Source organism: Mugil cephalus, chromosome 10 (genome assembly GCF_022458985.1).
Source record: "Mugil cephalus isolate CIBA_MC_2020 chromosome 10, CIBA_Mcephalus_1.1, whole genome shotgun sequence".
NCBI classification, from domain to species: Eukaryota; Metazoa; Chordata; class Actinopteri; order Mugiliformes; family Mugilidae; genus Mugil; species Mugil cephalus.
Window position 1 is genome coordinate 14,213,550 of NC_061779.1, and position 144,179 is coordinate 14,357,728.

Consider the following 144,179-nt stretch of genomic DNA (forward strand, 5'->3'; position numbering starts at 1 on the left):
TATTACCAATAATATGTACATCGGTCAGCTACAATATTAAAACCACTGACAGGAGAAGTAAATGACACTGACATCGCAATCTTTAGCTTCTGGACCTGGCATTCATGTGGATGTTAATTAGACATGTACCGTGCACTTAAACCAGACCAGGTCACCCCCACACCATAGCAATTACACTCCTGGATCTCCAGCACAATACAACCTGACACAGACACACACACAAATAGTTTAGGATCAACTCAAAATCTGTGGGATGATCCACAGAGGACCTGTCCCTCAACCCATAGGACCCAAAAGACACAGGACACCCTCTTTTGGAGGCACAAGGGGAGACCTGAACAATATCAGGAAGCTCATAATGTTATGATTGAGTGGTCTATATTTAATATTAAAAAGTGGTAAATCCACATCAGATCAAAGGGAAGTTCTGGTTATTATTCAAGGAGTGTCAGTTCATTCTCATTAAACCTTTTACCATCTTAGACAATACATTAGCCGGTTGTGTGAAACATTCACCAAGACATTAGTGTTTTTTTTTATCACTAAAATGCACATGTATATCTTCTGAAATACAAATCTCAAATATGACTTTCTGTCATCACCCTGAATGAAATCAGTGAAATTTTTACTCCCCCACAAGTCAGGTACATGGATTAGTTTTTATCTCACTCCTCACTCACTCACTCCTGTTTGAAATGGTGTGAATGGTGGGTGAGGAGAAGCGTGACATCATGAACTATTTCTGCCTGTGCGTCACAGGTGATTTCTAAACGACAACTGGCCTGAATTACATCATATACCTGTGGGGGGCGGGGGAAAATTATCTCTCCATTGCACGCTGTCATTTTTAAATTAAACTGATCACGGTTTGCCAAGAGGATGTCTTGACAATTTGTCCAGGAGGATTGTCTTCTTTATTTGTTTAATGGTAATTGACAAAGTGAAGACACTGAAATAAACTAAAAATCTGTCAGGAGAACCAGAAAGATAAGGACAGCTAATAGCTAACAGCTAAGAGGCAAAGCCACCACAATATGTAATCAACCTATTGCTATGTGGTGAAGTGTTGTCAGTGTGATGTTACATGACTCAATGGTGGTGCTCTGAGGAGAGCCATTTGGATACTGACACAAACAACTGTGTGCAATGCAAGTGATTTTTTTGTTCTATTTTTATATTGTTTCTGAAAACAAATCGTAACTGAAAAAAATTAAAAAATTTTTATTTACCTTAAGTCTTCGTCCTGTGTATTATTGTTACCATAATCGTGAACAGCTAATTGAAATTAATTCAAAATTAAAATCTTTATTCAAATTTGCATATGGTATTCACTTCATAAAGTATGACAAACTGCTCTGCCTCTACCTAGTAGATAAGCTTATTTTCTAAGTAAAAAAAAATCAACATCGGTATCGTCAATACTGGCCCTGTATTTACATTTTACTTTTTTTTTAAATGTATTTTGCAGTGTCGTGCACACCCCTTGTATCCACCTGTCAGTTGTGGACATCTTCTTTTCCTTGTAATATAATTTTTTATTATTTGTTGTTGTTTCTTTAGAAAGAAAACGATTCAACAACAAACTGAATTTCTAATCTGCTTGACGTGTTTTTTTTTCCTCAACAATGGAGAGGCAATCAACCCTGATTATACCGTTTCCATGAATACCTAGTATAGAGAGAGAACAACAGTGGGTACTAATCAGACGCAACACAAGACATATTTATTCTTTAACCACAAATGATTTCAGTTTGAAGTTTGAACATCAAAAAGTTGGACATAATGGACGGCAGGATGTGAAGTGAGACATGCACAGAAACTATAGAGGGAAAATATTAAGGTTTCAGCCACTCAGTATGAAATCCCCCAACTCCTTTCCTTTGATAAGAAGATGGGTTGTTCTTCGCAGAGCGGCCAGTGTTTTGGAATGAAAATGAAAGCTTTTTCTTTTTGCAGCAGTCTGTCAAACTGGTCTCTCTCTGGCAGCACTAATTAGTTGAGCCCAGCACAGCGCTGCAAATAGTACACACATTATTTCTTCACACAGACGTTGGAGTCTCATTTGTTCATTTTCACTATAACAAATAATCCAGATGTTCTATCATGCTGATTTGTATAACTTATTATATTTGCAGAAATATGCATATTTATTATTACATAGTTAGAAAAGTCGTATTGTCCTCTTTTTTTATCAAAGTTTTGTGATCATTTTGTGCAAATATACAGCATCAATGCACTGACAGGGAATGATTATTTGCATAAAAACATCAAACTAATGCAGAGCTGCGGTGCACGCATAAGCAGTTGAGTAAATACAGTTGTGCCAAAGATCATTTTTTTCATTTGATCTGTGGTATGTGGCCATATCAGTATTACACTGAATACAAAATGAATAAAAGGACAATACCATGTGTTGATAAGTTTGCTACTAGTCTGATAAGAAGGTGCACAGTCTGTTCTTTGTGAAGGTCACTGTGTTTAGAAGCTGGACTTTTGCACAAAATACAACCTTTCTCTTTTCTCTCTTCTTGGCCTCTGTTTATTCTTCACATATGAATGTCTGATTTCAAGTTAGCATTATTTTGTCCCCATATATCTACAAAGAGGCTGTGCCTCATGATGTGGATCCTCCTTATCCCTGTCTCTCCCGCCACATCTTCCCACCAAAACAGACTTTGATTATGTAACATTGTTTTTTAAAAAGCGGCAGAAAGGCAAACATAATACTGCACTTGTGGCAATTTGCGTCCGTTAAACCAGCCATCTCTTCTCTAAAACATCTTGCCATGATTTGAGACAGCCTTTATTTGTGTCGTGTCTCACTGCGTATTTACGTCGACTAAAAGCCGAGACACAGGGTAGGGCCACTTCGCTACTCTTCCTTGATGATAACCATGTTCGTGTGAGGACTCAAAATCAAGACATACTGTGTCTCTCCATTCATAAACCTTATTTTGTCACTTTTTGTGTTCACTTCATTCATCACTTTGTCACATTTACGGCTGATCGGCAGCTGCAAGTCTCTCATCCACTTGTTGTTAAAGTTCACCTGAATTTCTGTGTGATGTTTCTGCTTGTACGGGTTATTTAGGGTTCAGTAGGCTGCACTCTGACCCCTCATCTCACTACAGTGGGAATACTGTATATGTTTAAACCAGGGGTCAGGACCCTAACTGATGGAGAGATTAAGTAGGGACCCCCCTACCTACTACTGTATATGTGTTCTATATTAAACTATATTAAACTAGTGCTATTTATACGTTGTTGTTATCCTTTGAATTGAATATTAAGCTATTAAAATAATACACAGGTACACATATTAATTTTTTTTATATCAAACATGGGCAACCGTAGGGGGCCGTGCAACTAGTGTAAACATTACACATACATAATGTTAGCAGCTCCTCTGTTAGCTTCTCTTCTGCTAAAATTGCAGTGTGCATCTGGGATTTCACCTGGCGACTGAATAGGCTCACAGCCAGTTGCGGGGAACCTGACAGACTCTCGTGATTGGCTCAGCAGCGATAGGGGCGTGGCCTACTGTGTATAGGAGCCTTTGATTGACAGGTCTAGTGCAGCTCTCTGTGTAAAAGGTGAGCTGTTGAGACAGCTCCTGTATCGCTGAATGAGTGAAGTGCTGAAAGAAAGATGATGTGTCCTGCCTCCATTTGTCCCTTTACTAAAATATGTTGGATTCATGTTAATGTGTATTTAAAGAAATTTAAATTTGTGGGGCAAAATTAAAAAAAAAAAGTATATATATATGTGTCTAATCAGGCAAAGAATTTGCGACCTCCCTACAGTACTCTGCAAAACCTAGGGGTCGCAGACCCCCTGTTGAAGACCTATGGTTTAAACGTTAGGAATGTAATATTTAACATCAAAGAAAAGTGTTAATTCAATCAAACCTTTTACGAATCCCGTTTTTTTCTCAACAATTTTGGAAGCACAGTCTGGACTAAGGACATATCTCCATGTTTCTGTCACGATTGTTAACTTTACTCTGTGGTAGCTCAGAGTAAGACTGTGTCAGAGCCCTCTCTAAATACAGTCACACAGTATAAATAAGATAAGATATGCCTTTATTCATCCTGCAATGGGGAAATAATTGTCAGTTATACTGTTCAAGACATTGGCTTTTCTCTATCTCTGTACAGCACAACTTGAACACAACTTTTGTTTCGCACAATCTGCTGATCAGCAATTGTGTTAATATTAGAACACAGTGGTAAAAAAAAAAAACAACAAAACAACAACTTGCTGACCAGTCTAAAAAGAAATGAACGTGTGAACGAGACAGAAAGAGTGAAAAAATCTGAACAATAATAATAAAAGAAAGAAAGAAATTAATCAAGAAACTTGTGACAATAAAACCATGAAACAAATTGATGTTACATTGGGGACAGACACTGATGTTTTCAGTTCTCCCTCAGCCAAAGCTTTTATGATGAATAGTCTCCTCAGTGACTGTGACCATTTAAGGGGGCGTCTTTCTTTCATTGTGTCGCCATTCATCTTCCCAAACGTTTCAATTTTTCACCTCATTTGTCATTTATGTAATAGTGCCATTTGGTTTGCAGAACACCTTCCTATCCTATTGTTGAGCTGCATGACTGAGCATGAATATGTATTTCAGTGTATTTAAGGAGTTGCATCTTTCATTGTTTGATTTCCATCTGTTTATTGAACTGAAGTCACCCACCTCATAAATAAATTGAATAGCAGGAAGGCACGAAAATGAGTGGCGACTGTTGAGTCACTTCAGTCATCAGACTCTAAACACAACTGGATCAGAAATAGTAGGTGAAGACAACCTGATGGATCTTTGAGCATAACTTGCACTGTCCACAAATAACCAAGCTTCTTAAATCAGCTCTTCTTCTTAGTGTTATTAAATGTGGCATGTGGCATGTTGAGGGTTTCTCATTGTCTTCCTGTTTTCATTGCCATGCTTAATGCCACACTTGCTACTAGAGGGCTGATTTATTCTCCAAAAGAGCCTATGCATATTGCAGTAGCACCTCATCTATGCCAATAAAGAAATATGACACACATGAAGCAAACAATAATCCAACACTAAGTATGAATTATTTCTTGCTTTTTGTGTGTTCACCATGTTATTAATAAGGGAGAGTTGAACACCTGACACAGGCTATGTGACAATGATTAGTACTTGTGTGAATAACATAGCCATTAAAAATCTAAATCCCAAAGCACATTTAAAAATAGATTCAAAGAGTAAATGTGTCATTTAATTCTTTTTTGCTGTATTTGTTCATTTACAACATTTTACAACATTTCTTCGTGAGGAAACGCAGTATCACTTCTCATAGTCTGACATATTTCTTGACGCCGCAGATTTAGAAAACATCCTTTCCACTGTGACATTATGACCATATCTATATGAAACACATACTTGGAATAAATTCCCCCCTGAATGAAGGCCAGGTGCTCCCCGTCTGCAGTCACTACCAAATCACAGTGCACATATTTACATACACTTGCTGATGCTGCTCAGTATGGTTGGAGCACACAAATTGCTTCCTAACATGAACATGCACATACATACATAGTATCTATGTATATCTCTAAATTTAGATCTATTTCTCTATATATATGGTCAAACCGAACTGGTGTCCAGTTGACTTTTAGATCATGGCTTAGGGTCCTACAAGGTTGTCAAGAAGCCCCTGAGGTTGGGCCGGTGTCGTTGGGCCCAAGCACACAAGAACTGGACAGTCAGGAACTGGAAGAAGATTCTGTGATCAAATGAGTCCAGTTTCCAGCTTTATCTTCCTCCTGCTAACGTGACGTTATGCAGAAGACCAGGTGAAGCATTATCTCCAGCATGTACAGTACCTACTGTCAAACATGGTGGAGGCGGTATCATGGTTTGAGGATGCATGAATGCTGCTGGTGTTTGTCATCTCACTGTCTGTGATGGCACATTGACCTCTGCCAAATATTGTGCCATTCTCAAAAACTCACGTGCTCCGTTCTGCTCGTGCACCGTTACGTCAAGATCCAAACTGAATGTTTCAACAAGATAATGCCCCTCTTGCCACACATCCAGGCCTAGTAGAACTTACTGCAGGAGCACAGTATCCAGGTCTTACAGTGGTCAGCTCAATCCCCAGACATGATCCCCATTGACAATCTGTGGTGGATTATCAAAAGGTCTGTTTCAAAGTGCAAACCAAAGAATTTAGAAGAATTAAAAGTAGTAATTCATGAAGACTGGGGCAAGATTACCCCTCTACAGTGGGAAAGGTTCGCGAGGAACATGCCAGCCAGGATTAGAGCTCTACTGCTTGTTAATGGCAAAACTACTAAATTTTAATCTGATGATGTGATGGTTTATGTCTTTTTTGTTCAGTTTTGAACGCATTCTCTGAAGTAGTCTAACATATAACGTGGCTGTCTGGGATTTAGACTTTGCGTGTATAAGGCTTTAAATGGCCTGTCTGCAACTTGGATTCCTGAACTCCTGTGGTTATGCTCATCCCCGCGGCCTCTCAGGTCCTGTGAAAGAAACCTTTTAGTTGTGCTGCAATTGAGGTTGGAGCTGGGGGGATATCTGATGTTCTGATGTTTAAGGATGGAGGCTATAATGGAACAGCCTCCCACACCGTATCAAATCTGCTCTCATTAATGACACTATAAAAAGGTTTCCTATCCTGTTTATTTCACTGTGCATTGCAGGCGTGATAAATTCAAAGACTATATGTGTCTTTGCAATGTTTAGCTAAAGTGACTGTTTTAATTCTATATCTGGTTCATATAGGAACATATGTTAATACCTATGATTCAGTCCAACCATGTGTGGAAAATAAACTAATAATTATGATAACACCTTACAATATCCATTAAAAGCATCTTTATTGATGGATCTCATTCTTTTTACAAAGTCTTTTATTTACCACTTATCGAAGAATAAGTCATTTATTGTAATATACTTTCCTGAAGCAGCTTTTTCTTAACTCTTTTCTGTGTTATAAAATCAATTTTATTTCTCCCATCCACATTGGATTTATGACAATATACTCTTCTGAAATGGCTATGAAAAAAAAAAGTTAGTAAAAAACTACAGCTTACTATTGTGCTTGTACACCGCAATCATGTATCCAGCTGAACCCTTTATACCCTTTCTTCTTGTAAGTCACTCTCAACACAGTTGTCTTTGTTGGCCGTGAGGGCATTCATTCTGATTTACTTCTCACTTTGATGAATGCTCAAGTGAGAGTAGTTGTATTGTGTGTAAATACAATTTGGAGCTGGAACTCAAGGTGAGGCTAAGTGCGTGGATGCTTCAAAAAGTTGATGACACACAAGAGCAACACAGGATGACTTAAATGTCGTTGGAATTTAACATAAAAAGTCAAGCTAGACGCAAGGAATTTGTGTTTACATAAGGCACACACAGGTTCGTACAACAATCACCACATTGCTGTGGGTGTTATTTTAATGCATATTACCACATTAACATTTTCCAGACCAAGGACGAGCCTGTGGCAACGGGGACTCTGTGTCTCTTGTGCTCCGGTACCATATGTCTTCCAGATAAGCAACGCATAGCCACCAGGCCATTAACATAATGATTAAAAAAAAAACTGAACGTCCACCTTCTTCCATTGCTCCATGTCCCAGCTCTCATGAGCACTTGCCCAGTGGTGGCACGTTGTACAGTACCATTCAATACAACGTGATGCACTGTGCACTCTGACTCCTTTTTAATAGGAACCTGATCCAAAGGAGACCACACAGGACCGCCTACGCTTCCCTCGTGTATCAGTGAGTCATGGCTACCCATGGCCCTGTTGCTAGTTCACCAATTTTCCTTCCTTTGGCCACTTTTGACTTATACTGACCTCTGCAGACTGGAAACAGTGTTGGAGAAGCTCTGACCCAGCTGGCCATCACAAGCTTCTCACACGTCCCCCATGACAGGGGCGTCAAACTCATATTACTTTTGACCTCAGGTGGGTCGGATCAGAAACAGAACAATACCCTATAAGTAACAACAACTCCAATTGTTTTCCATTTGTTTTAGTGCAAAGAAGTGTATTAGGGGAATTAAATTTGAAAGAAAAAAAAGTGAAATTTGAGCACAATACTGTCTGCTGTTTAGTCCCAGGCCTCTGTGCTGTCTTCTGTACACCTCTCTTACTGAAACAGTGCAAACTAATTTGGAAGAGCATTTTATTTTTATTCATTATAAAATTGCTGTCTATGTAATTTACAAATGTTCACTTACCATCTGATATAGCCCACCCGTCGACTGGTACCATGATAATCAGTGTTATTCCCCTCTGCCTTTTTGTGAGTCATAAAGTTGATTATCATGAGTCATAATGGTATGAGATGGAATTTTTTCAACTTAACTTTCTGTGATTTCACAGCACAGTCTTGAATGATGTAAACGTACATTGACTGGAACACATGAATGCATCAGCTACTGGTGTTCAGAACAACTAGCGAGCAACGGCTATCAGGCCTATATGTGTGATTGTTGTATGTCACACACAGACCTAAGTGATGATGGTGTACCAGCCACTAGCCGGTTATTACATCACTTCAGCAGTCCTGATGGCGCTGTGATTGCAAACAGAAGAAAAGCCTTGGAAGTACAATATGTAGTTCCTTGCAAGAGCACAATAGTGGGTAGTTATCCTCAGGGAATCCCAAGTGTGTGTTTGGTCCGAAGGTGCCTATAGCAACAGTCCACCCCCTCTTTAATCAATAGCATCGGCGCAAACAGCACTTCTCAATAACCTTCAGTGGAGAAATTCTGTAGAAACAAAACAGAGATCAACAAGCATGCATTTACATTAAGACAACGCTGAATTAACAAGGGGTTTGTCAGTGCAGGTGTTTGTCACGGTTTGCCCATCTGTGGAGGTGCTGTGGTAGGTTTCTGTAAGTTGTTTTTTTGTAAGTTTTTTGTGGGTGGGAGGGATTATAGATTCATATATAAATATATATATTTATTTTTTTTGCCGGACTAATAATGAAATAATTAGATATATCCACTTACAGTGACAAGATATCATCTACTGCATCACTGCTGGTACAAGTAAGTGTGGAAAATAATTAGACAGGCTGAGCTGGAACGGACTGGAACAGTTAATAGTCACCTTTGAACCTTTGATTTATTCATTACTTCTCGGCTGATTTTCTTTGTCACCGATTGGGGCTACGCTCGATTCTAATCAGATGTCTTCTACTAACATCTGCAAACTCTTGTCGAGAGCTTACCGCAAATGTATGTGTCGCAGATGTAATCATTGCAAAAATAACATCAGCAGAAGTTGTAAAAACACACAAACACCACGAAAGAGAGTTCACTGGTGAAAATGGAAGGACTTCAAATGTTTAAACGTACCAGTGAGTTGCCGACTTCTTCATTCAGTTTTAAAAGCGGAAGCTAAGCATGGCAAATGTATGCGTGAAAGTTAATCTAAATCTGTACTCTGAAGCTTGATTCAGACGAGTTATGCATTTATTCCATATAGCTGCAATGACTGAGAACACGGTGAATATGAGAAAATTCTTTCAAGGTAATTTATTCTGCCTCACACCACTGCTACTTGTGTGGAAATGAGTTCATCTCATATTGCACTACAGAGCGACTTTATCTACCAGGGGCTTAGGGAAAATACTACATTTGAGCCTGACCTTCTAACTGGAATCAATACGTCGGCTTTAATAGCAGTTGAAACACCGTCTGGGGACGAACGCTTGGGTAACATTTTAGAAGTTCACAATATTTCATTTATCTCAAGTGTGTTATAAATCATAATTGCCTCTAAGCTTTTGACAAAGAGATGCACACAAATGCCCTTCAAATGTTCGTCCATTCCTTAAAGTGATGGAAAAGCTTTAAATCACACATATGGAAAGCAGCAGTCAGTGAGTGTTGATTCAAAAATCAGGTTTAGATTTAGTCCATACCAGGAATGTTGAAATAATCTCCACTAAAAGCTCATTTGAATTCCAAAAGTGTAATTGACAAGGCTGACCGACCTTATCATTTATCAAGGATGCTCCTCGTTAACAAATTACTGTTGTATTTCCTCCTGTGCAAACCTGTAGACTGTAAAGAGCAGCCTTCTCATTTCCGCAGAATGAGGTAATTTGCCATTTAAGGGATAATTTATTTGTTGCATTCACAACCAGACATTTAAGTGAGCATTTTCGCATCGATTTCATACAGGATGAGTTTGTTTTTTCTTTATAATGAAAACACAATCAAAAGCAGTGCACGGGCACGTGCTCCAATTTCACATGTTATTGCAATTCATCAAATGTTTCTTGGAGTCCAGTATTTAATTACCATATTGTCTGTTAGAAGTTTTATGGGGTAAACATGTTTTCTTTTAGGCTGTGCGGTAGATAATGTAAATCATCTTACGTGTTTATACGTTGTAATTGCCTGTCTTAATGTGTTGACCTGCTAGACAACGTGGCAACGTGTGTCTTATCAGACACTACCGAAGGGACTCACAACTTGAAAAACGTTAGTTCTCATAGTAACTTGATATTTATGTATTTATAGTCATATTATTTATATATTTGTCAGAGTTTAATAAGGTGTGAGAACAAGTTAAGCTTCTTACTCCTGATTTCAAAAATCCTGTAACAGTGTTGTGTCTTTGTTTGACCCAGAGTTGATGTCCCACCTCCCTACATGTCAGTACATTAATACATTAATTTACCGGCTTAGTTACTTTGCAGATTGAGGTTAATACTGACAAATATATTTAAAAAATACAACAATGCTGCGATCAATTCATGCACCAGCTGGCAGTGTGAGAATCAACCTTAAATGATGTGAGTGACATATGACCTGTGTTGTGCTTGCACAGCTGTGTTCTCCTCGTGGTTTAGAGCTTGTTATTTCTGTGACTGGGTCTCTGTGCAGTTCATTGCTCCTTTGCACCCAATCTTCTTTACGAACTTTCAATTATAATTGCCTCCACTTTCTATAATTCTCGTCCTCAACCTCTACAATTATTACTAATCACTAGAGGCAAGTAATACTAGTCCTGTGCAAATAACTCTTCAAGTGTAGAGTTCGGTAATTTTGTCTATAAATCTGATTTTGTATCGACATCCTCTAGGCAAGTTTTCGCAACTATTTTTCAACTGATTTAACACAAATTTATGAGAATTGATCTTGTCAACGGGGCCGTGTTTATGAACTCCTTTGTTTGGATATGCTGATATATTTCCTCATTCGCTCCTCCTGCCCCTCGTCTTTCCCGTCTCTGATATTGCCTGCACCTGCATCTTATTCAGACTTATTTTCCACTGTCTACATACATTAAGTCTTTTGCACGTTCACTGTTGCTTGGTACCATGCATTTGAGTCAGGTCGGCCATTGCAATATTGTTGCTATAGTAGTTAATCTTAAAAACCAAGAAAGGAGAGGTAAAAATATAAATGAATTCATTACTGAGGGGTAGCCTGGCATAGTCAAAATCAATTCTTAGCAGAGTCTGGCAGCACACCATTTCATTATGTGGCAATACAGAGATGCCGAGAAAAGATACCTCTGCATGCAGCCGCATATTATTGTGTAAACTCAAGTCTTCAGCTTCCTTCAGTACAGAGATGGATTCTGATGAGACACTCAGAGACTGGATCCATTCGGTATCTTTTATGGTTTATGGTATTTGTTGTCTTTTACTTATTCTTCTGTACTTTCAGCACTTTGGTACCCAGTGGTTGTCGTAAAGTGCTTTATAAATAAAGTTGGATTGGATTGGATGGTTTTATTGCAGAAAGAACGAAGGTAAGAGATGGTGTGACACTCAAAACATACTGTGTCTCTGACTTTGACAGAGAATTAGCTATATTTATAGGTTCATCTAAACAGAGGAAGTGCAGGGTTGAACCGTGCCATATATGGGGTTGTTTTTCACTTGAGATGGCAGGTGTTAATCAAGTCCTCTTATGTTGTCAATCCTGAGTTAAGGCACGTGCATGAAAGCCGTCACACATGCCCTTCTCTGTAGGTTGCCACAGAACTATACTTATCTGAAAGAGAATATAAAGGAGGTTATATGGTTACTAGTAAATTTCCATTACATTTGTCGTACAATGAGGGCCATTTGGGTGTAAACAAAATCAACTCCGAACACAAACGACATGCTAACTGATTGCTTTTCTTTCCTCCGTCTGTCAGTGTTTAAAGCCTGCCCTAATGATTTGATTGGGCCAGAGCCTGGCTAGGTTCCCAGTGGAGCAGGTTCAGATCAACTTTCTGCCACAGATAATTTAAGTGAGGGGAAGATGGTCTGGCTTTCAGGCTATGCTGAAGCACAATTAAAGAAGGAATGCTATGTACAAAATACAGGGTCCACTATAAGAGAAACACAGTTGTTTCCGAAGCTTGAAACACAAAAGGAAAGAAAATCTGTTTGAGCCTGGAGCGGAATATGTCTCTAAAGCCTATTGTGACAGCATGTGAAGTCACTCTACAGAAATACGGAGGTATCCCCTGGGTTTTATCTGTCAGCCATACACATCAAGTGTCAATATCACAACACATGTGATTGGTACCTCTCAGAGGCTGAATCACTGGGCTGCAGGCAATCAAAAGCACTAACACTGCGTCTGAGCTAAAATCACTAAATACACAATACAGAGGGAGCACACACACACCACGGGGGACACTGTGTTATTATTCCACACCACAGACAGCTTCTGGGTTCTCAAACGATATGAACACAGATGGAAAAACATCAAAAGAAAGTGTTTGTATTGATGTAGCTCAGGTTTATAACCTTCTAAGTTTTACCGCAATTATTGAAAGTAAAGTCTCTCTGCGAGGCCAGCAGTTAGGCCACTGCAAGTCCTTTCGGTGTGTGAGTCACTGCTCTTCAGTCTCCTTTAAGTGTTTACAGACAAAACGTATCACTTTATAAAATAGGATGCAGTGCAGCAGATTATCCAACAGTATTTACCCAAGCCTATGCCCACCACCTGTAGCCTTAAAATGCTGCTTTTTTCACAGATATCAGTAATAATATGTTAATTCTTGTGTTTTCTCTTTTTCTGTTTAACCTGTTGTTTCAGTTATTAAGATCATCCGGAGAAGTGCTATATAAAAATAAGGACTAAGAAGATCCAGTATATTTTCAGGACGTAAACAACATTTTTACTGATTCATATACTCTAAATGCATCAATTCAAATAAAATACAATAAGAAAGGATATTACCAAGAAAGCAAAAATTTTAAAAAACAGACAAGAAGAAAATCAAGAAAACAGTGACTTATAGATGTTCAGCTGTACACATTTTTGATACTGAACTCATTTCGTTATTGATTCTGCATGTATCATTATGCTATTTTTTTTAAAAACTGTATTATACGAATTGCGTAGATTTACAAATGTTCTTATTTTTTTGTATTTTTGAGTAAGTGTATCGTATTGTCCCAACATCAAAATGTCATCTCCCAGTGTTCCCCTGAGATGGCACCAACTAGCTCCTCAGTTTTCATATTTTAAATGCCAAAAAGGTCAGCGAGCATGGCAGTGTCAATTATTTGAAGTTGAATGTTCAAAGCACAAAAAGATGTAACCTCATATAACATGCATATGTTATACACAGTAAGCTGTGTGTGTTGTATACGCTGTAGATACACTCCAAGCAACATTGAAGCAAATGAATCCCCTATCAGTCGTGGCAACTAGTGGCTGAGTTAAAAGACTGCAAAGCATAAAAGGATTGAGGCTAATGGGTGAGATTTTGATGTTGGGACAGTAGCAGTCGGCCTTTGTGTTTGATTGAAGTCTTCAGTAATACTGAAGACAGCAGCGAATGACACATTTAGGTTAGGCTGCTACTCAGCTATGTATGGAGTTTTAGTAGTGCCGCACAAAAAGAAAAACTTAGTTCAATTCCTTCATGCATTATCCATTTCCCTATACCCCTTTTGCCTTTGCTTTTTCCTAATGAACTGAGCTGTCAGTCAAATGGTCATCCAGGTCAAATTGACAGACCGTTCCTGGACTTGTGAATTTGATAGTGAACTGAGGTTTTTTTAGCGCAGGCAGCGGGAGGTGGAAGCAGCGCTGACGTGGATAATGCTTGTGGGAATCAGCAGCACAGTCAACAGTTTAGGGTCCCCAACCAGCAGGGGGCCCCCTGGAGGGTTGACCAATGTTAATCTGCAGCAGTCACAAAGTGCAAAGTCTTCAGTGCGTTTACATGCAGAGCTTAATCGAGCTATGCTGGGACAGTCCTTGTCCCAGTTTACATGCAGCGCAAGAAAATCGAATGACTGTTCTCCTCTTCCACACTAGGTGGCGATACGTGTCTTTTCAGTGGGATAATACCACGTTAATACGGCCCGATTTCCGGTTGACCTATTACGTGTTGTAATAAACAAGGGTCGCTCATGCGGCGGACCGGCATTTCAAACAACAACCATAGGGATAACAGTATATTTTTTAATCTCGTATGTAATGTTCGCGCTACTTCTGGTGCAGGTAAGATCTGCGCTATCCCTCCGATGGCTCCGTTTATCTTCTTCTTCTTGTACGACTGGCTTTCTTGGATGTTTTTGTTCCGGGTCACACGCATTATCCGATCAATACTCCGATTAAGCCGTACATGGCAGAGAAAACCGAATTCCAATCGCATTATCTGGGTGTCTCAATCGGATAATGAGAACTCTGATTTTAATCAGAGGAGTAACGTGTTTACATGCACTTAAGTTCTCCTGTTATAGTGTGATTAAGGCAATAATTCGATTTTCACGTGCATGTAAACGCACTAGTGACAATAGGAGTCCTTCCACTAGACACAACTATACACACTCATTTCTGTTACATGTGTGTACATTATATGACAACAATAATAAGTTATAAATGAAAAATGATCCACCTGGGAGTGAATGAGCTAACTGGAGACATTTGAATATATGTATTAATGCATCTGTCTTTACATACATGTGATGGTCTTTGCTAACCTTCCTAAAGTTTTCTCTTTTCTTTTTCGCTGTCTACGGAATTGTAGACGGAATCATCAAGCCAATCAACTACAGTAAATGACGTCAGGGCCTTTGATAAGAGTGGAACTCCATCTATCAAAAGCTGCTAACCGGACTGAGTGCTTCGTTTCCCCTTTTAACATTAATTTAATCAGCAGACAGAGCAGTGTGTGTCTAGTTCTGTTGTCCATGACCAATTCCAATGCATGCGATGCCAGCAGGAGTCCTGACATCTCCACCACTCGCCTTGTGAGCTTAGGCAGGACGCTGAACGTGAATAAGATAGAAGTTTAAGTACTAACACTTACTAAGAAGTCAGCTCAGGTCCCATTACAAAAACACACTGGAATTCTAGAGTTTTTCCTATAGTTTTGCTTCTAGTCTCAATAGACTGTGGAGGGAATGAAAAAGATAATACAAAATACAATATGGGAAAGAAAATCTTCATTCTTTATTTCTGTTTATATTTCCGAGTGTATTTGTTGTTATACTTTTATTTATTTATTACTATAATTTTTCTATCTATCTATCTATCTATCTATCTATCTATCTATCTATCTATCTATCTATCTATCTATCTATCTATCTATCTATCTATCTATCTATCTATCTATCTATCTATCTATCTATCTATCTATCTATCTATCTATCTATCACTTAACAGTTAATTGTGTGAGTGTGTTGTCTATAATTTGTCCATAAGATGGGCAAACCATAGACACCACACTGACAAATTACGAATGACAAATTACAGACAACACACTGACACAATTAATGGCAGCAAACGCTTGGAGACATGTGTACGTGTAGAAACCCATTTCTGGTTTTGTTGTTTCTATTGTTCCTAACATTCTGCTTCTGTTGTTGAGAGCGCCTAAGTGTTATAAATTATACTGGTGACCCCAAAACGTTATTGATGTAATTAAATACCAACTAGACGGTACCTAAGGCAATAAGTTTTCTGTCTCTACTAGTTCAGTTAATTTATTTATACTAATATAGTCATATTAAGAAGCAGCATTACAAACACAATTGAGAAATAAAACACAGGGATTAGTCACCAATGGGATCTTAATGAATTCATGTTTTCAAGAGAGAGTATAACTTATGTAGACAGTGATGGTGATGATGAACTGTGCAGCCGACTGAACCATTATCCAGCGGAAAAAAAAAAAAAAAAATATATATATATATATATATATATAGATATGTATGAGAGAGATATTTGTATGACCATAGAGATCTTGTGCAATGGAATTTATCAACTGGGAGTTTGGATATTGTAGCAATCTATTTTGAAATGTGGAAAATTAATGAATGAATGTCTGGTGTAATCACTGTTGTTGCTTGTGTTTACTGTGCTGCTCTTTAGTTTAATATTGACAAAACAACACCACCTACTGGAATGTTTGTATATGTCTGCATCATTCTCAGGTATCAACCAGATTTATACTCTTTAACAAAGCATCCACATTGTCAGTTTGTTTTGGGGTTAGGGTTACCCCACAGTGCCGTCAACTCTGCACTTGTCTGACATTGTCCCACGGTTTCACAGGGGAACTTTAGGCGAACAAGTGTACTCTATTTAACCTGCTGTAAACTGTGATTTTAATTAATTTATTTTTTTTTATTTAGCAGATCATAGTAATACCGTATTATGGTCCACATAAGAGTCCCAAAATGACTCATGTAGGTGAATCATTTTCAAAGAAGGAGCAGGAGAAGTCCAACAAATTTTAATTTTCAACATCCACAAATGACTGTGTGGCACTTAATTTTCCAATTTGCTCACATTACATGAACTAAAATCCTCAACAAAGGGGAAAAAACAACACCTGGATAAACAAAATGTACACTGCATTCCATTTTGCATTCTGCTCTGCAACAATACAAGATTACGTACTGTGACTGGCTATAAAATATCTTGTATCTTGTGATTTTATCTAACCTTATCTCGTCGCATCTTTAAAAATTGTTATGGATATTGTAGTAATTCTTAACTGTAGTAACGGAAGTATTTGCAGTAATTTGACTAAAGCTAGACTAAAAGATAAAACTAGGTGTGACATTTTGTTATTTCAATTTCATTTTTTTTTTTTTTTTACAAGTGAAATTTGTCTACAAATGAGGACACATTTATTGAGGCTGGGATGTCTACAAGAGTCCTTTCCATCTTAACAAATATCAAACTTATTATAATAAATGATTAATACAAATGGCAACTTAAAGTAAACAAAACTCTTTGGAACAATGAAAAATAACTTAAACGAATGAATTCTAAATTAGCCCACTTAAAAATACATAGATATATATTTTCTATAACTTCAATTTTAACCAGCGAATAAATTTTTTTACCCAATGTTACCATAGTAACAACGCCTAAGGTCCGCTTATCAAATCCGTCCGACTTCTGGTCCGTTTCTGAAAGTTGTCCGTAATGAAACACGGACGTGTTCCTCAGCTGTCATGTACCCACGGAAGCGTGTGGGTAATTAGCTTATTGCAAACGTGGGACGAAAAAGAAGTCTGGACATTCAGATGAGTTTTACTCGTGTTTATAACAGCTGGCGACACCGTTTAAACTGAAGACAAGGAGGCGACGACATTCTTGCCAACGACTTTCTTGGTCTTGCAGCGCGGTTGAAACTTCGCCTCAGCTCGTCAGAACAGGCTGTTCCTGCTCGGTTTAACCATGGTGGACGCTTTTATAAAACTGACTAGTCAAAGTCAGGGAAGGGACCGAGTGTTCAGGTGAGTTGTTTGGCTTATTTGTGATCGTGCATGCTTGTTTCATTGATAGTACCTCCTACCTGTGTATGGAAAGTTTGTGTCTATATTCTGTCTGTCGTGTTTTTGATTTTTTTTAGGGCGACCCAGTATGCATGTGCTTTGTCCGTGTATTTACTCCGAAACAACACCGAGAGAAAGGACCTTGTGGCAAAACTTAAAAGTCTGGAAAACAACATGAGCGCCGGACGAAAATGTGAGTATAAATAAAATGTCATTCAGTTTCTTGTATCTAGTGTTTAAAAGCCGTGGCTGCAAATAAGCATTGCATACTAATTATTTTGGTAATTTCCCTGGCTTGTGTTAACTATTGATTTACAGTCAACAGCGTAAAGTATTGAAGTGCCTCATAAAACTTCCAGACAAAAGAACAAAAAATATTTTAGGTTAATATACACAAAAAGGAGCCAATGTTTGTTTGATAAAGGATTTTAACCAGCAGCCAAATTCTCAGATGTTCTTTCTTGGCCTTCCCAAACCCTCAGTGAACAAGATAATATCTGATCATCTGGGTCAGAATGAGCTCCTGGCTGTCTACACTTCAAGGCAAATTAGACAAGAGATGAGTCAGAGCAAACAGAAGGAAACGCTGTTTTTCCTTCTTTCTCTCCCTCCCGTGAAGATCTGCGGATCTACTGTCAATTGTTCAATAATCACATAATGGGTGCACATTACATAACGCTCGCTGTTTATAGTCATAAAAAGGGTTGTTAAAGTGAACAAATTGAACAAATTACGTGTTTATGTGTTTTACATTAGCTACCACGCCGGTGTTTACCCTCCCCTTCAGCAAGACTACATTATTTTTTTAGTTCAATAAGTAGATGTCAGCCCAAGGAGGAACCACACATACATTAAAGATGGGAACAGCTAATTGTTTGCTGTTATCTCACCGTAGGTTCATATTTATTTCATAATTTTTTTTTATTTTTTTGCCGCTTTTCAAAGATCTTTGTCAGATCTTCTTAATTTCGTGACAGATGTTATAAAACAGTGAGGATGTCCCTCCGTACATAATGCTGCCATCGTACTCGTACAAGTTAATAAGATGAGAAAAAATAATGAAATTTAGGGTTAGGGTTGCTGAAAGATACATTATGACTATTAAGATTCTCGACACTATACATAACACAGTCATTTTATTTTAGCCTTCCTTTTACCAAAAACATGAACAACAAAAACAAAGGTACCACCCTTTATGTGCAGTCCTATTAAAGTGTACCAGATCACGTTTGTTTCTGCTTTTTAAAAATTTATGGAAATTGTTACATGTTGAATACAAATGGGCAGCTTTGCTTTGCCCATTGGCTTAGACGAGATTGTTTGTGGCCTTTTGACCCTCTCTGAGCCGAGATGAAACTGTTTTCTAACGTATAAACACCGACTGTGGCTGTAACAGTGACAGCTGTTATACCCGTTTATACAACTAATATGAATCTGGGGGGAATTTGAAACTTCCTGAACTTTGACACTTAGCGGTTTCTGTATGAATTTACATGATAAGAGGCCGACTTGATACGAGCTTGGCACTGAAATGAAGGACACGGCAATGCCTCGGAGCAGTGTCGGGCGAAAAATGACCTTGCGCCTCTTAATATGGTCGCAGAAGAGCTGTGTAAAGGCCAAGAGTGGGCCTCAGAGAACCAGGCCAGGCTCTGTTGGTGCTCCACTTAATTATCTCTTTGCTACGTCAGAGCTACTGCCATGGGGCTCCTCTGCCTCTATGCCCAGGCTGTCTGGCTTGATAATTGTGGGTGAAGGAGACATTTATATCACCCAATTCATCGTAGGAGGAAGTTATACCTTTGATGTGCCTTTCAAGGGTTCAGAAACTAAAGTTTGAAAAGAAGAGCTTAATCCAGAATCGGAGTGAGTGCTTTGTAAACACATGGAGGGAATGAAGACCTTGACCTCTTTCTCTCGGTGCAGCAAATATGATAAGGCCATGTTGCTTAACTATATTTTGATTGTCATGTGTGGAGTGCTGCTATGAAATGTTGAGCTGACATTTCACGTTAAATTGATTGCTGCTCTAATACCCTTTTATTTTTTTTTCTTCCTTTGTCAGTGTTCAGGCTGGGAAATGCAGCAAATTCCATTGAGGCTGCTAAGCGAACCATGCAACTCTCTGACCGAGTGCTGTGCCTGTGTCTTACCGCGGCCAACATCAACCGCACCCTCTACTTTATCTGTGACAATGTCCTCTGGGCCAGAGGTGTCGGTCTTATCCGCAATATTGACAAGGAACGCTGGAGCTTAAACTCCTCTCGCTGGTACTTCTTGTCGCTGCTTATGAATCTCACCAGAGACGTTTATGTGCTCACCCAGCTGATGGCGCGGAGAGCAAAAGAGAGACGCTTTAAACAGAGAATGGATCAGCATCTCTCAGAGAATCCTGAAGTAGCTGAAGTTGTCATTCCTCAGCTGGATGCTTTCCTGTTTCTGCTCTGGGAAACCCTGAAATCAAATCCGGCCGTCGGTCTGGACACTCTGAAAAACGTGTGTGATCTTTTCATCCCCTTAGACAAGTTGGGCATATACCACTCGAGTGCAGGTGTGGTCGGATTCTGTGGTCTGGTATCCTCACTGATTGGGATTGTAACCCTCACACATCCCACACTAAGAATCAAACCGTGATAACAAGGGTGGAGATAATCCTAACTGTGACTAACCGATAAGTACGTCTTGTAGCTGCGGCTGTAACCATGGACCAAGGTTAACCTGGGGCAAAAGGAGACGTTATGTTATTCTGAGGTTTAAATACAGGTGTTTTCTTACATTTTACACCAAACTCAGTAATATGCGATAAATACATTTCCAGAATGACTGGATTTGATAGTTTTGTAGGAGATCTTTTAGGATTAGAACAGAGAAAGTAGAGTTTATAATTTTTTTTTTTTGTATATTTTTTAGACAACTCAAAGCCAGATATTTTAGTATTCCTGTCCTGTGCCACACACATTCAGCAAATTCTGTAATTACTGTTCTTGTAAAATAAGAGCTCTGCACTGATGCAAGCTTTTGCATCCGCTTTTGAAAAAGTCAAGTTATTCTGGGTGGTGGCTGTCTCTTTAGAGGCTGTTATTTATGTCACGATAAAAAATGCTGCTGAAAGCTTGGCCGACATAAGTGTTGAATAACCTGCTTGTCAGTTAAATGTGCTCTCAGAGTTTTGGAGGTTTCAGGGATTATGTGACCATGTTTATTATATTTTTTTCTAAAATGTGTCCCTTTAAGGCATGGACGCTGTAGAACCGTAGAGAATAAATAAAACTATGCAAATCATGTTCATATTTAAAGGGGCACAGGCACCTTAAATAATATGTTAGAATACACTGTAACTGAGCGCTCATGTTTTTGTCTTGTGAACGAGACTAAAGTTTACCAGAGATCCTCAAAGATGTGCACATATGTGACATTGATATGGATATTTATACTGATCAAAGTTTAATAAACATTATATTCTAAACATAACAGTGGATTTAAATTGTGCTTTTTAAAATCTACATCTTCTGTGGTTTGATTATGTTAATGATCATTAAAGTGTGAGCTGTGGATCAGTTCAGAAACAGAGCAACACTGCCCTCTTTGGGAGACAGGACACCTCGTTGAGTTGAAAAGAGCTTTATTTTTCAATTTCACTGAGACAACAATACACTTTTTTTTGTTTGTTTTTTTTATTCTCGAAAACTTTTCTAGAGAGGATGATGTGATAAAGCGACCACCATCAAAGATTGCAAAAATATATTCCATTTCCCTTTCACCATACTTTGAGTTTTGCTGTGACAAGAATGAACAAAAGATGAATCCAATAAAAGAACAAACACGTAAAGCAATAAATAAAGAAATTTGTTCTCCTAAGTAGATCGAATGTAGTGATTTATAGCAGACAAGAGGTTTGACTTCACATTGAGATTGAGACGTTTTTTTTTTTGTTTTTCTTCTTTTCCAGTACCAACCATCTGAAACTTGAAACTTCAAACACAAATCTAAGCAAATATTAAGTGGCTTTGAATTAGTTTTGGCTGTTACGTCTGGAGGGCAACATTTCCATAGCTGGAAACTAAAATAAAATACACGGCTTTGCCAAAAGAGCTGATGCATTCTTCAAGGCATCTGAGATAATTAAAAAATATTGAACAAAGCACGTTGAAAAGTGGCAACAGTGTTAAACTACAGACGTGGAAATACTGCTGGCCCAAGTTTAATTTTTCCAAAACACCACTGATAGTTAATACGTGCAGAATTACTCTGTTTTCTGAATGAAAAAGGCACATTCAGGAGTTGGCTCCTGCAACAGTTTCACAAACAAAACGAAACAACACGTGACGGATGGAACTTGAAAACCCTTTTTCGTCGTGGGCACCGCTCCCCAAACACAAGTTTACACAAGGACCACAATTAATCTTCATCATACAGCAACATTTTACCCAGGGAGTGTCATCCACGATACACTTCACTTGATCAAATCACACAATAAATCATCATTACGTTAGTGGGAATTGGGAAGCCCTTAACTTGAAGTACTTCTTCTTTCAGCATCTCATCGTCTAAACGTGTTCATCCTGCCCTCATTAATAATAAGGAAATGTTTCTGTACCTTTCTGCTTTGAATTAAAACAAATTATGCAAAATGCAAAAGGATTTAATTTGTATATCCGAGCAGGCCGTACACGTTTAAACCACGCAGGGTTTCTACCCAGTACCAGAGCTAATAACTAGGGTGCTGTCAGTCATTCTCGTCGTGTGTGTGTTTACAGAACGTTTTCACCAGACAATTGAATCCAAAGAGGTCTGGTCCTGAGAAGATAACCAACCAGGAAGAATAATAAAGTCTGCAGATGTACCAGAGCTTTGAGAGTACAGCCTTTTTTAGCTTTGGTTAAATTCAATGCTTAAAGCTGGCAAATGCTTCCCGGGCTCACAATTATCATTTTTTCCAGTTCTCCGTGGTGATAAATATTCCTTACTTGGAAACTCTCATATGTGCCACGACGGAGCAACTGTCTCAAATCCTTCAAACTTATCATTAGAAATGAGTATTGGATGGAAAAAAATTAAATAAAAAATGCGTTAATTAGTTTGGAAGAGAGGTGCTACATATGTGACCATAAACTCACTTTTGTGTTTGCACAGAGAAATCAAGATTAGCCAAGTGTCCACGTTTTGTACAGATTTCTGCAGAGTGTCTTTCTCTAGATAGTGGCACCAGACTGGATTGCACAGCATATTAAATTTATGTACACTTATTGATTATCTGACAGATACCGAGACAAGCTGAAACTGAAACAGATTTGAGATGTACATGGAAAAAACAACAACAACAAACAAAAAAAAAAACACGAACAAGAACAACACACACTAGACAACATAACTACCCAGTAACTGAACTAAACGACAGAGAGAATCAGAGAACACTTTGAACTGTGCAGGTTAAGCCAAGGAGATTTCAGGTGCTAGAAACGTGGAAATGTCTGACGAATGGGGGCGTGTAAAGGCAAATATTAGCTTAATTCTCCTATGTTAAGCTATCATTAAGACAACAGTTGTGAGTACAGCTACATTGGTGGAAATGTCCAAAGAACAGTGAAATCTGATCCCTAATTTCTACTTTAGGCCACAGCTAAATTAAGGTGAAATAATAATAATGATAAAAAAAAAAGTTCAGGTAATCAGATGCACCTGACTCAGTACAAGCAATTCAAGAAAGTGTGGAATGAGCCTCGCTAGCAGCCTCTAGAGTTCATCCTTCTCCTTACAGCCAACTGAACCAAAGTGGTCTTCACTCAAAGAGCAAACGCATAGTGCCATCCTGCTCGAGAACGACCCAGTCCGGCAAAGGCATCTCTGTTCACATTCAGCAGATTGACATTTAAATGTAAAACTCACTGATGCGAATTATTGTTGTTCCACCAAAAAACCTACATTTAACATCATCGAGACCGAGAACAGAAACAAAAACATAGGAAATAGAAATGTGTTGATTACCAAGATAAATACCCTGTACACGTTTAAAACTGCATGGAAAGTGAAAAAAACAAACAAAAACAAAAACAAAAAACAACCCATCAGTAATCACGAGACTCGAGAGATTTTTGAGGGTCGATTATGATTTTCCATTCCGTAGTAGAAAAGGCAGTTTATGGTAGTGTAGGCTACATGTGGGTGAAGTTGACACTAGTTGTGCAACGAGCACTATACTGAGACCGTTGTTACAGTACTGCGAGGAGTCGTTTTGTGGCAGTCCCGTCATTTCTTGGAAATGAAACAGGACGTTAGCAGAAGGCTACATGATACAAGTCCAAAGAAGCTCGGTCCTAACCGTGATGTCTCGAGTGAAGACAAATAGGGTATGCACGTGACGTCACAGCAAGCGAAGTAACCATGGTTACGGCCACTGGGTGGCAAAAAAGTGACAGTTGAACGTAGACAGAAGAGCAGCGTAAGTTTGAACCATAAGCTTTAAAAGCGTCTAAATTGTAAAATTAATTTTAAAAAGAAGGCGAAGAGCTGTTGTGCGATTGACTGTACCGACAGATTTCAAAAAGCAGTCGGGGACAGCTGTTAAAATTTATCTACGGCTGCTTTTGAAAGAAAAGTAAATGGGCACAGAAACCTGATGTTGTGGTTCACGTTTCGTGTCAGGTAATATTAATTTATACTGTCATACTTGGAGGAAGTTTGTCGATGTTGCTGTTTTGGTGTAGTTACAGCCAACAGAAACTATTCAAGTTCCAACAATAAGTAACAATACAATAATATTTGCGATCACTCGTCATCGTCCTTTTAACGTCCGATGCAACGCTACAGTATTGCATGCCTAACGTTACTTCTTGCTAAATCTTTTAGCATTAGCATCTTAGCATTAGCTACATTTATCATAATGTAATTACTTTAAACTAACGGAAACTGAGGCTAACCCACGTTTCTAAATCCATACTAGTTCGTTTTGATCATTGTCGAGTCCAGTTGTCCTTAATTTCATCTGATAATCCACATTTTCCTGGTCTCGCTGTATTTACTGATACATTTCAAGGTGTTTTTTGCCACTCAAGGGGGCGTGGCCCAAGGCGGCAGTGACGTCAATGCATACCCTCTATTGTTGCACGTTTTGAAATCACTCGGCATATTACGCTTGAAAAGGATTTGTCTTATTCCTACACAAATATACGTTTTGCATGTAAGGTAGATTTTGTCTTGCTGAGACAAAATATTAACTAACTGAATTTGTCGGCCTTTAGTTAGATGCACTGTTCATGTCGATCGTCTTGTGAGCGACAACTAACTGATTTGTTTGAATGTGTTACGTCATAATTCGACTTTCTATCAGCAAGAAGCAAATAAACAATTTCCCCTGTATTTAAATATAAAGACTTTAGTAGCATTTGTTTACCCCATGATTGATTGTACGATCACTTTAATACTTAAAGATCAACACTTTTTTAGTTCTGACAAGATAAATGATATAATGCAATCAGGCATGAGGCATCACATCTGTTGGCTTTCACTGTGTCGTCTGACCGTTTTACAGCAGAACAGAATCCAGCCTTTACAGCGACAATCGGAGCTGAAAACCGTAGCGTTAAAGGGTAACATTTGATCACGAGTCGGTGGTCTCAGCCCACTTCTGAATAAGAACCTCGCTCCTCAATTCCATTAACACTCTGAGGAGTAAAGTGAATAGTGTCTCAGCGACTTGGGGACCCAGCTGGGCAGTCTTTGGGTCCATTACGAGTCTTTTGGTCCAGTTGTTTCGCACCCTTGCAGAGGGTAGAGGCCAGGTTACCTGGAGAGCTCCTGTGCTCTGTCGTAATCTGTGATCAGGACTTTGATATGCGACAGTTTCTTGTGCAGATACTCGCATCGCTTCTTCTCTTCCCGATAACCAGGAAACTTCTGAAGGACGAAAGGAGACAATGCTTGCTTTAGTAATTCGAACTAAACCTTCTAAGTTGTGCAAACACATTGTGAATTGCTTCTTTCAACCCGACTGATGTCGTCTGTTAGAGGCTGCTTATCTGGGATTAGTACAACTATCAATGCCACGTCAGAAGTAAACAATAAACGGTTTCGAGGTAAAGACAGCCAAAGGTCTTGCTCTAAAACCAAATCCATGTCCAGGAAACTTGATGGAGAACAATAAATTTTATGTTGCACTGGCAACTAAGCCAGAGTTTTCCAAACTGAGCCGAACTATTGCCAAACTACTCATGTGAATAAAAAATAATGTGTTCTTCTCTGTGAACTGGTAGACATGAGTCACATCAAACAAAGTATTTACACAGTGGTTCATTTTTTTTTTCTGTTGTTGGTTCTATGAAAGCATCCAATTAGCGAGTCCATCTTTTCCTCTCTCTCTCTATATATATATGACTCATAAAACTCTGGGATCACTAAGGATTGAATTTAGATACAAGCAAAAACCGAATGCAGCCAGTTCACCTAAACCACGTCTCTGTGATTCTTTCATGAGATTGAACTGAAATCATTCTTACTTTCTTATACTTTCGATACTTCTGTAGTATTTGGTCTTCCATAAGCTGCAAACAAAAAAACACAATGTGTTAGTGTGCCATCTAATGTGCGTTCCGCTTGGTGTTTTACTAGAAACTGAGCGGCCACAGTCCAGACAGTACCTTGTACTCTTGTGTTCCCGGCGAGAGGGTGTTGATCTTTGAGCCCAACTGAACAAACATCTCTGTGATAGCCCCAATGCGGTCATGAAGAGCTCTGTATTCATCGTACTCAGCACAGAAGTCGTCATTATACTGTTGACGCTGCTCCACTGCCGTTATTGGGCCGTATTTTCTAAAAAAAAAAAAAGAAGAAAAAAGAGAAAACATCAAGTCTCTACCAATTGAGTAGTTTATCTTTCCTTCCAGTAGATGGCACTGCACATTGGGGAATTGAGAGGCTTGACACGTCACTGGTGTAATAGCGTGATGTGTTGACCAGATGTATAAATGTCAGACATAAGATCATTTGTTTTTAAAGCAATTCTCAGTGAAGCTCCCTGACAGCTTATTTACACACGTATTTTACTTCGCTCTATTTATAAGAATGATCTGAAGCCGAACTGAACCCTTCAGGGACTCGCTGGTTTCTGCACATCGGTTGGTTAGACCCTGAAATCTTAACTCCTCAGTGACGGATCACATTAACAATGACTGAATTTGGCCGTTAAGGCAGTGACAGTTATTTAGATGTTATTCCTGAGTCGTAAATCCCCTCTGAATGTGGGAATATGACGTGAAAGAGGGATCTGGTGTGTATTTAATCTTACATTAAATAGTCTGGCAGTTCCTCCGCTGTGGTTCGATTAACAGGTGTTTTCTCTCCCTCGTGGCCTTTAGATAGGAAAAAGACACACACATACACATAGAAAAAAAGGTTAAAGCAGTCTGTCAATGCAAATGTGATAATGCGGCCATCATATCAAGGTTGATGGAATCATTTATCGTGGTTTCTGATAAGAGATCTGATCCAAGGCAAGCAGTGACGTCAGCGGGCCGGGCTAGGAGGCAACGCTTCCTGCTGACTCGCTGGACTGTAGGTCACCCAGTTGTTCCACAGTCAATCATCAACAGACTAGGGGGCGCTAGTGTTAGAGTCCAACTGCTCTCTCGCTCAGATGAAAATATATTTACTGCTCTAATTGGGCTTCCAGAAACATCTCCAACTTACCCTGAGAGATTCTGTTCTCTAAACAGAATAAAACTCGAAAATATTTTCAGCCTGTACAAATAATATTAAACTGATTTGCGACGGCACAGTATGATACACGGAGACAATGAAAACCTAGAAAAGACGATTGTTTTACCGCTTTAAAGCTATTTACCTTTGAGATTATCCTGATTCTGCTTCAAGTCCGGACTGGTCTCTATCCAGTCTGGTTTTAAGCGCTCTCGTTCCTTGTCTTTGTGTTTTTTGGACCTTTTCTTTTTATGCTGGCCATTGGTGAGCTGCGGCTCAGTGCAAATGGAGCTGTCGTTATGTGGGGGCTTGGTGCTCGGTGCAGTGCGGGCTGGTTCTGTCCTCTCCAGTTTGGGAACAGTAAATGGCCCGCTGAGTTTATGTGGCGAGTGCAGACCATTTGGGCTCCCCTGAAGATGATTGTTGGTTTTGTCGAAGTCCAGTTTAGTGTGTACGTGACTAGAGGAGCTACGACCCCCGTTGGTGCCATAGTCTGTGTGAGAGGGCGACTGCAGAGGCAGACAGTGGTCTAATAGCCTTTGTTTTTTGGGAGTTTGAATGTTGGATGGGTCCAAGGCCAATGGGCGTTTCTGGAGGACAAAAAGAGACAATGTGTGTAAGCTACACGAATGTATGATAAGCAGTTTTACTTCACTTACTGAGAACGAAACCACTCTTAAGTGTAAAACAGGAGAAGCATCTAGTTGAGCTTAAAGGTGGGGTTAAAAGTTGTTTAATGATTTCTTGGCTAAGACCAAAAATTGGTGGAGAATGGTTGTAGAAAACTGGTGTCACGCTCACAACATGCTAACCCATCTAACCCAGTCCATCTGAATATTGACAGAACGGTGTCAAAGCCTGTCTTTGCATTGTGCAAATGTGGAACCATTCCAGTCAGAGTCGTATTTAGACTGAGGTCATTTATAGAATTGCGCAAAGAAATAACAGAAGTATTCCAGTAATGCAGGAAGAAATACCCTATCTTTTCTCAGTCCTAAAAAAAGGAAAAAAGGTAGGGCTAAACACAATTCATTCGAGGTGAATAATTACCACAGAGAGACTCTTGGCAGGACTTAGTTGCGAGGGAGAGTCCCCCGGGGTTTTGTGGAATGAATGGTTGGACTGGGGACTCTTCAACTGGCTACTGTGGAGTGGCTGAAGTTTCCTGCGGAAAGATTAAGAACACACCACCTTCAGTTGGACACTAGCTCCAAGGTAAATGGCCTGTAAAGCTAAACAGGAAGAGGGAGTATGTAGGCCATGAAGCAAGTGGATGAGCAATTATTTTTTATTATGACACAGCACGGGGAGAAAAGACTGCGGCGGCTTCCTTTTCCAGAGAACAAATCATCATTGGCATTACAAAACTGCATGTATTTTTAATTAGATCAAAGGCTGTTAAAGAGAGAGCTGCTCTGTTCCCTAATATATTTTGTTTTGTGCTGCTGGTGACACAAACTGCAGGAGGCAACCACACAAACTGAACGGAGTCCAGTAGTAAGAACAATAGCAGCAGATGTAACCTCTGTGAGGCCAAACCCTCTCCTCTGGTAATCTGCTTCCTACAGCTCCTTCCTCAAAATGATGCCACTACAAAAAGTGACCCCCCCCCCCCCCAGTGAGTTTATGCAATGCTCTTGCTCTGTGTGGTCAGGGTCATTGGACACAGTAAACATTAACATCAGACAGTAAATGACAGTCGTAAGAAAGGGGCCGAGGCCGACAAATGAATAAACCAAAGGGGGAAGAAATCTGGTGTATGCAGTATTCACGGGCAGTCACAGCCTTATCAGGCTTGGCAAACATTTTTTGACGACAACAATTGTATGCTTTTTACGCTTAGCAGGGGTGGGGAAAAGAGGGGGTTGACGCAATCAGCCAACAGGACTTCTTCCAAAAGGCTCGTGAAGCACATGGCCTGCCTGTTTACTGGCAGGCAGAGGAAACGTACGAGGGGAGGAAGCTCACCCTGAAAGGCTCAGCCTTGCAACTCTCAAAGCTTCCCATGCTAATGTCATTTGGCAACACGGTGCAGGGAATATTTTCCTCTGCTTTGATGTGTCCATTAACAGATTCATCAGTGCACAGAAGTAGTCATTTAGAAACTCCCTCTTTCAAAATGATCACAGCAGACCTCTCCATTAATTTGTTAGTGTTTCTGTACCCGTGCCAGCACTGTCACAACGCATCCATCCCTTAGTCTTCTCTGCATTATCTGCGCAGAGGCTCTTTACGAGTCTAAAAAGACTTTAAGGCAATCGTTTGACAGTTTGGGAAATATTTATCGCTAAGAGTTGCATGAGAAGACGAATGCCACTTTTGCGTTTGATAAATACGGGACTGTAGCCAGGAGGTGATTATCAAGCAATCTCACATTAGCACCTTTCTTTTTGTACTGACAAAACTAATTAGATATAAAAAAAAGAACGCTTTGTGAGCTTTAGAAGGGCTTTAGGGTCTTAAGACAGATCCAGGCTTGCCGTTTCACCCTGTTTCCAGCCTTTATGCTAAACTGTTGTCGATGTGTTTCTGCATTATCTGTGCAGAGGCCAAGTCATGTCGATGCCATATTTAGTTAAAGGCATAAACATAAGTGTACCAATGTTCTCATTACATGTACAGCAAGGACGTGAATAAGCTTATTTACCAAAGCGTTACTCATGCACGGAGGTGTTTCTGTAAATAGTGAATTCTAACCTGATCAGGAGCCTGTGGATGAGTTGCTTCTCCTCCTCTAGGTATCCAGGCCAGTCTCTCTGGACTTGTCTGTAGAGCTCATCTTTCAGAGAGTAGCTGTGGTCTTTTGGGTTCAGTTTACCAACCTGAAAAAACAACAGATGTGATTGTTATTGTACCTACAAAAATGGGACAGAATATAACAGGAACAGAGGCCAGATGAAACACTAATGCTGTAGCATAACCTAAATATCACAACAGAAGAAGACCTTCTTCTGACCCAGTCATGTGACACGGGGTGTCTGTATTATTTCTGTCACAAATACGCCAACTCTGTCCTCACACAACCTAAATCCTCTGATTAAAATAAACCCAAACTAACCACTTTCAATTCTGAAAGTAGTCAGATCCCAGCAGGAGACACCCCACCCCTCTCCTGTCAAAACACAATCTTCTCGTCTAAAGATAATTAAAGCACAGCCCTAATTACAGCTACCAGCGGCGGCACAGTCTCCACTTGATGATTGCAGTGGGACACTCAAACATTGTGAACACAGGAAATATGCCTAAAATAAATTTAAGCAACATTACCTTTTTGGAACAGAGTAATCTTTGACCCGAAAAGCATCTATTTTGTTATTTATCACACTAATATATATGATCATTATTTACATATTATGTATATATTTTAGTGGTGTCAAACGATTAAAATGTTAATCAGATTAATCACGGGGTTGTTGTGGATTAATTTCGATTAATCATGATTAAATGCTAATTTTTAATCTATATTAATCGCGTTTCATTTTGCATGAGCAAACAGACTCAAGAAAGAAGGGCATGTGTATGTGTTTATCAAACGCCTTCAACAAAAAAGCTTGAAACTCTGCATTAATGTGGCCCTGTTCCTCCTCTTTCAGCAGCTACTGAGACAAACCAACTTGTTGACATTGTCAGAGAGCAGAGCTGACTGCTTCTTATTTACAGTGTTGCCTTCAACTGAGAACAAGTCTCTCACATGGAGCGCTGCAGGAGACGGAGCGCTAGCAGGGTCCCAGGCTAACGTATGCTTCATGTTAATGTGGTATTTTAAGCTGGAAGTGCTTCAGTGAAAAGAAAACTCCTTCCTGCAGAGGGTGCATAATACTTTATGTCGGTCGACTGTTATTTTTTTGTACTCATATTTCCCATGGAGAGGGCCAACGTGCTGTTTAGTGTCTTCCATCTTTATCGATTGGTTCTGCTGCCTGTCACGACCGGATCAACTGCACATTTGCTCTAATTGGACAAAGTCGTTTTTGCTGCAGATGGGTTACTTGTGTTAAAAATTTTTAATCAGGTTAATCACGACGATGGATTAATGAGCCTATTAATTTTTGCAGCCGAATATGTTTTTTATATTATATGAGGATTTTCGTGGAGATATCTCACCTCATCCAGTACTGAGGTCAGGTCGGCCTTGTCTTTTGGAGTGGCCCGCTCCCTCTCCAGCCACAGTAGCAGCTCAGGTTTCCTGTAGGGCTTTAAGGCTAGGAGATGAATGATTCGATCCCTCAAGGGCCGGTGGGCCACTGGGCTGGGAACCAGGCTCTTCTTGTTGCTGGGGGAGTGCTTGTTGCTGCTATCTGAGTCACCAGACAGAGATACCAGACCCGGCTTCCTCTGAACCTTCACACACTTGTCTGAGATCAAAAATAAAAGCACACGCAGCAGGGTTTCAACAAATGGAAGATAAAGGGAACTTACTTTGATTAGCGATAGGAAATCAAAATGTTATCACAATAGGAATCTGAAGCTGGTGCTGTATGGTTGCTACCCTGTGCGAAACTAAAGGAGAGCAACCCGATCTGATAAGAGGATTGACATATGCTGACGGTATCCTGTAATGGCACAGCCAACGTATCATTCCTTATCCAGTCCTCAGGCCAAATATACAAATCACACCCTGATTTTTTAAAAGCAGCCCTACAGTGACAGTAAGACAGCACATTTTTATCTTCTTTTTTTAATCTCTATTGTATTGCTGTCAACTTCATTCAAATGCAAAAGATACTAGTACGTGCAGCACTTAAATGAGAAATACTCGTGCCTGTGGAAAGAGGCACTGCTGCTGCGAGTGGAAAGCACTGAAAGGGCTAGATAGTAGGGTTACTGCACAGTAAACATAAGAGCATGGAAACTAAAGGGACTGACACAGAGAGGCTCTTTCTTCCTGTTACAGTACTAATTCAGTTGAACCGGGCAGGCAGTGCTTGTAGATATCTGCGGACTCTAATCTCATTACAACTTTAAGCCATACTTTGGAGGTTGCTATAGGTCAAAGACTAACTTTGCTTTCACTGAGAGAGCATGCTCGACACGACCCGGGATGTTTTAGAGCGCAGTCACACCGTCTCAGCAATATGCAGCATTAAAATTGATTCTTTTTAAATCTTGCCGCAGCTTGTTTCAACATCTACCAGTGACGAAGGCTGCGGGTTAATAACCTTCCTGCACTGAAACAACTGGCAATGCAACGTTTTCAGCAAGCAGAAACAAGAGTCTTTATTTCACAGTAATAAATTGAAACAGCCCGGGGTGAACTTTTATGACTATTCTCAAGGAAGCTTCAGGGACTTTCCGTCATGACTTAGAATAACTGACATGCTCTACAGTGATGTGGGTGTATTTATGAGAAATGCAGCAGTGTGCAGGTATAATAGAGGGAACACATATACATATTACATGCATATACATATTTTTAAATAATTATTCAAGTTTGAAGCGTTTAAAACTTGTCTGCACACATCACCAGAAGCAACCGAACGTTAAATCATACATTACTGTCTAAATAGTGGACATTTTTCTTCCCAACCCGCAATTGTGAGATGGTATATGGACATTATGCATGCTGGGTATACTATTACTATACCATAAAAAGACAGGGAGTCGCCACAAAACAACTGTGTTTAACACGACCGCTATTTTCCCCTGTGTGTAGGAGTCTGCAGGACAGTTGTGTGCATGAAAGCAAGATATCATGTAACTGCCTTTCTCTAACTTCTAACATTTATTAGCTGCATGTAATGGGTGGTAGCTGGCTCTGACTAAAGTTTCAAAGCTTGTTGTATCTGTACTGTTTCCTTTCATGCAACAGAATCTACACAAACATTTAAACTCACGTGAGGTATCTGAATGTCATCAGGCCTCAAGGAGGGATCATCAATAAAGCTACGGCACAGTCCGTTTCATTAACGAGGCCAAAACCTCGAGGCTCACGCACGGAGAAGGCATCGAGTAAAGGAAATTAATTGCGAACAGGAAGTCCGATCACTCCAGGTTAAGTGAGGCCTCTTTCCTTAGATGATATTTCGAAATGTTTCATCAAATGGAGGTGAATCGAGTCCCAGTCCGAGTAATTACATTTTAGGCAAAACTTCATCAGCGTGAGACCCGTTAGAGAATATTTCTGGAGAACACAGTCACATTAATGATGCTGGCAGGCAGGCTGGCACAGCGCCTGAGCAATCTCGACAGAATGAAAGTAGAATTACAAGAAAGCGACGCGTTGCTCTTACATGAACGACTGCAACGCAGTGCTTTGATCAATTATCTGATAACTTCCACACCATATGGTAATTATCAGCAGGATGAAATGGTGAGAGGAAACCGTGTGGAAGCTTTCTGGGAGCATAAATACTCTCCAGTTATCTGTCCTTGATCCCTACAAGCATGAAGGCTGCCACGTAAACGGGGGCTGGAAAGATACAGCAGGACGTAGATGCACCTATTGGCGAAAGACTTACTTGGCCCTGGCTTGATCTCAATTGCTGAGCGGCTCCAGATGTCCTTCTCCACCTGAGACATGCGCTCCCTGGTCGTTTGATAGGAGTCGTCTGTGGCACAAACTGTGATTTTGTCCTGAATGCTGCCCTGGCCCTCCAGGTGATCCCTGCCCTCCCTGCATAGAGGAGGAGGATGGACGACAGAGTAAACTTAAAGAGTGGATCATCTTAAAGAAGCCATAGCTTCCTGTCTTCTAGTATTCAACTGGTTTGACTGCATATTTTAGGTCTGTAAACGAGCGTGATGCTTGAAGAATTGAAACCTTACAGAGAGTAACAGGGTGCAAGTAAAGGAGCTGAAACGAAACCTTTTAACCAACCCTTCAACCCTGCACAGCCACGAACACTGCATCTCTGTTTTCAATTATTACTGGTCACACCTTTGAGCTCAGTCATGGCATGACAGTCTTTGGGTTATTATTGTTGTTGAATATAGCCTGACAGCGACACTGTCTGTTGTTGTAGTACTGAAGAGAGAGGCCACTGTTTGGTTAGGCCCTGCGGCCTGGGACTGACACCAAATTTACTACAAATTCCATTTGTGGTCAGGCTGTGGAAAGAGTTATGTGTGCTGCTTACCCCGAGACATACTGGTGAATGCAGTCGAAGCTGGACTGCGGTTTGTCTTTGCTGTCACTGGATAGGTAAAAAGAGAAGACTCTGAATCCATCCGGAGACTCGGGCGTCGGCGCTGGGATCTTCACGTACTATTAAAGACAAACCGAAAAACAACCAGTGCACAATTATTAGAATAACAGTTCGGAAGAAGAAGGAGGTTTATAATTAAAAGAAAAACTAAACTGAGAGCCAGCAAAACTGGGGTAATCTTTGACAGTTTTATGATGTTCTCTGACATGCTTGAGCGTTTCTGCTGATATCGCTAATTTGAGTGGTGCGTTATGTAATAAGTGGACTTTATCTCGCCCACATGTGTCTATCTCAAATACACAGCACAAAGTAATACAACAAAGCAACTTCTTCTTCTCTTAAACAGTCGCGGCTGATTTTACTTTTTATTTTTTTCATACTATAGATGTGACCTAAGTAATCCCCCAGTGGGATCAATCACTGATGCTACATGGTGCCTCCCAGGTCAAGGATGATGACCTGTAGCCAATCGTGGGAGGAGCCTATCTGAAAAGCAAAACAACAGTATAAATATATATATTTTTTTTTTACTTGGGCAACAGCCTCTTTTAATAGACTGTCAATGGCTCCCTACCAACAAACAAACAAACAAACCAGCAAACTGAAGTCTATCTCGTCTTAGAAACCTGTTACATAAAGTGACCTGAAAACCTGCTACTTCTGCTAAAAGGATAGTTCAACATAGAAAGTCATTAACCAACAGGTAATATGTCCTTTAAAACACATCGGAGACCAGCTCTCTTCTGCAGCGCCTGCAGCCTGAAAATGGACAGTTTAGTGCTTTCGTCGATAGAATGTCCTAGATCCGGATAATGCCGGTGATTATTACCCGGCCTTTCCAAACAGGAATAAGAGTTTAGCGAGGAGGAGTAAATGGGAGATAGCTGTAGGAGCTTGATTCCACCCCCTCATTCCAGTTTATGGTCTAGTACAACAACCTCGTGGCAAAGCACGCAGCTGTTTTTTCACTCCAGGTCTTAAGAATAACAAACGTCAGTCAAGTTGCCCTTTTTCTAGTTATCAGTTGTAAGTGATTGATTATGAGCTGGCTGAGAGCTCCGTGCCCCTGGCAGATGTGTCAGGCAGAACTATAGCTGTCACAAATGTCCAGTCATGCAGCAAAGCCATAAGCAGTTTTTTCTTTTTTCCCAGGATGGAGCCAATGAACGGTTCCTCTCCTCTACACCCCTCCTCCTCTTCTAAAACCCAACACATGCCATTCACCCTACCCCCATCCCATCCGCCTCCAGCTTTCCTTCGTGTGCACCCATGTCAACACAAAATGCAAAGGCGCACACACAAGGCCACGGACACACAGCTGACCATTAATTTTGACCTATTTACGTCCGACCGTTAACATTAAGTGGTGAAGCCAAGTCCTGCGTATGTTTTTACGCTAATTAAAAATGATCAACCAAAACAGCGTCAGAGTGAGCCGGGACAAGGGACGAGTCACGTCCTCGGGTGGCCCCCCCCATTACGTTTAAAGACTAAAGCAAAAGTCACCAAAAGTAGGAGTCACTTGAACGGGGTTATCGACGCAGGCAAAGACGTGCGGAGGAACCGCATCGGAATTAGCTTTTAAATGAAGGCACCGCTAAACAAAAGCTTTTTGGTAAGTTGAGAGCGCACATTTGCACATTTAGCATTGCAATAGTGCCACCACGTCACCTCTTTCAGTCGATGGCAGCAGCATGAGTCCCCTCCAGCCATGCATTAGATTTGCCTGTCACCCCCATCCATGCCACCGTGCACACTTCACATTCTAATTCTAATCAATGTCACTCAGGTCAGACTGTTCAGAGGTCGCCCCCATTTTATTCACAGCTTCCTTCTCAAGCTTCATACCCATATGTTATTTAACCCATTAGTTCCCGGTTCCTGACTCCACAAGCGGAGCTGCGCCGTCTAAACCTCAGGATCACAGGCGACGCCGTTAAGGCACCACATGACAACGTTAGAGTGAAGACATGCTAGTTTGATCTGCTGCACTCGCCCAGTTAAATGTGAAATCCGATCCCACCAATGCCTGGATAATATACAACCAGCAGAGAGTACGCTTAGCTTAGCACCTTTTGTCACTGATAATAATTATTGCATGAACATCCACAGATAAAAACAAAACAAAACATATGTCTTTATATTTAAATATTAACATCGGAACAAACTTCCTGTTGTCTGTGTAACACGTCTCTGGGCCACAGGTTGAACACCTGTGGTACTACCTGCAGCTGTAAACGTCCAACATTACAACACGTAGCCCACGATTATATTCAAAATCCCTGTTTACTTCACTAGAGAAAGAAATGTGCAGCACAGTCAATACTGCTGCTAGTTCCTGACCCAACAGGTTTTTCTATTAATGAACCACTGGTCCATTGTATGTAATGTTTCAAATATTTGATCACAGTACAAAGTACAGTATAAAGCTTTATGAACTGAACAGTCATAAAACAAATAGTAGGCGTGTGAATTGCGCAACAACCCCGACTTCTAGGATTTCCAAAATAAAGCTTTTAATGAATGTAATTGTTATACTACTACTACAGTCTGTGGTGAGAATCCCATTATCTGATGAGTCAGTGAGACTCCTACTGAACACCAGCTAGCGAAAACCTAATTAACAACTTTACTGTAACGTCAACGACTAGTTAGACGCGGCCTGCCTGCTGACATCAATTGACTTTTGAAATGTTCAGTCACTGACACCACTTGTGCCAACAGGTTTGTTACCCCGGAGCTGCTGTCAGTCAAGTAGTGGGTGTACATTTACATAGAGGAGCTGAGTCACAGGCTTTTCGCATATGGAGCACCGGTCTGATTCCCTGAGGCTCTGTGAGTGTTGACTTCCTGTATTTTTTTTTTTTTTTTTTTTTAGGCGGATGAAGCCTTAACGCTCTCACAAGCCGCGTACAAAGAGTGAGGTTAAGTGTTCATCCACCGGTCCAGACTGAATGTCAACAGAGTGACCGCTTTTAGCCCGACTGACTGACCTCGTGCGGATCAAAAACAAAAACACAAATAATTAAAATACACGCAACACTCAGTTATACGAGCAAAACTGTAAATGAGTCATAAAGTAAACGCAGGTTGTTTTTTTTCTTTTTTTTTTTTCTTTTTCTCTGTTTAGGCACAAATAATAACCCAAAGATAGCAGCGAACAGCTCAGAGAAAAACACAGCTGTACTCCCGGGTCATGGACCGGTGAGTCATGTATGCACATGTCAGAGACAGAAGCTCCGGTTACACAGCCCCATCAAACAGAACTGAACACATCGACACAGATCAGGCGTAACATTATGACCACCTTCCTTATACTGTGTAAGTCTGTCTTGTGCCTCCAAAGACGTTCTGGAGACAGCGGCTGAACCAACGTTTTTCATCCGACTCAGAACGAGAGAAGGAATTCATTAAATTGCTTATGCACTACAGTATTATAATTACCATAGCCGAGTCCGTTATTCTGATGATTAATTAATCACAGAAAAGCTTAATCTGGTATTATTATGATCAGAGCGCGCTATTAACATGTGTCAGTTTAATCAAATTGAGCGGCCCATTATGAAGAAACACGCGGCGGTGAAGCTCCTCATTAGCATGATGTGAGTAAAGTGTAGCTGTTGGACAGTTACAGTCAGAGCAGCCTCAGAAAAGCAATCCTTAGCACCGTGTCAGTGCGGCCCCCCCATGGTGCGCACAGGCTTATACAATAACTGCCTCCGTGGCTTCGGTCCAGCCACATCTGCTACCCCGGGCCCCGTGTGTTTGGGGATGTCAAATACTTTCAAGCCGTTTTAAGGTGTGAAACGGACTGGAACAGAAAATCTTGGCAGGGGGCTCTGCAGATGAACAAGGACAAAGGGCACCGCTGGTGATGTCCCTGTAAAACTTCATCTGAAACCCCCCCCCCCAACCACCCACCCATACGTGTTTAAACTGCTTGTTTTTGACGAGTTCTTGACGCTGGCGTTTGATGAGGAAGGAACAAAAGTGTTCATTAACGCGATCTACTTTCCACACTGATTTACTTTAAGCAGCCAAACATCTGCAAGGAAAGATGAGAGGATAGTTTTTCTCTGCCTGTCTTTCTTTCTTTGCTCTGCAGGCGAAAGCGGGAAGGCAAGAATCCCAGCTCTGGTATTTGGCATGGCAGCAGGCGCCTGGATATGTGATTTACTCTGAAGTCTTTGCCTCCTGCCCCAGTCTGTACTGACACTAGTTACCATTGTCTTCTCATCTGAGCCTACTCAGCCATAGCTGCTCAGTGAGCTGCCCGTCTTTTGTTCTAGCTTCTTCCCCCACAAAGCTGAGTGCAATGGCCTGTCGGGCCGCCTGGATTATTCATGAACAGCAGGGACGTGTGGCTGTGTGTTGTTGGGTGGTAAAGGGAGGGATTGGGGGTTTGGGTGTGTGTGTGTGTGTGTGTGTGTGTGTGTGTGTGTGTGTGTGTGTGCAGGGAGAGGATGGGGGTGGCAGTGTCTCCCTGTAGAACCGGTGCATGAAGGATGGCCCCATATAGTCGTTCCTTTAGGAATGTGCGGCTCGGTAGAAGAGGGGGATGGATCCTGACTGGAGCAAGTGTATTTGGCCAAAATATTCATTTATTTTTATTTTTTTTAAATTTAGGTTGATTTGTGCAAATGTGATATAATCCAATGGCCGTGTCGGTACATTCTGAATAGCAGAAAACGTTTAGGTATCCAGTGACGCAGGCAGCCAAGCCAGCGCAGTGACAGCGTGTCAAAGGAATACAGGGGTCAAATTAATTATTCCCATTCACCGTTCAGGAGCTTTGTACAGTATGATCTACACCTCCACTGTGACACGGCTGTTAAAGACAAAACGTGTCTGACAATGAGAGGTCTAAATCACGCTTTCAGTGAGCCTGCATGGATGTGGTGATGCTTTCGTCGAGGGGGGTTGGGAGATACAGGAAGAGCAAAAGAAGGGGGTGGGTGGGGACTGACGGGAGTTAGTGAGGGGATATGGGGATGGGCAACTGTCGAGCAACCCCCAAGGTACTGCCTGTTATGCCAAGCAGAATCAGCCTTTTTTTTTTCCAAGAAGCTGGGCCTAATCTGTCAACCTCAACAAACACAAACCCCTGTCTCTCTACCCCCGACACCCCCACCGCTCCTCATAGGTGTCCTCCTCTTCATACACAGAGGGATCCAGGCACCGTTTCTCTCATTCTCTCAAACACAATTTGAAAAAAATAAAAATAAAATAATGTTGAGATTGTGGTTTTATGGATGCGTGTAACTTAGGAAATTCCTTTTGACATGCTGGTTATTAGACTTCAGATGCATTTACACCATTAATGCGCGTTTCCCTTGTTGATGTTTAGCTGTTTCACTCGAGCGATCCTGCAAACCACTTGGACCGCAGCACTACGCTCATCGGACTTTTCTCTGCACACGAGTAGCCGGTCTGTAATCCTTTAACAATTCACAGATTTGTGCATTGAAAAGTACGTCCAAACCTGATTAACCTGCAGGGAAAGTTCAACCGTAAGGACAAAATTAACTGCGTTATTCTGTGGATTTAAGAGGCGAGATGAATAAACGCTCGCTGGGCTGGAAGTGTTAACAACGTGTAAACTGAGGACAATTATTTGTCACTCTGTTGTTTGCGCGACAATAACAAGTTTTGAGAAATATGTTAGCTGCAGGCTATCATGTTGTAGATGGCGTAATTACCACCATACTCCCCAGTTTAATAATAACTGTGATTCTAGCGCCACAAAGCCGACTTCGTGTTATGAATATTTATCATTTGTATAAATTATCCCATAATCTGTTGCACTTCCTGGTGTGACAGCGTCTCCGTTTCCTTTGCCTTTCAGTTCATTTCGTGGTAATATTTACGTTCTTCATTGTTCCAGCCTTTGCTTTTTGACTTTTGGAACATCAAGCCCATAACTCCAAATCATCAAATGCCAACTTTTACGTCGCCTCACATCACCTGTGTCTGGAACAAAAAAAGCACTAGGGACACACAGCTATGACTACAGCCAACAGTCTGCATTTGTGTGGATGGAAACTGTTCTCCCCACCCGCAGGTGGCAGTTGCCTGTGTCCGTCGCTGTAAAGGAGAAGCCAGAAGAGCTGGGATGAGCTCGGTAGCTGGGAAAAAGCCACAAACCCTTATTCAGACGTGGCTTGATTACGTTCGTCACATTCTCCTCCCGTGAACTCGCTCCCCGAGCTGAAGAGCCAGAGTTGCGTCTGTGCACTCACCAAAACGCTACTACGAACGGCCGACTGCCAGCTTGGTGTGTCACGGCCCCTACGTCTATTTCCACAGCGGCCTGTGTTGTTGTTATTGACAGTTTCTCTCACTGCTATTTTCAGTTTTCCAAGATGACGGCTACATCTTTAGCTCCAAAGGTTCCAGATTAGCTTGGAATGTCAACAAACAACATAAAGCCGCAACAAGAACGCACAGCTCTGTATTTCTAAATCTGGCGAGTGTATTGTTTATTTATACGTCTCCAGCTTTAGCTTCACTGCCTGCCCAGATTGTGTAATCGATATGATCTTTATAGAGCCCTTGTTATACTATTAAAAACACAATCGCTATAGAGTTCTTCGATACAAAAACGGTAAAAGAATATAGTAATGACAGAGGAGCGAACTAAGGAAAAGTCCCGTTTAACTGTAGGAACTCTTGAGACTTGTTCTTAAAATATACTTACTGCCTCTACGTAAACACTGTGGGCCTCCGACGTGCAGAGAACACTGAGACTTTTGCCTCGCTTAACACATCTGGATGAATAGAGCGGCGTGTGCCCTTTCAGAAACACGTGGGACAGCTCTCCCTCTCGCTGCTATGCCACTGGGAGAGGACAGCTCTCAAACCACATTCTTGTTATTGTTATTCTAATTAGCTTCCAGAAAAGAAAAAAAAAAAAAAGGAGGAAAAAATAATGCATGGACACACACATACACACTCGCATACACACTCGCACCGTGCAAAAAGCTTATTTGCAGTATGAGCGCAAGGTGAAGCAAAGCGGTGTGGTGACGGGGGGGCTGGGGGGGCTGGGGGCGGGGGGGGATGGAGTCAGAGCAGCCATGTGTGAGATAGAGGCCCCGATGTCTGCCAAGGATTCAGCTAAGGCATGGGGTGAAATGGCACAATAATCAAGTGGGCCGGCGGGAGGGAGCACAGGGGAAGCGCTGCCTTCACACACAGTCGTCATGAGAATATCTTAAGAGCACCTCCACATTCCCCCTCGTCCTTTATGTGACAGCTGTGCACATAAAAACAAACAGAGCCATAAACAAAAACAATCGCCAAGGCAACCGCAACTCAGCATTTATGAACTGGGGAGGAAGCGATGTCACACGTGACCCAGCAGGACACACTGTCTTCAAATGTCCAAGGTATCACAATATTACAGCCATAAAACGCTGTTACGGGTTCTTTTCTGACTAAATGGATATGGTTCATGCCAACGAGCAGGCGGCCTTGCCAGCCCCCACAGGAAAATAAGCACTAGGATGTGAAATTCCAGGCCATGGGAACCCAAACCAGCTCTGAATATATTCCTTAATCCCTTGTGATGAGTTCAAAGTAATCCAGAATCCAATTTCTTTTAAACTTCGAGCTTTTGCGTGATGTTAAAAAGAAGATCTCGCAAATATTCTTATTTCTTTATAGTTGCATCACAGTCTGTTTTTTTTTTTTAAATTTCCCTTTCTCTCATTGCTTGGACGCTTATTATAGATCACAACCAATCAGTTCCCTTTGCTCCAATATCTAACCTAAATGTAGAGGTTTGAGAGATTAAATATATATATATATATATATATATATATATATTTTTTTTATGTAATGTGGAAGTTTCGCAGTTGCCTAAAATGACCGTTTCAGAGGCCTCTGAGAACTTGTGTCTTTCATTGCATGATTACAAGCTTGGCAGACAACTCACAATAGTAGGCCTAAATGCCGCAGGGCCTGAGAGAAAAGCAGCCGAAAACCTCAGTGTGCTATTTCTTGATAGGAGCCTTGGCCCCTGATACCGCTGAGCCCTGGAGTGACGCCAGGACAGTGATTTGAAGAATTCCTCTGGTTTTTGTGGCCCTGGAAGTGCCCCTTTACAGGAAATCTTTACATGAGCCAGAATGGACAAAAAAGCGAGCTCTACAGTTGGCTGCTGCCACTGGACACATGACCTTTTGAACCTCACGCTGCTTTTGGGGAAAAGAAGCGAACCCTGAGCTTGCAAATAAAAACTAATGGGATATGGCTACATCCTCGACGCTGCAAACCCCCAACCAGGAGACATATACTGGATATCCTCTTGGTCTGTTGTATGCCAGACTGCCACGTTCACCAGCATCCTCCCCCATTAACGGCTTAATCTGGGCCTCCCCCACCACCAATGGTTGCAGCTACCTCATTAATGCCCAATCGTCCAGCTCTGGGGCTGTGGTAGAAGGGGGGAGGGAGCCCACGCCAGAATTCCGCAAAGCAATTTGAATATGTAATGTGCCAGCCAAGATATAATCACCAAATCCCATTCAGTGATTAAAGCACACTTAAATTGGGCTCACTTAACATTGCTTCACAGAAAGACTCTTAAGCGGGTTAATCTGCCGCTGTTCCTTCTACAGATGTTTCATTACATGTCCAGATTATTTGCGTTTGAACAAATTTTGCGCGTTTTCACGGCTAGAAATTCCACCGCTTGTGCGCCATTCCTCCATTCAGATCTTTCATGTCTGCACAGAGACAACCGGCACGGAGACATGGGGGCTCCCCAGGGTTTGCCAACCACCCTACCTCCTCCCCCTCCAAGAACAAAGCCTCCCCAGTTGCAAGCCTGACCCAGTAACCTGGCTAGCAGCCTGGGGGTATAGCGTACCCTGTCTTGGGGCTTCCAGGGCCCGTGTGAGCACACACAGGGCTAGCGTTTGTGTACAGAGCAAAGTCACTTTCGTCAATGCAATCGGCTCTTGCGGGGATTAGAACAGCTCCTTTTAGACAGGGCTGATTGTGTGGTAAATATGTAGTAGCCTAGCAGGCAGAGTCAGGGAGGGTGTATTACAGGCCCGGCTAATCTGGCCAGACACAGGCATCTTTCTTTACGGCCGCTTCACAGGAATTCCCTCTTACTTTACATACCAAGCATTTGTTTGATGTACATTTTCTCTGCGCACAACCTTTTAGCGCAGGACATCTGACACGACATCTTGCAATTGCGATAATTACTGAGAGCTCTGCAATGCTCTCTTCATAAGCGGTCAAAGGCAACAAAATCCATCGACTCTAATGGCACTAAAATCTGGAAAATCACAAGGACCGATCTCTTCTGCATGACACGCTGATCTAATACTTAAGGTCCAAACAAGATGCCGAGATGAACCGCCATAAGTGTGCTCAAACAGCAAATCACAACTAACTAATTTAAATTAAATTTCTGAGGCACTAGGGAGAGTATGCAAAACATCTTACCCCCTGGCTCCCCTTGAAGCAGATCGCTGGCTGATTTGATAGGGATGCCTGAGGAGAGAGAGAGAGAGAGAGAAATTCACATTCACAAATCAAGTTGATTCTTAATCTAACGGACAGCTCATACATTAATAAATATTACCATTGTTACCGCGCTACTCAGTGGATTTCTTCATTAAACAACAGCAGCCTGGCTAGGTCAAACAAGAAACGAGGCTCGGAGATGCCCCCGATGTTCCCAACTCAAGGGTTCAAGGGTGTAATCAATCGATCAATAACCCGCGAAGAACTTTGAACAGCTCGCCGATCTGATCTTTTTCTGCACCAAGACGGACAAAGCACCTTCTGAAACGTTTATATTTCTTTTAAAAGACTTTTATAAAACGTCTGCACCGCTCCCCAAAAGACCACAGTGTACCCGGATTAAGCTCCCGACCACCATATTGTTTCTGTCCCCCCTACTGATGAAGAAATATGAAAAATCATTTAAAATTCCTGCCTCTGAGGCATCACGATACATCTTAAATAGATGGAGATGGTTAGAAGTATGGCTGTGCCAGTGACTGACAGGGCTCTTCATTTATTATTAATGCTTTGGGGGAACGTCTTCCCTATTGAAGAGGATTGTTGTGATTTTCTTCATCACCCGCTAGCTTTTAATATTGAATGGAATAATAAATATTAAAGCAGATAATGTTTGTTACATATTACAAGCACAGCCGTAGGGCTAAATCAAACTTTTTTTAATTTATTTTTTTATTAGAGAGTTAATCATAAACGAAGACAAAAGCAGCTTAAATGAGGATTTAAATTGTGACAGTAATTACAAGTACCACAATTTGATAGAGCTGAATCAATTGGGTAATTATTACATTATCCCCTAAAATGGCTTTACAAGCTGTAATAATGAGAGGTTTTATGTTAATAAATTCTCTTGTTTTGGATGCCAAGTTGAGAAAATTGTTTTTGTCTGATGTTTATGCTTCTTGAGCTGGAGCATTTGATCCCTTTTTTTACAGCTGACATGATGGCGGATGTCCCCACTAGTGTTTATATTTAACGCAACGTCAACATTTATAAACGCTTTATGGACGAATAGGGCAAAATTATTTCTTACAATTTCACAACTCAACATTAATTATTTCATTTTTAAGTATAAAAAACATTAGTCACTGAGTTACGAGCCACCATTGGCTCATAACTCTGACTGGTAGCCACGTACCATTTATAACAGAATGACCACAAACAGTAGAGATTAACTGATTAGTCCATCAACATAAACGTGTTCTTTATTGACACATTAAAAATTGAGTATTTTAAGAAAAGAAAACATTGAATCTCAAATGGTAATGTCTGTTGGTTCGAATAGTATCTGAAAACTTCAGCTCTGGGAAATGGTGACTTTCTCCAAGAGAAATGTTACAGAAACTGATAAAAACCTCTTTTCTTTATGAAAAGTGGTAAAGCTTTTCCAGTTTTTACCTCTCAAACATTTGCTCATTTTCTTAAGTACATGTTAGTACAATTTTTTCAGATAATAATTTAAAGTCCAGACATAGATATACAAATGACGTACACTCACTTGTGAGTTTATTAGGTCCACAAGTGAAAACCAGTGCAATATAAATATGCAAATATAACCGCAGGAAAATAATTGATAGAGCAGCTGATTCGAAAGTGATTTCACTCCAGATCCTGTGCTTTGCTCCACTATTATTGTGTAACACATGCCTCTATTATTTTGAGTGGGCTGGGATAAGTAACATTTCAGAGTTTAATTCAATACAGTTGAACAGATTCACATGCTCCAAAGTGACCGTCCGTTGAATTACCACATTTCTGATGCAGTTTCAACATAAACTGAACATTTTAACAGTTGTTGATTTAGGGCAGGACTATTTATGTTCCAGCAGCGTACCTAATGAACTGGCAAGGGAGTGTAATTCCATACAAAAATGAGTCAATATTATAGATTTCCAAGCCTCTAATCGCCCCCCTACGACACAGACACGAACACAATAACTAAACCAGAGCTCTCTGAGGTTTAGGTTCCTCTGGATCAAAACTTCCACGGTGAGAGTGCACCAGGTCTGAAACTGTATTTTTTTTTCTTTCCTCGGGTGGTCTTCGACTTGGAAAGCTTTTCTTCTCCTTCTTCTTTTTTTTTTTTTTCCTTTTTTTGCAGCGTAACCTCTCCTGCCTGCTGTCAGCTGTATGAGGTCCGGAGTTTACTCTGCTTCACAGACCAATGAGCAGCGGAGATGGGCGGACTTCCAGTCGTGTAAAGGGCAAAAGAAAAAAACAATACACAAGAGCCGAGCAACAACTTGCATTGCCGTGCCAAGGAACCTAAAATGCGTACTCTCCAGCTGACCCAGCGAGTCCCAAATCCAGGTTGCGTTTGACGCACAATCACGAACAGACCCGTGTTTTGGCGACTTCGTAAAAAAAAGATGTATTTATGAAAAAGACTCAACATTACGATCCTCCTGCTGTAGTCATAACTATGGGACTATCACCGTTTATATCGAGAACTGCTGTGGGAAAAACCATTTGGATTGACTAAATTATCTCGGCGTAATCTAATGGACCGTATAGGCAATAAAACAGTGTCCCAATTCAGAGGAGTCGAATAATTTCCTTGATAGCTTGTTCATTAATTTATTCCCGAGGGCGGAACGAGCATCAAACACTTAATGACCGTCAAATGAGTTGGTAATATAAATAATAAATTTAAAATGGGACGCGTAAAATCAGAGAAGCGCAGCAGGCTTTTTAAAGATCACAAAAGCTCCGTCGTATGGGAACTTTAATTCAGCCTTTGACAAACACGCAGACGTTCAAACTATCGATTTCCCCCCCTCTGTTATTTCACTCGGGGGGTTAAAGGAATAATTCAGTGAAATCCCTTCATTCATCAAACTCTGCTGAATTGCCTGTTATGATCACAACAAAGCTTAGCACTGCCTTCTACTGTAACACAGCCAGAATAAACTAACGCAGCCCGCATTTATCTTTAATCGGTGACATTTGAACAGTCCACAGTCTCACGGAAGTATTTTTGCTTTTTTAATTCTCGACCCAGCGGGGAGAGCAAGCCTCGTTTTCCATACAGCTCCCGGAGTTTGGAGGCGATTAAAAAACAAACAAAAAATATAGATAGGAGAAGAGATGGGAGGTGGGGGGTTTAAAAACGAAAAAGCGTGGATAAAAGTTGGGTAATTTTTCTTACCTTCAGGTTCTGATATGCTTCCAGGGTCCGTATGGCAGTGTCAGTGAGTTTGACGTGATAAAGAGTTTGGTTCGGGGTGTTTTTGTTGATTTTGCCACAGGAGAGTCCATACCGATGCTCCTGTCTCAGCGCTGCCATTTCTACAACTGAAGGCTGCTGGCGACATTCTGGCCGCACGTCACCGAGGAGGCGACGCGTGGGCGGGGCTAGCACTCACGCACGCACACGAACACACGCACACACACGCACACTCATTTAAAGCATGAAGTAAATACTATCTGTGAGTCTACATCACTTTCGCTTTCCAGACTAAACTTACTGGCCAATTTGCGCCTTTATATTTTCCACTTTATTTATTTATTTATTTTAAATCTATTGTTGGATTTGTATCATTATTTTATTGACTCCTGTCCCGGTCCATGCTGCGTTCCTTTAGCTGGACTTTGGTAAATGCACCCTTTTTTTTTTCCAACACACATAAACAAACGCGTAGAGCAGGAAGTAGAAAAGAAAAAATACACCTGCAGAGGTATGGGTCAAAAATAGCATTCACGTTTATTTCCTTTTTAGCTCAAGTAAAAGTACAGCAGTATGATAAACAACGTGTGTAGAAGTACTTATAAAAAATTGTGCATGCTTTTGATGAAAATAGTTTAAACTAATGCAATTTAATTTTGTTTAATGGAATTAGTTGGTTTGAGTTGGGGCAACGTACACCGATCAGGCATAACATTATGACCACCTTTCCCAATATTGTGTTGGTCTCCCTCGTGCCTCATCAGAAAATGGACATGGGTCTTCTGAGGGTCTCCTGTTGTTTGGAAACAGATTGTTATTAGTGGGGTCCTATGGGTTGAGGGGAGGGGTCTCTGAGGATCATCCCACAGATACTTGATCAGTTTGGGATCTGGTGAATTTGGAGTCCAGGTCAACACCTTGTGCTGTTTTTCATGTTTTTTGAGTTGTTCCTAAACTGTTTTTGTGCCTGTGCCTGTGTCGGGCTGTATCCTGTTGGGGATGGCTGCTGCCATTTAGGAGTGTCATCGCTATGGGGTGGGGGTGTCTGGTCTGGTCTATGTGGGTGGTGCATTTCTACATCTACATGAATACCAGGTCCAGAAGTTTCCCAGCAGAACACAAAATTAACACAAGATGATCATTGTTATTCACTTCTTCTGTCAGTTGTGGCTGATCATTGTATATTAATTGTGTGGAAATCCAACCCACGATTTAGCTGAGTTCATGCAATGGGATATTCTTTGAGTGTGGATGGAAAGTAAGATGCAGTGTGCTAATGTTGTACTCAACAATTCCTCCAGACATATGCATTTTAATGTAACCGTTCTGTTCTAAATCCTCCTTCACGACTGTTACGATCTCCAGTTTATGTTGAAACGGCGTAAGGAAGGTGGTTATTCAAGTCAGCACTTTGGAGGATGTAGTCTGTGGTGCTTTTAAACTGGATTGAATTAAACACAAAAGCAGGGGCGCACAGGCAGGATAGCCACACCACGCAATTGTTTGTCGCCCTGTGAAGAAAAATGAGAAAGGGGCCCCCAGATGTCTACCTTTTGGCATATTTTACAATGACAACCATCTACCCCCTAAAACCTATGAAGGCCCTACAGTGTGTCGACAATACTCAACAACCTCCCAACTAGGGGCCTCTTTCTATCCGTCCTATAACAGATTTTGCTAGTTGGGACTTGGGGGTGGTAAGCCACCGAATCTTTGCCAGCAGCCCAGAACCACACACACACACACACACACACACACACACACACACACACACACACAAAAGCATTTCTGTCATGTAGCCTAGCCCACTGACTAAAATGGGGCTGTCAAAATAATGGAAACACGTGTCGGTACAAAACAATGCAATTCAATAGTAATACAAACCATAGCCCCCAAAATGAAATCTCAGTTAAATCAACACTAATATTTGTGGAGCTGCAACTGGGTAATGTTTGTCATTTTTGTTTTAAATCAAGCTGGAATTGATTGACTAGCGGATTATCTTTTCAGATGCCATGTCTGCTGTTAATCCAGACTTTAAAGTATAACCACCATTATAATAATGCAGAATAAGGCTGAGCTCATTTTATCTTCACTGGGTCTCTGACAATGCATCACATTTACTGGACCACTATGTTTTGACTGAAAAATATTCAGTTGTAATCTAAATGTAGCTCTCAAATCCAAGCAGCAGGGCGGGATTAATACAATGTTTTCCTCTGAAACACAATGGACAACATAGAAAATACGCATAATATTGGAAAAGTGAAAGATGCTCAAAGTTGTATTAAAGCCCAGTACCCTGAATAAACTTATTGTCCCCAAGCAGGCAATTTTACTCGCACTATGTGCGTCAGAGAAATTAAATGACAAATATGGAATTTGGATTAATTTAATCCCTGATGGACGACATGCTTTGGCTGTGGATTAAAGAGCAACCTTTCAGTCTGTAAAGCTGTTTTTCTTTATGAGATTGGAGGATCTTGATGTTTAACTATTGTATTGTAAGTTACACATTAGTTCTCCACCTCCCTCCTGTGATCCAGGAACCGCTGGATGACATTTTTCTTTTTCTTTTCTTGTGTGTTTCTTGATGTTTCCATCAGTTATATCAACCTCAGGGAACAGGAGAACTAGATTAGTTTGAACTTTAATTCATTACGAGTTAAATCTCATCAGAAGTTCAGAACAAATATAAACTTTTCCTAAAAATTAAATTAAATGTTCCGACACACAATGACTTGCTGTTGAACAAAGGTGCAGAATTGAATATACATCATGCAAATGTTTGCCCTTGTTTAAAACTGTCACGTGGATTTATCATTTGCTCTGCAATCATGTCAAGAGCAAAACACATAAAAACTGTGATGGGTTAAAGAGCATTATCCACTAGTTTTTTAAAAAAAACTTCCATTTGTCATCCTGTGTCATCTTTACAGGCTGCGTGTTATTACATTTTATGCGCCTACCTTGTCTTTAAATTGAAAATAAAAATCTCCCGTAGTAAATTACATTAGAGCTCGTATCTCCTGAGATCTTATTGGTAGATACTGCATTCATGGAAACTGTATTATGGGGCACGGCGGTGAAGTCATTAAGAAGCTTACAGACGTTCTGGCAGATTAGGTTTTTTCTCTTCTAATCCTGTAGATTACTGCTGCAGAAGGCTGCTGGCTGCTTCGTTGTGCCCCACGGTTTCCTTACATTGATCATTTTTTTTTGTATCGTTGAACGCTGACTGAGGCGGATACAAGCAGGACGGGGGTCAGAGTGCACCACAGCTGTAGAAACTCCACAACTTCAAGCGGGACAAAGCTTCACGGGAGAAAATAAAAATAACACAGATGAAGCCAGGATTAAGAGATGCTCACTGAGTTGGATTTGTTGAAACGAAACATGGATTTTTGTAAACATTTTATGATGGATATATTTTCTCGTATTGACAGAGAATAGGCGGCAGAAAGAGCAACTGACCTTCGCCTAAGTGGAACATTGGCTGAACACAAGGGATCATCATATTTTGGAAACTAGTGCAGATGGTGTCCATCGTCGTCTGTGGTGAAATGGAGACAGAGTCGTGTTGTGAAGAGCGTAAAGACCTTGCGGTGGAGCCTACAGAGTCGGAGGTAAGAGGGGCCATTTCTGAGCCCGCGGACCGGGACGGTCCCAGCGAGCTGTCCTGTGGGCAGAGGAGTCGAGAAGAAGCCGAGGAGCCGTGCGGGAAAGATGAGGCTGGAACAGAGAGCCGTGCAGAGGGGAGTATAGACATGAAAAGCTCCTCAGATCCCAAGGAGGAGAGAGGAGAAACTGAATGTAAGGAACAGAGGAAACTGAAAAAAACAAACAGTTGGAAGATGGTACGATTCCAAGACCCGTCAGCCGGAGATAATGTGCTGGAGAGGGACAGCTCAGCAGAGAGTCTGTTTCCAGAGTACGCAGTGGAGGAGTGGACTTCCTCAACCTTTGAGCAGCTGTTCGTGGCAGAAGACTGGAAGGACCTAACAGGTGATGACACATCAATGAGTAGCACATCACATGTGGAGGCACACAGACACGGTGCTGCTGGATAATCTTGTAAAAATGTCTCAAATTTGATTTATTATTTTTATATAAAAACAAATGAACGGGGAAAAAAAATGACATCTGCTCTGTGGCTGTTCCTGAGCACTTGTTTAGCAACAACTAGAAGATTAACCCAACTTCCTTCTGCTTGACCTTTTCTTCTTTCCTCATGCAGAGGACCGGCTGTTGAGGAAGAAGGTGCTGGGTTCTGGGATCCCGCAGACCCCGCACCCCGCCTGGGGCCAGGAGGTTACTGTGAAGATGCAGGGTGTCCTGGAGGACCGCACCGTGGTGGAGATGGACTGCCAGCTCGTCTTTGTTATCGGAGAGGGAGACGTAAATCAGGTGGAAACTTTTTAATCCTTCAGCCCCTTTTGACTGGAAGGTTTTCTGCATTGTCGAGTGTATTACGACAAGCAGTTGGCAATAACAACACGTCAGTAAATCTCTACAGCCGCGGAAGTCACTCTGTGAGTTTATGTTGGCTAAATTCTAACGTCAGCCGGCTCACAGTGACAGTGTTAACAGGGTGATGAGTTGCAGGTTATGTTTGACTTCTGAGCATGTCACGAATGCCGGGCATGTTGGGAACTGAGGCTGATTTGAAAGCTGTTAGTCAGACTGGAACATGGTCGTAAATGATAAAACTATATGAAGAAAAGGAAGGTTCATAAATGATGTTACCTTTCATCCTGAGGTGGATGTTAATGTTTGAACTACAACGTCACTGTTACACTTTTACTAAACATGACATAACTTCTGACCAGGAGCACAAACATGTCTTAGTTTTCAAACACTGAGTTGTGCGTACCAGTGCTGCTTAGAAAGGTAGGAAGCTGTAAATAGCACATGTTTAGCCAGTCCACTAAATAACTTGTTCTGTGACACTTGTAGGCCCTGGAGGAGTGTGTCATGTCCATGCAGAAGGGCGAGATCACATTACTGCTGGCAGATTCGCAGTACGCTTATGGACTTCTGGGAAGGTAAGGACTTTCCAGTTATTGTTATCAATTTTCCATAGATTACGAAGCGCGCCGAAGCAGATCCAAGACTCAGGCAATTAGCTTTTCTCCTTTTTTTTTAAATGAAATCTGAGTATCATCACCGTTAGAGGCCGAGGCGTTGTGAACCTGTTGCTGTGGGGGCAGCCTGGTTATCCAGGGGTAGCGGGGTTAATGGACCATAAAGAGGAGCAGATGGCTTCCTCCTAACACCATTCAGAGGCAGCCTATCGGTGGGGTGTTTGCAACCTACCGACCTATGGGAGTACACCGCTCACATTACGGCCTATGGCTTGGGTTTATAACCTTTACACCATTAAAGAGCCAGTATAAACACAGAGGAGATTGGTGTGTCGCTGCCAAAAACCCATTGTTTGTAGGTCAAATGTTTACTCTAGATAACCTAGACACGTGAGCCAAAAATGGATCACAGTGATTAGATTTAACATTTCAAAGAATCTTTTCAGTCAAGACCAGAGGAAAAAACCCATCAGCTAATGCGTTTAATGTGATTTAATTGGTCTGCCGTTTCATTATAGTGCTGCAAATAACGTTCAACAGTTCCCAATGTGCTGAGGCGTTTTCAGCCAGGAACAGTAATACAGTATATATTAAGCATTTTCATAAATGTCAAAATTATGGCTATTAATTTAATTCCCCCGGCGGCAATGTCCACACTGTACCCGTGTTGAAATAAGCCTGCGCCCATTAGAGCAAATTAAGTATTATTATATAGTTTCAAACATCTTAATGTGCCGTGTGTGTTCTCAAACATGCTAGTGAAAAATTATTTAGCTAAATGCAGAATATACAGTACTATTAACAAAGAAGCTGTTCTCATTGCCTAAAGAAACAGTGGCAGTAAAAGCCAGAAAAATGTTTGGGTTATATTCATGACTCAAATGTACTTTTTTACAGCCTTCTTGTTGACAACAAAATGTTCAGATTTACCGAGGAGCCCCCCCCCCAAGTACTGTTCTGTTCTCAGTGCTGTGCACGGGTCCTGTTTGTATCATGGAGTGGCGTGAAGGACATGTGGTTAGGACGAGGAGTCTCCGAGGGGTTGTCTAGTATCTGTCTGGTGTGGGGAGAGGGAAGCAGCGAGAGGCTAGTTAACGATTGTTTCGATGCAGCTTATTAAGGACTGTGAGCTGCGAGAAGTCCAACCAAGTTTTGATTCATTGCTCACGAAGCAGATAATCGTCCTGTTCGTTCCAGCTCTTTAAAAATGATTCACTTACAAAGATTGTTGCTCGCCTCGAATCTGATCCTGTTTCCAAAGTTGCTCTGAGAGTCGAGCAAATTGGCCGTCTGGTGCGTTTCTCTCTGCCCCTTAAAGTGTACAAATATATGCACAAACTGTAGAATAATAAGAAAGACGAGGAGGAGCAGCGGATTTGATGGGCTCAGCATGTCTGTGCTGCAAAATGACAGAGAGGCAGCGAGGGAAAATTTCATTAGCCTCTCTCTGTTTTCAGGCAGATGCATTGATTGCGCTCTGTCAGTCGCCTGTTGCTAGCAGTGTTGCTAAGAGCACTTCACAGTGATCTCTGAGAACAGTGCACGGAGCTGGGGAGACAGTATGATTCAACACGTCTCCGTGGACGCTGCCGCGTGGCTCCGTTTGTGGGTGACGGGCCGGCTGCAGCGTCTAATGTGATCGGAGCTCCTGAAAAAGGTGAACGGGAGAGTAACGACCGACTGATTGCAACGGACGAGGTGGTCGGGACTGAATCGGCTGCAAGAAACATTGACGTTTTCCCCGTGAGACATTAAAGCCCTGAGTCATTTGGAGACAACAAAAGGCTCCATCACGCTGGCCTTTTTTTGAGGAACGCCAGCGTGCGTCACCTCTGTTTCCTGCTGAGATATACTACTTAGTCAGACACGGGCTGCGTCCCCTCTGTCAGCAGGTCGTTATCAGAGAGCAGAGGAAGCCAGCGTCTGTTGATCTGTGGGCAAGCACAACTTTAACATTAACAAAAAAAAAACCTTGAGGGGCCTGGAGGGAGTCTGACTCATCAGCCCCTGCACAACTCCAAAGCCATCACATTAAATGTTATTGGCAGCTGCTTTATTTTTGTAAACTCGCGAAACAAGAAATCATTGTTAAATGCTCTATATCCAGCGCGTGGATGGGTTTCTAGCTGCGCGTGAATGTCTACACAACACACTAAAAGACTCCTTCAGTGCGAAGCGGTGTGCTGTAAGGTCATGTTGGCCGTCTGACAGCAAACATAAACAGGAGCCGAAACCCCGGCGCTGGCAGCATAAGGTGTTGGCGTACTTTTTTCTCTTGGCATTGCTGAGAACTACTCCACTCAGGGGCACATGTTGAAGCGGAGTTACTTAGACCAGTGGGAGCGTCAGAGCTAAATTAATAGTTTAATTCATGTCCAGATGGACGGGATCAGTCAGTTAATCATTCTAGTTTTTCAACAATGCGTCACGAGGGGATTTTGTGCTACTTGGTCTTTATTCATATATTATTATTATTTACAGTTCGTTGTTCGCTACATGCACACGCTGTACTTTTTGGTGCACAAAATGATACAAACTGTAACGTCTGTCGCTCACTGAAAGCTTGCACATTAACTTATTATTTATTTATTAATTCATGTATCTCCAGCCTCAAAGTAGTTATTTTAGAGACACACACAAATTTCAGACCGCAACTCAATGCAGCAGTGTTTGCAAAAGAAGGATCCACATTAATAAGGATAAATGAGGAACAGGAAATACAGGTATTCAACTCCACATGACGGCTTTCACACATCAACATTTACTAATTGGACATTAATCAAATGCTGATACGTTTCTTATGAGGGAATTACACGTAGCTTACTCATACTGAATCATTTAATCTGTCAGCACATTGACACTGAGATCAGACCTCAAGTGATGGCTGGAGACACATGTGGAGATTAATTTTAATGCTAGGCGTGAACACACCTGCTTAAACGTGGCCGGCGAGGACCTGATTACTCAGTACGCATGTTAATACCGGATCTGAACGGGGCAGATGCAGATGCACAGGCGAAAGCTGTAAGAACGGGAAATCTGGTACAAGAAGGTGAAAATCTGAGGTCAGACGGGGAAAAGCAACGTCTTATGGTTAGATATGAAATCTGGCCGCATGATTTAGGTGTCTGTCAGAAATTAGAGCATCAAGACAAAGTATTAATTCCAAAAGATCTTGGACGGTGGCCCGATGTGTCACGGTGCAAATGGCAAATTTTGTAAAATGAGAGCCAGATGTTGTGCGGTGAAAGTTGAAGACAATCAGATAACGAAACGCCCTTAACCGCCCGAAAACCTTAACGACATGAGGAAACACTCATATATATATATTTTATTTCAGCAAATGATCAGCACGAACTGTGGGTCAACACATTACCTGCAAAGACTATGAATCACTACGTACTAATAGAGTAGATAATTCCCGAACTAAACACGTTACTGGAACAGCTGAAACACTGTGGGGACGTACCAGATGGTTATCACTGTCAGTTTCTGAGGAGAGAAAAACAAACATGTCCTACTGTGGGAGGTGGAGAGAGGAATCTCCCTCTTTTTTGAGCCTGGGGGAGGTGGGTCCGATCACTGCTGGAGCCTTGAGTACACCAGGCTCACTGAATCGGCTTTAGGGTGGTGCAGGATGAGTGATGTCAGAAAGGTGTACGGGAGTGCAAGATGAGTGAAGCCTCTGTTCATGGGAAAGTACTGTAACAGCTACCCTGATGATTGATGGTTATTGTGTAATATTCATCCTGGACCTATTATTTCCCTTCACTTTACAGCTCAACCAGCGAAATCATCGACGACAAAGATTATTTATTTCAGTAAAAGGGAACTTAATTATCAAATTATGTTTACAGCCCCCATCGGGCTCTGGAGTCGAGTCTAAAAACTCGCTGATGTGAAATTTCTTGAAGCAGTGTCAGTTGGGTTTGAAAACTACAGGCTGAAGAAATGGATAAAAGTGTATTTGCGTTACGAGTAATACGGCAGGCTTTGACAGGGTGGAAGAAGGATCTGCTTATCGGTTTTGATCTGTTTCCTGAGGCCATTTATGTGGCAGTGTTTTAATAATGGAAAGTCTTTTAATAAATATTAGGAAATAGAAACCAATTAGACAAACGGGATAATATTAGTTTTTTTTTTTTTTGCAGTCATGAAGCCAAATATTGAGCAAACAACCAGATGTTAGCGCCAAGTGTCCAACGATCTCTATAAAAATTACTCATAATAAAAAGGAAATAGTTGTAACAATCTCCCAAATAGAGTAATTTTCGCACTAGTCAGTCATAATCATGAGCTTCGGGTCACAACTCTGTCCTGTGGAAAATTCATTTTTGTTGTACAAACTTAATCGGAGTCGTGCTGAGCACTTGTTGATGGTCGCATCACTGAAACTGGTTGACCTGTGTCACTGGACCGTGAAAAAAAAAAAAAAAAAGGTGAAGCCAGCTCGACTTTGATATGAGCGCGTCACGTCTGTCACGTCTGTCAAGTCTCGTTCCCGGTGCGAACGCATCGTTGTTATGCGCGGCATGCAACCATCAACTATTTCTCAGTGCTCTAAGTTAATGTGCGTTGACCAGTGAATCATCTTCTTGGGAATGTGCCGTGTTGACACTCATTAAGGAGTTGGCAAGTGTGGAAACACTACGAGGCACACCCGTATCCAGCAGCGGGATTAGCCGCAAAAGGTAACAATGACATTTCATCGAGAGATTCTGAAAGCAGAGGGACGACATAACAAAGCGACAACGTGGAAATGCAATTAATAGGATCCAGTCTGAGGATGAGTGACAACTCCTTTGAAGGACATGTGACCTATGACACATGTGGTCCCTGTGTCTTTGTCTCGACAACATCAAGATCTCCGCCGTGGCTTTAATTAAGTGCTTGGTGTTGGGTTTATTTGTGGTGCGTACGCTCTTCCTCCTCCTGCAAACTAATCCCTCATCTTATCACCCTATGAAACATGATACGGCCGAGAACTGGCACTTCTGCTTTTCATTACATCAGGAACTCGCCAGTAGACAGGTAGAATGACTCACTCACCACGCAGTTACACCGATCTGTACTACTTTTATACGCGCTGCCCTCCTCCCCCGTGAGCCTGTGCTCGCTGTCCACTCAGAAAATCTTTGAGGTGGAGTTCCTCTGTGACTCACTGTGCAGAACCACCTGGGTCAAATGAATAACGTGACCTTTGAGACGCGCCTCCGCGGAAAGCGCCGTGATGAACCTGAACCTCTACAGCGGCGTTTCCTCTCAGCGCAAAATTCCTCAGCCAAATAATCAGCTGGTTTTTGTAACTGTCTAAAAACACATTCCTTTGTTACACTGTTTGTCATCAGCTTCCAGATGTAGATGTGAGCGGAAAAAAAAAAAAAAACGACTGAACTGCGCAAACACGTGACCTAAACAAGTTTGACTGTAGCTTTTGGGCTTTGTGTGTGTGTCTTTTCCCAGCACAGACACGGCTGGCTGACTCAAAACCACACCCAGGCCTCACGCTCCAGGAGCAGGCCAGCAAGCACTGACAGCTGTAGCACGTTCCTGATAAGATCAGGCTCTGCTCTGAATCAGCATGCGCTCCTCTCCTAAGCTACAACGACCGCCACATCTTACTGTGCGGCTCTGACGTGTTGAACTTGAGCTCAAAACGAGACGTGAGGAGTTAAAATCGGTGCGCGAGAGACTCTTTTCTGAACTCCTGAAATCGAGACGGTGGGCTGTTTTGGCTCCACGGCAGTACTTTGCCACTCTGGCCACTGTTTGAACTGTGCATGTCCTTCATCTAATCTCCCTGGATGTTTACCTTTTTCCCCTACTGCTAGCGGGCTTATCTCTCGCATCGACAGCCTCCGTTGTAATACGGCACTGCCCTCACTTATATCTACTTCTGCTTTCTGTGGGTAGGGTAGCATTTAATGGGACAGTTAATGTGCTCTTATTGAATTTCGGGGTATATAGAGTATGTTTTGTGTAGAGCAAGGTAACCCTTAGTAGGGCGTGATCGCCACACTGGTTGGAGTTTTGTTGCTATTTTAATTTTCACGTGTCTTTTAAGCTTTTAATTTATCCATGTTTCACCATGTTTGCTTTCCTACTACTGGCGTGGGAAGTTTTTAAAACCCACTGTACATATTTTTCTATTTACACAGGTTCACACATTTTCCCATAACAATGTGTTTTAACCTGAAATGTGTGATTGGACCAACCTGTTTGAACAAGCCTTTTCAGCGCTGACCAGTCTATTACGTAATTGGCAGCCGAACAATAGAGGAGTTTTGAAAGCTAATGGCCGCAAAGCTGTGGTATGTATGATGTGAGACAATTCTTGTTTGGTAAGACATATTTGTGCATAAAAGGAATTTATTTATATTATGTTATTAGTCTACACCTGTGGCCTGAGGCTATGGATCAGCCTCGTGTGCATAGCTTGAAGCCTAGAAAGAAGGAGGACCCAGCTGCCATAAAAGAGTTAAGTATCAATGCAACGTTAATGCTCCATTATAACATTTAAGTCTTGCATTCGCTATTTTTAGTAAAAGTACAGACATTTTATGGAAATGGCTAACCCATTATTTATCTACCGTTAACAAAGGCTGGTAGTGACGTTGCCTGCGCCTCTGTACCAGCAGGTGGCAGTAGTCTGTGCGGGCCTGTTCAGACCTTACATTAGCCTGGCTGACCTCATTGGAAGTGGCCAGCTCGAAGTACGTGTGTTCACGCCTCACATTAAAATGCCTGCTCCTCAGAGCCGACCTCAATTTCGATCTCAGAGTATTTTAACAGCTACCGCGTTTAACGGATCTAATTTATTGATCTCTGCACTGTAATAAACTGTAATAAGGTCAAATAAAGGTAAAAAAAAAAAATACAGCTTAACTCTACACAGCTCCTTGTACTTCAGCACGATAAAATCAATAATTAACCTCATGCTGATATGTTGTTTAATGTCAGTATCACACCCAGTGCACTCGTATCCAATACTTTAATTTGTTAGTTCTTGTTTTGATTCATTTTTTAGCAGGTGAACTAAAGTGTTTTAAAAGGGACCACTACTAATGAACGGATTTTCGGAGAGTAGGAGGCTAGGAAATAACCGTCGCGCACTGAGCTGACCTCTGCTGGATCCTGAACCAGCAGCTGGTTTGCAGTCGTGAAAATATTTGCATACTGGAACGTTGAGATGAAGATGAGAAACAAAGATTGTTGTTTTGTTTGGTTTTGTCATTGTTTATCCTCACGTGTACTGGCTTAGTAACCTGAGCAGCCAGTGAGAGACAACAACAACCACTCGTCATGTCTTAACCCTTGAGATGTCATCTTATTTTTAGACTTTTTTTAGACTTTAACTGTTAAAATTGTGTGTTTTGCCCCAAGAAACAAACACAAGACTTCCGCTTAAGAAGAGCCTTACTACATAAAAAATAAACGCACAGTTACAAAATCAGATTAATACACGCTTCATGGTGAAAGAGGTGGATATCTGTACCCCTCTCCTGTGTTAGTGTCAATGTACTGGAACACTGACAGCATTCAGTCATGCTTCACTGGCATCACCTCTCTCCAGTGTGCTGCTTGCTGGGCTGTGTTGTATAACCATGATGTTACGACAGAGTCGGTTATCCGTAGCGCTGCGTACAGGACACACACACACACACACACACACACACACACACACACACACACACACACACACACACACACACACACACACACACGGGAGGATCACACGTGAGGTGGCACTTCAGCCCCACCACGATCTTCCCTGCCCAGGCCAGCCACTCTTTAAATCATCCTTCGCAGCCACAGGTGTAGTGGGGCATGACTAAGAGTAGGTGGCTGCACAGTCACGGTTTTAACAGAAACACTTTGTGCTCTTGTCCTCAGCTGACACTCCTGTGTACTTTTAGTATTCAACATTTTAAATGGAGGCCATGTTTAGTATTCTTCGCCTATTCTGTACCTTTGTTACATCAAACATGATGGAGTTACATGTGACAATTTTTTATAACTCCCCTCACCAGCCGTCTTTATAACCAGTTGATTGTTCCCGACTGAAATGTCTCGACAACCTGAGCTTTGTGCAACTCGTTGCTAATGTTAGCAACACTACCTTGGTAAGTGCTGCGAAAAGCAATGACATTGTGTGCAGCTGCAGTTAGCATTGTGATGTCAGCATTTAGCTCCACAAAAGAACTCTTCTTATTTTTTCTGCGAATGCTCTTGAGGAGCCACCGTCTTAAAATGAGTCTCTTTTTCCCCACTTTGACCAATTATAGCTTCTCGTCTCCTTCTAGCCGCCTGCAAGTGTGGCTGTTCTGAACAGTTATAAACATGTTGATGTGGCCGGACGAGTCATAACCGCTGCTTTGTTTCAAGCACATGCTGGTCTTTGCCTCGCCATGTTGCCAAAAAAAGTGTCTGCTTTGTATTCATAGCTGCTTTCAATCCTCCCTGTCATTGCTCACACACAGGAACCGTTTCTGGGATTCTTTGACTTCCAGGACCACCCAGACCCCGTTCCACACTTGTTGCTCGCAGAAGTCACTTCTTATTATGACTTTCTGCAGTTGCACATTTCAAGTTACAAAAAAAATAATAATAAAATAAAACCAAATCATTTTTCCTGTGGTTGTAGGTCCCGTCAGAACGTCTGGTGATAACAGACGGAGAGTTTCCGGGCAACTCATGAATCCACTTCATACATTTTTCTCATTTGTTACTGCAGCATAATGGAAGCAGATGGTCTTTAGAGAGGCGAGTTGTCACTGATAGCGACGCACTGTTTAAATTCAATATGTTTCAGTGTGTATTGGCGGGTTGACACGCTAATCATGCTCTCAGTAGTCAGACAGCAGTGCATCTTAGCAAATGTGTTGGTTGTCTATGGAGCTGATGTGGAGGGATGTAAGGTGACAAGTGCAGACTGAGAGCCCAGAGGAAGTAGATCTGTAGCAAAGTGACAAATGGCACTGGTGTGTGTGTGTGTGTGTGTGTGTGTGTGTGTGTGTGTGTGCGCACGTGTGCGTGTGTGTGATGAAGTAGTGCCGTCAGCAGGGATGTGGAGCATGACTCACTGCGCTGAGACGTCAGTGCTCCGTCATCAGTCGTCTGCAGCAGTGTATCACATGCAGGCACGCACACACACACACACACACACACACGTACACAATAGACTCTCAAAATATTCCTCCCATAGTTAATGACTGGCAGACTCCACTGACGTCCTCGCTGCAAAATCAAAATCAGATGTGCAGTGTTTAAGCTTTGGGGATTTGCTTAATTCTCATTAGAAGATCTCGTTATGAATGAAACGGCCTCAGTTGTTCGATAGCACTGATGGGATTAGCTGCGTGTTCTGGTACCGTTTCATACTGTCGTTCCAGATGGTGAAGGACAACACGAGTGAGCTCGCGTACGCCAAAACGCTGCATCTGCACTGCTTGGTACAAGAGGAGCAAAAGCAGCCGTAAACATTCCCCGTAAATTAAATTTCAGAGTTTGCTTTCAAAGCTAACTGGGAGGAGGGTGACCTATGCCATAGCCACGGACTTAAGTTAAGTACAGCCAAGCCCTTCTTCTAAAGAAATGTGGTTGTTTTAGTGATGATTAATGCCCCGGGCCTTATACCTCTGCTCAGCGAGAGAGTAGGAGACTAAAGAGCCGGCAAAGTTCCTCTGTGACAACCTGACTAATAAGTCAGGAGTTCAGTGCTGCTATTGATTTACAGCTGCTATAGAAAACAAGGAGGCAGAGCGAGTGGCTGCTGAAAGGAAGCTGGATCTTTATTGGCTAGATTACACACACACACACACACGGAGCGGCAGCCATATTTCTGCTAGATGTCAATATGTCAGCAGGGTGACAGTAAATAATGACAGTGATGTTTTGTTCCATGTACACACGGCAGAACTTCAGAAAAGTCAAATAGCACATTTTACGTGCGCGCTTGTAAAACTGCTCTTCAAATATGTCCGACAAGACGAGGCTTAAAGGCCAGGTGTATCCGCACAGGTGCACGAGAACAGAAACCGCGGCTTTAAAGTTGCATCTCGTTCAGTGATCAGCCGGCGACCGTCCGTTTGTTGTGTGCTCCATTTGCAAAATGATATTCCAGAAATGGTGACATTTTCTCCGGGGGGGTTATCTGGCTGGCGCACACGCTCGTGTGACCGCTCAGACTTCGAAGGGAAATTAATTTCTGATCACTATCTCTTTATGACATTTATTCCCGGACCAGAATGTCATACATAAAGCAATGAGGAGCTCCTGGTCACAAACATTAATGTTCGCCACCGCAGAGGTAGGCAAACTTGATAGTGAATGATAATGAATGTCTCCCTCGTGACGTACGCGCAAATCACATTGTCTAAAAAAAAAAAAAGAAAGAAAAAGATTTGAATTCAAGGTAAACAGAAAGAATGAAAAACTCTTCCCACAAATGCTTGTTTCATGTGTCCGCTGAAGGAGGCGGACATTAAGTGTAGCCGAAATGGAAGAGGAGGACTTTCATCTTTCAAAGAGGAGGATTTTGGGCTCCTCGCTCACAATTTGTCCGAACTTTAAAAGCTTTGAAGTTCAAAAGTGAAATCTAGCAGAGATTTGATTTATATAATAAGTGGACCTAACGTCTGTGTAAAGAAAGAACTTAGCTGCCATTGCTTCACATCAATCTCTCAAAGAATCCACTGAAACTGAACCTCTGTCCTCGGGGCTGCCTGAGAAATTGCCACTTGACCGTGCGCACCCAGAGAGGTCTGCTTGTTCACATTGATTGATTATGGATTTAGCCTCAATCCTATGTTGAGATACTGTCCGCAGATAGCGGGAAGACTGATTTACTAGATAATGACCTCTGGAGGTATTTTTCCATGCTAGATGGATTGCTCTTATCCATCCTAACACACAGCAAGAGCTTTGAGCTTTTTCTTTTTTTTTTGAGGAATGATTCATCTCGATGCAGCCACACATCACAGCACCAACCTCAGAGATTTCAGATTGTTGCATAAGGTAGAAACGGCTCACCTGTGAGTCAGAGGGAAGTTTTTTTTTTTTCTTTCATAAAAGCTTTGAACATCCACCTTTCAATCATTCACTCAGTCATTCAGTGCTGGGGACTTGAGCTCACAGTTGACTTAATTAAACAGCTAACTCTGCTCTTAGGCGGCAAGTCGCTTTCACACGAGACTCTGTTGATGTTATAAAAACAAGTTTTATGTGACATAATTCGCTGAACTAATCTGGCGACTCTACATATAATAGCTGGTTTCAGCTATTGATTGATTGGTTAAGCCTCACAGAGCTGCGAATCCATCCTGACCTGAGCATGAAACAACAGGGAGATCAACCTCCTGAGACTCTGTGTCCTCATATGAGGACATTATGTTTTTCAATCTTCAGTCAATCACGGGACAAAACTATTCTAGTTTGATATGACGTGCAAATTCTGTCAATAATAACTAGCTACAACAACGCTAATTAGCAAGCACTCGTTTTGAGGACGTTGGGATTTCATTTGCAGCTCTGTCTTTGCACAGTCATGCTCATGTATTAAAATAGTTTCATATTTTATTGTAGGAAACAGCGAAATAATCCCCTTGTCCATGTATGAGGACATAATTTATTTTTCAAGAACGACTTCCTGTTCAAAGGTGATGCTTCATTTTTAATTGTTAATACATCTACTAATCCCAAAAACCTTGCAGAAATGAAAAATGCATCGTGAACAAAAACTTGGTTCTCAGCTGATGTTTGTCAGACAAAGTGGGCGAGTTAGTAAAATGGAGAGCCAGATATTTTTGCTGTTTTTGTTTACTGGAGTTTCTCTCTCTTTCGATTTATCGCTCCCTCTCCGTCTCTGTTCCTCTAAACAAGAAGGCTAATGTGGGTTAATAAAGATACAAACTGGAGATTAAATATTTGCTGCTGTGATATTCTCTGATAGTTGGGGAAAAGCACGGACCCTTTTTATCCATCACCGCCAACATGTTGGCTTGTCATAACAGGAAAAGCACGTTTATAATCGAAAACACTAAAAATAGCTGTATTCCACTTAGATGAGTTAGTTAAAACGATCCGTATCCATAAGCATTTTACCTCACTTTTCCTGTTAAGACAAGTCTGCAGAAATAAAAAAGATCTATAAAGAAACAACTGTGATATTTTGACCTGAGATGACCCTCCAGTTTCACTCGTCTGCTGAACTGAATTATCTGAACTTTATTTTATTTGTCTCTCAGTGGACATCTGCTGACTCAGTTCAATCAGCTGATTTAAATGGTGAAGAAAAAACATCTATGGGACGGACAGAAGCAGTGCCTCCATTTTCAATTGAGTGAAAGTATCAGCTCAATGCGCATTTATCATAAAGAGTACAAAGCAGCAGTTTTTAGAGATTTGAACTTCCTTCATAGATGATAAAATGTTCTGACCATTGTGAATTGTGGATTTAATATTTAAATATACACCATTGAGGAGAAGGTGTTGTCCTGCCCTCCTAATTCCCTAGATCCCAAACTCATCAAGTATCTGATCAAGCCTGATCCACAGAGGCCACTCCCCTCAACCCACAGTGAAAATTAAACCAGTCTCACTGTTATATAGTGTTATCATCAGTGTTACCATTATAACATTAGCACGCTAGCCATAAGAACTTAGTAGTAACTATGGTAAAGTTACGTGTCAGTTAAATTTGACTATCTACATGGACATAAATTACATGCATACGTGGCTTTCAAAGTATATATGATAGTCTAGATAACTAGCTAGCATACAGCTAGCATACGGCTTAATTAACTTCAAACTTCATTCATTTAAAGCAGCGTTGAGCGATTTTTAGAAACCAAGTTCACATTAATGACGGCACAACTTTGTTTTTCCTATATAAAACCTTAACAAATGTCAAATAGACAAATTGTTATTTATCTCACATAATAGGGAGAAATCCGCTGACATCCAGTTCTTTCTTTTAATCTTCTGCTCCCATAACTTTCCCCGGTTTTTATTCACTGGGGAAACGTTGGCGTTTTCCCCTGTGTTTTCCTGATCCTGTGCCGGAGCCTTATGTGGCATATTTTAACTTTTAATCCAACTTTATTCTCTGTTATTGCCACTTCCCTACGGGTGAATAGTAGTTAGATGTATCTAACATGGCGTCCATGAAACACGTGACCTGCTCAGAACCAATCAGCATAGCGGGACAGCTCAGACAGTCCATTCCCTCATTGGCCGGACTCTCTCTAATATACGGCTCTGGTAAGACAAATTTCGATGTGTAAAAACTGTTTTGGAAGCATGAGGGAGACCTGAACAGTATTAGGAAGGTGGTCATAATCTTTTGCCTGATCGGTGTGCATGTTGCTTAACACTAATGGGTGTGAACTCCATCGGGTTCCTCTGTATTTTTATTCACTTCTTGTCTCGAACGGCCCCATCCAGTCAGGTTAACAGCTCCGACAGTCACTCGTTCTACTGCAGATAATTACCGAATGTTCTGTACTTCCTCCGCTTAATAAAGTTATGTAACCAAATCATTCTCTGCAGCCTCTTTGAAATGTCTCAACAAGTGCACATCCCCCGTGATTAAAAACCCTCCGCGTTCCCTGCAGGTACCCCGGGGGTTGAGACGGGGGGCCGCATTTTTAACAGGTCTTGGGAAATGTGCTGTAGATTATTTGGAAACGTTTGAGGAGCTCAACCCCCGGGATGTGCGGCAGTAAGATGGCCTTGATCCCTGCGAGCACCGTTTCACTGGCTCATTGCTGGAGGAGGAAATGAAAACAAACAGGAGAGGAAAGCACAGGCAGCAGCTGAAAGGCCTCACACTGTTGGTTTAGCTTCTTGATCTCCGACTGTAATAGGAGGCAGTTTTGCTACAAATTAACTCGTATGGCAGCAGGCGAGGAAAAACAGCTGTGACGTCTCACTGATGCCAGGATTATAGCTAAGCTTCTTTGCACGGCTGTATTGACGCTGCGTGTCCATCCAAGAGTCAAAACAGACGGTGAACGACAGAAGCAGCAGCGGTGAGAAAAAAAAAAACAAAAAAAAACATAAACATCCTCGTAAATCCTCTTGGATTTCTCGTATTATCATGCAAGCCGCACACTGCATTTATTATGGTATATTAGGAGGTTGTAACCATAGAAACCAGGATGAGGAACACGGCTGGCCTTTCCATCATTTATGGAGCACATGACGTCAAAGTGACCACTGTTTTCCCTCTGCTGGAGGTTTTTTTTTTTTTTTTTTCCCTTTCAGTCAGAGCGGCGAGGGGTCTGCATGACAGATAACAGGGTGAGTCACCATCATACACCTTAATGAGGAAGTTTGCTAAAGCTGCGACACATGAATCAAAGTCACCTGTAGTGAATTCCCGCTCTACCCATGACACGAGGGAAAATCTCTTTTTATCACTCCATTCACATGAGCACAACAAGAGAGGAAATGTTTTTTTTTTCATCTTTTAATCAGATTACAGTCGCGGTACGAGGAATACAACCACGTCACACAAATGCCAGACAATAAAAACAGTGTAGGCTGAGAAACACATTGTCCTCATCAGTGGAGACTCGTGTAGATCAGACATCAGTGTTATTTCTATTGTGCGTACATTTGTTTTGGTTGTTGAAAAGACAGTCGGTTGATGACTGCTTCTGTGAAACCTGACAGATGAATTACAATCGGGGCAAAATGCCACCAAGTAAAAGCAGGACCACGACTATGTCAGATACTGGACAGACGAACACAACGCACACAAATCTCCAGTCTGGCACCTGAACCAGTCTGTCTCTGATCGCTATCAGAGCTGCAACCGCAGCTCACGCCTCATATCTTTAACTCTCTGTGTGACAACAACCTGCACGCTTCGTTTCTGCGGAATGGAAACTGAGAAACTTTTGAAATGGTGCTTTCGTTTTATTTGGGAATATTGGTTACTTTTCTAGTCATCTCATGCAGTGCACACGAAAGCCCCCCCAAGCTTTTAGCGGTATTGTTTTATTAAATTAGGACGACATGAGTAAGGCTCACCGTTCACTAAAAAATACCCAAATGTGACTTGTTTACATCATTATTCAGTCACTGTTTCAGATTTTAACTATGAGGTGGAATATTGACTTGGTCTATCTTAGTAGTTCAAACAAACAACAACAACAACAACCAAAAAAAAAAAAACAGCTTGACGTTTCCCCTCTCATCCAAGAAGCTTACTTAGCAAATATTACTTGATATGACAACGAAGAAGCCTTTGAAAGCCTTTTACTTTGCTTTGCATTAAATACTTTAATATACCCTGACTTTGATGTGTGACAATTTTCACATCAAGGAGTATTTCTGACCACTGTGACATCTGCTATTTGGTAGAAAATTACCTTTTAACTTGTGCACCGAATACAGAACAAAACAAGCTAATTAAATGGCATGAGCACAAGGCTAAATGGAATGATACACAAACACCACAGAGTCAGATAAGGGGCAGTTTTCTTGTTCTTCCAATTCTGCAAATGGTGCGTGAATGAAGCATAATTAGTGTCACAGAGCCATTAGCGTGAAGGTGGACTTGGCTTGTTAAAACCGTTTTAGATTCGCAAGCACAAAAAAAACTCGTTACACAACCTTGTAAAATGAGCGCTACGTCACAGTTATGGGAGTGTGACGTCCAGACGCGAACGGCAGCAGGCAGCGGGGGGCTCTGCCCGCCGTTTGGACGTTGACCTGGGCTAAAGTCGCGGCTTCGGGTTTCAGCGGGATCTCGCTGAGGGATCTCGCCCCGCTGACCAGCCTCTGCTTCCTGTTTGCACTAATAAGACCCTGGGGGCTCGTTGGCTGAGCTCAGCACGACGGCACACTGGTGTGGAGCTAATCACCAGTGACCCACATGACACCGTAAACCTTATAGATCTGTCAGCGCGCTGCATTCTCAGATTACACTCAGCAGCTCGCCAGTCATTTCAATTTTGTTTAATGCCCGTGATGGTGACAATGTAAGTCACATGATTCATTAGTGTTTTAGGCCTTAATCCTTAGCCAGTGTTCTGGCTAAGGATCTGGTCCAGTGACTGCGCTGCAGTCTTGTTTCCTGCTAAGATCACACCTGTTGAATCCTGCAAGGGAAGCGTGCCTCTTTTTTTCCCCCCCACACACAGTGAGTCCTCTGCTTGTGTTTCCTGTAGCTTCTGTTTCATTTGCGGGATAACACATCACTTGAGATTCAGTAGGTGTTTATGTGGCACGTCACAGCGAAGCAGCCCTGTCTGCACCCATTAATAAGAAATGACTCATCGCTTCCCAAATTAAGTGGCTCATTCTGCGTCAGAAGGAAATATTGTACTTTAATATACTCTATTAAATACACACTATGTAAAGTTGCTTCAGTTGTTTCCAGAACTGCTTGTGTGTGTGATTGTGCTTTCCTCAGGATTCGTGCTCACGAAAAGCCCCACAACACGACATAGGTTATTATGCAAAATGATTGTGCTCACTTCCTCTCTCCACACTGTTTGCATGGAGATTAGCATTCCACCAATAATCGCAATAAAACCGTCTCATGTAATCAGCGTTCGTTTCAAACAATAGTAACGCTGCTGTAAAGCCACAGTAAAGGCTTGATGCCATCATTTCTCTGGCTGGAATTAAAAAAAAAAAGTTTGCTGACGTGGGGTGTGCATCAGATGACGTTACCAGATTCCAGTAAGGACAGGAACATGGAGGTAGCAAAACAACAAGTTGTTCAGCTCTTGGAAAGAAGAACGAAGCCGTAACCGATGTGGGCTGTGGCGATGAAAATGGATTCATCTCTTCTGACATGTCTCCAGCACATTGGGAAAAAAAATAAAAAAAAATAAAATAAAATAAAAAAAAATATATTTATACACATATACATATACACACACATATATATATATTCTTTTCTGGCACATGTATATCTTATCAGATCATGTTAGCGTCCACGTGAACAGTTGGAATCTCTGATCACAATCATTTAACTTAAGGTTCAAGTGATATTGTCCATGTAAATGCTGAAACTGTGAAGGTGTACTCCAGGACAGAGTTGAGGTACATGTGCTTTCAAAAAGATGAATGGAAACTGACAAAATCTAAGAAAAGCTTATCTCTGCAAAACTACAACACAGCGTTAGCCTAATAGCATAACCGCCTAAGTCATTTGTTGACTTACAATATTAATAAAATACCAATGTGGATACTAAAAACTGTGTTTTTTCTTGTTTTCCTGAAAACGTTCAAATATGACTGAGGCGATTATGCTATCAGGCTAACGATAACACACTGGTGAATAATTAAATGGAGTGAGAAAACTAAATGTAAAAATGCTGTTCTCTTCTAAATTTTACTTTGCCATTAATGATTTCAGAGCTCCATACATTTCAGAGGAAATGTTTGACTTTACTAGTTAGTAGTTAGTAACATTGTAGTGGATTGGTCAACTACTGGACTCTGACTCTACTTCACTAGCAATAATATTATATATAATGGTATAATAATCAAAGGGATCAATTAATCTGCATGGAGTACTTTTATTTTTAATTCTTTTCTACCTTTTGCTGATAATATTTACATACTTTTTTAAATTCTAGTTGTAGTGCACACTTCTTATGGTGTTTTATTACCTGACAAGCCCACACTTGCTATTCCGCTGCGTCCGTTCCAATGAACGTTTCATCATTTTTAAGGCTTTCAGTCTTTTATTCGCTGAGTTCAACGCTGCTCGTTTTTGCAGCAGCGGGCTCACAGGTGAATTTCGCAGGAGCACATTTGCTCCGGAGCCAGACTCTCATGGGTCAGAGTGTGCAGGACACTGTGTGTGTTATTGTTATGCGCTGCATACTGTTGCGTAATAGCCAGACTGGAATATTGTGTAATGTTTCCAGATAAGAGCTGAGAAAAGTATGTAAACAGCCGCAGCGTGTTCATATGCTGCAACAACCGAGCAGTGAATCATTTGCGGAGGGTGTCAAATTCTAAGTATACCAGAAAAATGCATTGCATTCGCACATTTTAGAGCGACTAACGGTACCGAATGCAACACAAGTTCTTCGGAAATGAATCTGTTGCCCTGTGACGCCTGTTACAAAACTGCAGCGAACACATGGCTGGTATGCAGAAATGAGTCGCTGGGATTGAGCCATCAAAAGTAGCAGAGAAAAGACCTGCAGCTACTTATTTATTTAGCATGATAACGCCTATGAATGCCGCTTCCTCCACTTCTTCCGGCCCGTGAGGGCAGGGATCCCGCTCAGGTTTCCGAGGCCTCGGCCCAGCAGCCGGTTTCACACTCCTGTGACAGCGGACGAGGTCTCCAGGGAGGAGAGGTGAAAGGGTAATCTGATCCCACCTGCTGACACAGCCTCACAGTAACTAGGGATACAGCTAATTCTGTTAGACAAACATAAATTGTGTCACTGACACAAGCAGCTTGAATAATTCATGACGTGACACAGCTCCCAGAACTATCACTTTGCAGAACGCAGCGACGGGGGGGTGGGAGTCTGAGGGAAGCTTCACTTCCTTCGTTATCACTTGGTTTCAGATATTTGTTTCATCAAGTTGAGAGTCCTTTTGTGTTTATAGTTGTGTGTGATTTATTTATTTTTTTTTTAATTATTTTGTCATTTCTTGTTACAATAAGTCTGCATACATTTTAAAATGTAGTGTCTGTCCATTAGTTCCCTTTCTCTCACTCACACACACACACACACACACACACACACACACACACACCTTTAGAATCAGCTGATAATGGAGCTTTGTGAGCCATTCGGTCACAGGAGCCAGATGATTGAAAACCAAATTAACTTTCCATCTGAGGGACTCTTGAGCACAGTGGAGCCATCGACGGCCAGGGGGGCTCCGGACCGGTTTCAAATTCTTGTCTGCTCAAATGAACCGCGTCCGCTCGGACGTCCTTAAAGGTTTTAAAGGCGCGTGAACTGTTGAATGCACCGAAACAGGATCCACACACACACACACGGGACAGCTGCCAGGAACTAAAACATATCAACCAAAACCCTCAACACTGGCAACAACGGTTCGATGCTTTCTGTGGATTAAGTTTGATGAAATGCTTCAGAGAGCTGAAACTCCAGATGAAAATAGACACTGTGCTGAGGTATGATTCACAGCTATTCGTCTTCATTGGTAGTCAGATGTGTAATTGTGCTTTTCATTGGAACAGCGGGACCTTTAAGCATTTGATCATCATTTCACATGTTTAATGGATTCTTATTTTAAAATGCATCCTATGTGTTTCACATGATTAAATAATAATGTACACACTATACACTGATCAGGCATAACATTATGACCACCTTCTAATATTGTGCAGGTTTCCCTTGAGCCTCCAGAACAGTTATGACTCATCAGAGAATTGACATGGGTCTTCTGATGGTGTCCTTAGGTGTCTGGTAATGTTATTAGCAGGGACCTTTGGGTCCTATGGGATGAGGGGAGGGGTCTCTGTGGATCAGGATTGTACCAGAACATCCCACAGACACTTGATCAGTTTGGGATCTAGTGAATTTGGAGGCCAGGTCAACGCCTTGTGCAGTTTTACATGTTTTTTGAGTTGTTTCTGATCCGCTTTTTGCCATCAAGGAGTGTCATTGCTACGGGGTGGGCTGCCTGGTCTGGTCTAGCTGGGTGGTCTAAGAATCATCCACATGAATGCCAAAAGGTCCAAACGTTTCCCACCAAAAACAATTGTTACAAGATGCATCAATGTTTATTTACTTCTCCTTTCAGTGGTTTTAATGTTATGGCTGATCGGCGTACACTGTCTCTTTCTGTATGTTATTTTTGCGCCTTGATTATTTCATTGCTGTGAAAGCATTCGTTAGCGGCCGTGTTTACCAGTCCACTCATCTTTGTGATGTTTGTGTGTTGATTGTGTCCTTCGCCTCTGTATTCGTTTGCGGTTTTCAGCTTTGTTTCCATTTCCCTTGCAAACGAGATCAAGTTTTCTTGGACTTGAAAACGAAGCTGTCTTTCGTAGAAAATCAGGAGGGGGAGAAAAAACAAAAAACTCCAACATATTTGTATTTCCACTTTAAAGGGATAGTCGGTTTTCTTTGAAGTGGGCTTGTAGGAGCTACTTATTTATAGCCAGAGAGCTACCTACCTACAGCTGACGGTGGTCGGCACGGCGCCTGTTTGGAGAAGCAGACGCGAGCGCCAGAAGCCAAGCAGTGAACCGCTGTGGACGGGTTCACAGCAGCAAAATATTATTGTCCACATCTAAAAACAAATGTAAATTAGTTTATATGTGTGCTGCATTTGCATTTAGAGGATTAGCACCGCTTTACCTTGTCTGTGTGTTTGTGTGTGATGACGGTTTCAGTCTGAACAAAGCCAGAGTCTTGGTAGAGTTTACACAGTGAAGGAGATGCAGGAGCAGCAGGAGAGACAGTTTTACAGAGCGGCAACTTTGATTGTCGTCTGGGAGCGGGCGATAGTATCAGTGCCGAGTTGATCAAAGTCAAATTTGTTGACCCTTAACCCCAGCACCGGTCCTCCTCTGTTGCGTAGCCAGTAAATAACATTAAACTCTTTTACTATGTGACCAAACAGCAGCAACATGACAACATGACAGTCTCGCCCCTGATAACTTGATTGGATTGATGAATAATCTTGATGAGATTACACTGATTTTAGACGACAGTTCTACACAGAGTTCTCCTTTCACCCTGTGGTCGCGCTGCTCATGTCTTTTATGTCTGTTTGTTTATGCGCAGGGAGCCTGATATTCCGTCCTGGGCTCCGCTGCTCTACCAGCTGAGGCTGCTGGACATCAGAGAGAAACCAGACCCCTTAACCCTCCCCATCGCGGACCGCTTCCGCATCGGCAACCAGAAACGAGAGCGGGGAAACTTTCATTTCCAGAGGGAGGAATTTAGCATGGCTGCCAGAGCCTATTGTATGGCCCTGGATGTGCTAACCACACGCAGCAGAGGTAACACACATCAAAACTTGAATTTGCTCATGGAAAAAAAAAAGAAAAAAGGAAAAAAAGAAATTCCATACGCTAGGCCACACCAGCGCGGTTGATAAAAATGTAAATGCAACAGAAAATCACTCACGGGAAACATAAAACCTTCACGTTTCAACATCAGTTTCAGCTCAGCGTAACAGTTTAGTGCTCTCCTCCGCTCTTCCACGCTCTTCTAATCTCGATGCGGAGCCACGTCCATCTGAGCCCGACCGCCACGATAAATGTTTTTGCTTTATTCTTTGGCATAATCGAAGCTAATCAACTTTCTTGTTATTTCCACCTCCTTAATCACTTTAATCATTGACGGGGGCCGGGCAGACCCGAGGGGGACGTCGGTGAAGAGAAAAACATGAACCGCCTCATAATGCATCAATGACGGCGGAACCTGTGAGTGAACTCTCCGTGGCACCGAGGAGAGGAGTTCATCAGGGCATCAATATCATGTAATTAGTGGATGAGGAGACGATCAGATAAAAGATAATAAAGCAGGAGATTCAGCAGCATGTTGAATCTCGTCGGGTCATTCTGGGGCCAACGGGGGCCAATCAGACGACGAATCATGTGAGACCATAAATCACTGTAACAAATTCATCAGGCGTGGCCGCACTCACCGAAGTATTAGACATGTAGCACTCAATTTTGGGCCAATTTTTTAGCGAGAATTATACAGTTAAATGTCTTGAAGGACGTAAATAAATGGGATTTGAGCAAAAGCGTCTCCGTGCGTTCACTGAGGTGGAGTCAAATGAAAACAGAAAGAAGGAAATACAATAGAAATGATGTAAAAGCTCAATATTTAGGTTTACATTTGAAGTAAGAAAAATACCAAACATTTCTACTCCAGTGCAGAGAGGGGACTCGCACACACACATACACACATTCCTACTGAAATACTAAGAGGGGAATTACACACACGCGTGGGCGCTTACGTGCATACCTGTTGTGTCTAGAAAAGCCAGCTTGCACTTTATAGGAAACAGAAAAACTATATAAATCCATCTGTGCATTTAGTTTCGTGGCACCATCAGGACCATGAGTAACATTCCTTAATTCCTTCGTGCTAACAAGGGCTTATTGCTTGAGTCACTACATAAGGATCTAATGGTGAAACCGTACCACTGAAGCAGGGGTGGTGATAAAATATCCAGCTGAATAAAAAAACAGAACACAAACCAGCTTCATAATGACACCCTGTGGGAGTTCTTCTCCATCGAATACTCTATTTTAAAGACATTTTAGGTCTGTAAGATAAGTTAAACAATCTCTGTCAGACCTTTTTTTTTCCTTCTTTGGATTCACCGTGACCACATCCACATGTGACGAGCCGTGTGTCTCTGGTCTGTGTGCAGACGGCAGCGATGGCGACGCAAAGGCAGAGGAGGAAGAGGTGCAGGACTACCGGGTGAAGTGTTTGAACAACTTGGCAGCCGCGCAGCTCAAACTGGAGCAGTTCGACGAGGCGCTGCACACCAGCCGGGACGTTTTGACCCTCGAGCCGAACAACATGAAGGCCCTTTTCAGAGCGGGAAAGGTGAGGGCGCATTCTGGCACGTTAGGATTAGGATTCTGTTTAATTGTTTTTGAGGAAAACTATTACGTTGCTGTCCGTTATGTCTGTTTTGATTTATGGGTCCTGGAGCGTTATTCACACTGCTGGCTCTCTGAACTCTTTCAGCTCCTCTCAGACAAGGGTGAATATGAAGAGGCGATGGAGCTGCTAAAAAAGGCTTTGAAACTGGAGCCAGCCACCAAGGTGAGATTATGTGGGTGTGCAGATCCATGTCCTGACCGCTCACAGTGTGGGGACTTAGGTGTACACTCATACTTACCAAAGGGGGAGAAAGAGACGCACATATTCCTACTCAACCACTAAGTGAGGACCTACATCCACACAGTCTCAGTTTGTAAGTGAGTATGAATGTGTATTGTTAGTCCCTGCTTTGTGGAATATATGCACATACATACATGCTAGACAACCTACCATATGTAAATATTGTACATGCATGAATGAATAATCAGGACGCACAGTAAATGTATAGCGACATGCAGTCAGGAGAAGCTTCATCTTTACAGTCATAGTTATTTAATAACTTAGTTATACACTGCCTGGCCACAAAAAAAAAAAAAGGTAACCAGCTGGATTTAATTAAGCAAATAGGTACGATCCTCCTATTGGATAACTACTGCATGTGATTATCTTTCAGCTGGCAACAAGTTATTTAACCCCGACTGATGCAATGAGCAGCTTAGAACCATGTCGAAAGAACCATCCCAGGGAAAGATGTCAGTCTGTTTGAGAGAGGGGTCAAATCATGGTAGACAGTAAACAGCAGAACTCAGGGCTATGTTTAGTAGTGAAAGTACGAGCATTTCCACATGTACACTGTGAAGGGAACTCAAGGGATTGGGACTGAACAGCTGTGCGGCCTTAAGAAAACCACTAATCATTAGTGAGGCTAACCAGAAAAAAAGGCTTTAATTTGCTAGACAGCATAAAGATTGGACTCTGGAAGGAGGTTGTGTGGTCTGATGAGTCCAGATTTACCCTGTTTCAGATTAATGAGGGCATCAGGGTAAGAAGAGAGGCAGATGAAGTGATGCACCCATCGTGCCTAGTGTCTGTTGTACAATCCTGTGGGATCAGTGCTATGATCTGTGTTTGCTGCAGTTGCTCAGGTCCAGGTTCATCAACGTTACGTCCAAAGAATGAGGTCAGCTGAATATACTGAATAACCAGTGTTATTCCATCAATGGAGCTTTTCTTCCTTGATGTCACAGGCATATTGCAAGATGACGATGTCAGGATTCATCGGGTTAAAATAGTGAAAGAGCGGTTCAGGGAGCAGGTGACATGATTTTCACACACCACAGAATCCAGACTCTGACCCCACCGAGAAACTTCAAGATCTTCAAGACAAGATCTTGGTGGAAAATGAACGCAACACTGGCTGGAAATAAATCTTGTGACACTGCAGAAGCTTCTTATTGAAACAATGCCACAGTGAACGCTGCTGTAATCAAAGCTAAAGGCGGTCCGACGACTTTTTTTTTTTTTTTTTTTTGCCCACGCAGTGAATGCAACATTGAAACAAGACTGAATGGCAACAGCTGTAGTAGCAGCTCCCTGAGGCTGTACTCAGGGTGGAGCTAAACATTAACCCCTTGATGAAGGTGCAGCGTTTGTCACGTACAGGTACAAGTACAACAAAGTACAGGCGGTGCTGCTGGTGGCGCCAGCGAACGTTTTTATTCGGTTATTAGAACAGATATCTTGAAAGGGGACGTAAATATACTAATCTAGTAAATGTAATGCCGGCAAAGTCAAGCGCATTCATTCTTTGTTGACTGTACAAATGTTTCTTGGCACTTCATGACATTATGTGACCTAAATTTTGATTTTGCACACGTTACAGTGATGGTTGTAATGATCTTAATAAAAATCTCAGCAGCGTATTCATTTGCCTCCCAGTCCATGGTGGTTCATTAAAAGTGATTGATCTATGGTTTACAATCCTTATAAAGCATTAGCTATTGTGTGTTACTTTTTTTCTTATTCCAAATTTTAGATATATGACACAAGGCTGACGAAATCCCTGTAAACTCCTTCTGTCGTCTATGGCTTGTTCGGTCTTGTTTGAATAGTATCTTCTCAATCCTCTGCAGATGAGGGCACACATCAGCCTTCTGGCAGCAACAATACAAAGTAGAACAAAAAAACAACAAACAAACTCAAGAGTTTCAAAGATTTGAATCCTAAAGTGTGCCCTATAAGGCACACTGCCACCATCCCATCACAAATATGTCTGGTCTGGGCTTGAGAAAACAAAAATGTCTGTGATTTGGTAATTACACCCTTGTGTCCTCCGGGATAAATAAAATACTTTTGATAAACCTGATTTAGCTGCGCTGTGAGAAACTTATTGTACTGCAGTCTGCAGATAGTCACAAAAAAAAAAATAATTTTGGTTAACCAAAAACCAAACTGTAAAAGTAAAATCTGCAAAGAAGACTTTATTATGACTCAGCTACTGACTTCAGTCATCAAGCTCTACTCTGTGTTTCAGACCTCTGCTCTCACCTGCTGGACGTATTTAAAACTGCAGCTTCACCCAATACATCCAAATGAGATTTTTTTTTAGACACCAAATCTATAGTCTAATCACGTCTTAGAAATCTTGTTCTTTCTTTTCTATAGGCGATCCATGTTGAGTTATCTAAACTCGTCAAGCGGCAATCAGGAGGCAGAGACACCCAAGAGTGGAAAGCCAAGCCAGCAGAGATGCTTGGAGAGAATATTGCACCTTTCCTTATTCCATCTAAGAAGAAGTCATATGTAAGTTGAGACATAAATACAGAACTCCAGTAGCTTTCATGATTACCAACTAACTCGATTTTCACTTCTTGATTTCTTCTTCTTCTTCTTCTTCTTCTTCTTCTTCTTCTTCCATTGTATCTTTTAGGGAATTTCCTGGAAATTCATACTCGGAGCTTTGGTGGTGGCCTTGGGCAGCTTAGCGACGTCTGTGGTTCTGACTGCGAGAAACTGAAATCATCTGCAGGAAGCACTTAAAACACTGACATAATCTGTGAAGGCAGTACAGCAGCACTGAAACCAGAACCTTTATTCAAAATGTGTTCCCTGTAGTACATACTGTAAAGTGACTGGTAGAAATCTAGCAAATATACAACAGCAGCAAAGATTTCTGATAACTGATAAGACAGAAGTAACGGTCATCTTTCCAGTTCAGGCTGTTTTATCTGGAAAAGCAATTACACTTATTTTGGAAGATATTCTGTTGTCACAGGTGCTCAACAAAAACAAAAAATCAAACTTTTGTAAAGACCTACCCAGTTGGAAACGGTTATTTTAGTAAGTGTATAAAACATTGCACATCAACAAGTAAAAACTGCAACGTAATATCGCTTACACTGACGCTTTAAATAAATATTTAAAAAATGTCTGTTGTCTTTTTCCTTTGGTTTTTCAAGCAAACAATATCTTGGTACAAGATCAAATGGAGGAAAGAGTGTGTTTATATTTTTACGCCTGGCGATATCAATAAATCTTAAAACTGAATGTTTCTTGTTTAAAATTGTCAAATACTGCACATAAAAAATGTAAACTATAACCCTGATTATACTACATGCATTTATACAGCTACAACATTCACCAGTTTTATCAGAGAATTAACTTTTATAAAACCATATTCTAAGGTTCAAGAGTGAAATCCTTCAACATTAAAACGTGCAAGAAAAATGCTGTTCTTCATTACTAAATAAAAATGTGTCCTTAATTGCTCCATCTCTATGGACTCGGTCTGATCCCAGCATCTGACTGGTCAAAAGTTGAAAAAGATTCAAATAAATAAAAAAGTTAAATAAATTAAAAAAGTGTACATTTAAAAATTTGTATAATTTAAGTCAACGTTTTGTATAGGGAAACAGAGATAAAATTATTTAATTTTTTAAATAAGTTAAAATACTCAATAAAAAATTTAAATCATTTACAAAATTTAGAAGTATTTAAAAACAGTTCAAATGGTTCAAAAGCTGAAAGAAACAGAAGATTTAATAAAAAAGTTATCTATAGGCGATAGGCTTAAAAAAATTGAATAAACAAAAGTGTATGTTCCACATTTGTACATAAAATAAATTTTGTATAATTTCCAAGTCCACATTTTGTACATGATAAATAATTTGTGTATTTTATGAGTTCCCATTTCATAAACAAATAAAATATTAAAATACATTTAGAGAAGATAAAATAGTTAAAAAATAATAATAAATTTAAAAATAAATCTAATAAAATTAGATATTTATTAAAATGTTGAGTAAAGTTTGAAATAAAATCTAGGTCCCAATTTTGTATGGATATTAAATATGTTAAAATATTTTTTTTTTAAATAATTAAAAATTTTAAATTATTAAAAAAAGTTAATATAAAGTAAATAAGTTGAATAAAAAAAAGGATATATGTTCTAAGCTCACATTTTGTAAGTTACATAAAAACACATTTTGTGTATGCAAATAAAAGACCTGAAATACCTTTTAAAAAGCTACAATTTTAAAGTTTAAAAAAAAGTTAAAATTAATAAAAAAATTCAAATAAAAAGTGTATTGTCCCTGTTTTGTATGCAAATGCATTTTAAAAAGTAAGTTAAAATAATTCAAATATAAAGTATTTTTAAAAAATTCAAAAAGTTAAAATCAAATGAAAAAGTTAAAATAAATTGAAAAAGTTTAAATAATTTCAAAAAAGCTGAATTTAAAAAAAAAGTGTATTTTCTGTTGTTTTTGTGGTTAGCACTGATGATGGTCTGAGTTTGAATGTGTGCGTGTGACCCACTAGAGGAGAATGAGACGAGAAAAAGCAGAGCTCTAACTGTCATTGCGCACTAGTTACAACAAAATTTTGTTATCTGTCATAAATATATATATAATATATAAATGTCCTTTTTGATGATCCAGCTGCGACACAGCTGGCAGAAAGTTCTTCAGGCAAAGTGGAGGGAGTTGGTCCTTTCCCTAGCATTCTCAGGAAAAAAAGATGCTTTTATATATATATATATTATAAAATAATTATATATTTTTACTTAAATATAAAAGTTAAAATAATAATTTAAAAAAATAAAATAGTTTAAAAAAAAGTTCAAATGAATTTAAAAAATGGAAATTAATTTGTTTTTATTTTTCAAATCCACAAAAAGTTAAAATAAATACAATATTTTTAAGTTTAGTCAAGTTAAATTAAATTAACAAAGTTAAATTTTAATCCAAATTGTGGATGCAAAAGACTAAATAAATTATAAAAAATACTTAAAATAGTTAACTTATATTTAAAAATAAATTTATAAATTTTACAAGTCCCCATTTTGTATGCAATTAAAAAATTAATTTTTAAATTGCATGTCTTTTAAGTCCACATGTTGAGGATAAATAAAAACAGTCCTTTTGTTATAATTAAGAATTCGTGTCATAATCCCATTTTGTACGCAAATAAAAAAAGTCAATAAATTTAGTAAAAATTTAAAATAATAAAAATAATTTTAAAAAATTTAAATAATTTTTTAAGAAGTTAAATAAGAAATAATTATTTGTGATTTTTTGTGTAGTTTCCATTTTGTATGCAAATAAAAAAGTACATGAAAAAACATTACAATCATTTAAATATACAGTTAAAATAGCTGGAAAGAGGAAAACACAGATGATTAATTTTTAATGAATCTTTTGATAGAATTTATTTACAAAACACAAGGCCTTTGCATGGACATTTTTAAAGATAATCTTAAAAATTATGACATAGCTGCTGACTTCAGTCATTAAGATCAACTTTGTGTTTCAGACCTCTGCTCTCACCTGGTGGACATATTTAAAACTGCAGCTTCACCCAATATATCCAAATGAGAGTTTTTGACACCAAAACCATCTTTGTACAGGACGTCTTAGAAATTTTGTTCCTTTTTTCTTTGGCGATCCATGTTGAGTTATCTAAACTCGTCAGAAGCAGACCCAAGACTGGAACAAACTATTCTGAGTTTGTGTTCCTGTTTTAATTGTATGTTTTAGGGAACTTCCTGTATATTCATACTTGGAGCTTTGGTGGTGGCCTTAAGCAGCTTAGTGACGTCAGCTGTCTGACTGGAAGAAACTGAAATCGTCTGCAGAAAGCAGTTCTGGTCATCTTTCCAGCTCAGTATGTTTTAATGGAAAATTAATTACACTTCTCTTTGTGATTAAAAAAATAGGGGCTGGAAAACGTTCTATTGTCACAAGTGCCCATCAAAAACAAACTTTTGTAAATACTAAGTTGCAAAAAGTTATTCTAACACATTGCAAGCTTTTTCCTTTGGTTTTCAAAAAACAACATCTTGGTAAAAGATCAAACCAATAAATCTTTAAATTCAATGTTTCTTATACATTTATTTAATTTTCAAATACTGTACATAAAAAACTATAACCGTGATTATATAAGGTGCATTTATTAAGCTACAAAGTCCTTCATTTTCAACAGAGAATAAACTTTTATAAAACAATATTTAAAGGTTTAAAAGTGAAATATTTTAACATTAAAACGTGCAAGAAAATTTTTGTTCTTTATTACTGAATAAAAACACGTCCTTCATTGCTCCATCTCTGTGCTCACATCTCAGTTGTCTACAGTCCACAGCAGTTGTTAAGAGTCTTCTTTGGGTTGTTTGGGCTCAGTCTGACGTCAGAATCTGACTGCCGCCTCAATCTGACATTTTTCTTTACTTCTCTGTGGTTAAAGAAAAACAAAGGTTGAGTGTTGTCATGGTTTTTAGAGGAAAGGGACACTTTAAACTCAAAATCTGGCCTTGTACCTGGCTAGATGAAGCACAGCCTCTACGACGTTGGTTCCCTCTTTGGCGCTCGTTTCACAGAACAAGGCCCCGTACGCCTGCAAGCAAAGACATCAGTGACTACAGTCAGTTTACACAGAAACACTGGAGACCATGCGTCTGTATACACATTTTCCCCCCAGGTGTAATGAAAACATACCTTGGCCAACTTTTCCCCATGCAAACTGCCCACACAGCTTCCCTCTGGCATCTGCTCTCTGAGGTCCACTTTGTTTCCAATTACACACATGGGGATTTTGTCGTCCGCTGAATCCTTCATAAACAAACATATAGTGCAAAAATGTAATCTTTGTTTTTGGAAATAATTTTTATTTGACATTTTTTTCTGCATTAAGACACTTACCTGAATCTGATCCACCCATGATCTGACGTTAAGGAAGCTGCTTTCTGAAGTAACATCGTAGAGCAGCAGGACCCCGTGAGCTTTACGGAAATAGGACCTGGCAATGCTACGGAACCTGAAGTAAAAAGAAACAACTTTGTTTTCAGTCCAATAATTTTTCCATTAAGTCAACATTTAAATAAGAAAAACGCTGACATGTGTTATTTTCCCTGCTGCTACTTCCTCGACACACATCTCAAAGAGCCGTACCTCTCCTGCCCGGCCGTGTCCCATATCTGCAGGCTTGTCTTCTCTCCATCCACCAACATCTTCTTCATCTGGAAATCAACCCCTAAAGACAAAAAACAGATGTCTGACAAAATGTTGTTAGACAAATGACGTGTTCGCAGCGGCACCCACCCAGCGTTGTCTGCATGTCTCCCCTGAACTCGTTGAGCGTGAGCCTCAGCAGGAAGCTGGACTTTCCGGCTCCTGCGTCTCCTGCTAAAACCAGACGGTACATCGGAGTAGGTTTCTCAATTTCATCCAAGTCTGCTTCCAATGGCTGCGTGAATAAAACAAAACCAAAACAAACTTACTCAATTTTGACCATGAGAAATAATTACAAGCCTCACAACAAAACAGTGTGGGCCTCATTTATTTTTGACTGAATTTGTCTGGAGATGAGGAGATGATGAAAACCACAACATAGAATAAAAATGCTAACGTGCAGTGTCTGTGATCGATGTACGAGGAAAGATCAAAGTTTTACAATTCTTCAAGAAATTTCTTAGCTCTTCCACCTTGACTTGAGTCAATACACTCACAGTTTCGTGAGTGGTGGCTCAGGGATCACCAACATCACTAAAAGACTGAGTATAATCTTTCTGCACAAAATGTTGTGCGGACACGGCCCGTGGCCTTGGGCACCGAGAATTATTTCTCTTTTATGCACTTTAAATTTCACCTCACATTAAGTGTAGAAGTTTTAAGAAATGTGGTCAGTGAGGATGAAAAGATGTTTAAGATCAGAGGATTGTCATGTATCACTGCAGGTTCTGATGGGTAGTTTCCATTTCTATTTTCCATTTCTATTAAATGACTGGTGTGGAAACGGTTGTCCCGTTCTGGCAGCACTAACCCAAACACAATCAGTGTGGGAGGTTGACACAAGCCTAGACTCTCCAGTAAATCTTCCTCAGAACACAGAGTTTGTGAGAGAGACGAAGCATTTATGGAACCTTAGTTATGTGGGTAACTTTTGTTTCTCCCAGTAGGCTCCACTATAGCTGTAGCTGCTGTAGGCTACTCGGTTTCAGTGCATTTCAACTCTAGCAACAACTTGCTAACTGATAAAAAACACAGCGTAATTGTTTTTCAGCGTGGGAATGTCAACACAGACATCGGATTTAGTACTCGGCTCAATGAGCCGTCATTGTTTATAAACTTGTTTGGCAGGGACTTTCTCTGGTATGTCCCGCCTCGTGGCTCTAACTTTCAGGTTTGGTGTCTACGTCTTGTGTCCCGTCTCTGGTCCAGTTTTTATCGATTGCTACTTCAGTTTACCAGTTTACCTTTGTGGAGAAGGCAGACAAGCGTCTTCGTATAGATGAAGCGATGGAGCTTGCCCTGCTGGGAGCCACTGACACGGCAGCATCAGATTTCGCATCAGATATCTGCGACAGATAAAAAAAAAAAAAGGTCAACCTTTAAAGAACCTCAAAGAGCAGAGAGAGCAGCAGTGTGTTGACATCTCTCGACCCACAGTCGGGCCCTGGCGTTTTCTCTGACCTCCACATCAGACGGGACGTACGAGTAGCTGTGGTGCACAGTTTCCACCGAGCTTCTGCTGTCGTCACTGTCGTAGTCGCTGCCTGAGCTCTCGGCTACATCCATGGACATGGAGGAGACCCCGCTGTCCAGGTACTTATCGGCCCAGCTAGACACGTGGGAGTAGGGCTTCTTCCCCGCATCCTGCTCCGAGCTGCGTACAGTCACCGGCACACATACTGGCTTTAGCCGTGACAATTTATTTCACACAGATCAACGTGCAGAGTCACAGAGGTGTGTCTAAAGATTGATATACCTTCCATGGTTGAGTGTGCTCTGTCGGAGGGGTTTCATTCTTCGGGCTGGGATTTCATTTTGGGGAGACAGCTGTTGAGGGGATTAGAAACGCAAGGGAGGAAACTTTTTTTTTTTTTTTTAAACACTTGAACCAGTGAAAGAGTTGACTGTCAGCTTTTATCTGGCATTCAGCCAGTGGGTATGAGGAAATGTGCCATCAGCAGACAAGGGACTTACCCTCCTTTTAGCAGCAACCACCTCAGTCGCCAGCCTCGAGCGCAGCCCGTCGTTACTGTCGTACAGATTCTTATTCATTTCCCTAATGATATTTAGGGAAGTACGAGAGAGAGACAGATTTACTTTCACTTGACACATGGATGCATATTTGTTTCAACTTAACCTGGGCCACTATTTTCTACAGTGGACAGAAGGAATTTACACAGAAAAACCCACAAAAGCATAAAAAAACAATAAAACTAGCCGTCCTTAATGGTTTTAATGTACCAATCAACGGCATTGGCCACTAGACTCTAAATCCTGTAAAATCTAAATACTAGAAAATCCAATTACGTTAAGTGGTTCATTCACACAAATGAGCAACAGAAATGATATTGTGTGATGGATATTTAGATTTAGTCCATAACACACTGTAATGGAGCTGCACAGAATATTTTAAATCAATATTAATATTTATGGTACCACAATATGGTAATTATCAAAAGGCTTCACTTGAAGGTACAAACAAACATGAGGATTCATTGTTGAAGAATGCATATATTATCTATCTGCACACAGTTATATAATAATATTAAACTGGTTTATGTTTAGACTTTTATATTAAATGTATTTCCAGATGTTTTTTCTTTTCTTTTCTTTTTTCTTTAAAGTTAATCCCTCAAAGATTTTCATTTAATAGATGTTGAATTACATTTGCCAAATGAGTTAGCAAAACGGTCAACTGATGTAAGTACTGCAACGTTAATATATTTGTTATCATGACACACTGGGTGAGGAAACAATGCTGTATTAAGTAACTGTTGATGTAACTTAATATCCAGATGAATAGATATATTGATATGAATACTTCACTAAACTGTCACTGTGTCCAGCCGGTCACAGAACTGGAGCATTAAGACACTGGATGTCACCAAATTAACCAGGTTGTGAAGTGTTCATAGATCTCCATAGAATTATTAATTATTCTTACACGTTAATATAAATGAGCTTTCAACTATTTGCTACAGTGCATTAATCATAATCAAAAAGCTTCACGTTAGACATTATCAGCTCAAAGAGAGACTCACTGGAGGATCTGAACGTGACTGGAGTACGACTCGCATTCTGATACCATCCTCTTCAAATCATCCTTTTCTCTGTAAAAACACATTAGCTGGATCATACTCTCAGTGCATCGTAAATCAGCTGAGCTTTAATGAAGACATGGCCTCACCTCTCATGTTGAGCTTTCTGATCCGCATACATGTTCTTCAGCTTGTCCAGCTCTGAATGCAGGATGGAGATGTCCGTCTGGGCTTCGAGCAGAGACCCTCGGAGCTGCGTGTTTTCCTGCGACGAGTTTTAGTCAGTGACAGTTTCACACAACATGAATGCGATTTGCTCAACAGAACCTCCAGCACAACTCACTCACCTCTGAGAGCTCGCTGATTTGTCTGTTCAGTTTGATCACCTCCTCCTTTGAATTGTTCAGTTCACAGTCCTCTTGACTCTTTAGAATAAACAATTACATGAACATTTTTTGTTGTTCAACACACGATGAGTAAAAGCAAAAGTGCAGATAAGTCCAGTGGCAGAGCTAGAATTTCCAGATTGGCAGTCCTTTCTGTTGTCATAGTGAATACAGACATGCCACTGTAGACATGTCTCTGGCCTTTTGGGGACAACCTTAAAAGCTTTAAAAAAAAAAAAAAAGGTCTACAAATGTAAAAAACAAAACCAATACAGGAATCATAAAACCCATGTACTCATGTACTGAACTAGAACCTGTCAACAAGAACACTGACAGATAGAAAAGTACTGGCAATAAGTCAGTAGCTTCAATCTCAATCGTCGCCATCTACAGGACAAAAACAGCAACGATTTTTTCTCTTATTGCTGTTATTTGCATGCACTGTTTGTGTAGCTCTATTTAACATGTGAAATATGCATCATTTGCTAAACAATCCACATAGAACAGATTAAAATAAAATATACAACGTAGACTGACTACGTTGTGGCCTGGTGTCCCATATTTCATCTGTGAATGTCCTAATAAACATGTCGTGGTGTAAAGCAAACCTGGTCAAGAGATACTGAGATAGTGAAGCCTCAGATTTCTGTCAGTGTCGTGCTGTAATTACCCACAGTGTCAATGGAAAACTGCTATTATTCAATTTACTCTGTGACATAAAGTACAACCTCACACTAATGACTTGAAGTCCTGGCTGCAATATTAGCACCACAGTGACCTACAGATCAGCTATAGCAGAGAATACATTGTCAAGCCGTAAAGTCCTAAAGCAATGGTCACACATGACGAGAAACAAGATTACAAAGCGGCCCAGATGAATTATTGGCAACTGACATTAAAATGTTGCACAAGTACCTGGTCACGTTGACACGTCATTGTAAATATAAGACAAAACACATGTTATTGGATAAGGATCAATGCATCACTGGTGCGCCAGAAATCTCTGGAGGCCAATTCAACTTTAGTTTGTAGCGCGTCATGTCCGTCAAGCAGTATCAGGTCTCAGTTTGTAGCTTCATATTGATTGGTACGGTGGAACACACTGTATCATATTAGGTACATGCTCTGCTCTTATTAGGTTTTTTTCTAATTTAACTTTACATTGATTCTCCTTCACATATTCACACACCAAACAAAGCAGTCGCTCGTGGTTTTTAAAACTTTACACAGGATGGTCTTATGATTTTGTACATCAAATTCTCTTCAAATGAAATTCTACGAGCTGGAAGCAAATAATCTTTGTGCTGGTATGTTGGTGATAAATAGATTTCTGATGAATGTGCACTTAAAAGCCCCTTTTACACTTTGCACTGAAATGCATCCACGGGAGTACGACTGCATACATGCTGCATGCATTTAAATCTAATATACACATTAATATAACCTATGTGTTATATTTTAATCTTGTTTCCCCTCCAGTTAAATCGTCTGTTGGGTCAATCGCGCTTTCTCAGAAATGAAGATGCAGCTACACACAATGCAAAAGCTTATGTTGTTGTCATTCACGTTCAATCGATTTTCTTTTCCATTTCATGTTTTTGTAGTTTTCATGAAAGAACAAAGTAAACGCACCTTTAACAGTCTGTCCACTGTGGCGTGCAGGTCTGCAATCTCGTTTTCATGCTTCCTCTGCATGGCAGCCATAATTCCCTCCATTTTCTTGCGCTCCTACAAACATGAAACCAAAGCAGTGAGAGGTGCAGAGTGTTTCAGGCCTTGAAGAGGAGCCTTCATCTGACTTTACAGGAGCTCTTTGTGGAGACACACGTAACCTGCTGCTGTGTGTTGCAACACAAGTGTGCATGTAGCTCACAGGAAATACTGACGACTGTGTAAAAACTCTTCTTTTTAACATAATAAATAAAATACTTTGTCATAAGAACAAGAATACTTGATCAATAAATGCAGCAAAAGACAAACAATGCATTTAGTTTCTTTCTTTTTTATATATATATATATCTGAGGGAATCAAAGTAAATCCTTCAAGTATCACTCACCTCTTCTCTCACCGTCTCCTCTGTTCTGGCAAGCTGTTGTTGTATATCGTCCTCCAGTTCTGCCAGATGACTGTTGTTCATCTCTTCAGCTCTGTTTGAACAGAAAAGTACATTTGTGCTGGCAGCCTAACAAGTGTTCAATAGCACAGCTGCTCAAAATATTAACACAGCAAGATGAAGAGAGAAAATCCATTTACCTACTATGCTTAAGTCAAAACTACTTGACAGACTTGAATGTAAGCGTGCTCCAGTCGTGACTACCTTGTTTTCATCAGACAACACGTGAGCCAATCAAACTAAAGGGAGGGGCAGACTCTGAAAAGAAGATTCCCCTGTTGCACTGGTCTTCCTCATTAGAATTTCCTAATTAGATCCCACACATAGGTGTACTTCCGATGTAAAACATTCAACAGGTTAATTTATTTGAACAGACATTAAAAACAAGGGCACCACTGATGGGAACACTCAGTCTATAAAAAGAATTAAATGAATGGGAAGGGCAGCGCATTTAAGTCTTCCTACTTCCGTGAGTAAGGAATGTCGCCTTTCTCACAATGTGCACAGGGCTTAGACACAAAACAAGAATAGCTCAGACACCCAATCTCTTGTCAAGTGTAAGACTGAAATCAGATTCATTCAAGGAACAGTTTGAGGGATCATTTCACAGATTTAAGCGAAATTAGATCATCTTTAAGCAACAGCATTTACAACCACCGTTCAGCAGGATTTTTAAAGGCAAATCGTGTGACACATTTTATTTCATGAACTGAAAGTTCATTACATAAAACGACACAGTAATTTTGGAATGTGTAAATGTTTGGAAAGTGTCTACTTGTCAAAGCTCAGTTAACTCGTTAGTCCAGAACTGACTCAATTGCTTTTGTGAGGCTACTTCAAACATTGTAACGCTCAAAATCCATTTGCTCCTCTAAGACAATCAAGTGCTTTAAGGCACAAAGATAAAATTACGACAGTGTTTCGCCTACCACTGTATCAGGTGCAAGGTCAAATAAATTTTCTACATAGTGTCAAATCACAACAGATGCCATTTAAGGTTGTCAATCTGTTTACCAGATTACACGTTGTTTTGTTTTTTTGTTTTTGTTTTTTTATGACAAAATCTAAGTAGATACACAAACCTAAGGGAAACACCGAACCCCCATATAAGTGAAAATTACCTCAAAGAAGGTAGTGGTGGTGGTGATAAGCTAATACCTAAAATAGATGCTTTGGACTGAGGAGGTTAAACCTGAGCTGTTGGAACTGAGGTATGTTTGGTGAAACAAAGGAGCAGCACTGGACAAAAACTGCTGCCAACCGTAATACTCTCAGCCGACGTTGTGTGGCAACCAGTGCCACAAGAAATATATTGCACGGACAGAGGGACAAATGAAGAAGCAGACTGACTTCTGCAATGACCCAAAGCAACGGACCCAAACTTCTAACTTGGGTCGATCCAAATTAAGAATGAAAAGATTGATGGATGCTAATGAGCAAGTTAGTGGATGACCACCTGTGTACACCACTGATAGTGACGTTACAACAGTATCCACATCATCCTCATTCTCAGAATGGTGACGCCACCATTGGATATGGTCAGAATAATTATTCCCAGTACTGACATGACCATGACTGAATTCATTTTACAAAGCTTTAACTCATTAGCCACAGAAGCCTTGTGTTATCATAATCGGTGCTCACACTGTAACGGCTAATTTCCATTTCACAGGGCAATAGTTCTGACACCTACTGACCCCATATGAAAAAGTTATTTTTTCTTACCGTTTCAGACTGGTCTCCAGCTGTTCATACTCTAGTCTGTTGTCCAGGCTTTGATTGACCAGAGACTGAATGATTTCCTCATACGGCTGCAGCAGAGTCATGCTTGCAGAGGAGTAAATGGCCTGGTAAAGATCAGCCAGCTGCTCCCTGAGACTATATATGGGCAAAGGGTTACAAGGAGCAATGAACAGGTCAGTGCCATTTATTTCAAGGACATATTCCTCCAAAAAACTACCAAGGATTTTCAGACTGAACATGAATTATCATCAGCCACGGAAAGGGATCGAACAATATACATAAACATATTTGGCCAAATGCAGATGTTAGGATGTAAAAATCAACATACATAGAGAAAATATTGTGCTGAACAAATAACATGAATTGGGGTTTGATGCCACAAAAGTTCACCTTGAGCATATTTGCTTCACATAGGAATTACTAATATTTCTTCTATTTTTAACAGAATACACTTTTACCATTCACCAATTAGCTTTAGCTAATGCAGATGTCTCACTTTCTAATCAGTAGTCAACATCTACCAATGATTATCTTCCATCTTCTTCTGCAGCTTTGTGTTCGTAACATGCCAACCTGAACATTATAAGAGTGATGGAGCTCAAATGTTCAGTGCACAGGCGCTGCATTATAAAACAGTCGGTTTCACTGGTGTACGTTTTAATTTACTGATTTAATTTGCTTAGTTCAGGTGTTACTGAGCAGAAGAGTCCGAATTGAGAGTTGATTTACTTTTAAATTCTTAGACACACACATACACACGCACACGCCTGTATGACTAATGTGTGCAAAGAGACTGTGCCCTCAAAGAGAAACACTTACTGTGTATTTTGCGTGTCCGTCGAATGAGTCACTCGAACTAAACGAAATCATTTAAATAATATAATAAAATGTATGTTGTAGTACATAAATATGAGAAAAACAAAACAAAACAAAACACGTCTGGCTAACTGCTAACAGTTAGCCAGACGTGTTCCAGGATCCTGAGCTAACGGTTAGGTTAATATCGTTGCCAGGTAATAATATCCTGGTAAACCGTTGCTAGCTAATGTACTGGTTAACCGTTGCCAGGTAATATCCCGGTTAACCGTCGCCCAGTAATATCCTGGTAACCCATTGCTAGGTAACGTACTCGTTAATCGTTGCCAGGTAACGTCAATATCCTGGTTAACTTTTACCTTTCGGACAGGAGAGCCTCCGCATCTATCCTGCTCACGAAGTCTTCCCACGGGCCACCAGGGTTTTGAGATGCCGCTGCGCCAAACGACGCCAAATCCAGAGTCTCCGAAACCTCCTGAAACCTGGAGGAAAACTTAGTGTAGTCGATGTATCCTTCTTTGTGCGCGTCGAACTTGTCGAACAGGGCTTTGATCTCGGGTTCGGGGACGTTGAGCTCGCGGCAGACCACATTGAAGTCCTCGTACTCAATCTGACCCGACTTGTTCACATCGCAGGCGGAAAACAGTCTCCGGAGGCTGGGTCGATCCATGGCTACAAGTAAAATCCAATACAGAGCGTAACATAAAAAAGAAAGAAAAAAGTTTTAAGCTAAAAAAAATTTTAACTCCGAAGAAAAAGAAAGCCGACTCCTGCACCGAGTTGGCCGAGTTAAGAGCCGCGACAAGTGAAGCGCTGGAGGGGATTGGTCCAGATCCCGATCTGGGGCGGGTATCAGCCGAATCAATGGGTCCAGTGTCGGCCGCTTCCTACCTGGAGCTACTGCAGCCACTGGAGTTTGTAATTACGTGGAGTTAGATGTCGTGCCAGTGTGTGCAGTGAGGCAGTAAATTCAGCAGTCATTGAACACATACGCATTTGCTGGCGTCTGTTTGCCTTTAAGGTGTGAGGGTTTTTATCAGATACGCTTGTTTTTGTTCTACCTGAGGGTATGTTCCCGTCTCCACCCTTTGAGATTAACACTATACATGAAAAAATAAAAATGTAACATATATATATATATATATATATATATATATATATATATATAGAGAGAGAGAGAGAGAGAGAGAAATTATAAATAAAAATGCCATGCACAGAGAGAGTCGTGATGATATAATAATAAAATCATGAGTCGCATAAATAAAAACATTATCAATTTTATCTTTATTTGAAAAATTAAAATAAAGTGCTTTTTATGTACAATACAAAAAAGAACAGTAGTGATGTATGAAAAAAAATCACAATATAGTTTTTTTTTTTACATTGGCAGCTGAATTTACAAAACAACTTTACAAAGAAAGAAATAAAATAAAATAAAACAATTGTTAACTTACATGTTGCACTGTCACAAACAGAAGGCCTGGCTATAGTGGTTCATTAGCAGACTAGGATAAGTTCACTGTGGCGTTAGGCTTGCGTTCAAATAAAAACAGCACCTGCACAAATTATTTGACTAAATCACTGCCACTTTATTAGTTCTGCCTTTAGCAAATTGAATGCTGTTCCGATGACGGCCACTTCACTGAAAGCTGCCGTTTTTTTTTTGTTTGTTTCGTTTTTTTAATAACAGTCAAAGCTTGGGTCTTTTCATACTGCATGAGTGTATTAGAGCTGACCAGTCTGTGAAATTAATTTTTGCAGTGCCATTTACAGGTAACATAATACTAATGTTTATATAGATATCTCCAAAAGAATCAACCAGTGGTCATTTATATACTACAATTTAAGAATACAGTTTAGTCCCTGACTGAGTTTGAAGCCACCTTAACAAAAAAAATAAAATAAAATAAAAAAAACACACCTCATGAGCACATTTTGTACAACATTGACACTATTAAATTACATGTATTCTGTTTTCTGTCTAAGCGTGGCCTGTCCTGTCACACCTATAGTGTAGCATTTGACTCTACAGCACTACTACCTGGTTAGTTTATTACCCCAAGAGGCACATCTCTTGATTATTGTTTCAGAAGGCATTTTTCCATTTTCCCCAAGGCAGATTTGTAATCAGATCCACAACCTGCATTGTACTAAGGCTTTTTTAGCATCATGTGCAAATCCTATGCATTCTGAGTCGAGTTGCATGCCTTCCCCCATTACGTATGCATTTTTTTTTGTGAAATCTAGAGCCAAACTCAAGTAAGACTTCAAAAACACTTTGTGACATTGTGTGAAATGCTATCAAATTGCGCTGTAATCCGACTCGTACGTATGGTGGTTCCCGTGGTTTGTAATTTATTTCTTCATAAGGAGATAAATAATTAAAATTTGTATGTTTATTACTGGATGAGAATGAAAGTTATTGCCTTTACGGTTGTCTTTAAAAACCACTTAAGCAAGCAGAGGCAGTTTTTTTTTTCTCCTCAGTAACACAATATTGATATCAAAGTTGAGGCTATACACATGTGTGTTATTTAAATCAGATTATGAATAGGTGTGGTATTTAAATATGTATTATTATTTCGCCTTGAGAACAGAGATAGATAATTAAAACTTGAAAAAATGACTGTGAAAAATGCCCATAACATTTGGCCACATAATCATAACAAATATTTATAACCTTTCGTCATGCTGCAATAAATCAACTGCCACAGATTTACGTCACTGTACTGAACCCTCGTCTCTTATCATCTGTTGATGTCATGCCAGCCTTTCGTAAGCTTCGTCTCCTCAGAACACACAAAAAAATGGCTGAAATCTGTTGCATACTTGCAGTTAGTCTAATGAGTGTGAGTTTGTGTGAGTGTGTGTGTGTGCGGGCGTGTGTTTGCAGTGCCACTGATCCTCAAGTAGCTAACAGTGCCAACACCCTTGTGCTTGCTCGGTCTCAAGGTGAGGTCTTTCTCCGTGTTTGCCTCACTTCACATTATTTGCTTTGCATAGACTGCCTATCTCATGAAGAACAGCAATGATAATACCTGGAATGAGCTTTCCCCCTTTGTCAAAAAAGAAAAAAGAAAAACAAAAAAGACTGTTAAAAGTCAAGACCTTCTTCAGAGGAACTTTTCTATACCCAGTAACCTTTTCCAATACTTTAAAAAGTACATTTGTGTCTTCATATGGGACTGTTTTTTATTTGGTATGTAGTGATTGAGGTGGTGAGAGTTTCCACAGCATTTCCACTGAGGTGGTTACCTGTTTTCTATCACTCTATAAATAATAATCTACTTTTGAAACAACATTCTCTTCTTGTCTGAAAATTTTCTTTTCTGTGTTTCAGTGAAATCTAAAATCATGAGTATAACTCGTTTGAGTGAACACAGGCTATCTAAGAAACTGTGACGTGACTGTGACTTCTTCTTTCTCGCCTCGCGCCGGCTCGTTCGTGTGTATACTGGTGTTTACTTTGCTACAGTACAGTACAGTACATAGTGCATAGCCTCAGTGACGGGTACACTCTCACCAGATAACTGAATGAAAATAAAGCAGGACTGTGTCGGCCCTCGGCGGCAACCTGTGAGTATCACTCTGCCTTCCAAAGCATTACCAGTATATTATATGGACGGACTGAGTGGCAATGCTCTGTAATTCAGTCGTGAAACCATGGCTGTGCTGCCACATCTACGCTCGTTACATTCCTGTGTGTGTGCAAGCGTCGAAAGTCTGAAGGCATACTCGAACTTCTTCAGTGTGCTTCAAATGCACATGAATAAGAGGGATGAGAGGGAAATAAATGCACATGGACCACAGAGACAGAACAAAAAAAAAAAAAGAAAGACAAAGTGCAAAATCCGTGTAATCAAATGTCTCTCAGTGAGAGTGCTGCTTTTCCCTCCTATACTGTTTTGTTTTTCTGAACAAGTGCACTCTTTCCTTTATGCTCAAAGTAAGTCTCTCCATATAAGATGAAGGCGGGCCTCACACTATAGAGTCTTTAATCTCAGAGCCCAGCCTGACTCGTGGCCGTGGGCATGTGGGGGAAATCTCTACATGGCTCTCCTTCAAGTTCAGAGGCCTCTTCTCCGACTCCGAGAAGCTCTTGCTGTTGTCGGGCGACGAGCACTCGTGCGGCGGAGTGCTGCAGATGTAGTTGTCATTAAGGGTCTGGTAGCCCTTGTGATCTGGCACCGACGCTGTGACTGTGTTGCCATTGAGCGGCAAGTTCTCAGCCGGTTTCCCCACTATTCTGGGCTTCTTCTGCTGCATGTTCGGACACTCTCCCTCCTTGAGCATGGATTTCATGTGGTCACGGTTCCTGTAAACCACAAACAGGGAGAAGACCACCAGGGAAAACGCCAGGAGGGCGCAAACCACTATCAGCTCATTCCAGTAGGTCTTAGTGTTGATCTGCGGTGAGCGGGTCTCCCCTGGCAGGATGATGAATTCCTCCTGGGAGATTTGAGGCGTACGTGATCGGCCTGTGAGGGTGGTGCTCTCCTGCTTGGCTTCGCCCCTCACGCAGTAGTTTGCCAGCAGCTGTCTGAACCCTTCCTCCACTGACCAGCACTCGTAGGTTTCCTGCCTGTCAGCCTGAGCTACCACCACCAGTCCCCCCTCTGGGCTGGGGTAATGGAAGTGACCCGCGCTCTCGCTGAACTCCCACCTCCTCTCGGCCAAATTAGAGCGCAGCTTGCAAGGCAGCACTTTGAACGTGTTGGCTGGGATAATGATCACCTGGCACGATGACACCCCTGCAAAAAAAAGGCAAAGCGGAGACAGACTGAGTCAGATATTGCATGAAATGAGCTGCACCACTTTATCCGGTGCAGAATTCACAATATTAATGGTCTGACACAAAGCACACATTTTAATCCACACTCAATTTGAAAAGCAAAGCATTAAAATAATGAAGGCAAAGTGCTGCTCTGTAAATCTCTGACAGCTCAGAGAAGAGGAGGACACATACGTGTAGGTGGAGGTTTAAAAAGCCGTGGGCTCGCAGTCTTGTTGCAAATAGCTGATGTGTCTGCGTCGTCTACATCCTGCCGCCAGGCGCTGAAACACATACGCTTAATTGTAAAGTTTCATTTTAAAATGCAGTGTCCTACCCTCTAATATTTACATATCACAGAAAGCCTTGGCTGCTAAAAATGTTCGTAGATTATTGCGCAGGGGGACGCTCTACGTACTTGCTCGTTGGTGCTCGTCTGATATCTCCACACCACCTCCCGTTCCAGGCACAGTAAGGATCCCTTGAGAGGATGCACTCCCCACAGCTCTGATAATTAGTGCAGTTAGCTACTGGGACCTCCACCACTTCAGAGAAAGAGGAAACATAAAGCTGACCCTGCGGAGGAGAGATGACAAAGCATGGGACAAACAGGAAATGCCCCAAATACAAATGACTATTTTCATCCAGGTTCTTCCCTGCCTGACCCTGATCTAAATGCAGTATCATGAGTTTTCTTTCCCATTCGTAATGGAATAATCATCTAAGCAAACACATGCCAGGATTCAATCAGTGTCACAAATCCAGCTGTAGCTGTATTAGCTCAATGAACACGAGGTCTGCTTTAGGCTGTGTCTCTTAATGTCTCATGGAATCTCTAAAGTGCCAATGAATGAACAAGGCTTATTTGTTCGCAGCATGAGGACTCCACTTACCTTTTCTGTGTCCAGCTCAATGTGCTGCACTGGCTGGGCCTCACGGAAGAGCACCATCTCCTCAATGATGTGCATCTTGTTGTTGACGTTAATGGCTTTATGGAGTCTGCCATCGTCTAGGAGGCAAAAAACTCAATTTGAAGTTCAACTCTACACAGGGTGATTTAAAAAAGTTCCTGATGAGTGTGACTGTGCATTACCTGTGCCGATGAAGAGCACGTTGTACACCTTCTTGGCTGCCTGGACTCGATGGACAGCAATCTGCGTGTAGCGCACATTACGTTTCAGCAGAAGGGGCTGGCTGCGGATCACGCTGTCCATCAAGAAGTGGTCTTTGACGAAATTCAGGACCTTGTCTGGCATGTGCAGCGAGGAGGAGATGCCCTGTTCTCTGGCAGCATTTGTGATGCACTGTGAAAGCAACAAGTTGCATTTTTATTACCCTACCGACCCTGTGCGACGGCACTTGTGCGCTTACTTTTTTACACATTTCAGGTTTTTAAAACGTGATAAGCCTGCCAGGAAAGGAATGCAATGACGGCCTGATAAGAATCGTGTTTAGGGGAAGAGGAGGAGCGAGGCCGGCTTGTCAGATGTCTCCTCTAACCTCGTTTGCCATACAAATTGAGGACAAATTGAGGACGTGACTGATGAGCAGACAGGAACATCTGAAAGCCCTCATGCAGCTGACAAAACAACTTGAGGGCTTTGACATGTGTATGTGTGTCTAACAGGTCCTCCAGCAGAGGGCAGCAGGCAAATACTCACTGCTCCAGGTCGAGGCTCTGGGACTGGATGGTTGTACGTGTACCACTGCTGGGTCTCTCGGTTGACCTCACGGTATCGGCCGTTGAACGCCTTTTCCACCTGGTCCATGGTGAAGGCACACACTGCAGAGCTGCCTGATGCACCCTTGTACCTTAGGAGACATAAACAAGTATCAATTTATACTGTCAATTTACACCCACACACACACCAAATGAGTACTGAGTATTAGAGGGAATGACAATTTAATATTTGATAGAATAAATATTTATTTCTCCCACAGACAAGCATATTTAGAAATTGTGTCTTATACCTGGCCAAGTCAAAAAACATTCCTCACATGAGTTCAACAGTGTCCTCAAATCTAACTGTGGCCTTTCAATCTAAACTGCGTCGTGTGCCACCACGTCTTCCTCACCACTGAGATGTGAAGACTCCGTAAAACACAGTGTTCTTCCAGTCGTCGGGGCTGGGCGTGAGCACAAACATGTCTTGGATTATGTTGAAGGGGAAGCCGTCATCGGGCAGGGAGCACAAGAGCTGAGCTTTCAGGAAAGTCGTCCACTTCTTCTGCAGGACCCTCTCGCCGCCGATGTCACCCTGAAACAGAAAAAGAGCTTTTCAGCATGAGGCCAGTAGAGGGTGCAACAAGACCGACGCCGCCGCTCCCTCTAGACAATTCCTCTGCACATTTTGAGACTCAGCTGTGATTTGGAGCGGTCTGACAGGATAGTGATGTGCCGCACATTATACGTTGCCGTAATTTACCTGAACATACAGTACATAGTGTCACCTTACTAAAAGAGGAACGGAAGGAGGGTCTAAAGGTGAAGCTGTTTGAATTGATTTAAGTGAAAAACGTTTAACTCCTGCAACAAAACCATAATGAGCTAAATGAATGAATTTGTGCCTGAAACACAGATGCACCCTGAGGCAGCAGACTTCTAGGTCATGAAAATAATATACATCATCACAGCAGGCATAGATTTAAAAAACAAAAAAACAACAACAAAAAAAAAGACACCCGGGGCTTAGAGGAGAGCAAATGCTTTTAAATGAAAAAGAAAAAGAAGCATTGCTCCCAGACAATCCTTCTTCACTGACACCACCTCTGCGATTCGCCGCCTCTGGCACGAGCCTTCAGAACGAACGCGTGGCACAGGACCTCCTTGACACGCAGACTAATTCGACTACAGCGATATTGCCGCAAACCTGAGGGCAACCGCATCTTTAAGGAGCCGAAGTGATTTACGGTATGTGACGCCGTAATGCTGATTATATTCCACATTCATTTACAGGTCTGGGGAAGTTTACCACTTTACTACAAAGAGCTAAACTGAAGAGGTTATTTTAGATTTTTGGAAAAGTGGAATTTTAATGAGAGGGTGTAACAACATGAAACGCGGCTGCAGTCTTTAAGATGTGCAGAGCAAGAAAGAAGAAATACTAAAAGAACTGAAGTACAAAAAAGAAAAAAAACCCTTTAACATCAATCTGCTATTGAGTCGACTTTATTTTACATTAATCAGAGCAAATGGCAGCGCTGGATGGGATGGGGAATGACACATGACCATCCTGAGCTTCGGAGGCAATTACTTATTGTAGTAAGCCAGGCAGATAATGAGCGACATACAGAACATATTCCTTGGTCCTTCTGGCTGAAACTACTTTTATCATTTAATGCCACTCTGAGCTTAAACTGACTTCTGAATAATTGAAACACGGGGAGCCCGTTCATTAATCTCTTGTAAAAGCATCTCTTGCTCAAAAGGCTGTTCAAAACGCTGTGAACATGGCAGGCAGTAATGGCTCCTTCCTGGGAACAATCCTGCAGACGAGAACACGCGTTGTTTTGTTTGCTTCAAGCACAGCATTGTTTATCACTCCCTAGTTAGCCTTGATGAAGCAGAACCAAAGTAATAAACACCTGAGTATACAACAAAGATGAGGACACAATCAGGCAGGATTTTAATTGAGATGTGGCCAATGACTGGCCTTAAATAAGCTATTTAAAAAGTAATCACCGTATAGTTTTACATAAATCACGTGACACGTCTCTCTGTTGAGCATTTACCTCATTTAAAAGCCCCGATATAATTTTTAGCAGAATACTTAACATTAAAAACATATTCACATGAAGCCATTAACTAGAGTGTGTCTCAGATCTGATGTATGGAAAAACATGATGGAGTGGATACTCTGGAAAGGGTACGATTGTGAAACAGCCCTTGTGATTCATAACTGGGTTTTGTGTGGCAACACTTCAAAACATCAGCTGGTATTTTTCCTTCTCCTTGGACAGTGATAAACGTGACTGATTTTCAAAGAGACAAGCAGCTCTCTGATCTGAAGAACAGGCTTGTGACTGCGTTAATAATGTTTACAGAACTGAGCGAGCCCTAAAACAGTGTTAGCAGATACGTGTGCGGTTGCTGGTTTAGTTTCAAAAGCCTGAAGTGTTTCACTCAGAAAGTCAGAAACAATTTCTGCGCACAGATCTTGAGCTGCAGTAATCCCGACCATTTTTAGTTAGCTACTGATTCCCGTCTGAACACAAATATTTGCTGAAACATGATAAGAATTGAAAGGATTTGGAGAAAGGGAATCAAACCGCGGGGAACCGTGTTTTTCTGTAAAAGGAGATCGTGCGTCATTGCCCAGAAGGACTGTGAGGTGCCGTATACAAAATGTATTTATCTGTAAGCAGCTTTCAGAGGACTACTTAAGGCCTGTATAGGAGCGTAAACATAAGCACACGCGAAATGCGCGAGCACACAAACAAACCCCCGTCCCGGTTTGATGGATTCCTACAGTGACGAGGGGCGCACGTGTTACCCAAGTCTTTTTAGATGGACTATCTGCCTCCGAGCATCACTCACCTTACACACGCGAGCAATGCGTGACACAATGGTGTTGTCAAAGAAATCGAACTCCTTTCCTGCTTCACTGAAGAAGAAGTAAATCTTATCATCGTCGCCCACTGGGTTGCCCTTGGGTAGACTCTCCTGTATGTAGGCAGAGCCAACAAAGGCCGGGTCTGAAAGGAAACCAGCAGCACTGTCACACTGGGATCCCCTCTGACATCAACACGCTAAATGGAGTCCAGTAGCAACATGGGCTGAGAGACTGTATGTGGACGCTTTCTATTCTGCACATCTGACACAAACTGAATTTAATCCATATAAGATGTAAAATAATAATTGTTATTATACACCAATCAGACATGACATTATGACCACCTTCCTTATATTTTGTAGGTCTCCAAAATAGTTGTGACTCATCAGTGAATGGACATGGACCTTCTGAGGGGATGTTTTTGTGGGGGTCTTTGGGCCTAGAGGGGAGGGGTCTCTCCCACAGATACTTGATCAGTTAGGGATCAGTTTGGAGGCCAGGTCAACACCTTGTGCTGTTTTTAGTGTTTTCTGAGTTGTTCCTTTGTGTGTCTGTGTCAGGCTGCATCCTGCTGGAGATGACTGCTGCCATCAAGGAGTGTCATTCCTATTGGGCAGGGGGTACCTGGTCTAGTGTGGGTGGGTGGTACATGTCTAAGTAACATCCACATGAATGAATGCCAGGTCCAAAGGTTTCCCATCAGAACATTTTACTGTCCCAAGGTGGTCAATGATATTCACTTCACATGTCAGCGGTCATAATGTTAAGCCTGATCGGTGTACGAGGAGATCATAGACAGCATTGTCCTACAGACAAAGGATTGTACCTTGAAGCCAGTTGAGTGAGTTTTCTGTTTTTAGAGCAGTTCCTTGGCTTAGACTCTTGTAAATGATGGGTTCATTTCCTTGGAAATTGCTGACTGTACCAGCGTACAGCTCCCCATCTGCAACACAGACGAAGAAGACCAACGTAATCACAGCATTAACCACCAGGGAATGAGGCTTCTGCGACACGCACGGTAATGAAATCCAGAGGTTACGCCCCAATTTGTCTCCATATCAACCACCTGGACGTGGTTACTTTACTGATTCCCACGGTGGCTTCTTCCGAATCAAAACATTTACCACAGATTGATTTTTATCAGCGGGTGACAGCCATTGCGAGACCTACCAGCCATGATGGCGGTGGACTTGTATTCGGGGTTAAACGGGCAGCGGCTCCGTCCATCCTCTGTAACAATCTCGCCAGTGTCGCTCTTGATGAGGGAGAAGTCTGTAGTGTTCTGCAGGAAACACACACACACACACACGCGCCATATGTCACATGTGGAAAGTAGAGCGGTAACCTGTTCTGACAGTGGCCGCTGTCTTCTGGTCTCACAGCGAAAAGGTGGTCAGTCTTTGGCTGAAGTTGAAACGCGGGTCATCCGTGTTTGTTTGTTATGGATTGTTCTAAAAGGCCTTAAAAGATTTGTAGCCAAGGATTGAGAACCAGATCGATTCTTATATAATCTCGTTACATGCATTAAATATTTTGATCCATTTCCCAAGGGCACAGGAGATAATGAAATAATGCACGCATATCGTATCTATCTGGGCAGAGCCTCCGCCAGACTGCTAAATGAGTTGAGAGGCAGGAAGCAGCAGATTTCAGATGCTCTTCCTCTAGAACCTGATAAATAAATCACATATGAAGTCCGGCACGAGAGTAATCAACTTTTCTGAGAAACAGAAAAGCTCAGTTTTCTTTCACGTCTTTACAAAACAAGACGACGCAAGTGCGGTCACTGCAGCAGATGTGACAGTTTGATACAGACACTTACTATGTAAGCACAGATGGGGCTGAAGGCGTACGTTCCACATGCGTACAGATGAGTGCTGTTCATCGGTAGTAAGATCTTGATGTAGTTGAAGCAATCCGTCTGTGCGAGGAAAAAGACGAAAATTAATTTCAACACTTCTTTCTTTACAGCTACTGACGCAGGAGGATTAAGGTCTATAAATAAGACAGTACTGACACTAACTGAGCGTGCTCTCAATTCACATATTTCATTAATAAAAACAGTCATTTATCCTACTGACACAGTTATTTAATTTCCCGTTTAAAGACAAAATAGTTGATACAGTAGATGCCTAAAAAAGTAAAGGTAAAACTACTATATATAAACCACTCAATAAAATACTCAATAAAAGAGTCTGTTTATGTGTGTGAGAGTGAACGTGGAGTGGGCTTACAAAAGAAAAGAGTGCAATAGAGGAAAGAAAGTGAGCTCAAAGGGAAAGGAAAAATCCATTGTTGTGGAATGGAAAGTTCGAACTTTACAGGAAATATCCAGGGTTCTGCCCTGGGTCTGTTTTGCGAGTGCCGTACAATAATGGTCATCTCGAGCAAGGGGCAAACGTGCACTCATGTAAATAACATTTGAGCCATGCAAGTTCAGCTACTTGAGCTTTAAAGCAGCGGTTCACTCGCCTGCAGGTCTTTGCCTTTGAAACTGCACTCATCTCTCTTCCTCTCTGGAGTTTTCCATGTGAGCTGCAGGAGAAAAGGCAAAGTCAGACTCAGACTGTAGGTATAATAAAGTGTTACCTTCACATCGGACGACTGGGATGGTATCATATTTATCACCATATTAATGCTGTTCCGGTGGGATCCTTTTCTATTAAAACCACATTCATATTGATACAGTATATTATATGTGGTGTTGCAGTTTACAAACACTTCCAAACCGGCTCTCTTACATTTCTCTGTAGCTTGGCTGCACTGATGTCAGACATGTTGAGAGCAAAGAGAATCTCCCGGGCACCAACATACAGCATGTTGTCTCCACTGCTGAGAAGGAGAGAGGTGAAGTTGGAGACCCCGTTGACTGAGAAACTTCTGATTGTCCTCTCCTTTGCGCCTGGAAAGAAACAGACAGAGACAAAGGAGAAGACGTAAGTAGCAGTTCATTCATAAATCTGCCCAGGTTCAATAGAGGATGTCGTTCAGTAAGTTAAATATATAGAAAAAACATTAGTCAAGGACAAAAACCTCTTGATCTGACAGTAAAACATGCATATTATTTATTTTAAATTGCACACCACAAATTTATAGCACTACCTATGAATTTATAAATATTATTTTTGATTGTAGGGTAAGACACAGACGTCCCAGTCAAACTCTAATCAATGATTCTGTGACTTTTGTATTCTGGACCGCCCCAGAAACAACAGAAATTTGATTTTGTGCTAAAGGAGATCTACAGCAACTGAGATCTGGGCCCCCACGGTATTTGATACGACAGGAAAAATCTCATCTTCTCACAGGAAATCAATGTGTCTGTGTTTCTTGGTGTGAGTGCATGCGAGACTGACTGCAGCTTCCACATCCCCGCAGCTGCTCATCGGAGGAAAAGAAATTCCTCATATTTCACCTGCAGTTCAGCGCCGTACGTACAGTAAGCGAATGGCATCGTTCCAGTCGCATTAACCGACTCCTGGCGGAAGCCAAGGGTTAAATCATCAACTGTCCTAATCACTGCTTTAAAGGCCCATGTGTATCTCAGATTTGCAGCAGTCTGGAGGCATTAGCTGCCAGCCCAGCTTGAACAACTTGCCTTAATTACATGCCAGCATAAACAGAAGCAGGGAGCTCATGGAAACTTGAAGTGAGTGAAGCTCTGATACAGGACCACTGCCCCGGAAATGTGATGGATGAAAGAAAAAATAACAGGCCAAAGGGCCTGCTTTATTTTCCTAAGAAAAGTCACATAATATTGTTTTTCTCCATCATGTGATTTAATGTTTACAGAGGATTGTCGTATGTTTTGATTCATCTTAAAACATTACCATGTTTCCCTCTCTAAAATGTCAAAATGTCACCTGCCTCCCAAAGTATTATAGCAGTACCAAATCTGTTCAAGAGGGACTCAATGCTGTTGTTAATATTTTCCCGTAGAATTTATAGTTTTGATATTTATTCTGGACAGAAAATGAGGCCAGTTTATCCCAACAATGTATTTTGTATTCTTCTCCAGTATTTTCAGAGGTGTGAGGAGCCCACCTCCATTTATTAGCCAACAAAATCATAGTGCATCACTATAATATGCCAGAGCCAATTTAGTTTTACTATGTGAGTTGACCTGGGGAGGTACCTCATTTCCAAACTTACACGAATCACATGCATGGCGGACTAAAACTGGAATCAAACCGCATATGCTGCTGGTAATAATTAAAATTACAGCGCTGCATAAAAGCAATCCAGTCCAGATAGAGTCATTAAGGCCTCTTGAAAATTAGCTCATGATGTGGCACATGCCCTGCAGAACGTGTGACCTAATATAACCCCACCCCAGCGAGTAGGCACAGGAGGTTGAGAGACTTCCTCTCCCTCGGGAAAACAACACGTTAATAGCAGTCCATCACTACGGCAACAGTGAGCCATATTGTAGTTAAATCTGTCCGTAAAACCACAAGAGGCTCTGCTCATGTACTGTACATGGACCCACTGGGGCCAATCTCTCTCCTTTTCACTATCATTACAGGATAAATGAAATGCTGCTCCATGCCGGTACTGTTTCCCTCCTATTTTATTTTCTTCCCCACAGAGCTTTGGGCAAATTTCACCGTGATTTACGACGAGAGAGAAAGACAAAGGCCAAAGCCAAAACCAAAACAAAAGCTTTGATTTTTACAGAGGAGGATATCTGCACAATTATTCTCTGGGGTTAGATAACCAGTGTCACATACTAAGCGACCACAGCTGACACAAAGACACAAAAGGGCCTCAAGTTGAGTATCATTAAAGAGATCACAGAGGGTTTTTCCCTTCATGATTGTAGGAAAACAATCATCTTCCAGTGGAGACCAACAATGCTTTATTTCTCTGAGAAGTATCATTTGTAGCTACATTTTAACATCACCTGTGCTTGAAAGGGTATGTTTACAGAAAGAACAGGACAGTCTTCCAATTGCTAGACTAAATTGGGGCAGCATGTTTAAAGCTATGTTTACATTACTTTAGCATAGTCAAGGTAGCAAAATGAACGTTATTTCAGTGGAGCAGGAGCTGGTGGAAACCAAAGTGGAGCTAAATGTAGAGGAAGATTTGGAATTACATTCAACAGGTAACTCAACTCCAAACGAAGTTACTTTTTGCCTCTCTATCAGAGAACCGGGGTTACAATTGTAACCATTAGTTATAGTGCAATTACATGAATGATTCTGAAGAATGTTATAATACATTATGACAGATTTTTTACTGCCCACCTCCTGAGAACCAGCATCCTCATATGGGGACGTTAAGTTTTAGGTTTTATTGCAGCTTATTCTGCTTCATTTAAACCCATTGTCCTCATTAGTGGACGCTTTAGCCTGCTGTCTAGTGGTAGCAAGGGTTAAAACTTATTTATTTATGCTTATTAACGTTAGTACTTTGATGTGACCACTAACAAGCACATGTTTGAGGACGTTAGGACTTAATTGTTTGCAGTTTTGCCATTACACAGCCATGTTCCGGTATTAAACTAAACAGTTTTATATTTTGTTACACATTGGTGTCCCAGTGTCCACATATGAGGACATAGTTTTTTAAAAAACTACTACTTTCTGTTCAAAGATGATGCTTAGTTTTTATAAGTCTTAGGTCCTACTAATCCCAAATACCTTGGGGAAATTAAAAATGCATACCAAATAAAAGCTCGGGTCTCAGGAGGTTAAGCTTTGCTTCTGGATATACCATGACCTGGATGGCTGATAATATAATTTTCATAAACAAAGTTGCATTAGTGTATAATCACTGAAACAAAAGTTGTGTTGTAGTCAGCATAGAATGGGAACTTTCTATCCACATAAGGAGCTGGTTTTCCTCCAGAGCAAACCACTGGAAGACATTACCTTCAGTGCAATGAAATAACACTGTTTTTCATATCGTTCTGTCATTATATACGTAGATGTAATTATCATTAGCCCTTCAAGTTTGAGTGTGCTTGCACTAACACATTCTGGACATAAGCGGCAGTCACGAGCAGCAACATGATCCTCAGACCACAAACCAGGACAGAATAACTAACTCACAGGTCAAACACTGTGCAGACTGTTTGCCCTAAACCAGCGTCACAAGTTAATGAGTGCATCTTACTTGCCCTGCCCTCTGTTCCACATATGCCACAGTCTCTTCAAGAATCCCCTATTGTTGTTGACTGTCTGAGTTCGATTGCTGACGGGTCATTTCATGACAATGCAGCCCCAGAAATGTTGTGGTGTACACCAGGGAGAGGCAACCATACAACAGTACAAAGGAAGCACTTAAGGGTAGAAGAACAGAAGTGGCCATCATGTCACCAGTGAAGAGGTACAACAGTATCATGCTACAGCAGTTTATCCTTGTCGATCTTCCTTTTGTAAAGAAGAGATGAAAAAAAAGGGGGTCTTATAAAGGATTGATGTGCAATACTTTGAAGTGCACCACTGCATTGGAGGGGTTTATTTTTAGGTGCATTTATTTTGAACAGGTTGTGATCAGGTTCAGTGAAACATACAGTATTCAGTTCTGTGCACATAACTGTTCATCCATCATTCATTCCTCTAAAAGGGCTCCAGAAACCATGTCAACTTTGATGGCACTTTGATGCTGTCTGACGTTCAAACACTATTTTAAAGACGCTTTTTCAAGTCAAGTCTTTTTCAGTTGTTTTTTTTTTTTTTTTTTTTGCAGATGTTCTAGGATAACATCAATAAGGGTATCTTACACACTTAATGAGAACCAGCGTAAACAACGTCTTGGTTACAACGGACACTCCACAAATATGTAAACATCTTTCACTGGAATTTCTTCTGCAGTTGAAAAATTCTCTATGGACGCTGAGGTATGTGGATTCTGGCGATCTAGAGACATTTTTCTACAAAGATATCTTAGTGCTGCATTTTTACAACAAACTAAATTGAATTGGCCTCCAGTTTATTTGGGACAAGACACCGCTTTTCAGAGGTCTGAAAAACATACTTGCATAAAACCAAAATTACGTGAATGGCTACATTCTGCCAGGTGTTGTTTTTGGTTTCTACGCAAACTGAGTTTTGAGGCAAACTCAACTCTCTGGACTGGACTGATGATGGAAACACCAGTTTAACACAGTTGGAGCAGTGGCCTGTCCAGCTGCGACTGAAAACACCACACAAAAAAGGGGGCCAGCAGGCAGAGCTGAAGGGCTCTGCACCTCCCCATGTCACTGATAGCAGACCTCTGATCCTCGAGTTTGAGAGAGCTGCTTTGTGCGGTTAGAGCACTTCATCCGTGACCTCTTCTACAACAGAACTGAACAGCACAATCTGCGGTTGAACCTCTGGCAGCTGCAAGCAATATGAGAACATTATTAGCCATTATTATGTAATTAAAAGTCATTTCTTCAAATGACACTGCTAAATGGACTGAAACACTCACCTAGACTGACTTTCTAAACTATAGGGAGGCTAAATTAATTATATTGGGTTTAAAAGAATCATTCTTCATTTTTGCAGCTCATTTCCTGACGCTCGTGTCCACAAAAAGTATAAGGATCATAAAAAGAAATCTCCCCTAGAGGGCAATTAGAGTAATTTGTCCTTTAGTGACGGAGATCTAAGTGCCTTCTTTTGTAGGGCAACTATAACAAGCCGATTCAACCAGTGCCCCCCCTTTATGAGGAGGGCAAGGGCTGGCTTTATCAGCTCTTGCAGCTGTAGGTTCAGGAGATCAGACGATTGCATACCTCATTTAAAGCACCCGTTCCTGTTTGCTTTCTGCAGCGCTACAAGAAAGCAATGCTACGAACAAAAATACACCGTGTATGGGGTAACAATTACCAGCAAAGTCTGCAACAAACCATCCCTACAACTGCATCAAAATCTGCTTAACAATAAATGTGCACTTGCAAACGAGGAGAGAACACAGATTATTGTCACCCTTGAAAAACAAGGAATAGCACCTGGCTTTATAGCTAGCTAGTTTGTAGTGTAATAGAGATTAGCGTTGCTCCTAGAAACCACCAGAAACAAAAATGTCTCGTTATTGTCTTCAGAAGCAAGCAATGGACTCATGAAAGATGGTTGACGGATCTTCTTTAAGGGACGTCCGATGCCCCATTTCCAGTCTTCTGACCACAGACATGACCTAGATCTCAGACAGAACATAACAAGAATGCTTTCAAGTAATAGTCTTAGGAGAATGGGAGTGACATTTTAAACTGGGTTGACTGGGCAGGAGAAGACGCACAAACCGTAACTTGATGGGACTAATTTTATTTTTTTCCCCCCATTATACCAATACATTCCAAAAGGACAGTAACATGTGGTCTATATTTAACCACAATATCACAGGAAGCGTCCCAACATTATTTAAAGTATAGCATACCATATTTGGTTTGGATTATTAGCCACACTGTAATACATAGGGATAAAACAATATCCTGGTGTATTTGCAGCCATTTAATGCGAGATATATTGGAAAACATAAACTAAAAAGACTAAATAAACCAAAGCAAAAACCACAAGCAGGAAAAACAACGAGTTAAATACTTCCAAATATCAAATTAAGATGTCCTTCTAGCAGCCATTGTCTGATTGGTAAGGGGATCTTACTCCTTCATAATTAAAGAGGGCGGCTAGTTTCCCCTTTCTGCAGTCAGGGGGGAGTGGGAGTCGGGGTCTTTAACCATAGTTTTTGACACAAGCTGTCCAGAGAAAGAACCCAACCAAGGACAAGAAAAATAAATCTCTTTGTCAAAAACTGGCGACGCTCTCTATTTAACTGGTTTACTAAAGGCAGCATGGAGTCTGAACAAAGGACAAGAGACAAGACAAACTGTTAAGACAACATAAAAGCTGAGCTGGAATGTCTCCAACTTATGATGATCTTATGAAAACAGAAGTGACATTCAGTGGAAGTAAAGAAGGAGCCAGGAGAAATCTCTGGCCTCTGTCTTCATTCCCACTGTAGTTGTTCGAGGACTTTTCTCGAACAGATAAACACATTGAACATCCAATTGCTCTTAGACGAAGTGATTAAAACCGCGTGTGGAGAGTGGAGCAACGACCGTCGCGACAGGAAGATGCACTACCAACAAGAGCCCTACAGGGTCAGTGTCAGAGCAATGCCAGAGCTCCCACTACTGCTGCATTGTCTGGTGAGATCAAGACAGAAAACAGGCCCCAGTGGAGCATCAACTAAATTACTCCAAGTCATTTTAAATGAGCTATTAAGAGCTGCTGCTGAATTGGTAATTGTGGGAGAGCAGACCTGGGAAGCTGAAGGACAGAGACCGAAACATCTGGAAATCATTAAGACAACAGGGCGAGAGGGTTAAATCCCCGGGAGATTCATTAGCAAACCTGCGAGCCTGCTGTTTGTATTGGTAAATTGTCGGGCTGCATCTTGTTAGCAGGATATTGTCTCCTCTGCACCACACTGACGCTGACAAAAGTGGCAACTTTGAACGCTTGAGGTTGAGGAAACAGGGGCCGGAAAGTCATAGTGAAAGAAGGTGAAAGAAAAAAAAGTGCGTTACATATTCACACAGGGGCGAGTAATAACAGGCTTCGATGGTGCAACGGATGGTGGGAAACAAGTTAATCTGTTGACATTTAAAGATAACTCTGCTTCATTTTCATTAATACTGTCACTCGTAGGAGAGCGCACACACCGCAGCGCTATACGATCCTCGCCTCACGAGAAGTGTTGATAAGGCACGCCGCTAGTCAGGGAGCTACAAAGGCTTCAAAGGCTGACCCTGGATTAACCACAGAAATGTAAAACAGCTGCTGGTTCATCAGGAACCCACCACGACCCCTTCCTCCAGTGTGAACAGCGCTCCAGCATCAGCAGCAAAGGGACTGGACATGAGGTCTTGACATGTTTCTAACCGCACAGGTGCACTTTGACCTGATCAGTGGAAATACAGTACAGTCACTACATCCTCAACACGAAATCACAGGCAAAGCTGTGTCTCTGTTTCTATCTCGTGCGATTTCGATGGTGTGCAATAATTATCACCATCGGTCAAAATTTTTTTTTTATTTAAATACAATGAAGAAGCAAATAATCTAAAAGCAGATCATTTCTGGTACATTTTTTCTTGATTTTCACTATTTGTTGACTGTAAATCAATATTGTTTTGAGCACTACAGATTTTGTTAGATCACACTTCTTCAGATTACGAAATTAACCTAAGCAACAATCAGCAAACTAAGGAATAATAAAAAGTACTTAACTGCATCGTCAAAACCGTCACTGCGATGTCCTGCACTCTTTTACTTGAGTTTCATCAAGTCCTAAATTGAGAGTGTTTAAACATGCATGCCATGACGAGCCGCTGTTCGGCTATGTGGCAACCACGCAGCATTGAAAAGCTTCTTATCTCACTTGACATCGCTGTCATTTCACATTACTAGAGAGTGGCCGACTGAACTGATCCAGACACGACAGCTTTTAAATAATTAAAACTGCTCTACTCCCGGCGTGGCTCCGGGCAAGGCCCCTCAAACAAAATTAAAGCTCGACCGTCGCATGATGCGCGACTGAGGGCTGAGCACATCGACAGGAAAAGACGGGGACCTAAGCGGCTCGTAGGTGTGCCCTTAAATAGTGTCGCAACTCACTAAGCCATTCAGCATGGCATGCATTAGAGCCTGGAACAAAAGCAGAGAGAGAAAAGCAGATGCAGGCATTACTCCCTGAACCCATGATCCGTCCTGATAGGCGCATAATGAGAACCAGACAAGTGTTCACACCATAACACATACAAATCCCCATTCATTATTCATGGCAGATTACCCTCTTCATTAAGGCAGAGGCGGGGACCAGGGGACAGGGAGAGAGACAGAGAGGGAGAGAGGGAAGAGGGGGGGGGGGGGGGGGCAGGTCTACGAATAATGTTACCGGATGACGATCAGCCGAGCAGGGCTCCGTCCCGCCTACACTGCCGAGGCCTAAAAATGCAAGTCGTCGTCAAGCTAACTGGTATCCAGATTAGACCAGAAGAAGCCATTACCAGGCCAGACAGATTCGGCTGCATAAAGTTCAGGTCCCTGCGGCCTGCAGCTCTGCGTTCTGCTTTCGTACTGTAAACACAACGTGACAAAGCTTTTCTGCAGGAGGCTGGGAAATGTCAGCGTAGCAGAACTGACATCACCGCGGAGGGACAGCTTCAGTCACCGGGTCCTATTCACCTCCATTAGCTAGTTGCAACTTGTTCCTTCCCCTACATCGCAATCCAGGATCCGAAAACTGGTCTTTTAAACACCACCTACGTAAGTCTTCCCTGATAGTCTTTGACGAACTTGCAGCATAAGCCTGCTAGTAAATTTCAAGTGTTTGGGCCCTTAGACATGTCAAGCCGATAAAATAACTCCTTGTTAAGTTTTATGGGGGCGATCGTAACTACTTGTGTTGTTAAAGCGGAGTTATTTCCTGCGCGACCCCTCATGCAAAAGGTCAGAGCGTATCCATGTGTTTTATGTTACAGCAACAAACCTGACGTCTGAGGAAAAAGTCTGGGAAGCTCCAGACTTTCACTAAAACGGAGACAAGATAGAAAAGACTTGTTTTTTTTTGTTTTTTTCCAGCTATACCAAAAGCTCTGCACACACCGAGCAGACGTTTGACATGTGGGGTTTGCCTGTTTTGTGTTGGCCGCAGAGGCTAAAAAGAAAAGTGTGAAGCCTCTTTTCAGCGAGTGATTGATGGAGTGCGTTGTTGTGAAACCCTCGGCGAGGGCCGAGTTGCGGGCTTTTATGAAGCAGAGAGGTGAGAGAGATTACCCGTCGGTATAAAGATCATACACATGGAAAGGCGCAAGCTCAGACAGGCCACTTGGCTCACCTTGTTGCGAGCTCGCCTGGCTCAGAATCGGCCTCGTACTGGAAACCGAATCCATGTCAGATATATCAACACAATCTTGCATGACATCCCTCTAATGATGCCTGAACATGAGTCACTAACTGCAGTTCAGTCACTGAAAGCTTCCACTGATCCCGTAATCCACTATTTTGTTTAATTTCCCATGGAGATGCAAAGGCACAAATGATGTTTAAATCCAACTTGTCATCTCGAGTGCACTGGTGCATCGTTTGAAAGATTGTTGACCAAGCCGTGGCACTATCGAAAACGAATTTAAATGCATCTCCGGCATGTTTTGAGGTGAAATACCTGTTTGGTTTTGCAGGCGAACAAAAAAAGCATATAAGAGAGCAATAATTCTCACTGTTAAGAGGCTACGGCTGAATGCTTTCAGTTAAGTCGCGTCACGATAGGTTTGTTGTAGGTACTCGATAGAGCCACTTTCACGGTGCTGCCATTCACAGCAGGGATTTACATGCAACTGAAATCATTAACATCATGTGACCCATCTGAATCCTTTCAGCTCCTAGAATGGACACACGCGAAGAGTATCGATTGATTTTTGTTAGCGGACAGAGTATTAATGAACAGTGACGCCAGCGGGGAGCTGCACGGCCAGTTGGAGAAGATAAAGTCGCTAAGGCGCTTTCTTTTGTGAGTGTTTGCTGCTGCTCGTGCGCAGAGATCTCACAAAGCCTCGGCTGGAGCATCAGGCGTCAACAGGGTTCACACGTCCTTTCGTTCTTCCCTGAGAAATAAAAGCACGGCGGGTCTGCACCCAAGTGTTTGAGTGTCATCAGCCGAGCCTGGGACTTAACAAGCAAATCAAAACCTACAGCAGTCACGAAAACAATGTTGTGGTTAGTCTGAGGCCAAGAAGTTGTTAAACTTACTGTAGGAGAAGGTGAGGCGAGGGGTGACATCATTTTCTGGGGCAGCTGAATGAAAGCAACCAACAAGGAGGACAACGAAGGCTGGGAGACAGAGCCGAGCCATGCTCATTGTCCGCATGCCTCCTCGGGACGGCCGGCCAACTCGCAGTATTTTTCCTTTCAGGTTTTCGGGGAACTCATGAAGAGTCTGTTTTGTTTTGTTTAAACTTAAACTTGTGGTTTTTTTTTCTCCTTCAACCCCTCTCGTCCTGAATATCGAGACTCCTAGGACAGAAGGCCTGTGCTTCGTCGTGAAATCGGGGCCCTCCTTTAGAGCTGCAGGCGACGGTGTTTGCGGGGACGATCCTCAGAGCAAGACGGAGAGCCTCCACCGGTCAGCCTCCATCCGTACGCGACACCGCAGGGTCTCAGCTGAAGATCTGTGGAGATGAAAGAACAACGTTCAAATCGGTGTTTTAAAAGCTTCCTAATTCCTCACAGGACAGAAACATAAAATAGATCTGAAAATATTCCTTTATTTGCAGCAAAAACCAAGCTTACTATTAGCTCGTGAATCCTCTATAAAGAACTCGGAGTTCCGTCATAAGAGAATACATTAAATGCCATTGGCCATAAAAGGTGCAATAAAGGTTGTGAAAAAAGAAAATAAAACACAGGTGTGCAAAATTCGTGACATTATATAATCAAAGTCTACCAAAGGTTGAGATGTTGCTTACTACTTCTATTATTTTCAATGCAGGGCGCGTCTGTGGGTGTGCACTGTTGTTAAATTGATAGTGTCAGCTACAAACAATCAACCTAACGCTCCCCAAAGCCATATCGCCCTATTGTGCGTTGAACTTGAATGCAGACAAAGCGGAGATTAGCTGGAGATCTTTGTCAGAGCTTCGAGACAATGAACAGGTGCGACGCCCAGGCAGCAGCTCATATTACAAGAATTACCAGGAGTTTCTGTCCCACACTTTTCCTCAAACGAACTTCAAGTTTCACTGCTGAGTAATAAGGAAAGGTCGGTTTTGCGTTTGCACCGTGAAAGTTTTTTATTCCCACAGGTCAACGAAGGCGCTCTTGCTCTCAGCTGCGGCGGAGAAAATTTATGGACAAAAATGTGAGCAAAGCCAAGGAAAACTGAAAGGTTTGCATAAGCCAGCTGTTTAAATCCCCTCAAATGAATATAGATGAAGATAACTGCAGCTTAACCTTTACCTGGGTTGATACTGGCTAACTCCTTTATCCACAACGTCTCCCAACACTTGTTGAGACAACGGAACAAAGCCGCAGCTACAACTGACACCTGATATAATGGAGTTAGGGGCCAATTCATAGATGTTGATGAACTGAGCGTATAGTGAAACGTGCGGGGAAACTCAATACAGACATCCCTGTTACGACTGTGAATGCTCCATTACAGTTGCCAGAGGGAGCTCCTCATTAAATGCAACCAACAGGAGATTTGGTTTCATGTGAGGTATGGCAATCAATAACAAAAAAAAAAAAAAAAAAGGTAGCGAACGAGGCTATTCCTGGTTTCTATCAGGAGGATCTTGACTTTTAGTCAATAAGCAGTCTGACGCTCGTTTCAAACACAGACATCTCCAAAATCTGAGCCGAGCAGACGACACCACGAGGAGCAGGAGAAGCTGCGATAAAGACTCGCGAACAAGACATAAAGATGTGACACGCACAAGACTCGGGGAGGAACAGACGCAGACGCGCTCGGCTCTCGCAATTTATTCCTGGATACTGTCGGGGAACACTTAGGACAAATTAGGTTTTTCTCTTCGGAGTCAAATCGTCTGAGACAGGCTCTCTTTCAAATGTAAAAATTCAGATCAGGACCATTCCAAGTCCGGCTTTGCAAACTCTATAAAAGGAAAAGTAATCAAAAGTGTCTGGACACTGAAGAATTTCAGCCTCCAGCAGCAGAGACTGCGTCTCTTAATGATCCTGATGACAAAAGCAGACAAGGTTATGGGGAGGCTTCTGCTTTTAAAAGGCTCAGTCGCTGCCTCAAGCTTCTGGTCAATGCCGCCCCCCCCCCCACCTCTGCCAGCAGCCTACGTGGTGTCAGCGGACTGTAACATGCGACACACAAGGAGAGCTACCGTAAGCATCGTTAGGCTCCTTTGTATGAGGCAAGTCAAAGACAGACACTACTTGATCACCAAGCTGTGCAGATAACATTAATTCTGGGTTTGTGTGACAGTCGAAAAAAAAAGAGGCCCGGCGTGAATCCGAGCGAGGTATGTAGAGGGAGTTTGACTCGGCGTGAGTACGAGAACAAGGGCCCCTCTGACAGCCCGGAAATCTATATGCAACTCTGCACTTCGCCGCTCTCTCCTGCATGATGCATAAACTGAATCATCCCTTTCACATCCCCTCTACACAGACTTGATAGTGTGCTCCGGCTCGGGGATGATAGTCTCCCATCTCTCTCCTGTCTATGATCTCCTCTTAAATCCTCCTCGAGTCTCCTTCTATATTCCCCCCCGGCGACGCGTCGTCCCCGTCAGCTTGACTTAATCGTTTCATTTGTTTAACCGCAGATTTATAAATCGAATCAGAGGCACGTGTTCGGTTTCATTAGTGGCGCGGGCACGATTGTTTCTGACCCTTCATCCAAAAGGAGAGCCGTTCATCGATAATTCAACCTAGCAAATAAGACGCGCTAATGAAATACATGGTTAGGTACTTCATAAGCCTGGAATTTAATATGATATTTTAATTTCTTTATTCTGCGTTTAGTGTGAAAATGACACAGTTTAATTGATCAGTGATTCCACTGCTAATTCATTTGAGATAGTGATTCATGCGTTAATATCTGTAACTATGAAAGAAATCAATCAGATTAACTAGACAAAGCGATGAATATTTGCTCTGCGCTCGTCTCCCTTAACGTGGACCCATGTGCAATAAGCTCATTAGAGAAAATAATATTGTGCCTTCATCTTCTATGTATCATTAAGAACAGCGGGGCAGAAGATCACGGGGGCTGAAGCCTTTCACTAGCAGGTCGCCAGTCAACGACAGGGCTAACACATTCACACGTCCACTCACCGCCAATTTAGGATCACCAATTAATCTGGACATGGGTGACATGTCAAGGTGAGGAGATGCAAACATCACACAGGAAAAAAAAAAAAACAAGAAAAAAACCAAGAACCTTTTTCCTGTGAGACGACAGTGATAAGTAGTGAGCAATGCTGGTATAGTGGTTTGTGGTGCATAACCCATCACCTCTACCAGTAAGAGCAACTGTTTTGAAAGTGAAATTATTTTGCCAGGGAGGAGGAGAGACCTGGGAACAGACTGTAAATTTGTCACAAGAAAAGAACTGATTCATTACCACATCTGGTTGTAATGAGAACAAAACTCCCACAAATGAGTGACTCAGTCATAATAAAGCCACAGAATAAGCTCCACCTGAGATTCAAAGTGGATTTCACAATAATACGAAAACACTCATAAAGGCGTGTTATTTCAAAAATGACTATCTTTCTTAAGCTGTCTGAACACTTTACAGCATGCCAGAAAAAAGAGGAAGTACTTTTTATATTTAACCAAACTGGGAAACTCCCATCTTTGCCAGTCATTTCCTACAATAAAGCCCATGGCCTACAATAACTGTATATATATATATATATATATATATGTGTGTGTGTGTGTATATATATCACTGAATGACAAATCCTGGCCCAGTGTCAGCACTACTTACTGTATTAAAGCGTGAGTATTATAAATAGCAGCACTGCTTATGCGGCTGAAACAGGTGGCACCACCATTAACGTCTGCCATTCGAGTAGAGTAGGAGGGGTCAAGGCCGCGTGGATTCCACACACACACGGTCTGTTGACTGGAAACGTGTGGAGTGATAAATACAACCCTCCGGCATTCCTTTCATTTCAACAAACCACCTGCACTCGTTCACACGCTGACCACCTACGTCACGCCCCTCAGATCCCACGGGCCACATGTTCCCACATGCGGCCTTCAACCTGTGATCGGCACGTCCCCCTGCACACACCTCCCGAGCCTCCCGAAGCCCTCTCAGATGTGTGACGGAGCAGATGTGAGATGTGGAGGGGTATCATCTGTCTTTAACGGAGGAGCACGCTCCACGCTTGCCCGCACATATGGACAGAGCGGGCGAGCCGCGTGGGCGGGCAGCAGTGACACACTTCTGTACTGGTCTTACTGCTCGGTCTTATTTTATTTCGCCACTTGCACAGATATAAAGATACCTGTGTGTGAGTAAGAGGTGGCAGCTCCTCCAACTCAAAGCTCAAGTTTCTGTTGGAAGTGATTCAGACTGATATCAATCGCAGGAAGTTCTGTGTATTCCCATGATTGAATTTACGAGAAGTCGAGTTAAACTTATCAGTGGATTAAAATGTAGTTTAACGTTAAAAACAAATCAACAACGACCAATATTAGCAGATTCATATTCGATTTACTGTTTATCTCCAAAAACAAAGAGTCCTTAAAGTTTGAAAACCGAGCTTTACGGCGCTACAGTGTCTTCCAGCTCATTTAGTTGGTTAATTTTAATGGTGCGATCGATTATAAAGTAAAGCCCTGGTTTAAAAGTACCCGTTGACAACTTGCAAGGAGTTTAACGTACAAGCTGAGTCAGTGCCGGTGCAACGCGAGCCAGTTCAGAAGTTTGCGTTTCTGATTAGGTGACCATGATGTCTAAAGAAAACCCTCTCTTTCCTGTTAAACCCATTTTAAGTCCAATCCCCAGACTCGGCTAAGAATAATTAATGGCTCATTCATCCCTGAGTGAACCATACAGCAGTAATTATGACCATATGCTATTCCAAAGACTTTTAATTGCCTAATTAAAATCTTATTAAACTATTGAGCAGAGATAGGGGACATTTTGAACTTAAGGTTCAGGGGAGTTAAATCCATCAAGCTTGCTTCTCCTTTGGGGCATGTGACACACGGTCAGGGATTGTGAATTTTATCACAAGTGGTGAATTCCTAAAACATCCAAAATTTGAATCTATCAGGGGCTAAGCATGTATTGATAGATTAATGTAATATATGGCCGTGAAAGTGGATGAGCACATTTCGTCACCTCCGCCTTTGAAACCAACACTGGTGCTAAAATCAGCCCCGTCTCAGAAGTGAAAATATATGAAATGATATTCCATTTCATTCCATTTCCCCTCTGCACCAATTTCCATAACAGATGTGGAGCCAGCAGAAGCAGCTTGCTGATGAAATGTAAAGCGGCGGAGCTCGGCTGTCGCCAGGCCTGCTATCGCTATCAACGGCGGAGCGGGTGAAAGAAGAGCAGCAGGGGCTCCGCACCAGACAGAAACGTGCATTAATACTGAGAGGGGCAAGGACGAAGGGAAGAAACTGAAAGGACAAAGACATATTCCGCTACCGCTCATCTCCTCTTCAAATATCTGCAGTATATCAATACTTGTAGGGAGTGGGAAATCACGGGAGGGTAATTAATGCCTCTCTTGGCTAGTCTGCTTTACTTCCTGATACTCTAGCCATATCTGCCCCTGCTCTAACACATCAAACAAAGCATGAGCCTGGCTTAAATGCATTCATTAATAAACGCACAAACTTTGTACACGCTGAGGGAAGTTGGCAGAAGTTTGCACTTCTCTTTCTCTCTGTAAGCTGATCCACTTTCAGGAAGGAGCCTGCACTGTTGATCTTGCTGAAATGACCTATTTCTTTTCTGCGGCCCGTTTTACTGTTGTCACACCCTTTGCTCGGAAACGAAACACCTTCGCCCACGAGAGCAGATTGATCATTATACAACTTTCAGGAACTTATCCTAAAGCCGCCGACAACAACTGGTTGCGGCGAACATTAAAATCCCACGTAGTTTCTCTGTAGTCTGTCCTTTTCCCTACATGCATCCGCCTTTTTTGAGAGCTTTACTAAAAGACTCATTACATGATTAATTAAAGTGGCGTCCATGAACGTCCACTAATTCAGCGGTCAAAAGCTAAATACAGTTTGGGGTTAACGTTCAGCTGTTGCATTTGCAGCTTATCTTCATCCTTCTCAAGAAAAGCACTCCTCTTTCCCGTGCAAAATAATACTGTGTATCCCAACATTTGGTGGTACGGCACAAGAGGACACTTCTGCAACTGTTTATACAGTAACAGTAAATATTTATGCTTTAATAAATACTGCAGAAAAATGTTGCAAACACAAGATTTTGCAAGCAGGTTTATCTTACTTAACCAAAGTAGCAACATTTCACTAACACACTAGATTCTTGTTAATACTCAGATATCATCTTCAACTTCACCGGGTAAAGAGCTTTTAAGTTTTTGGCATAAGTGAATGTATTTATTTTGGAAATGTATTTTTAAGCGCAAGTAAAATAAATTAAACAATATTTCGGCTAATGTTGGCCACAAATGATGCATTCAGGTGCCGTTGGAAAACTCTGCCTCCAACACAATGACACTCACAAGGAGCCTTAACCTTTAGTATCTCATCTGCGCTCGTGCTGCCGCAATACATTTCTAAAGGCTTCGGTCAAACGCTGAAATACAAATTAGGCTGAACATAACCGTCTGGATGAAGTGTATAAATAGTGTTAGCATACAGAGTCCAGTCCAGTAAAAGCAACAAATTCATCGGAGACTATTTTACGATAGAAATAAAACAGTATTATACTGTTCAGTGAGCTGTTTGAGATAAAGAGGGGCCTGTGTTTTTACGAGGGTTCCTGGCTGCTGCCAGACTCAGGTGAGGAACAGTCTCAGCCCTGGCTGCTTTAAGTAGGTCAGGCCTGTTGAAACAATCAGTCCCGTTCGAAATGTCTCCACTTGTTTGCAGTAAAATTCTGTTGGCATCTGCGGGAGGGAAATATTGACCATGACAGAGCGAGGCTGATAACTTGTGTCAACCCCAGGTCCAGTATCTTGTTTACCTCCACTTACGCGATTTGTTACAACAGATAAGTCTGCGCCAAGCCAAGGTTGTGCTTTTAAAAGGCGCGCGCTGACATGCCGTAGTAGGAGTATTTTAAGATTTAGTCTCTGTCTAATTTGATAGGCAGATAATATCACACACACGCAGACACACATCATTCTGGAGTGGTCAGATTTGAATCAAACATAATTTAAAAGTTTACAAACACACAACACTCCAACGTACACACCAACTACACAATGTGCCACACTACGCAGAGGTGGAAGAGTCACAAAGCAATGTGCTTCTCTTTTTCCCATTGGCCCGCATTGTGGCACTTTCCGTTTGTATAGATATGTGTGAAAAACCACCTCATGAGAGCCTAAAAATGTAGCTGTTTCCATTACCAGTTTTTTGCGGTATTTAGGTTCTGCGCATTTCTAGGGGTAATGGAAACACTTCTCCTTGAAGAGTCTGTCTGACAGTCTGCGCCGTCTTCCCTGTCTCTAAGACTAATCTAAGATTCGAGAACACAGAGAAGTCGCAAAACATAACTGAATCATAAGACAAAACCATTCGCAAGCGAGGACAAAGCGAATAACGCGCTGCACAGATATTCGCTGCCCATGTAAATTCGCGGACCGCTCAATCAGCAGCAATGCACTGAAATATTTATCCTCTTTGAAATTGATTAGGCTGGTGTGACATCCATGAAAAGCTATAAACAAAGCGGCGTGACTGTTCACCCTTGATGTCCACAGCGAGAAGCTGCACGCATTCCACTAGCTTAGAGGCTTAAACAGAAGCTCGGGCTATAGGCCACTGGGCAAAGAGGGGCACACATCCATCACTGAGGAGGACCGATAAAAGGCTCTGAACGTCTGCTAGCTCCTCCACGAGCCCACGGACCAGCCTCCAATGAAACCCGGGAGGCTCGAGCCCGCGATGCTCATGGTAAGCCTCACAAATCAAAACAGAAAGAAGACTCCTGTGAAATGATTAATGTTTAATATTTGCAGCGCTACTACGGATACTAGAGTTTTTGCAAAGGCTTGAAATCACACCTAGGATCAATGACCGCGCAGGGAAGCGTGTGTTCATCGGAGCAGATGTAATCGTGTTCACCCCTCAACCATCCGTAGTAAAGCCTATTTAAAATGACACTTGACACAACTGTTAAGCCAGCAGTGCGATTCTGACCTACAGTGCCCTGGGCTCGGGCACTTGTGAGACTAGAAACTAAAATATAATTAAAGCTTTCACAACACTTCTTTTTTTTTTTTCATACTCACACAACACTCAGCAGAACAAGGTTTGTTTTGAGGGAAGCAGATGGCATGCACTGGTCTGCGAACACAATCGAGGGCCTGTTAACAATACCGGGACTGGTGCGCGGATACTCCCGAAATCAAGTTCATGTGATAAGAGCGAACAAATAATCCTGAGCAGACAAATATGGAAAGTCAAGATTCCTCATGCCAGCGGTTTCAATTTGCTCCCCGTCTTCTAGCAACGATCCTCAGCCTGTCTTTAATGCTGGTATCAATCCCTTTTTTTTATTTTTTTTAGACCTCTTTATTCGGTTGCGCAGCCCACATTAAAATATCTTTGTGGGGGCAGCCTGTCCCCCCTTTATGTGGGGTCTGAGAGTGGGGCAGATGCCCCCCACATGATGTGACCTCACTTAGTAAAGATCAATAGTAGGCTGCACATTCCTCTCTCCAAGTCTTCTGCAGTCACTTAAGCCTGGGTATCCCAGTCATCCGAGCCATCCTGTGAATCCTTTAGCACGCTGATATTTGGGGTGAATTCCAGTCATTGACATCCAAAATCCTAGACGACCACATTTGACCTACGAGGGCAGCGCATCTAGTAAACCATACGTGGGAGATGAGATCTTGTCACTCAAGGGTATCGGCCTATAGGCAATGCTAATGCAGCCACACAAGAGCTAATTTGTCATGCTGGCATTGCTCAGCTTAGGTCTGCACGTATGTACTTCACAATTTTACCCCTTCACATTTTTTTATTTTCCCCCTTTGTACACAAGCTTGTGCACAACCAAACTATGGGCCCCACATTGATCCCTAGGCTGTATGATTTAATGGCTGGCTGCCTGTTCCATTTAACCTGACAAGCATAATAAGGGGATTAGCAAACTATCAGATGACACAGCTCAGTGTGCTCGACTGCAGGTATAGGGGCAGATAGTCTATATCACGTCATTAGTTCATCGCGGTGCAGCTGGTATAAATTCATTCAGTTTAAGCAAATAGAAGAGTAAAAGCCAGCGAAACATGACGTGGTGTTGTTGTGATGCTCTCACTTGTCAGAACTGCATTCTTAAATCACCCTTAAAGTTCATGTACCTGTTTGTGTTGGCAGTGAGCAGCAGCAGTGTTTGCTTGATGCAATCGGAGACCTGACATGTCCATGCGGCACCCAGGCCCCCAGAGCTGGATGTGTGTGGGTGGGTGCTGAGAGATACAGAGAGATAGAGGTTAAATGATGTGTTTCTAGGAAGCTGAGCCTCTTCACTGCGATGCCAGCGCACGTAGCGAGACACCTTCACCTACTTTCACAATTAAGGAGCGGTTTATCATGCTGGCGTCACACACACAATAAAGGCACCGGATTATGAAATTCAACAGTTGATTAAAAACCAAAAAAGGTTCCCATTGAGGGTTACTGACATCTCATGTTAACAAACAAAAATCCACTCAGAGTCACTCAGTTCCCGCAAACTGCGGTACTCTGACGTTAGGCCCGCAAGTGATTCATCTCATTATTTATTTATTATTTATAAACTGCAAGATGTAAGGTCAGTGATCTGGTACATGAACGGGAACAAAACTAACTAAACACTGAGCACAGAAATAGGAAGGCCAGGATTCAGAAGAGATTTCTCTGCTTTGATCGTATATTTCAATGCGAAAGTAAGCTGGAAGCAGTGTTGTTTAGTCACGAAGCGAACGAAGAGATTTCCAGGAGCGGAGCGTCTCTGTGTTCTGTGTCAACTACACCAGTAAGACCCCCGGACCACAGTACAAGTCATACTGGGGGAAAAAGGCATCAACAGTGTCAGTTCCTGTGAGCTTAAACTGCACCTGCATGCTGAGCAGCTTCATCCCCTCCAGATGTCTGGAGGCCTCGCTAGACCGAGAGCCAGCACATCTATAACTGTCTCCTCGACTGCCCAGACTCTGGTGGATAACTGCCAGAAAGAAAGCAGAGATGCAGGGGGATCTGAGCCCCGCAGCCACTCACGCTGCACAGAAAGTGCTGAAAGGGGCGGCATGATGGCTTGTGCGCTGTGTCTTAATATATCACATCTTCAATCCAATCCGATGAATTATTCAAACGCTGCTATCTACTGTGCCTCTCACCTAAAACATCTGCCCTGCCAGCCTGTCTGCCAGGTCCGGCTTCCACTCTGCTCCGCCACAGGAAGCTTTCAGTCTGCTGCTGTCCTGTGGTCTCTGTTCCATTTAACCCCCTTCCTCTATCTCTGTTTCCATCTCTCGGACTTGAGGCATAAAGCGTGGAGGAAACAAGATCATGTTACAAAGTCAAAAAAAAAAAAAAAAGAAAGAAAGAAAACAGGATGAGTCTGTAAAGGGTCTGAAAAAGAAAACAGTAGCTTTGGTAGCACTGGGCGAATATATGGGTTGTCACAGTCTGGTAACATTAAAAAACAAAACCTACTACACGTGAAAGTGAAAGTGTTGTGAAGTGCCTGACTCAAAGGTCATGAGAAAAGTCATAATGTGACATAACAATCCCAGTATAACTGCGTATGATGTACAAACTCTAATCTGATACTTGAGGACCATATAAAAAGATGGACGAACACTCCACGCCCTCGGGCCGAAGTCAAAACTAATCCAAAAAATAGGTAAAGAGGCAGATTGAGCCCACGTCCACACGAAAACGATCCAGTTTTCCGTAAATGTCGATCCATAGTGAAACCGCATCTAGTCGTAGAAAGGCTGTAGTACATATCCTAGGCCTAAGCGTGGCGCTGTTTCTGCTGGAGAACTCAGCAGAAAAAAAGGCGAAGAAGAGGCGGAGCGTGCGCATCAATACAGTATACCGCCCGTAATTGTTTTTAGCTAATCGTAGCTAACCAACAGTATATATTGGAGCTAGCCCACTCAATATCTGATGCAGTACCGTCACAAGCCTGTAGTCCACCATCATCGTGTTCGTATCAGGCTGTTCACACGGATGAAATAAAGGAACCGCACAGGCTCGTTATTTTTCTTTTTCACCCCGGGACCTGGATTCAAAAGGGTGCGGTTCCAGTCACAGGAAGATCCGGATCTGTTATTGACGGCAGGGAGAATCGTGTAAGGCCTATGCGGTTTCACACAGAAATCGGATTCGTGTAAACGTGGCCTGAGGCTGCGGCAGACAGTGAAAAAACATGTGAGGGAATCACCACTTGTAAGTCAAAGCGACCACACCCTTAATTATGCATAACTTTAACCCTTGATATAATTTAAATGAATGAGTTGTTCAAAAGAAAACAAACACCCATGTGCGGTTGCAATGAAGATGAAAATTGTCCATTGAAGCCGATACAACCTTTAGTTCTAGGCTGCAAACATGTTTATTTGTGCCGTTTAGTTGATAATTGGTAATCGACTCACTAATGGAGGCGGCCTCAAGTGGTCATTCAAGGAAGTGCAGGAAACAGTTTTTGGCACTTCTCTTCATTTTGTCAGCCGACGAGATTACCTCTAGATAATATTCCTGCTCTGGGCTAAATCCCACACGAGGGAGGTAGCATTACATATTTCCAGATTATTCAAGTGTGGAGTGTTTGAGCTTTGCACAGTAAACTCCCTCCTTCACTGTTTATGTATTTCAGTTGGGTGTGAAATGACTAAAGGGTGCATCACTCCTCCTATCTGTCATCCTCCTTTGCACATCGCTCATTCATAACTTCCAGCACTGACCCACCCAGCACTATTTACGGCCACGCTTAGAGGAGATCAACTCCGTCTGCCAATCAGCGACAAGTGTTTCAGCCAGTAACGCGCATCAAATATCTCCCTGTAAGCTGCTCCTGGGTAAAGAATGACACTGTACATTTTTATTAAAAGAAAGCCCAGCTCGTTTACATTGAGGCAATTAGACGTCTGTGATCAGACAGCGATGGCAGGAATGTCTTAAAGGGTCAGCAGCACCATTAGCAGAGTAAAGGGCACAACCTGGAATGTTTAGAGATATCAAATCGCGGCGGTGGGGGAGGGACGGCCTGCTAAACAGGGCTCGGTCGGAGGCTGATTCAATCACCTCGTGGACGTGTTTGTGTGGCCGGGGAGGGGGCACGTTCGACCGCTGTCAACAACCCGATGTACATTTGCTGTAGTCATCTTATAGTCGCCTCAAAGCTCCAGTGTCAGAAATACGCATGGCTCTGAGAATCAAAATAGAACTTTATACTTAAACGTGTAACGTGCGAGAGGAACAGGTGCGAGGTGAAGGGTGGTGGAAACACACCCCGAAACGGACAGTTTTGCAATTCTCACACCAGCGCGTGAGAAAAGCTGACGCGCGTGTAAACATACACCGAGCAGCTTTTACAAAGCTGCTTCAAAGGAAGTGGGTAAAGTTAGAAATAAAACTCTCCACGTCGGAGGCAGAGTCCCGGGGAGCTTGATTTGTGTACGTGACGCGCTCTTGTGCGCGTCTCGTCGGGGGTTAAGAGGCAGATCCGAGGGGTCTCCGAGACGCTGGAGCAAACACAGCGATCTGGCCACGTTCCACGTCCATAGTCATTTCCCACATCATGGCACTGGGAATAAACAGAGGAGCCCGCTGTGCTCCCAGAATGCATGTTTGCAGAGTTCCCATCAGTGAGTACACAGTAATAGGACTCCCTGAAGGCCTGTGTTTAACCTTTAGGTTACAAGTGGCCGGCCACTCCAGAGCCCACCCCTCCTGTGCCTCGGATATTAACCCTTTTCTCACCCATTTTCCGCCGGCGCACACAGAAACATGAAGAGAGACTAAGATAAAATCACCACGCTTGAGGAACACGAGATTAAAAGTTCCATGAAAACTATGACGAGACAGATTTGCGGTGAAATTGTTTTGTCAGCTGCATTTCCCAAGATCAGGACTAAAGACGTCAAATCTTTTAAGGGAACTTGAGTGGGCAACAAGGCAAAATAAAGGGAACATGATGGCAAACTCTATCTTATGATGGAAATCATGTCACTCATGTTGACAGTTGAGTAAGGATTAGGAAATTACAACAGCGAATATTTCCTCAAACTTCCCCAAAAAGTGACGCAACAGGATGTGGAAGATTATGAATGAAGTGTGGTACATGAAACGTTAATGGTTAAGTCGTTTCGTCAGTCGCACTGTTTTCCCTCCTTCATTGTCCTGCAGAGTAATTAGGGGAGAAATCACCTCATCTGAGGACTAATGGTCTTTGGTTACTGCAGTAGCTCTTGTCTTAAATGGCACATTTGTGACCAGCAGAAAAGCATATGTTGTTCACATGAAAATATCTCTTATCTCTCTATCAGTCCCACATAATGACAGTGCGAGAGTTAACCTGACGGCATAAACAGATGGAGGAGAAGGTTTGGCGTAGCCTAATGCTGAGAAAATCCCCCTGGGACATGCCGACAAAATAGAAATGTGCACATGGGGGCCAGCTCCGGGGATTAAGCTGTGATAAAACACTGCGATACAGCAGGATTTATTTCTTCTTTCTCTTTTCTTCGCCGGACAGATTTAGTATCGTGCAACAGGTCGCTCCCTGATTTGAGCTTTTGGCCGAGGAGCGTACCACTTGATATAGTGGCGGCGCGTCAGAATACATTTTCAATCTGCAAAGCAACGATCCCAGCGAGGCTTCCTCTGCGAGCAACTATCACCACGTCATAAATTATATTTTTGTGAAGTCTGGGTCGGAGCTATTGATATAACAGGCCAGGCACCGCGCTTTACCAACGAGCCAAAGCTCCTCTGACAGCATCATACAGGCAGTTCATTGTCGGGGGCCGCCGGTATCCAGAATGCAACTGCCAGCTGTTTTCTTTGTGGATCAAACCAAAAGAAAACAGCAGACCAAGGTCAGCACAGACAAGCTGTTCTCCACCAGCGGACGGACGAATCTCCATATACGAGGGAAAAAAAATAAAATCTCGCAGCCACAAATGGGATAGCACAGATGATTATATTCCACCCTCTTATGGAATAATCAGCCATTCTCAAAAAAAAAAAACGTTATGAAAGCTCCCATTTATTCCAGTTTTGCCGGGGTGTGTGTTGATCACTTGAGGATCTGTGTCTGTGTCAAAGCTCGGTTGTGAGGGTTATCTCTCGTGTCCAGCAGCCCCTGTTGGCTGGACCCACACAGATTTCCTTCTCAAAGGGAAATCAAGTATTTCTTGCGGCTGTGCGAGACGACAGCGAGGCCGATTTTCCTCTTGAGAGACTGAGAAAGTATTGTCGGACTCCAGCCCCAAAATGTGTTTTGCTTATTGTTACGCCACTTGGTTGTTTGACCTTTGCTTTGTAGAATGATGAATGTGCAGAGTTTGACACCCGGAGGCTGTTTTTTTTTTTTTTTTTTTTTTTTTTTTTTTTTAAACATTCATCTTTGGAAGAGAGACGCTTTTCCCCTGCGCTCACATGAAATCTGCATTTAAGATGTGTCCACCACGCACTGAGTTGCGGTAAAATATGCAACCTAACAAGAATAGCGTGGAAGCCTGAAATGAACCGCGCTTTAAATAAACGCAACTTTGAAACAATTTACATGTATAATACATTGTGTATGCAGCAGTTTATCGTTTTAAATGAGCCCTATTTGCATATTTTTGCTTTCGGCGTAAAGGAAAAATGAGCGCAAGTTTAAGGGTGGGAAGTAAAATAAAATGACTTTCTTTCAGAGTTACTTAGCAACACACACACATCAAAACTCGGCACAACGGGTAAATAAAAAAATGTAGCGTTGACCTCGCTGACTTTTGTCAAACATTTCCATTTATGCTTTCTATCCATTAACTACCACCCACTCCAGCGACAGTTTGGCATTAGTGCTGATTGTGCCGGCAGCGGTGCGTGGGGTGACAGATTTGAATTTCACAGAACAACACCTGATGCTTCTCTGTTGCTCCAGCGTCACGTCGTGAGCCCCTCTCCAGTGTCACAACACAAAAAGCTCTCCAGTTCCACCGTGCTCACTCCCCACTGTCACAAGCAGGGGCTGCGTGTTGATATTTAGATCACTTTAGCTCTCGGCCATAAGATTTTCCACACTCCTATTCGCTTCACGCAAAGTTTTCCGAGCCGGGAGACGATGTGTGTGTGCACTTGCCGCCACATTTGCTAACTCACATCTGTGGAAAGAGGCCCCACCGCCAGTCATCGGGCTCACTCCAGATGAGTCGAGCCTCAAGTTTAAAGAGTCAGAGCCATCCTTTCCGCCGCTGGAGACGCACACAAACAAGCCAACGAGCCTTAAATATCACACACGCCCAAGTAAATAGCTGTGATTCTAAAGAAAATAAATCCAGGACCAACATCCCTTAATGCAGGGGTATCTCCCACACAATCACCAACAAATACAAGCGCAAAATGCGCACACATACAGAAGCCTGAGCTCAGACTGGGTCTCTAATGACCCCCTTGCCCTGCTATCACCTTACGATAAAGACCTAGTGGAGAGGGCGGAGGGCTGTCTCGTGTCGGCTAACACCCACTGCTCCCTTTAAACTAACAACAAACTGCACGCAGGCTCGGTCATAAAAATAACTTTAGAGTCTGACATGTCGTCCCAGCATCTTTTCTCTTTGGGTAACCAGAACTGCAGCGTCCTCCTCACATCAATGATTCATGCAGCCACGGCACCACACAGTTAATGAACACAGTATCAGTTGTAACGGCATTACTTACACTCCCAAGTCCCAGTCAGCTGTGAAGCAAAAAAAAAAAAACTCAGTTTGGATCTGAAACAGGTTTCCTTTAGCTGCCACGCAGGCGGATTGATTCCTCCTCTGGGAAGAAAAATCCACAGGAACAGCGGAGATTAAAGCTCTGTTAGTTGACAGCTCTGAGTCCGCAGGTCCACGCTCTCCCTCTCTCTGACACTGTGTCCTACTACAGCCTGCCTCTGGACGCAAACCTGGAGCTCCTCCCACCACACACACACACTCACACACAGAGGGAGGGAAGGAGGGAGGGAGTAAAGGGAGGCGCACTTCTTCAGGATGATAGTGACTCATTTTTCACTTGAATCGTCTCAGCAGCTCAGCAGCTTTTTTCTTCATCCAAATGAAGACTTTTCCTTTTAACAGTGGGAATTGACTGATGACTTATGAAAAGGTTGTCTAAAAGTAATTTTGTGATATTCTCTCTCAAAAACAAACAAACAAACAACAACAACAATAAAAAAAATACACAAAAGTGTCCTGTCATTTTCTAGTCATAAGACTCCTGACTGTCCTTCAAGGGGAAATTCCTTCCACCTCACGCAACAGCTGTAATATTTTTCAACCACAACAGCTCAAAAGGAAACTTTATTCTGCAATGAGGAAACGTTAAACCTTAAAACACTGACTTCGTAAGCAACACTCCCAATATGAGCAACACGCGGTCCTGTGATTTGTGACTTGTGGTAACCTACCTGTTAAAGTAGAAAAACATCCAGGCGACGTACTGTCACATGGCTGAATTTATAATGTCATTAATCACCGAATGAGCTTTTTTTCAGCATTGAGCGCGTTCATGTACCGTAAGACAGGACTAATACATTAAACACACTCTCAGAGCCTCCTGGGAGTTTGTTCCGACTACAGATGTTTGTCTCTCGGCCAGCTGCTTCATAACATAAAATAAAATAAGTACATTCAAGCTACCAGAAAACAATAGAGGGAATTTAATTTAATTTAAATTTGTTTATTCTTATTTTCACAAAGTAACTTGATTCTATTTTCTCATCCGGAAGTCACCAGAAAAAGTAACCACGATTCAGGTGATACACAATTCTCCAACGGGTTTGAAAAAATATATATTATTTTTCAGACTACAAGTGGATCGCAAAGAAACTATTGTTTTCTTCTTCTTTTATGCTACATCTGTGAAACACAGTCTGTTTGAACATGCAGCTCTGAACACGTAGGTTCACTCGTTCACGTACGAAACATTCTTTTCATTTTTCTAGTTAATCTGCAACAACATACGACAGATGCAGCAGAATGATTGAAATGTTATCTTACATCCCTGCGTGTTTACATATTTCCTACAAAGCTACCACTTCTCCACACAATGCCAGCTATGCTAAGCTACACACATATGTATATATATATATAACAGATATCCCTAAAACGTACTGTAAATCCACACTCAGAGCTGCTCTACTACTCGCTAAATAATAGAGCCCACAGAGCAGACGGTGCCCCGTGTGAGGCTGAGCCAGAAAGTAGTTCTAAAATAATACACACCTCGCTGGCAAGGACACTGTTTTCAGGCCATGACACTGAAAGTACAACAGAAGTGATGCAACGAAGTCTCAGAAGGGGTTTCATTAATTGTAAAGGGGACACTCAGCTGCAAAGAGCCACGCACTGCTTGTTTTGCTATATAAACAGAGCTTTTATTTATTTAAGTGTCTCACAAATAACCGATAAGCCGACATATTCAAGTGTGACTGTACCCCAAAAGAGAAACACTTGTCGATTTTTTAATAATGTGCCAATTAATGTGAACAGAAGTGTTTAAAACGTCTCGTCAAAAGCGAGGCGAATAACTTCACATGCCTGCTCCGAAAATATTTCCAGGGTAAACAGAGAGAGAAGTGTAAGATAGCGTGGGTGTCGAGACGGGGACGCCTGTTTCAAAAATAGCAGACGCTAATTATACACTTCAGGCAACTGCTAAGGAGGGAGACGCAAACGCCAAGTTTGAGGTGTTGCGATTCTGAATGTCGGTTTCTGTGCAAAGTCGAGATTCCACCCGGTCACCTGAGACGTTCTGACGGAAAGAAAAAAAAAAACAACAAAAAAAACTAGGATACTCGCTGGATGTCTCATTTACAGTCAGTCAGACTCCTCAGTGTCCGTCTGTCACATCTCCTGTCGGGCTGGTCCACCTGCCGCTGCCATGCAGGGCACGTTTCATAAACAATCCATAGGACAAAAAGGACCCCTCGAGCACACGTCTAAACACGTGGCTTAGACTGGTCAAACACATGAAAACTGGCCTTTCGCCTCGCTTGTGAACCCGTTAATGTGGCTGCTCCCAAAACGTCACTTTTCATTGCGTCTGCTCTCATGACTTCCACACAATGAGCACCCCACCAGTCACGATACGAAGTCACGGAAATGGTGATTGGTTGGAAATGGAAACGATTATAAAACTTCATCCACACTGATATTAAGAGGTGGAAGTTTGAAACCAAAAGCTTTAAAATAATAAAACTTAGTGATTAAGTATATTTCTATTATTATCATTTGTAATATGTTTGTATGTGTTGTATATGTTTCAAAACTTTGTTTAGTTTTTGAAAAGTAAAAATTGTTGAACATAGCCGTGCCAAGGAAGCTGAAAAAGTGAAGACTCTGTTTTCAGCCTGATCACATTTCTGTTCAAACATGACATCGTTTAACTTCTCGGATTCCAGAGAGCCACTTGAAAATCCAAGTTTGATGATCGTACGTCCGTGTGGTTCACGCACAGCTGGCAGAAGTGCTGACAGGTCATTCTATGTAAATGAATTACCGTTGAGGAATTACAGCGCTCCGATAAGCCCTCGTGTTTCACATATTAGCTTAATGGAAACACACCAGATAGCAGCACTGCGCTACTTAGAGTCAGCGAGGGCGACAGAAGTGACAACGAAGGCACCTGACTCTGAACACAACTGTTGTGTTTAACAGTTGTGTATCAATCCAGACTGCAACCACTGACCGTACATAAAAGATGGACGTAGCCCCAGAGTCAGAGTGAAGCCTAAATAGACAAGATTTAAAGTGCAACACTAAGATGTCTGGCTCCAGTATATACACTCACTTGCCACTTTATTAGGTACACCTGTTCAATTGCTTGTTAACACAAATAGCTAATCAGCCAATCACATGGCTGCAATTCAATGCATTTAGTGCATGAAGAGGTGATCAAGACAACTTGCTGAAGTTCAAACATAGCATCAGAATGGGGAAAAATGGGGATTTAAGTGACTTTGAGCGTGGTATGGTTGTTGGACCCAGACGGGCTGGTCTGAGTATTTCAGAAACTGCTGATCTACTGGGATTTTCACGCACAACCATCTCTAGGGTTTACAGAGAATGGTCCGATAAAGAGAAAATATCCAGTGAGCTGCAGGTGTGTAGACGAAAAGGCCTTGTTGATGTGAGAGGTCAGAGGAGAATGGGCAGACTGGTTGGAGATGATAGAAAGGCAACAGTAACTCAAATAACCACTCGTTACTACCAAGGAACCGTGAAGAAGAAGATGGACTACAGCTGCAGAAGACCACACTGGGTGTCACTCCTGTCAGCTAAGTACAGGAAACAGAGGCTACAGTTCACACAGGCTCAACAAAGTTGGACAATAAAAGATTGGAAAAAACGTTGCCTGGTCTGACAAGTCTCAATTTCAGCTGTGACATTCGGATGGCAGTGTCAGAATTTGGCGTAAACAACATGAAAGCATGGATCCATCCTGCCTTGTATCAATGGTTCAGGCTGGTGGTGGTGTGATGGTGTGGGGGGTATTATCTTGACACACTTTGGGCTCCTTAGTCCAAACTGATCATGGTTTAAATGCCACAGCCTACCTGAGAGTATTGTTGCTGTCCATCCCTTTAGGACCACAGTGTACCATCTTCTGACGACTACTTCCAGCAGGATAATGCACCATGTCACAAAGCTCATATCATCTCAAACTGGTTCCTGGAACATGACGGTGAGTTCACTGTACTCCAATGGCTTCCACAGTCACTAGATCTCAATCACATAGATGGAGCGCCTTTGGGATGTGGTGGAACGGGAGATTTGCATCATAGATGTGCAGCCGACAAATCTGCAGCAACTGTGTGATGCTATCATGTAAATATGGACCAAAATCTCTGAGGAATGTTTACAACACACCAGTGTGGATGATTTCTATCCTTACAAACTATATAATGCCAAACAACAGCACATTTGAAGCTACTGATGGCCTCATCACAATCGAACGCTTTTCTACGTTGTGCCAACGTCATTTTCTTTTCAGCGGGGAAGAAGTGCAACAACCCCGCGCCCTTAACACGTCTTCAGCAGCAAAACCCCTGTTAACAAGGAGGAAAAAAATATTTCACCTTTCAGCAAAAAACACCGCTGTGCATCTCACAGGTTGTCAGCAGTTGCATAGTAACAGCAGGGCCGCGTTCGACACACTCGCTTCGAGCATCTGTTCGGTGCTACCGACTAAAAGGAAAACCCCGAAACGAGGCACAAACTAAAGTCAAAGTGCTGGCGAAGTCGCAGCCACTTGCATTTGGCCTCTGGCCTGAATTTTCAGCCTCTGTTTAACATCTGGTTAGTGTAAAACACGACGCCGATCTAACCTCGTTTAACATCATCGCCTTCCACTCTGTCTAACGGAATCAGTTTGTTTGGCCTATGGGATGTTTGGCTTCATGAAGTGTATTTTAATCTTATTCTGGCCTTCAATTAAGCTCCCACTTACCCCGTCTAAAACTCACAGCCTCTTTTATAGTGAAGCCTAAGAAAATATTACTACTTGTCTTTTTTAATAACATTCAACCTGACATATGTAGTATTTTGCGAAGCTTAAGGATCTGCGCTAGAACTTATTCCATTCTTATGATTATTTGTTACTGAGATATTGTAGAATCTGTCATGAATATCTAACATACGCAGGGATTTCCTCCTGATCCAGCTCTTCAAACTAGAGCTCAAACTATTAGATTAGTTGTTCAACGTAAAATCAAAAACTGCTCCAAGTTAGATAAACTTTAATCATCCACAAGGGAAACTGCTTGGTCACGGTAGCTTAGTTGAAAGATAAAATCATCTAGTAAAATAATAATAATTTGTGGCAAAACTACCAGCTGACTTGAAGCAGCGCGAACCACGACCGAGGTGAGAGTGACTCATCCTGGCAGCGAGTTCGATCAGGTGTTCGGATGGTGTGTAACGTACTGAGCGTATGATCAATCACGCTTCCTCCAGACACGCTGGCTGGTCATCCTGCACGTCGTGTGTTTTGGGAAACTCAACAGTGAAAGCTGCGATGGCTCGGTATGACACAACCACAGACATTACTCCATCACCTCTCGCGTACAGCTCTCCAGCAGAGAGAGGGTTTGTGGGATGAGTGCCCTCTGGCAGGGAGGCGATGCCAGTGAACAAACCCCCAGTGTGTGTGTGTGTGTGTGTGTGTGTGTGTCTTTTTCAGTCATCTCTGTGACTCACACCTGGTCCTTTCATTAAACAAATGCCTACCTGCTCATTTTCTCAACATCGCCATTGTAAACGTTACTCACTCGTCTGAAACTGCTACTGCACTTCCCAGTATTATCGGATCACATGACCACATCATCATCACCATCATCATCATCATCACACGCTACGTGTCACATTGTGCTCTCTTTTGCAACATGTGGTTGTTTCTCTCTTTTCGACTCATTTCTGTCGGTGTGCGATACATTTCCGACTGCCAAGCTATTTTATTAGATTAACGGTTCGTGAAATCCGAGCCAGTGGCGCAGCTCCAACGCATGTAGGCCTGTTTGAGAATTAGCGGAGCAGGAGGAACAGCTCGAATGCTCCTCAGGTGGTGCCATCCTGTCCGTGGCAGCAGCTCAACTTTCCTGTATTTTCCAGCTCAGGTCTCCCTCCCCCACACATGCACACCCCCACATACAGTAACGGCCATGTGTACGAGGGAGGAGGGTTTTTTTTCTCCTCTTCTCACGGCAATAAATTCCATTTCACAGCCATCAATGACCGTGTGATTTATTAGAACTGTTAGTCTTAAAAGCGGCGAACAATATGGCCATTCACATGGTGAGATTTTTTAAACAAAGGATTGTGTTCAGTGTAGTAAGTCTATATGGCTGCATAGAAATATTAAATTGAAAGAGCTGCTTGATCGGTATGATTAAGGATCTTTATTTCTGTGTATAAATGGTATTTTAGTCACTAGCTAATCCCCGCTCTTGACTGAGTTTTGAGATAATCCTGCATCACAACCTTGAGGCTGCAATAGCCAACTTCTTGGCACTGACATCTATTTTGAGAAATGCTTCTTTGCTTTTTTATGATTTTATGTTTTGACATTTATTCACATAATAATTTAGAGAATTGTGTTTGAGAGTCAAACAAAAGCAGCTCTTTTCCACGACTATCAACAAAATGATTATTTTTTTACAGTTTGCTAATGTTTTATAGGGCAAATTATGACGTTAATTCCAAAAGAAGATAACAAACCACAGCATATTTAAATGCTCGTGCAGAACTGCTTCACATGGATTAGCTGCTTGAGCAGATTCAAGGTTTTATATGTTCCATGTCGTCATTAGTCGAGTACAGTACAATCATACCTCAGGCATTTCAACTACATTATGGGCCTCTAGTGGCGTAGTGACGTCACCTCGTCTTTCAGGCGATACCGTTGAAGGTGAAGATGACAACTGGGACATTTGCTCTCAGTTTCAGTCGACTTTTAATTACATTATGTTTTTCAGCTAATGCGGAAGAATAATTGCCTCATGAATAATGCAGCGTGTGGCCAATTACCTTTCAGTGTACACGAGCCTCCTTAGGTATGAAGAAATGTACTACATGATATGTTTTAGCAGGAATTCCCTTGCAGAATATAACCTGATCCCAAAAGGGCTAATGAGTTTTAGAGATGTGCCAGTTCATCGAGCCAATTACCGCAAAAGAGTGATGTTATACTCCTAATGCTCTTTGTACTCAGAGAAATGACCTGGCCAGATGAATAGTTAGCTTCAGACAAAAGGAAGTGGAAAAAGAATGATGACTCAAACGCAGGGAAAATCCTGGGGATGAATTAGTTATAAGGCCATCTACATGTGGGGCAGACGAGACATAAAATATTAACTTAGCATCTGATGTAGTGCAAGAGTTAAGGTTAAACAACTCCTGGAAAATCAACTACTGTGCGTTCGCGACCGGCACCACGGCGGAGCAGAGTTGGAAACTGCAAGTCCTGTTCAAATACGGTGACGGTGAAGGAAAAGTGCTCGACTGAGCATCAGTAACACCCTGTAAAACCGGCGTTCATTTGCGAATCGGTCAGAAATCTGCATGCAGATAACGCCCATCGCTTCGTTCATCTCGGCTGCACGGCTGTCATTGTACACGCCCAGTTTTTGTAGAGCAGACAAATCAAAGTGAGCCGTATGTTTCAGGGAAGTAAGATATGATATCATCTGGTGCAGAAAACAAAAAAAAGAAAAAGTGAAACGAGCGCTCAGATCTTTAACTACATGCCCTTTAAAAACATATATATATTTCTGAAACAGAAAACAACGCACAGGAAATGAGGAATCATTTCACACCAAAGGTAATTGTAGCTCTCCCCGACACATGCTGATTTACCTCTGAGCCGGCACGGGGATCTGTCTCATCTTTACCATGGAAACCAACACCATACTAGAGTACATGCACGCACACTCGGGGAGCAATTGCCATGGCATCCAACACCGTGGCGACAAGAAGCTTTCAGCGACCGAAGCAATTTACCCAGCAGCTAACTGGACACTCTGTCAAACCCCTGTCTATCACTCCCTATTCTGCCTCCTCTCCTCCTCTCTTTCCTAGGATTTTTTTTTTTTTTGTGTGTGTTATGAGCCGGACGAATTACCTTTCATCAGCCGAGGACGAGGTCTTGCGGTGCTCAGTAGGAGCGGCTCTCATTCAAGTGGTGACAGAGGAAAAGAAGCTCTGCAGGGATCCCGGGAGATGCTCAAGGATGCAGCTGAACCGGCATCGCACGCACGCATCCACCGCCACTATCAGCACCAGCGAGAGCGGCGGCAGCAGCAGCGCATCGGAAAGGGGAGGGGGAAGAAAAAAAAAAAATTAATAAAATAAAGCCGGAGAGGGGGTTGCTCTATCAGCAGCAGGAACATTACATCATAGGCTGCCTCTGTGGAAGGGTGGGAGAGGAGTGGACAGAGGAAGGGAGGTGCTCCTTGGAGCTGCTCTCTCCCTGTCACTGTTGAGCTCTTTTTTTCGGTGCATGCAATGTGGAAATTTAATATTTATGATCTGGTATCTGTAAAATGCCCTCAGTGGTTAGCGTCAGACCTCTGAAATAATTAAATCAGCTGCTCTTAATTGTGTACCGTCATTGGGGTTTGTTGTCAGAGTGGATATGAGATGATGTACACTAAAATGTGGTTCATCCCTTTGGGGCAAGGACTGCTGTGTGTGTGTGTGTGTGTGTGTCCAGTCAGTGCATAAAAGCCCACACAATGTCTATTCTGTGTCGTAATTCAATTGCGTGACCAGAGCTTGCTTACCAGTGCTCACAAAGCATGCTGGTATTCAACCTCTGAAAAAGGTCATCCGAGATTCCTTGCGGCACTTGTTTGGGGATAGGTACAACAGCCCGGGCCAAACATCTGCTCACATATGATTATATTTAAACTTGGCCGTCACAACAAATTTGTCACGAAAACGCTGATATTTTCAGCACATCTGGGAAGCGCCCCCCCCCCCCGACTGTAACGGCCAGCCATCCGCCACCTACGCGTCGGCGCGCCACACACCAGTGCTCCACAATAATGGTTAGCCACAACCACACTGACCCGCTGCTTCCTAACAAATACAGACGCACACCCGCAAGTACGTACACGCTGTCAAGAGGACACACACTGCTGAACCCACAATATACGTTGAGTCCAAGAGCTAGAAAATAACAGGGATTTCTTTGCCAAGTACAGCAGGTTGTTGTGAGCACAATGAAAAGCTCCTCTGTTTAATTTGGGCTTTTCCCATCACACTGTTGCTGTATGAAGGGAACGAGGGGAAGCACAGGCACTCTTAAAATACAATAACATTTATTTATGACTCTTTTAAGTGGTTGTGTGGAGAATAAAATACAGTTATTTTCTTGATTACCGGCTAATTATTTGACTTACGAAGTCTAGGAAAACGAAGCATGACTTACCAACAGAAAAATATCAGCACCCTTAATATCCTATAATCATAGAAAACGCGGTAAATCTTCAAATGAGAGTCCAACTCTTCGTTAAGGGTAGCTCACATTGCCATAATTATGGTAAATTATCCCACCGGGTCTGGGGTTTTTAGCTCACTGTTTTGGTTTCATATTACGGAAGCCCATGTGTTTACATACACATTTTTTCTGTTTTCCCATGATAACGAGTTAATTTGATCCGTTTTCTCGAGATCCTGAGTTATTTATCTCGTTATCTGGGGAAAACAAAGTTTTGTTTTCCCAAGATCTAGATATATTTAATTATACTTAACACCATGATGTAGTGAAATCAGGGACGGTATAAATGGGCTAACAGGGCTAAGCCCTCCCAAGCTAAAACAAAAAAGAGAAGAAATTAATTTTTTTTAAATAACTTACAACAGATTGTTTTAAGTTTTGGGGAAACCAAGGGCAGCAACATCACCACAAAGTTCAGTTCAGCTATGGTGGTGTTAGCATGAACAAGGTGGAATTACTTGATTTCTAATCCATTTTCCTCAATGACTCCTCAATGGAAGTTAAGATTCTGGACCAAACGATGTTCAAATAACTCAAAGGGACAAACGAACAAAATCGTACATTTTTTTCTTGATTTGAAACAAAGGACTGGCTAACGGCGAGTGTAGCCAAGAATTCACTTTTTCTGTTTCTGTTGTTTTCCGTGCTTATTTTTTGGAGGAGATACGGCACGGACCCAACAAGGAATTGTGTATTTGAAACATTTGTCCGACAAAACTAGAAAATATGACGTACAGCATTAGTCACATCGGAAACATGCGCTGAGATGTGAGTTAGCATTCGGATGGTGTAGTCATCAGCGAAACTGGGAATTGCACAGAAGACAAAAGGTTGGGGTTCAAATTCTGTTCAAGACCGAATATGATGTTTTTTCTGTAGTGCACTGCAGGTTGTCATACAGACAATTCTCAGCTAAACCTACATAATTTGCGTTCTTTTATATTTATGTCTCAGTAGTTGCACCTTTTTTTTATTTCATTTATAAAAACACTGCAACATTTCATGAAAACACCAACTGAGTGTTAAATTATTGCCAATTAAATAAATTTGAGAATTTTCTTCCATTGGGGTCTTGTCATTAAGAGGTGATTAAGGGGTCCTGAAGCCAGACCAGTAGCGAACCACTGATGTGGAGCACTAAAAAAAGTATAGTGTACCTGTAATTGATGTAACTGTGTGTGTTGTAGGTGATGTATCTTTTCCTGCTGTGTTAACTATTTAATTGGTGTTATGCATTTGTTAGCCCACCCACCAAATTTCACCTCCAGCCGCCACTTAGTAAAATAATAACCTAATATAATAGGTCTATTGTAAGGTGAGCCGTTTGTGTTGTGCCTTCATGTTTTCATGTCAAGTTTGTGGAGATCAAGAGGAAATTAACTGGAGAAAACGGAGAAAATAATATGTATGAATGCATGGCCGCTTAGGGCTTCCGCATCACATTCATCACTTACTGCAAGTTTGAATCCGAGTCACTCTCATCAATCCCTGAAGGCTTCTATTTCTGGCGCAACCTCTAATAAACCCACCACACGATACCTTCGAAGGGCCAGACAGAGGAAACGCAAACTTCGTCGGAAATATTTCCCAATATTTTTGAAGCATTTTTAAAACCCGAGCCTAAAAACCTGTTATCGCCATCACCACTAATAATAATTCCGTCTGTAATGTATAACTTATTCAGCGGCACAGCAGTCACAGAGCAAACAGACTGTAACACATTGCGCTGCAGCTGTGTTCTCTCATACAGCGTCACATCTGTCACAGACCAAACTATTTTAAATAACTCAAATTATCTGGATTCAAAAATATGTAGATCAGTTGCCCACAGCAAGAAAGCAAAGTGACATTATGCTAAAGAGAGAAGAAAATTAAACTCATCTGTGCTGCTGTGCTAAGTATTCGCTGTAGGTATAGTTTAAGAAGACCAGATCTGGTCAATTTGTAATTAATGAAGAAGCTTTGATAAGTGGATTATTTCTTTACAGTATTTAACAGGATATGAAGAATCAGCAAGACTCAAATATAAAACATCCTGTAATATTGTCTCCCTTTTAATTTCTGGTGAACTTCAGAGCAGCTTGTGCGTTTCTGGTTATTGTCAAGTTCAGTCCAGCTCAGTAGTTCACTAGCTTAATCGACTTTTTTTTCTTTTTTTTCTCCTAGTTCCAGGAAGAAAAACAAACTAAAAGGTTACGTGAGTCTGAAGGACTGTTGCCAGAGCATGTTTTGGGCGTCAAGTCGAAATGAAGGATACCAGTTTTAAACCACAGCAAAATATGACACAGCTTGTCGTGAAGAGCAGCAATGACAGAGCGCAGGCTCCTTTAATTTAAGGCCTGATACCCAGTTGAAGAGCGAAGCCCGGCTCTTCTTATGATCATGGACCACTCAGCCATCTGTAATCTGCTCTCATGCTCTGTACGCAAAGCTAGGAAAATGTTGTGTTTCAGTGTGAGCACTTAGTGAAAAATAATCACGCTAACCTAAAAACAAAAAGTGTTGTTTTATTCCACATTCGAGCAAAGAGCATAGGGATGCATTATTATAAATTGCAAACAGATGAGGAAAATAAAAGGAGCAGTGTATGCGCGGCCTTAATAAGTGTGACACTACGAGCAGAAAAATCAACCCAACTGCTCTTTTGTCCATTTTAAAATGGAGCGTACGACATTCCTCACATGCCAAGTATCGTAGGTTGGCTGGAATGCAGACTGTACTCGGACAAGGCTGTGTAATTTCCAGTGAGTGTGACACCAATGAGGGGAGGATCTCTGAGAAAGGAGGGTACCCCAGAATGTAAACAGCACTCCAGACGGACCTGACCTTTGCTAACACGAATAGGCTGAACCTCTCATGACCGCAGGGGACAACGGCCTTGAAATATTATTGCTGCGGCAAACAGACCGTCATTCAGCTCTCTCAGTGAAAAGCCCTTTTTTTTTCACCAAGGAGCCGGTCTGTTTTGCAGTAGCAAACAGATTCGAAAAGGGAAAAGAAAAGAAAAAACAATGGCAGCACTGAGAAACAAGGCAGTGACCTTGACATGAGACCATCCTGTTCTTCACGGACACAAAGCCTTACTTCAGTGGTTTCAAATAAAAACCGTAAAAGATGCAGCACAATCGTATGGGGAATTTGGACAAACCCATTATGAACGTCACATAAAAAAAAAATAAAAATAAATCCAACATGTGGTAATAATGTTCCCTTTCATTATGTCCGAAAAAGTCCCCTTGGCAACTCCACAGAGTATATTTCACATGTATTTATTATGTACGTGTGCAAGCTGCAGATTCTACTGACGTGGCACTGAAGTTTAATAGTGGCACTGCTCCTAATTATCATAAATAACAGAAACTACCAGAAAAAAAAAGATTAACCATCTTTTAATCACGTATAAATATTAAAATGTATACAATGGGGCAACCACAAGCATAGAAGCAATCTATTTTCATAATCCAATTTAAGAGAATATCCCCTGGAGGGTTAAGTGTCAATGAATTATTCAGACTTCACACATGCAGGAAGAGATGGTCAACTGTGATACATGGTGTTGATTGATCTCACTTAGCAGCAGCAGCAGCATCCACAGTCACCTCCCCCTCCACCTCTCCCTGAGCCCTAGAGACTGCTACTTTCAAAATTAAAAAGGTCAGAGGTGACTGACTTGATCCACTCTGGAGCCACTGAAAAGCAGCGCGAATAATCAACAACCACGACACATTCATTTTACCGCTGTGTCACACGCAGGAGACATAAGTGTAATGTTGGACCTTCAAACACAGATTAAAATGCAGGCAAACGCAAATTCAACAGAGGTGGAATTTAATGCACATTCATACAAATCCATTTGCTTTAAGAGATTAGGACAAGAGCCTCTGAATACTTACTGAGACAGGTGTTGAGGACCAATTTGACGTTAAGAAGTACAGGTAACGGAGGTCAACATGTCGCTCGTGTCTGGGTCAAAAGGCGCAAAAACTACATCCAATGGAGCACGTGAGAGGAAATAAATCTTCTGTAAGAGCCTCTATTAGCTGCAATGCTAGGAAGCTAAGCGGTACAAAATCTTCTGAATCAAGATGATTAGTTGGTCCACCGTTTAATCATTCTACATCCATCCCAAAACATATCCAGCGGGGGGCAATAAACTGTATTTGTTATTCAAAAGAAGCAAAAACGAAAGAGCTAGGACTAGCTAGGAAGCCAGGTACCTAGCTTGCCTACAAATTGTCGTACGGAGCTGGTCTCTCTAGTAGAGTTGGGATTTTTTGGCTCTTTGATGGGAGCTGGATGTTGTGGATCTGTTACTTTCAAAGAGCTGTTCAAAAGACTGCCTCATTTTGATATTTATTTAGTTTTAAGATGGAGGGGTAACTCATTTTACACGATATATCATCACTGGGAGGAATGATAAATTGAGATTTAGATCAGAATCATAAAAAATGTAGACAATCCCCCCCAATCCCCCAGTTTATTGGTGGGCTACCCGAGTTTGAAATATTCAGAAATATTGATTCTAGATCAACTCAAGGCAGCTATGCTAACCATTATAACCATTATACCGCTATAACATTCTGGCAAATTCATTTTTTCTTTATAGAGCCATTTTAAAGAGCCGGTCAACAGATTCGGCTCGTTCGCCAACGTCACATCTCTAATCTCCTGATTCATGTTGATCAGTTGGTCCACTGTTAATATTGGTGTAGTTAAATGTTCAAATGCTTACTTACTTTTGTCTACTTGTGAACTGGTTTGCTAAGCTGAACAGCCAATCAGAGAGATCTCTATATCCAACACACTCCTCCTATGAACGAGCTTCATAAATTGGGCTAAAAAGGTCTGACGAGCTGCAACAATGCTGGACAAACAGCAACACCCACACTACAACTTCACTGAACGTCCAAACTGAAGCAAGTAATTAATACTGAAACTTAACTTAAATTGGTTTGTTCTGGGGAAAACAAATTGGACCAGTTTATCAGGTTATTTCAGACATCACTGAAGCCTGGCTTTTGTCAGACAAAAACATGAGCACTCCTCGGCCTAGTGTGTGTCAAACTGCATATACAGTACAACTGCCATCAACAGATTGCTCAAGCATTTGTTTAAACAAGTTTAACTCAGGGCTTTCTCTGAATAAACCACCTATGCTTATGTAAATCTCCTCCATATGTCAACTCTGAGCACACCCTTGTTCACATTTATGGGCTACAAACGCTACCAGTCAAAAGTTTGGACACACACACACACATATATATATATATAGACACACACACACCACACAACTGCCTTTAAAGTTTTACAACTGCCGTCAGTAAAAAGATAAAGAGCGGCAGTTGTGTCTTATTACTGTGTCTTATAATAGTGATCTTAATCCCCAGCATAGTGCTTACAGCTGAATGATAACAGAGCCCCGCCCTTGGCACCTTCCTTCGGGGTCTCGGGGGCTCCGCTACAGCTGCTCAGATAAAGCTCCGGTGCAATGTGGGACATTCCCGAGCCCATGACACTGACCAGTGCTTCGTCGTAAGTTCGAGTAGAGCTACAGACAGTGATAGCACACAGAATTTGCTCTTTATAACATAATGGATGGCTAAGGGTAAAGAGGTGAATGCCACTGTTGTTCCCATCTCCTGACATAATGTGCTAATGTGAGTAGTGAGGCATCTTTTATATTCCCTCAAATTTTCATTAAGAAATCATGCAAATCAACACGTGCAAAGTTTCCCTTTTCTTGTTTTTTTCTCTTGCAGTGGCATGTGGAGTATCTCCTCTCATGAATTTCCAGCCGTAAATGGATCCACCCGGAATAAAAATAGCTCTAGTACTGGAAACACCTGACGTTCATAAAACGCTACATGAACCCACTCCATCCACTTGGCCGCTGATCTAAGAGGCTACAGGTGAGTACTTCGGGCTCTTCTGTTACAGCACCGCCTAACCAGTCACCTTGTTTACAGACTCTCACTGCAGTATCATGTTCTACGTTACCTTGGCAACGCCGCGATTAAGTTCGCCTTCCCATTCATGTCCTACTCTCGTCCCCTCAAGAAACACTCTTCTAGTCACCACACGGGGCTGACAAAGCAGGCGTATCACAATTACCAGTGATAGGTTGATGTGAAGAGAGGTCAGAGCCCTTGGCGACGTTGAACAGATGGTATCTATCTATCTATCTATCTATCTATCTATCTATCTATCTATCTATCTATCTATCTATCTATCTATCTATCTATCTATCTATCTGTCTATCTGTCTATCTATAGTACTATGTTACCGTTTACATATAGTTTAAAATATCGATATGGCAATATATCGTGATACTTTTTCTTCAGATACAATATTGATTTTGAATGTCTTAATATCGATTTTAAAAAGGCAAAGTCATGTTTTCCA

General features: G+C 41.8%; 5 protein-coding genes across 8 annotated transcripts; 2 read left to right on the forward strand and 3 right to left on the reverse strand.

The window, feature by feature from the left end:
* Positions 1-16,633: 16,633 nt before the first annotated feature.
* pex11a (peroxisomal biogenesis factor 11 alpha) lies at positions 16,634-23,812 on the forward strand. Its single transcript, XM_047595720.1, has 3 exons — positions 16,634-17,754; positions 17,871-17,986; positions 19,859-23,812. The coding sequence occupies exons 1-3, from the start codon at positions 17,696-17,698 to the stop codon at positions 20,425-20,427; spliced, it is 744 nt and encodes a 247-aa protein (XP_047451676.1). The 5' UTR covers positions 16,634-17,695; the 3' UTR covers positions 20,428-23,812.
* On the reverse strand, positions 21,399-47,479 carry LOC125014552 (RNA polymerase II elongation factor ELL). The gene is made up of 12 exons (XM_047595719.1): positions 47,320-47,479; positions 44,091-44,138; positions 34,560-34,687; positions 33,942-34,096; positions 31,588-31,838; positions 30,181-30,305; positions 28,534-28,648; positions 27,629-28,073; positions 27,074-27,137; positions 26,427-26,598; positions 26,286-26,330; positions 21,399-25,686 (listed from the first exon to the last, which is right to left on the reverse strand). Exons 1-12 carry the CDS (start codon positions 47,455-47,457, stop codon positions 25,573-25,575), a joined length of 1,800 nt encoding a protein of 599 aa, XP_047451675.1. The 5' UTR covers positions 47,458-47,479; the 3' UTR covers positions 21,399-25,572.
* Positions 47,480-50,613: 3,134 nt separating this feature from the next.
* fkbp16 (FKBP prolyl isomerase 16) lies at positions 50,614-78,508 on the forward strand. Its single transcript, XM_047595313.1, has 8 exons — positions 50,614-51,342; positions 51,575-51,744; positions 52,294-52,382; positions 73,175-73,392; positions 74,781-74,962; positions 75,107-75,184; positions 77,627-77,764; positions 77,892-78,508. Exons 1-8 carry the CDS (start codon positions 50,874-50,876, stop codon positions 77,976-77,978), a joined length of 1,431 nt encoding a protein of 476 aa, XP_047451269.1. The 5' UTR covers positions 50,614-50,873; the 3' UTR covers positions 77,979-78,508.
* Positions 78,509-81,331: 2,823 nt separating this feature from the next.
* zgc:162879 (ras and EF-hand domain-containing protein) lies at positions 81,332-91,563 on the reverse strand. Of its 2 annotated transcripts, none has more exons than XM_047595362.1 (17): positions 90,921-91,563; positions 89,728-89,880; positions 87,946-88,036; positions 87,521-87,616; positions 85,850-85,927; positions 85,652-85,767; positions 85,506-85,574; positions 84,439-84,520; positions 84,221-84,291; positions 83,926-84,118; positions 83,709-83,810; positions 82,555-82,699; positions 82,405-82,486; positions 82,156-82,270; positions 81,952-82,065; positions 81,774-81,850; positions 81,332-81,688 (listed from the first exon to the last, which is right to left on the reverse strand). In XM_047595362.1, the coding sequence occupies exons 1-17, from the start codon at positions 91,229-91,231 to the stop codon at positions 81,586-81,588; spliced, it is 1,998 nt and encodes a 665-aa protein (XP_047451318.1). In that variant the 5' UTR covers positions 91,232-91,563; the 3' UTR covers positions 81,332-81,585. The 2 variants fall into 2 exon arrangements, with proteins under 2 accessions (XP_047451318.1, XP_047451319.1); XM_047595363.1 differs by lacking the exon at positions 90,921-91,563 and adding an exon at positions 90,565-90,779.
* Positions 91,564-91,822: 259 nt separating this feature from the next.
* sema4ba (sema domain, immunoglobulin domain (Ig), transmembrane domain (TM) and short cytoplasmic domain, (semaphorin) 4Ba) lies at positions 91,823-136,610 on the reverse strand. Of its 3 annotated transcripts, none has more exons than XM_047596627.1 (15): positions 136,398-136,610; positions 112,632-113,050; positions 102,627-102,787; positions 102,358-102,420; positions 101,708-101,806; positions 101,056-101,167; positions 100,712-100,828; positions 99,870-100,027; positions 97,409-97,590; positions 96,994-97,144; positions 96,426-96,636; positions 96,226-96,341; positions 95,751-95,908; positions 95,528-95,616; positions 91,823-95,312 (listed from the first exon to the last, which is right to left on the reverse strand). In XM_047596627.1, exons 2-15 carry the CDS (start codon positions 112,747-112,749, stop codon positions 94,540-94,542), a joined length of 2,508 nt encoding a protein of 835 aa, XP_047452583.1. In that variant the 5' UTR covers positions 112,750-113,050; positions 136,398-136,610; the 3' UTR covers positions 91,823-94,539. The 3 variants fall into 3 exon arrangements, with proteins under 3 accessions (XP_047452583.1, XP_047452582.1, XP_047452584.1); XM_047596626.1 differs by lacking the exon at positions 136,398-136,610 and adding an exon at positions 128,457-128,713; XM_047596628.1 differs by lacking the exon at positions 136,398-136,610 and adding an exon at positions 121,901-122,213.
* Positions 136,611-144,179: the final 7,569 nt, after the last annotated feature.

Coding starts and splice junctions, on each gene's coding strand:
- zgc:162879 (XM_047595362.1), bottom strand. CDS start 91,231: ATGGATCGACCCAGCCTCCGGAGACTGTTTTCCGCCTGCGATGTGAAC. Junction 88,037..89,727: donor CTGGAGACCAGTCTGAAACG/GTAAGAAAAAAT, acceptor CTGTTCAAACAG/AGCTGAAGAGATGAACAACA. Junction 82,700..83,708: donor TGTCTGCCTTCTCCACAAAG/GTAAACTGGTAA, acceptor TTATTCACGCAG/CCATTGGAAGCAGACTTGGA.
- sema4ba (XM_047596627.1), bottom strand. CDS start 112,749: ATGCGGACAATGAGCATGGCTCGGCTCTGTCTCCCAGCCTTCGTTGTC. Junction 101,168..101,707: donor GCCCCATCTGTGCTTACATA/GTAAGTGTCTGT, acceptor TGTTTCCTGCAG/AACACTACAGACTTCTCCCT. Junction 96,342..96,425: donor CGTGCTCTTCATCGGCACAG/GTAATGCACAGT, acceptor TTTGCCTCCTAG/ACGATGGCAGACTCCATAAA.
- LOC125014552 (XM_047595719.1), bottom strand. CDS start 47,457: ATGGCAGCGCTGAGACAGGAGCATCGGTATGGACTCTCCTGTGGCAAA. Junction 30,306..31,587: donor TGACCTCAGTACTGGATGAG/GTGAGATATCTC, acceptor TTGTTTTTTCAG/GTTGGTAAACTGAACCCAAA. Junction 28,649..30,180: donor ATCCACAGGCTCCTGATCAG/GTTAGAATTCAC, acceptor ATCTTTCCGCAG/GAAACTTCAGCCACTCCACA.
- pex11a (XM_047595720.1), top strand. CDS start 17,696: ATGGTGGACGCTTTTATAAAACTGACTAGTCAAAGTCAGGGAAGGGAC. Junction 17,755..17,870: donor GGAAGGGACCGAGTGTTCAG/GTGAGTTGTTTG, acceptor GATTTTTTTTAG/GGCGACCCAGTATGCATGTG. Junction 17,987..19,858: donor CATGAGCGCCGGACGAAAAT/GTGAGTATAAAT, acceptor TTCCTTTGTCAG/TGTTCAGGCTGGGAAATGCA.
- fkbp16 (XM_047595313.1), top strand. CDS start 50,874: ATGGTGTCCATCGTCGTCTGTGGTGAAATGGAGACAGAGTCGTGTTGT. Junction 51,343..51,574: donor AGACTGGAAGGACCTAACAG/GTGATGACACAT, acceptor TTCCTCATGCAG/AGGACCGGCTGTTGAGGAAG. Junction 77,765..77,891: donor CATCTAAGAAGAAGTCATAT/GTAAGTTGAGAC, acceptor TGTATCTTTTAG/GGAATTTCCTGGAAATTCAT.